Source organism: Xenopus laevis, chromosome 9_10S, assembly GCF_017654675.1.
Source record: "Xenopus laevis strain J_2021 chromosome 9_10S, Xenopus_laevis_v10.1, whole genome shotgun sequence".
In the NCBI taxonomy this organism is placed as follows: domain Eukaryota; kingdom Metazoa; phylum Chordata; class Amphibia; order Anura; family Pipidae; genus Xenopus; species Xenopus laevis.
The window spans coordinates 17,813,645-17,946,347 of NC_054388.1; the positions used below are offsets into that span (position 1 = coordinate 17,813,645).

Here is a 132,703-nt window from a genome sequence, read left to right on the forward strand (position 1 = left end):
AAATCCCAGCATCCCTTGTCAGACCTGTAGCCTGTAGTACAAATCCCAGCATCCCCTGTCAGACCTGTAGCCTATAATTTTCTAACTGTAACTGACCTACAAATCCCAGCTTCCCTTGTCAGTCCTGTAGCCTGTAGTACAAATCCCAGCATCCCTTGTCAGACCTGTAGCCTGTAGTTTTCTAACTGTTACTGACCTAAAAATCCCAGCATCCCGTGTCAGACCTGTAGCCTATAGTACAAATCCCAGAATCCCTTTTCAGACCTGTAGCTTGTAGTACAAATCCCAGCATCCCTTGTCAGACCTGTAGCCTATAATTCTCTAACTGTAACTGACCTACAAATCCCAGCATCCCCTGTCAGACCTGCTTCCTATAACGATCTAACTGTTTCTGACCTACAAATCCCAGCATTCCCTGTCAGACCTGTAGCCTATAGTACAAATCCCAGCATCCCTTGTCAGACCTGCAGCCTATAGTACAAATCCCAGCATCCCTTGTCAGACCTGCAGCTTGTTGTTTTCTAACTGTTACTGACCTACAAATTCCAGCATCCCTTGTCAGACCTGCAGCCTATAGTACAAATCCCAGCATCCCTTGTCAGACCTGCAGCTTGTTGTTTTCTAACTGTTACTGACCTACAAATCCCAGCATCCCTTGTCAGACCTGTAGCCTATAGTACAAATCCCAGCATCCCTTGTCAGATCTGCAACCTGTAGTACAAATCCCAGCATCCCTTGTCAGACCTGCAGCCTGTAGTCTTCTAGCTCTTAATGTACTACAAATCCCAGCATCCCTTGTCAGACCTGCTGCCTGTAGTACAAATCCCAGCATCCCTTGTCAGAACTGTAGCCTGTAGTACAAATCCCAGCATCCCTTGTAAGACCTGTAGCCTATATTTTCTAACTGTAACTGACCTACAAATCCCAGCATCCCTTGTCAGACCTTTAGCCTATAGTACAAATCCCAGCATCCCTTGTCAGACCTGTAGCCTGTAGTACAAATCCCAGCATCCCTTGTCAGACCTGCAGCCTATACTACAAATCGCAGCATCCCTTGTCAGACCTGTAGCCTATAGTACAAATCCCAGCATCCCTTGTCAGACCTGCAACTTATACTACAAATCCCAGCATCCCTTGTCAGACCTGCAGCCTGTAGTCTTATAGCTCTTAATGAACTACAAATCCCAGCATCCCTTGTTAGACCTGCTGCCTATAACGATCTAACTGTTACTGACCTACAAATCCCAGCATCCCTTGCAGACCTCTAGCCTATAGTACAAATCCCAGCATCCCTTGTCAGACCTGTAGCCTGTAGTACAAATCCCAGAATCCCTTGTCTGACCTGCAGCTTGTGGTTTTCTAACTGTTACTGAACTACAAATCCCAGCATCCCTTGTCAGACCTGTAGCCTGTAGTACAAATCCCAGCATCCCTTGTAAGACCTGTAGCCTATAATTTTCTAACTGTAACTGACCTACAAATCCCAGCATCCCTTGTCAGACCTTTAGCCTATAGTACAAATCCCAGCATCCCTTGTCAGACCTGTAGCCTGTAGTACAAATCCCAGCATCCCTTGTAAGACCCGTAGCCTATAATTTTCTAACTGTAACTGACCTACAAATCCCAGCATCCCTTGTCAGACCTGTAGCCTGTAGTACAAATCCCAGCCTCCCTTGTCAGACCTGCAGCCTATACTACAAATCCCAGCATCCCTTGTCAGACCTGTAGCCTGTAGTACAAATCCCAGAATCCCTTGTCAGACCTGTAGCCTGTAGTACAAATCCCAGCCTCCCTTGTCAGACCTGCAGCCTATAGTACAAATCCCAGCATCCCTTGTCAGACCTGCAGCCTATAGTACAAATCCCAGCATCCCTTGTCAGATCTGCAACCTGTAGTACAAATCCCAACATAATTTGTCAGACCTGCAGACTGTAGTCTTCTAGCTCTTGATGAACTACAAATCCCAGCATCCCCTGTCAGACCTGCGTCCTATAACGATCTAACTGTTTCTGACCTACAAATCCCAGCATTCCCTGTCAGACCTGTAGCCTATAGTACAAATCCCAGCATCCCTTGTCAGACCTGTAGCCTATAGTACAAATCCCAGCATCCCTTGTCAGACCTGCAGCCTGTAGTACAAATCCCAGCATCCCTTGTCAGACCTGTAGCCTATAATTTTCTAACTGTAACTGACCTACAAATCCCAGCATCCCTTGTCAGACCTTTAGCCTATAGTACAAATCCCAGCATCCCTTGTCAGACCTGTAGCCTGTAGTACAAATCCCAGCATCCCTTGTCAGACCTGCAGCCTGTAGTCTTCTAGCTCTTAATGTACTACAAATCCCAGCATCCCTTGTCAGACCTGCTGCCTGTAGTACAAATCCCAGCATCCCTTGTCAGAACTGTAGCCTGTAGTACAAATCCCAGCATCCCTTGTAAGACCTGTAGCCTATAATTTTCTAACTGTAACTGACCTACAAATCCCAGCATCCCTTGTCAGACCTTTAGCCTATAGTACAAATCCCAGCATCCCTTGTCAGACCTGTAGCCTGTAGTACAAATCCCAGCATCCCTTGTCAGACCTGCAGCCTATACTACAAATCCCAGCATCCCTTGTCAGACCTGTAGCCTATAGTACAAATCCCAGGATCCCTTGTCAGACCTGCAACCTATACTACAAATCCCAGCATCCCTTGTCAGACCTGCAGCCTGTAGTCTTATAGCTCTTAATGAACTACAAATCCCAGAATCCCTTGTTAGACCTGCTGCCTATAACGATCTAACTGTTACTGACCTACAAATCCCAGCATCCCTTGTCAGACCTCTAGCCTATAGTACAAATCCCAGCATCCCTTGTCAGACCTGTAGCCTGTAGTACAAATCCCAGAATCCCTTGTCTGACCTGCAGCTTGTGGTTTTCTAACTGTTACTGAACTACAAATCCCAGCATCCCTTGTCAGACCTGTAGCCAGTAGTACAAATCCCAGCATCCCTTGTAAGACCTGTAGCCTATAATTTTCTAACTGTAACTGACCTACAAATCCCAGCATCCCTTGTCAGACCTTTAGCCTATAGTACAAATCCCAGCATCCCTTGTCAGACCTGTAGCCTGTAGTACAAATCCCAGCCTCCCTTGTCAGACCTGCAGCCTATACTACAAATCCCAGCATCCCTTGTCAGACCTGTAGCCTATAGTACAAATCCCAGCATCCCTTGTCAGACCTGCAACCTATACTACAAATCCCAGCATCCCTTGTCAGACCTGCAACCTGTAGTACAAATCCCAGCATCCCTTGTGAGACCTGCATCCTGTAGTATAAATCCCAGCATCCCTTGTCAGACCAGCAGTCTGTATTTTTCTAGCTGTTACTGACCTAAAAATCCCAGCATCCCTTGTCAGACCTGCAGCTTGTTGTCTTCTAACTGTTACTGAACTACAAATCCCAGAATCCCTTGTCAGACCTGTAGCCTATAGTACAAATCCCAGAATCCCTTGTCAGACCTGTAGCCTATAGTACAAATCCCAGCATCCCTTGTCAGACCTGCAGCCTGTAGTCTTCTAGCTCTTAATATACTACAAATCCCAGCATCCCTTGTCAGACCTGCTGCCTGTAGTACAAATCCCAGCATCCCTTGTCTGACCTGCAGCTTGTGGTTTTCTAACTGTTACTGAACTACAAATCCCAGCATCCCTTGTCGGACCTGCTGCCTATAACGATCTAACAGTTTCTGACCTACAAATCCCAGCATCCCCTGTCAGAGCTGTAGCCTGAAGTACAAACCCCAGCATCCCTTGTCAGATCTGCAGCCTATAATCTTTTAGCTCTTAATGAACTACAAATCCCAGCATCCCTTGTCAGACCTGCTGCCTATTACCTTCTAACTGTTACTGACCTACAAAGCCCAGCATCGCTTGTCAGACCTGCAGCCTATAGAACAAATCCCAGAATCCCATGTCAGACCTGTAGCCTGTAGTACAAATCCCAGAATCCCTTGTCAGACCTGCAGCCTATAATCTTCTAACTGTTACCAACCTACAAATCCCAGCATCCCTTGTCAGACCAGCAGCCTGTAGTACAAATCCCAGAATCCCTTGTCAGACCTGTAGCCTGTAGTACAAATCCCAGAATCCCTTGTCAGACCTGCAGCCTATAATCTTCTAACTGTTATTGACCTACAAATCCCAGAATCCCTTGACAGACTTTTAGCCTATAGTACAAATCCCAGCATCCCTTGTCAGACCTGTAGCCTGTAGTAAAAATCCCAGCATCCCTTGTCAGACCTGCAGCCTATAATCTTCTAACTGTTATTGATCTACAAATCCCAGCATCCCTTGACATATTTGTAGCCTATACTACAAATCCCAGCATCCCTTGTCAGACCTGTAGCCTGTAGTTTTATAACTGTTACCAACATACAAATCCCAGCATCCCTTGTCAGACCTGCAGCCTATAATCTTCTAACTGTTACCAACCTACAAATCCCAGCATCCCTTGTCAGACCTGCAGCCTATAATCTTCTAACTCTTACCAACCTACAAATCCCAGAATCCCTTGTCAGACCTGTAGCCTGTAGTACAAATCCCAGCATCCCTTGTCAGACCTGTAGCCTATAGTACAAATCCCAGCATCCCTTGTCAGACCCGTAGCCTATAGTACAAATCCAAGCATCCCTTGTCAGACCTGCAGCCTGTAGTCTTCTAGCTCTTAATGAACTACAAATCCCAGCATCCCTTGTCAGACCTGCTGCCTATAACGATCTAACTTTTACTGACCTACAAATCCCAGCATCCCTTGTCAGACCTGCAGCCTATAGTACAAATCCCAGAATCCCTTGTCTGACCTGTAGCCTATAACGATCTAACTTTTACTGACCTACAAATCCCAGCATCCCTTGTCAGATCTGCAACTTGTAGTACAAATCCCAACATAATTTGTCAGACCTGCAGACTGTAGTCTTCTAGCTCTTGATGAACTACAAATCCCAGCATCCCTTGTCAGACCTGCTTCCTATAACGATCTAACTGTTTCTGACCTACAAATCCCAGCATTCCCTGCCAGACCTGTAGCCTATAGTACAAATCCCAGCATCCCTTGTCAGATCTGCAGCCTGTAGTACAAATCCCAACATAATTTGTCAGACCTGCAGACTGTAGTCTTCTAGCTCTTGATGAACTACAAATCCCAGCATCCCCTGTCAGACCTGCTTCCTATAACGATCTAACTGTTTCTGACCTACAAATCCCAGCATTCCCTGTCAGACCTGTAGCCCATAGTACAAATCCCAGCATCCCTTGTCAGACCTGCAGCCTGTAGTACAAATCCCAACATTCCTTGTCAGACCTGCAGCCTATAGTACAAATCCCAGCATCCCTTGTCAGACCTTTAGCCTATAGTACAAATCCCAGCATCCCTTGTCAGACATGCAGCCTGTAGTTTTCTCGCTGCTACTGACCTAAATGTCCCAGCAACCCTTGTCAGACCTGCAGCTTATGGTCTTCTGACTGTTACTGAACTACAAATCCCAGCATCCCTTGTCAGACCTGCAGCCTGTACTAGTCCTTTAACCGTAATATCATGTTGAGAGGCTGCATGTCAGCAGCGACTGGGCCTCATATTATAACAGAAGGAAAAATGGTTGGTGCCAATACAGGGAAATGCTGCAACCTGTTTAATTTCATTTAAAAGGGAACTTTGCTTTAATGCAGTTGATGCAAAAGGAAAAACTGATGATAAATTATTTTTTTTGCCAGTGGAAATCAGATTTTAGAATTTATGGTCAGAATAAAAATAACAGATAAAACACATAAACAATATATATAAGTTTAGGGTTTGTTTTTGGTACAATGGGAGAATTGGTTGAGGGTGTGAATACTTATATAAGGCAGTGAATCCTGATATGTATAGCAGAGAGGACTGGTGCATGTGAGCTTACAATCTCTTCTTTCTTTCTGTGTCCCCATACAGTGATATTTCCGAGCGACGAGGCGTTTTCATAGCGTTTTCGAAGCGATTTTCAGAGTGATTTTCCGAGTGATTTCACAGCGATTGTTTTATAGAGATATTCAGTGATATTCCATCTGATTTTTGGCGTTTGGAAAAAAATCTTCCTTTGACGTCAGCTGATATCTCTTTATAACCCAACAGCTCTTTTAAGAGCTAAAAAACTTAGGCGCAATGCTATTCTGCGCCCCCTGGAGGAAGGTAAGTCAACTGCTACTGTTTTATCTGAATTTAGGGTTTTGCTGAATAGAGAACAGGTACAGATAAAGTATAGAATGTAATAGACTCTTTCTCTTCTCCTTTGCCACAGGCGGAATCCAGACCCCTCTCCGAGACTTATGAGGTGAGTAGAAAGGAGGGTAAAACACTCGCCGCTACTGCCGGAAGTGAGACATGTTTTGTACCCTGGGGAATATTATGTTATCAATAAAATCCTTCTTTTTTCTATTTTATTTTCCAGCCTCCTGATGGTCGGCTGACCAAGGATGTGCTTGTTGGAGTGGGCGGCACTGGAGACGTCTACAAGGTAAGTTACCAACCAATTCCTAGAGAGTAGGGGAACTGAACAAGATTGTGATCACTAGACACAATCACACAATGACTTAGGCAGACATATCAAGCTTCTGGTTTGGGGGCTGCATTAGACCCTCTCTTTCCTACTTGTATATAAGTCAACCTTTCTGTCTGTATTACAGGGACGACACCATCGTAGAGGAGTGGTAGCGGTGAAGATCGCCAACATCAGCCGAGTACTGTATCTTTATAATCCCAATCACTATATATCAATACTATTTGTGTAGATGTCTATGTGAGCTAAAGGGATTTCTATTATTCCACACCAGGATGAAGAGTCAGTCTGCAGGGAGCTGAAGTTTCTCCAGCAGTTCGGAGGCCACAAGAACATCGCCTCTTACTATGGAGCCTACTACAGGGCTCCACTCACGGAGTGCTCATCGGAGCTCTTGGAAGTAAGAAATGATTTACTGTATCGTGTTCATTCCTCTTGTACCAAAGCAATCTCCACTGGAAGTGATAGAATACATGAACTTAAATAATTTCTGTATATTGCAGATTGTTCTTGAATACTGTGGTGGAGGCTCTCTGTACAACCTCATCAGCAAGACCAATGGCCAATCCCTGAAGGAGACCTGGATTGGCTATGTCTGCAAGGAGGTTTTAAAGGTAAGGTCAGATTTACCCCTTAAGGACTCTTTTTTAATTGCATAAATTACATATACAATCTCTTTGTTGGGGATGTTTAGTCTTATGTCTGTTATAGTCTTATAACCTACATCTCAATCTCCCCAGGGGCTGCACCACATCCACAAGAACGGGGCCGTTCATAAAGACATCAAGAGCCCGAACATCATGCTCACAGAGACGGCCAAAGTGAAGATCAGTGAGTAAAACTTACAGTTATAAGAGTAATGGATGGTGGGGAGCTTCTGCGAATATGGAGTCAGGGGGTTTCATAATTCAGGTTTCTATCTTGTGGTTATTTTCCATGAATGGATTCTATCTGTCATTTCAGTCGACTTCGGACACAGCTGGGACCTGGACCCGCAAACTGGATTGTGCCACGAAGCGGAAGGGACTCCACACTGGATGGCACCCGAGGCCATAAGGCAGAAGGGCCAGCGCCTGGCGTACGACACCAAAGTATGTTGTACTTATAATACTTGTAACAACACGGAGCATTTACTTATCAGTGTTAATGGGACATAGAAGCAGTCATTTTCTCATTGACAGAAAGGAGTTTTCCCGAAACATTGGGGTTCTTAACTTTTTGCACAATGTGTTTATTTTAATATATTTGCTCATTTGCATTGTGACGCTGGTGTTATGTACAGTAACTGCTATTGTTTGTAATGGAGATGTATTGCTGTATACACTTTTATATATAATAAAGCATTTATTTACTTTTACATATACCATGGTGTGTTCATTTACTAGGGGGTGCATTTGGCTATTTTAAGTTGTATTCTGTTCTGTTTTTGCCATAATTGAGCTAAGGAGAATGCCGTGTACTTTTGCACAGATGATAATATATGTATAAGTTTCTAAAAGAGAATTGTATAAGCACAGCCTTTTTACTTAGATTTTATTAAACACCTACAGTATAACCCAATTCTCTCCTTCTAATGCTCTTTGGTGTGTCTTTTGCAGTGTGACATCTGGTCGCTGGGGATAACCGCCATCGAAATGGCTGAGGGAGAACCACGTAAGTGAATCATAACAATTGTGGCTACTTTATTTTATACATTGAGCAGCAGAGGTTCTATATCAGAATGGGAGGAATTTGGGATGATTTGCCATTTCCAGCAAAAAATTACTTTTTCTATAGATTAAATAAATAACTTCTAGACATGTTTGATGGGCTTGATATATATGTTTTTCACTTTCAGCATACACAGGGCAATACCCAGTGGAGGACCTGATAATTGAAGCCCAACCACCGAAGCTTCAATCAAACACCTGGTGAGTCTGTCCCAGCTCGTGTCACTGTACATTGTACCTGTGCTTGCAGACATGGAACTCCCCACATTTTCTTATTAACACTTGGGACATTTGGCAACTCCTATAACCACTCAGCCGCTTCCACAGTCTGCCCTCACCATGCCACTTGTATGTACAAATTTGGGATAATGGGGAGATTTCACTCCTAGTTCAGGGGGTGTGTATTTTGTTTAAATACCTCCTAAATATAAATAGAGGTTTTGAAAGCTATAGGAAATAGACAATAGATAGATAGAGGGACAGATAGAAAGATAGATAGAGGGATAGAGAGAGAGGGGGGGATAGATAGATAGATAGATAGATAGATAGATAGATAGATAGATAGATAGATAGACGATAGATAGAGGGATAGATAGATAAATAGATAGAGGGATAGATATACTGTAGATAGATAGATAGAAAGATCATAGTTAGATGATAAAGAGATAGATAGAGGAATAGATAGATAGATAGATAGATAGATAGATAGATAGATAGATAGATAGATAGATGGTAAATATATGTATATTCTGGGGTATAGCTAATGGTTACTGGGTAAAAGCTTCTGGAATCTGGAAATAATGATCTGGGGAGTTTTTTTTGCTAGCTAAAGCTAAAATCTCAGTTTTTTCCAGGTCACAGCATTTTGTGTCCTTCTTGGAGTCCTGTCTGAAAAAGGACCCTTTGGAGAGAGCGAGTGCTGAAGAACTCCTGCAGCACCCATTTGTCATCCAACTGCCACCTAAGAAGATCGTCAGGGCTGAGATTGAAGAACATCTCCGGACTCTGCAGAACCTGCCGGCCAAGAAAGGTGAGGGAATCCATTATATTTGATACGACTGCACCATCTCACAGTGTAACTCAACAGCTGCAAGAGTTGGTTTCATTATAAAGGCATTGGGAATAATAAACATGTTTTAAGGGGTACTTAATAATATATTTTAGTATAATGGTGACATTGGCGCTGTAAGACAATTTGCATTTGGTCTTCAGTCTTTATTTTTTTGTTTATGAATCATATACAAGCTCTAATTAGTATTCATGAATCACAAATATGATTTTTCCCTATACAGGACTGAAGGGAGTTGCTCTCTCAAAGCTGCGGCGTGCTTATGACTTCTGCACACAGACATCGGCAGAACAAGAAGCAGCTCTGCAAATGGCCCTGGAGGGCTTCTCCTGTTATTGATATTGTGGCCAATAACATCAACAGCCCAGAATGAGTTTCCTGAATCACAGCCGAGGAAAAAGAAACATCCACAGGGTAAGGTCCCATCTCCATTCAGTACAATGGTTCTCGGCTGGTAGACAAATAACAATTTGATCCCCTGCTGCCTGGTGGGTGTCTACATTGGTAGGACCCGAATCCTCACTGTGCACAAGAGGTGGGTTTCAGCTAGAAGATGCTCAAGTTTACATTTCTTGGTCAAAATCCTCCCCAAAATCAAGGTTTTCTGTGCTGATGGACATTAGCCTCACTGCAGCAGCCACACAATAACACAACAGGGTAGAATGCGATTGAGAAGGCTCAGGCATTATTTCCTATTCCCATAGCCAGTGCATTTATTTCTAAAAGGAGCATCAGCCTGGGAGAAAAACTCCCTAACATGTTGGAACCCCTAATGAATAAGACTTGTGCATAAATGCCATGCCTCTGAATGAGAATTAATGATGATCTATTACTGACTGATATTTTTGTCTCATACAGATCCAGTGGTGTCTGCAGCTCCACCAGCAACATCTCCTTTCAAGCTGATGCAGTTCAGCAAGTGGTAACTTCAAGATTCCTGCAACTACACCAGCAGGGACTTTATCTCCTTCTGTAGCTCCATGATTGTATTCTTTTCAGACTACCACATCTCCACCAGTGGTGTCTTTGCTTCATTTTACCTCACTCCACCCACACACATCTCCACCTCACTTTGAGGTGCCATAGTTCCATCCATCTTCCTTTTTTTGCAGACTACTACAACTCCAACATCTTGCCTTAAGCATCTACATTTCACAGAACCATAGCTCCAACATTCATATCCACCTCTATAGCTCCACTAGCAGCATTCACATTTTCAAACACCATAGCTCCACTATTAGGACCTTAGTTTTCATTAGTATCCAATTACCAATCTACCCAAGGACTTTTCATTTAACTTTAGCTCCACCACCAGCCCTTATCCCATATTTTACCTCTACCCGCAAGCTCTGTCCTTGTGCTAACACACCTCCACCAATATCTTCTTTTATTTACATATCATCAAGAGTTTCCCCTTTTTAAAATATCTTTTAATCCTTGCCCTTCTTCCTGCACCTCCATTGGTTCTTCCATTCCACCAATACCAAGACATTTAGTCACCACAGCACACACTAAACTGATGCCCCCTACACAAAGGCTTCTCTTCTCCACTTTTTTCTTTTGCCTCCCCCGTGCAATCTCCTAACACCAATTCCTTGGTGGTTTCTTCTGTTCAAATTCTTTCCTTTCTAAATTCTATCCTTTGAGCCTTCCACTCAACAACCAGTCACATCTCCTACTCTAAACCCTGACATAAACTCTTAGTACTGATACTCACATAAACTCATAGTACAAGTTGATCCAGGGACTCGTCCGATTGCCCGTTGGGAGTCAGGAAGGAATTTTTCCCCCTCTGAGGCAAATTGGCTCTGGCTTCAGATGGGGTTTTTGCCTTCCTCTGGATCAACTACTAAATAGGAAGATCCCTTTTACACTAAAACTTGAACATAATGGATGTGAGTCCTTCCCAACTTAAATTAGTATGAATTAATCTAAAATGCATAAATATAACATCCAATTTATAAATAAATATGTTAATACACATTTTATTGGTGTTCTTGCATTTTTTATAGTTCTATAGTATTGCCAGGGAACATTACAGAGGAGGGAGACCTCTAGTGCAAGGGAAAAGGCTCACTGAAAAGTGAAGGTGGAATCAAGAGGCAAGGGTGGGAGAAATTGGTGAAAGGAGATGCTAAGGATGAATAAATATAAGAAGGGGATAAGCCAGGTCTGGACCCAGTCCTACTGATCTGCACTGATGTCAGAGGTTTGTTTAATCAATCACATACAAATGTTATATAGTCAGCAGGCCTGGACTGAGAGTCAAAATAGTCCCTGGCATTTCAGGTACACAGAGGCCCAAACAGCCCCCACCAGCCCACTAAATACTGATTTTCTATGGCATCTTATAGCAGCCCCTCTGGGATTTGCCAGAACCCACAGATTGCCAGTTTGGGCCTGATAGTCAGTACAGCAGCCCCCCCTGCCCTGATATTAATCCATGCAGTTTATGTTTAGTCCTGGATTTACTTGCCCTTTAAGAGACATGGTGGTAGACAGGAATATATTCATATTCCAGTTTCTTATTCAATTCAATGCATGGTTGCCAGGGGGATTTGGACCAGATGGCTGGAACTGCAAACTGGAGAGCTGCTGAATAAAAAGCTAAATAACTGAAAATCCACAAATAATAAAAAATGAAAACCAATTGCAAATTGTCTCAGAATATCACTCTCTACATCATACCAAAAGTTCATTTAAAGGTGAACAACCCCATGAGACAGGGAGGAAAGCAGAGAACTCAACAGCCTGATTGTGCCGGTTACTTTCATTCTTGCCCAGAGCCTGCCGGAGATGGTCAATAGCTGAATAAGGGAACCAGACCAACTGAGAAGTTGTAGAGAGAGGAGCCTGGGGGAAAGAAACATCATTATTATCCTTTATAACGCGCATGGCTTCTCCAGTAGAACTGATTTTCCTATCACAGTGGCACAAGCACAGTTGGTTCCGTTCAGGAGGCAATAAAGTCATCAGTAGTGATGCAGAGGGAGACAGACACTCCATATGGATAGTGCCTTAAAGGAGAAGGAAAGGCTACAACTAAGTAAGCTTTATCAGAAAGGTCTATATAAATACACCAAGTAATTCTGCTCTGATTCCTCTGTCAAAAGAGACACAGCATTTCTTTCTTTCTATTGTGTACACATGGGCTTTTGTATCACACTTCCTGTTTTCATCTTAAATCTCCAGGGCTTGGGCTTGAGCATGCTCAGTTTGCTCCTCTCCCTTTTCCCCTCTCCCTCCTCCCCTCCCTGCTGTAATCTGAGCTGAGGTCCACCCCTAGGAGCACTGGACGTAGGGAGGACGGTGACTGCAGGGGATCGGTGGCCAGAGAGTCAGGTGGGCCAGGCGGTGAGTCCAACAGCATGGCATCAGGGACACTGGATGCTCAAGGTTTCCTGCAAGTTCTGAAATACTTTTTAGGGAGATGGGAGGCAAGGGAGACCCGGGAGGGGGTGGCCAAGGTGTGGGTCAGAAGTGAGGACAGGGTGGCTGGAGAGCCTAGCAGGAATGAGTCTGCGGCACCCGAGGGAAATAGGCCCTCCGCTGGGACAGCAAGAGTGGTGGCGACAGAGGGAGTTGGTGTGGCTGGTCAAGGTGAGCAGGGGGTTACAGGAGTCAATGAGCAGCCGGTACTGGGAATCATTCCGGAGGCTGCCCAGAGGGGGGCTTATGTGTCCTTTGCAGGCCGCCTAGGCTCACACGTTAGGAAAGAGGTGAAAGAGAAGATTTGGAAGGGGGAATTTGTAGAAATATTTTCCCTCCTTCCTTTAGAGGAATCTGTGGACTTAAAGGACGAGGAAAAGAAATATGGGAAAAAAGAGGAGGAGGAGAGGAGCAAGCATTATAGGAAGATCCCCAAGACATTCGGCAACTTGCTTAGGGCATTCTGCATCTTAGCCAGCATCACTGGCGAGAAACGGCCGGAGCATTGTTCCCCTCTTTTTTGCTATGTAGATGGTATTTGGGAGGCGTACAGGGTTTACAGTGGCTTGGTTTGGTGGCACTATGACCAGCAATTTTCATCAGAGGCTGATGGCCAACCCAGGGATGAGATGGGATCAATTGGATATGCCGCTATGGTTACGTCTGATGACAGCACAGAAGGCTCACCCCTTTCAGAGAGGTGCCGGTGGGGCTTTGCAAGGAGCCTCCCCGGCAGTTAACAAACCAGGCTATTGCTGGCAGTTTAATGAAGGGCAGTGTAAGTGGGCCAACGCTCAAGTATATGAGTGTTCAGGTTGCGGAGGAGCCCACCCCTATGCAGTGTCGGACTGGGACACCAGGGGCCCACCAAAAAACCTTAGACCAGGGGCCCACCCTCAGTACTATTTTCTTCCTCTCCTCATTCAACCTCTATTCTCCTAGTCTTTTCTTTACATACTTTAATCTATTAATCCATCTATTTAGCCTCTTTGTTCTCATAGAAATAGGGAATGGCCATGAAATAGACCAAAAGTTTACCAGCATGAGGGCCCACTGACACCTGGGCCCACCGGGACTTTTCCTGGTATCCCTATGGGCCAGTCCAACACTGCCCCTATGTCAGATATTTCAAGAAGGGAAAGGGAGGGGATACCGTTTCAGCCTAGGGCTGGGGGGCAGTTCATGGGAATCTTAAGTCAGTGGCACAAAACCCAGAGATAGTGCTGCTGGGCAAGCTAAATTTCGCTTGCTGGGTGATTGTGATGTGCAGGGTGTTCTGTCGCAGGCTGGGCAGATTGTTGTCTGGGGCATTGGCACCTCATCACCACGTCCGTATCACAAAAGAGGTCAGAGGCGATTTTGGAATCTGGCGGCATTTTTTGTACGTATTCAATGGCAAATTGATATTTCCCGATCGGGAAGTAACTATTACGGAGTTGCAATTGTTCACGGATGCAGCGGGGAGTCACGGCTTTGGGGCATATTTGGAGGGGAGATGGTGCGCAGAGGAATGGCCGGGGGAGTGGGCCGGGTTAGGTCTGACGAAGAATCTTTGTTTTTTGGAGCTGTTTCCCATTGTTATTGCTCTTTTCATTTGGTGTGATAGCTTGAGCAACAGGAGAGTGATATTTGTATCAGACAATTTGGGGGTGGTCCAGGTGATCAACAGGCAGTCGGCTTCCTCGGCTGAGGTGGTGTGACTTTTGCAAGTTCTGGTTTTATGCTGCTTACAACTTAATGTGGGTTTTAGGGCAGTGCACATTCCTGGGGTTCAAAATGAGATTGCTGACACTTTGTCTCGATTCCAGTGGGACCTTTTTCGACAATTGGCTCCGCTGGCGCAGGAGGAAGGACACCATTTCCCGACGTGTCTGTGGCAACTCGGGATGAAAGGATTGGAGGGTTGGTGAGATCATCAGTGGCCGAGTCCACATGGGCAGCATATGGTAAGGTCTGGAGTGAATGGGAGCGTTTGGTACAATGGGCTTCAGGTACACACTCACCGCGGGGTAGGCAGGAACTAATGCTCTGGTGGGTATGCTGGATGGCTGAGCAAGGTCGATCTGTAGCCCAGATTGAGAAGGGTATAGCGGCTTTCGCCTTTTGGTTTAAACTACACGGGTGGGAGGACTTTTCGAAAGGTTTTGTCATTGGGCAGGCAATTAAAGGATTGAAGAGGGGTCGCAGTGGGACCGTTTTCGACAATTGGCTCCGCTGGCGCAGGAGGAAGGACACCATTTCCCAACGTGCCTGTGGCAACTCGGGACGAAAGGATTGGAGGGTTGGTGAGATCATCAGTGGCCGAGTCCACATGGGCAGCATATGGTAAGGTCTGGAGTGAATGGGAGCGGTTGGTACAATGGGCTTCAGGTACACACTCACCGCGGGGTAGGCAGGAACTAATGCTGTGGTGGGTATGCTGGATGGCTGAGCAAGGTCGATCTGTAGCCCAGATTGGCATTCTTTGGCGCTTTTCGGATTGGGGAGTTGGTAAGCTGCAGCAAACGGGCACCCGGGGTCTTCAGAGGTGGGATGTGGAATTTTGTCAAGAGTATGTGGGACTTTGGCTCCGCAGGTCTAAGACAGATCAATTAGGCAAGGGGCAGCAAGTGGTGCTATATGCCTTAGAAGGGGGGACAATTTGCCCTTACGGTAATGTTCAACAATTTTTGGTCACTCGGCCAGGACCGGATGGCCCCTTCTTAATTCATGAAGATGGCACGCCGCTGACCAGATTTGGAGGAGTTGGGTGTGGCCCCACTGGAGTATAGGATGACATTCTTTTCGAATTGGGGCTGGTACAGAGGTGGCACGTCTTGGCCTAGATGAGAAGGTGGTAAAGAGGATTGGGAATCACGGAGATTTCTGAGTTATGTTCGCCCAACATTGTTAAAATAATGTTTACTTACGGGGTTGGTTGTTGTCAAAGAATGGAGATAGAGTTAATCCACAGTTAGTTGTGGTGATTATTATTTATGGTGATTGTCAGCGTGTGTGGTTCGTGGGACATTCCTTTGTGAGCCAGGCAGAAAGGATAGCTGCAGTTCGGAAAAGTGGTCAGCAGCTGGGCTTCTCGGAACGCCAGGTTGAGGTAAAATGATTTGGTTTTTTGGGTCTTCAATGGCCTGGCTTATTCGATAGACTGATGGAAACCAGCAACGACAGAGGAGCACCCCCATGTTCTGGTATTGCATGCAGGGGGTAATGATATGGGAATTATGAGTCAAAAAGATCTGGTAAGGTTGGTTAAGTTTGATATTGATAAGATTCGTTCATTGTTCATGGGAGTGGTGGTGGTATGGTCGGAGATGGTACCTCGCCTAATATGGCGGTGGGCACGGGATCATTCCACAATGGAAAGGAGCAGGCTGAAGCTGAACAAGTTGCTTAGCACCTAAATCAGAAGGTCTGGTGGGGTTGTGGTAAGACATAAGGAGTTGGAGAGTGCTATGCCGAGTTATTACAGGAGGGATGGAGTACATCTGTCAGATGTGGGCATGGATATATTTACTCTTTATTTGAAGGTTGGGGTGGAAAAAGCCTTTCAGTTACTTGGTGGGGTGGGGTGGCCGGCATAAGGGGGTTAAGCCGGCAGCGCAGTGGCGGTGTGGGGCTGCCCTAATGGGTAGCCAAATAAGGGGGGCTGGAGTCTTAAGGTGAGATTGGCGTGATACATCTGTAAACGCTGGGAATTTCTTGATACGAAGACCCCTGGGTATCCAACCCACCAAACCGGGGTTCACTTTCAGGAAGGGGAAGAGTCTGGGTACACAATTGTCTCCCAGTCTCTTCTCAGATGCCAATAATACTAGAAAATCCACCTGGCTGGATGTAAAAGGGTGTTATAGATGTGGGAGGCCACGGTGCCTGTCATGTCGTTTTATGAATCCTTCTAAGGAGTTTACTTCTAGAACTGGCCCACGCACTTATAAGATGAACTTTTATGCAAACTGTGGCACTAAGCATGTAGTTTATCTGGTGCACAGTACGTTGGCAAAACCATCAGACCAGTAAGGAAAAGGATTTCTGAGCACCTACAAGGTGTATCCAAAGGGGAAACGTGCTCAGCAGTGGCGAAACATTTATTAGAAGTGCATGGGGGTAAATCTTGCATTACATTTCAGATAATTGATCTAATAACCCCGGGAGTTAGAAGAGGAGATATGGAGAAGCACCTTTTAAAGAGTGAGGCTTATTGGATCTACACCTTGGGCACTATCACACCGGTGGGTCTCAATAGGGAATGGGAGATTAGTCTTTCTGTAGATTGATGTAGTCTACACCTACACCCTCACCACATTCCATGGTATTTCCATTTCCCAATGTCAGTTGTTCTTTATGGAACACATTCGAATATAGATGTGTGCTATTTATATTACATACATATATATATTTATATTCTATATCAGCGTGGGTTAGCTTGTTCTTTAAACTATATAATTTTTATATTATAGGCTAGCACCATTTTGTTAATGTGTTCTCGAAACTGTACACTGCTATATTAACACAGCTGTATATATGTATAAATAGTCCATGGCATTTTGATATTTTGCATATTTTGTATAATTTATTATACACATTTGTCAGCAGTAATTATTATAATGATAGCGTTCGATTTTGGACTTATATCTGTTTATTCAAGCATATAACCATCATATGCGTAAGTAGTGACTTGTGTTTTTATGTGGGCTTTAATCCAATTTGATTTTAATTAATTAATTGATTGATTGAACTAAACATGCAGTAGGATACATATATGAGTATATGGCAGAGGGCATATTGGCTTCTTGAGGAAGTGACCAGTTTGAGTCACGACACGCGTCAAGCCATGCTCTCTCCACCTGCCCACATGGCCATATGTTCAGATTTTGCTTTTTAACTACAAGTTCCTAATAAAATTTGTTTTACTCATTTTTGCTTCATGGATCCAGTGACTACAGCAGCACGTTAGTGTGTCTTTAAGGAGTTGATGCTTGCACCACATGACCAGAGTGGATTTGTCTGCGGGTTGTTCACAGGAGGATCCTTGCTCCCTACTTCTTCAATTTCTCCCTCGGCGCATTGTTTCTGCCTTCAGCTTAAACCTCCTTCCCCGGGCAAGAGCATGCTCAGTTTGCTCCTCTTCCGCCCCCCTGCCCTCCCTTCTCTGCTGTAATCTGAGCCCAAAGCTATAAGTGAGCAGGGAGAGTGAGGTCACACCAAGCTAATACTGCAGCTGCTATCCTAAACAAACAGAGAGCTTCTACTTAAATATAAATATAGTATTCTAGCTTGCACTATTGCAGCTAATCTATTGGCAATAAAATGCCTCCGTAGCTATCCATCTCCTTTAAAGGACAACGAAAACCAAAACATCAATAAAGTTCTAAGTTAAAAGTCTAGTAGACTCATAACTTACAGAATGTAGTTAATGCTGTGTCCCTTTGTGTTTAGTAGTAGGAATAAAGCTCTGCTCAGAATGTAGCGTTGGACTACGGTGACGTCACTGATTTTCCAGGAGCTTCCTCACTACTGCCCGAGGCAGCCTTGAGGTGCGTTGGGCCCAATTATATCATATTGCGCATGCTTTAGAGGCGCAGCCTTTCACGCTCCTGGGGAAGTTTTTTTCCACGCATGCGCAATACGTATGTAGAGGGAAAAGGATCGTCTACTCCTTTAGCAAGATGGCAGCCGCGTTTAAATAATGAACATGAAACCTGATTTTTTGATTTTGAATTTGCATTGGTAAGCTAAAAATATAGCGATTAAGTACAACTTTAAGAGTACTTCAGAGGGAAATAGGTAATACATTTTGCCTTTCTTTCCCCTGTAAGGTTACCTAAGAAATATTGTTTGTTAAATAAAGCAATATACATTTTCAAATAAATCAGTATTTATGTATTTTCCATGGAACAGAATGCTAACAATGCTTTTATGGATGTAGATCATAATGGGACAAGTTCACTAAAAGTTGACCTCGCAAGTATGGGCACTCCTGCATTAGGGTATCATTTAAGAAATTCCAGTACACAAGGATACACAAGACCTTGTGAGCTTCTTTAGATGTGGGGGAAAAAAGAGATGCATTTACTCACCATAAAAATACTTCTTTCTCCTCCAAAACAACAGGGGAAGTGTTGGAGATGAAAGTAAGGATCACATGTACATGGGGGGGGGTCTGAGCTACTTACTGGCATACGACCATGGGTCGCAGTATATGAGTCAGACTAAGAGAAGCCTAAAAGTGAGATATAGGGAACATAGGTCTAAAAGAGTGATAAATTGTATGGTTTCTCAAAACATACAGTATATGTGAGGGTAAAAATGCAGATTTATAGGGAACTATAGTGACGAGAATTAGAAACATTATTAGCTACAAATCCTGCTCATAATGAAATGTCTGATTTTTTAATGATTTAAACATAAGGTGTGTATTTATATATTCTAATGTTATCAATATATTGGAATATTACCTTTTCAGGTGGTTTATTTGTACTTAATGTTTCACGTGTGCTTATTATATCGACTATATATGGTTTTACTTTGCCACTTTTTTTCCTCATCATCCTTACCCGATCTTTACTGCTGAGAACTTTCACCACAAGGTTCAGGCCAGTGGACTTTTCTGTGCAGAGATGGACTTCTCCAAAGCGCCCCCTTGCACACAAACAAAGACTGATTATTTCCAGGGATTTTGGGCAGAATGGGAGAGAAACCATATGTGACTTTCACAGTCTGTTTAGAATATGTGTGGAATAGTAAGGCTTCACAGTAAGGCTGTGATAGGGGCTTTCGATTATAAGCTTCACTGGGACAGGGACAAGTGGGAATGTGATAGGGACCTTAGATTGTAAACTCTCAGGGGCAGGGATTGATGGTAATGTAATAGGGGCATAGATTGTAAGCTCACTGGGGCAGGGTAGATGGGTTATGTGATAGGGGCCTTAGACTGAAAGCTCCACTAGGCATGGACTGATGGGATAGGTACCTTAGATTGTAAGCTCAATGGTGCAGGGAGAGATGCAGGTACTGGGGCAGAGGCTTATGGAAAATGTGATAGGGTCCTTCAATTGTAAGTGCCAATGGGCAGAGACAAGTAGGAATGTGATAGGGAGCTTATAGATTGTAAACTCCACTGGGCAGGGACTAGTGGGAATGTGATAGGGACCTTGGATTGTAAACTCCACTAGGCATAGACTAATGGGAATGGGATGGGGCACTTCAATTGTAAGCTTTTTGGGATAAGGACCGATGAGAATGTTATACAGACTATAGATTGCAAGCTCCACTGGACAAGGACTAGTGGGAATGTGACAGGGAGTTAGACTGTAAACTCCATGGGGGCAGGGACTGATGGAAATGTGACCGGGACCTCAGATTGTAAACTTCACTGGGGCAGGGACAGGAAGAAATGTATACTTGCCAAAATGTATATTTCCCTCCTGTATTTCTACTGCTTCTGCTACTAGTAGGACAGTGGAGAAAAAAATAAGCTTTAATAGTTTATCACCCTATTTGCGTACTGTCATAAAGTTACCTCTCTGTGCATTTTATATCCATCCCTGGTGTGTCCTGTGTTTTCCTGCCCCCACTAGGACTGGGAGAGGCTGTTAGTTGTGTTCTCTGGATCTGCTCTTCCACCTTGTCCATACAAGGCAGTAGAGGGGTCAAAGTAGAGGGATGGTTCAGCCCTCAGTGTTAGTACCCCCAATTTCTTGGCTTCATGGTCTTGAGTCCTGTTGGTCCTGTAAAGCCTTCCTCCTCTGTTTAACTGGACTGGCTGGAAGGAAACCCACTGTCTTTGAACCCAACTGTTGCCCTGTAAAACACAGTTACTTTTAGATACCCATTATTTGTATTAAATTTGGAGTAGATAGCCTCCTATACATAACTAGTGCCATCCTGGACCTAGTACAGTAGGGGGGCATAACTGCCTGTATCTAGTAGAACTGTGTCTAGTAATCAAGGGAATAGTATTAAATGGTTGCCCTGAGGAGAGACAATGCATTGGATACTCACCACTTGCACCTGCCCTGGCTATGTAATTTATATAATCCCTACCCTCTCTCTCATGTTTACCAGACATAGTCCATGGTCAGAGGATTCCACCTTGGCACAAAGTTTAGAGCTTGTGAATTCAATTTGTGATTGGCACAGTCACTATGTCACTTGCCCCATAGAGCTCAGAGAAATTTGATCCCCGGGAGGGGGGGGGGGGAAGAGGAGCAGAAGGAACCAGCATTCATGTATAAAAGCCAACATATCAGCTTTGCCTTATACACCAGATATGCAACATGGGGGGTTTCTAGGCCAAACCAAAAAGCACAGGCAGCATTTCTAGAAGATCTATTCATTTAAAGCAGGGCATTTTAATCTGTAGGTGTTGAACCAAAACTGGGTTTAGGGTGGGTCACTATGACCCCCCTCCCCAAAATGCAGTGAGATTTCTTTTTGCAGTAGATCATGGCACCTATAGGGACATTGATAATTATTTCTAGGAATCTAGTAATTACAAATGTGACAAACACATTTATAGGCATAACGCCGCCTCTTCCCTCTTGATCCCAAAATCAAGTAGGGGCAATTTTATGGCACAGTCATAGAGTCAAGAGTGAGTGACACCTACCTTACCCTAGTAAGGCCTATACCCAGGCTGCTTAGAGTATCATGTGGGTAGGCCACTTCTGGTAGAAAAGAGGCTGCTCAGAGTTCCTCCTCAGGAATAGAATGCCATGGTATCAACAGGAGCAAACACACACTGGGATTAATCCTGCTCACTATATTGATGCTGCTACAGTCCACTGTACAATGGAAGACAGGCTCTTCTTGTATTAAGTCCACTAGTAAATATAGGAGGATTGCATGTACAGCACAGTAAGGACAGTTCTAGTGGGTAGGCAAGGAGCTTGCTCGGTGCAGTGATGGCAGTTCCAGTGGGTAGGCAAGGAGCTTGCTTGCTTGGTGCAGTGACGGCAGTTCCAGTGGGTAGGCAAGGAGCTTGTTCAGTGAATTGACGGCGGGTAGGCAAGGAGCTTGCTCAGTGCAGTGACTGCAGTTCCAGTGGGTAGGCAAGGAGCTTGTTCAGTGAATTGACGGCAGTTCCAGTGGGTAGGCAAGGAGCTGCAGTTCCAGTGGGTAGGTGGAGCTTGCTCGGTGCAGTGACGACAGTTCCAGTGGGTAGGCAAGGAGCTTGCTCGGTGCAGTGACTGGAGTTCCAGTGGGTAGGTGGAGCTTGCTAAATGCAGTGATCAACTTGCTGTTGTGGCTCTTCTGAAACAAGAGCTAGATACAATGTGGGTGGGCACTGTATACACAGGAAACTACTGAGCTGCACCTAGGGTTGCCACCTGGCCGGTATTTTAATAGGAAAAAGATATATATAGTATAAAAATATATAGTAAGGCCAGTATTTTTTTCCAGGAAAGGTGGCTTTCCTGGAAAAAAATACTGGCCTAACTATATATTTGTGGACCCTAGCTGCACCTGTTACAAGGAGATCCTGGGTGTTAGAACTTGCCATTCTTCCTGCTGAATTTACTGCCCATGTGACCAATCTACTGTAACAGGTGGATGGGTCAGAGTCTTCCTAAACCTTCCCTTGGGTTACTATCTTTTTTTTAAAAATCTTCATTTTTTGTCAAGCAAAAAAGACATTACAGCAATTGCACATAATCATCGAAAACATAGCATATAAGCCTAACATTGCTAAAACACATTACGTATGTTGCTACTGCAATTATCATCTCTTGCATATTAATAGAAAATCACAGATGTAGGCTAAGCAATGTATCCATATCAGACAGATCTGTCTTCGGTACGCTGCCAATAATAAACAATCTTAGTATGGTGCAACCTGATCAAAAATTATGTAAAGGGGGATAAGAAAAGGGGATAAAAGGGGAGGGAAACAGTCCAGGCTTATCAATATACTCTGAAAAAGCAATGAATCACAGTAGAAAGTGAACAGTTTGACATTACAGATACAGTTAGGCAAGACAAATTACCAAATTAGCCAAACAAATGCAAATAGTAGCAAACATGGTTTGAAATAAAAGGTGGCCCTGTCATGGTCTGGCAGAGAGTAGCCAACTTAGCAACCGGGTCTAACCCCTTCCATTTAGTGAGTCCACGGTAGCCATGTGGCCCAATGTTTCCGAATAGCTGTTTGGGTTACTGCATGGATTTCTTCAAACTTTCGAACCTCCTCCATTTCTGTCCACCATTCAGAGATAGTAGGCACTGATGAAGATTTCCATTTGCGTGGAATCAGGATTTTTGCAGCATTCAACGCATATTGAGCCAAGGATTTATTGTAGAGGGATGTTGAAATGTCATTGTGGTGAAACAATACTGCTGCCGCCGTCATCTCGATATCCAGTTTAAGCTGGTCCTTGCATATGGACAGAATCAGCATCCAGTATTCCTGAATTACTGTACAGTCCCAGAAAATATGGAGCAATGTGCCCCGACCAAGTCCACAACGCCAGCAGATATCCGAGACCCCTGGGAAGATTTTGCTCAATTTAGTAGGGGTATTGTACCATCTTGTCAGGATCTTATAGTTGCATTCCAAGATGCGGCAACAGGATTTGAGGATCATCTCTTCTTGTTCCTGTTCAGAAAACGGATGGTTAAGGTCGTGGCCCCATTTTGCAAGATGTGGTTGTGGAGGCAGTCGCTCATCTGTACCTGTTAAGAGTATCCGGTAGATGGATGAGATGTTACGTCTGACCGGAGCTGCTTGACAACACAGGGTTTCAAATGTTGTAAAAATAGAAGTGCCCAAGGTCAGTGGGAGCTTAGGGCAAATGAAACTCGCCAACTGTTGGTATCAAAAGAGTTCTGTCGCAGGTAGATGTAATAACTCTTTGATTTGCACCCATTGGGGTATAGTTCCTTTGGGGCATAAATGAAAAATTTGTGTTATTGTGCCTTGTTGCCAAAGAGACAGATAGCCCTTAGATATACCAGGAGGAAAGTCAGCATTATGTGTAAGAGGGGTCAGCAGGGATTTTGCCGACATAAGACCATTTTTTGTCCTGAGCATATCCCAAACATTGAGGGCATAAGTAGAAAGGTGATGTGTTAAATCAGTGTTCCGATTTTTCGGAGAAAGCCAAGGAAGAAGTTGCAAAGGCTGTGCTGAAAAGGTTTGCTCTATAGAGACCCAAGATTTAGAGTGGCCATGGTAAGTCCAATCCAAAATCCTTAGCAATACACTTGCCTGATGATACTTGCTGAAATCTGGTAAACCAGTACCCCCTTTAGTTTTAGGGCGTGTGAGAATTTCGAATTTTATCCGAGGGCTTTTGTTATTCCACACAAAGTTCTGGATCAAGGAGTTCAAAAGTTTGAAGAAATCGGGCGGAGGTTTCATCGGATGGGCCTGAAACACATATAGCAATCGTGGAAGAATATTCATTTTTATTGTATTAACTCTGCCAAACCATGTCCCTTGGGTTACTATCCACTGGTTTCGGAACCCGGGCAAGGGGTCCAACTCCCAGCAACTCCCGATAGGCACAAAATAATTAGACTCTTTATCCTCAGGTGGGGCCCTCGCTTATGGTATGGAGGAAGGGATTACCACACTGGTATAAGCACACACGGTAGTCACTCTTGGTTAATTAAACTTTGGGCGCCAGTGGTTCTTTAAAACAGCAGAAGATTCATTGAACTGGTGGTGCACTTCACAAAGCAAGTAGTGGCAGCAGGTCATTTACACAATTGTATTACTCACAGAAACTGTCTGATCCTTTGTTAGTCAGCTTTGTGAATTGAGCCGCCTTTCCTGCCTTCGGTGCACATTCCCCATTGAAGGCGACCTCACAGCTGGTCTCAAGCTCCAAGGATCTCTCTATCCCTGAGTCTAACCACTTGTGTCCCTAACCTGGTGGCAATGTCACCGCAGGGTGCTAACCCTTCACTGCAGGCCCGGACTGGCAATCTGTGGGTTCTGGCAAATGCCAGAGGGGCTGCTATAAGGTCCCATAGAAAGTCAGTATTTAGTGGGCTGGTGGGGGCTGTTTGGGCCTCTATGTAGGCTGATTGGGCCTCTGTGTACCTGAAATGCCAGGGTCTATTTTAGTTCTCAGTCCGGACCTACTTCACTGCACTCCTCGTTGGAGCCTTAGCTGCTCACTAACTTTCCTGAAGTGATCTGTCACTCCTATAGTGACTTATAGTTTCTGACCTGACACTCACTTACTTCTATACTGAGGCCTACCAACACCTCAGGCCCGAATAGCACACCCACTTCCAATGTGTGCACTGGACAGAGCCAGAACACATGGTAACATCCCTTTTTATAACCTCTGGGGAACTACTCCGCCTCCCCTATGGGAAAAGGACCCAGCCTAGCTGGCCAACACTTTCACTGGGGCATGAAAAACCCTTTACCCTTTTCTATAGTGACATCTACTGGCCAGTCACTGAACTGCCAAAAGAATACGTTCACATTGGAATAATGAAACCAAAGAACATAAAGGTTAGCAAAACCTTTACCCTCCTACACCATCTTCCTTGAAGCACCAGTCTCCCACCCAGAGTGCTGCCCATGCAGATCCATTTCACTGTTGCTCTGCCCTACAGTCTCCACGAGAATATAAATCTCAATAATCACCCTGATCAGTGTGCACAGTGTGACTGACAGTTTTGTTTACCCTGGAAGGGACCTGGGCACAGGGATATACAGAACTAGCTGTTGCACATCATTAGTGTCTTGTCAGGTTTAACACAGCAACATATATAACAGCACACTGCAAAATGGTGGCTTAGTCTTTTTCACACACTCTCAGCACAGGAACAGGAAGAAGAGAACATGTGACCAGCTGCTATCCCTATCTTAAGGTGATATATATTACAATTAGTATCCCCCAGTCAGTTACTTGCCCAACCTGGGAGGGGCAGTGGCATGTTGAGGAGCTGAGGGAATGGACAACAGTCCAGGCCTCTGTTCTTACATCAAGCTAGTTCAGCTCTCTGTATTACCAACCTGTGGAAAGTGCTGCAGCTCCCCTATCATTTAGTTCCCCTATAGTGACACATATATAAGGGGGGAGAATAAAAGTGCAGGAAAATTGACGTCTTGTACTTTCAAGCAGAAACTACAGAACTACTCTCGTTCTTGAATCTGCATTCTACATTGCCCCAAGATGGTAGCAACCTCACTTCTTGGGCTAATTGTGCCCCAGAGCTTGACGTTCTATTTCACAGGTAGTGACCTTTCCAAGCAGAAAGTTGGCACCAAACCATCAAGTTCCCAGGGCTGACACCTCCTCTGCTTTATATGCCCCAGATGAATTGTTTAAAGGAAACACTGCTTGAAGGAAAACTATACCCCCAAAATTAATAATTGAGCAACAGACAGTTTATATCAAATTAAGTGGCATATTAAAGAATCTTACCAAACTGGTATATATATTTAAGTAAATATTGTCCCTTTACATCTCTTGCCTTGAACCACCATTTCGTGATGGTCTTTGTGCTGCCTTAGAGATCACCTGACCAGAAATACTACAACTCTAACAAGAAGAAGTGTGGAAGCAAAAGACAGAACTCTGTTATTTGTGACCTAACAAGTATAGTTTGTTTGGTATGTTTATATGCACCGTGAATCATATGATCCCAGGAGGCGGCCCTTAATTTTTGAAATGGCAGTTTTCTATTTATGATTACCCAATGGCACATACTACTAAAAAAGTATATTATTATGAAAATGGTTTATTTACATGAAGAACGGCTTTACATGAGCGGTTTTATGCAAAAAAAAAAAACATTGTTTGAGGGGTATAGTTTTCCTTTAACTGGGCCTTGGTACCTTCTTTCAGATATAAGAGCAGGACTATGCAATTCTCTCAAAGTGGGGTACATCATAGAAAGGCATGTGGGCTGAATTCAAGGTCATTCATTAGGTTATCTGCATCTTAGGGAGGTATGGAAGATATGTCATATATAAGGCATCCCCCTACTTCACTATGGGGTTCTGCAACTATAGAAACACACAAGCAGCAAATCAATGAATACACCAAGCTAACCAAGTATTGAATACCAATATTCGTGTACATAGCATCAAGTATTGGGGTTAGGATGAAAACCTTTCTGCGCTAAACCAGCTTCCATCCTCTGCAAGATGACATTTTGAAGTCAGAATGCCCTGCCTCTTCTCATTTACATAAATACAATGGAAACAAGAGGCAGACCATGTGCAGCAGTACTGAAAGCCACACTGCCCTGGCTCTTACTGGATACAACTGCCCATCACACTACCTGAGCTGCATCGGGAAAAACAAGCTCCCTTAGATACGTGACTAACATGGCTACATGTGCAATTGACTGATGGAAGGAACCAGACAAACCCAAGACAAAAGTTGAGCAGGGAATTGACAAACTTTAAATTTCCAAAGTTTATTACAGGGCATAATAAAAGCATAAGTATTCGCATACAGGGAGACCTAAAAACAGGCCCCTCCAGGCCATATAAAATAGTATTTATATAACCCCCCCCAATGAGCAGAGCTGAGCCCGGATTCATTCCACTATTTAAAGGACACTTGTTTGTTCAATAGACTGTATGGTCCAGGGCATGAATAGGTAACCACTACACGAAATCTGGATTTGCTTAGTACAGGGAGCACATCAGCACTTAAACCTGTCAGAGAAGTTAGGGGATGTGGGGACAGCAAGTGGGACGTCACTGGCTTTAACTTCCACAGCTTTGAACTTCCTGATAGGCTGTGCCTTGTGCACCTAAAACACAGGAGAGAGAAAAAAATAATTAAATATTTGAGTGCAGTTCATAACATGCGACCCCCGCAGCAGTCTGTGTAGTTCATTCTTTATGGGTGTGTTGGGTACCAATGAGCACAAGGTTAGTGGTTCATGGACAAATCAGAATTCCCATGAGGTGGTCTAAACAAGGCCATTGGATGGCAAACCATTCCCACACCTAACACAGTCTTGGCTTACTCTGCCTCTGCAGCATACACAGTAGTAGCCATACACAGATCTTCTTCCTCTTTGCGTTGCTTTCGTGGTCTCTTCTTCCAAAAGGCTCTTTTGAGCTTCCATCTCTGCCAAGCACTTCTCAAACTCCTGGCGCTCCTTGGCCCTTTTTGCTGTAGCCAGCTCAAAGCCTTCTTGAATCATGGAACCAGAAAAGCTATCTACGTTTAGAAAAGAGAAAGATGCAGCTGGAATATGGGCAATCAGTCAATAGCCATGATAGGAAACGCTCATAACAAGACAGATCAATGCCATGCTGCTGTCAACTCCAAAGTTACAGGTGTGATGGAATTTTTAGCCACATGGTTAAACACAGCTCCTCCAACATATGAACTATACAGACCAGCTCCATCATACCAACCACTGAGCCTGCCCACCTTAAATGGGTACTGGCCCAGAATATATAGTATTGCAAGATGCAACTAGGATATTCAGATTCTCCATTTAGCTTCGGAAAGCCACAGTTTTTCCTGATAGTCTGTTAAAGGAGACATTTTATACAGTTCTTTTAAAATAATATCCCCCTTCAGTGCAAAGTGCAGTGATGCAAACGCAACTTTAAAAAAGAAAATCCCCTCTGAAAAACCATTATGTAAGAGCAGATAAGATACTCTAGGTTGAAATGAAGAATGGGAGTGTCTATTCTCCCATAGAAAAGAGTTCATTGACAGCCAGTACTTTTTTAGGCCTCTATTTTTACTCAGTTCTCTTATCTTTATCAGAGCTTTCTTTTATTTTTCTTAGTATCCTCTCACCTTTTCTTTATTTTGTTTCATTGTTCTCTCTTTGATATCTACCTCTCACTATGATCCAGTTCACTTTTCCCTTTCTGTGCCGTTGGATTTTTTTCTCATGTACCCCTGCCCTCCCTTATTGAAAACAAAGATGGAAGCGGCCTATAATGATCCTTGGTGGTCAGAGGGGCTACGAGCCAAATGACACATGACATAAATAAACCTGCCATAAGAATTTTCAGTGCAGTTCCATTCAGGTGTTTCTGCTGCTGGATTCTCTTCTCTATTTCCAAGTCAAAACCAATGGCTTTAGTGGTTTCCTTGACAGACGGCTTCTTATGGAAGACTGGACCCCCTTCCTGTATTCTAGTGTCCAGCTCCTTAGCCTTACACTTGTACCTGACACAAAGACACAAGGTCACACAATTGCCCCAGGATCATTACTGCAACATATGGTACTCTTATGTTGGGCTCATAAACCGGAGAATAGAGCACTACATCCATAGCCAGAACAGTAGGTAATCTTGCCCCAACTTACTGATGAATCATGTCTAGTTCCTCAGCTTCCAGCTTTGCAGCACCTTAACAAGTGGTTGGCCGATGACGCTGTTTGGTTTGGAGCAGTGGGGTCTTTGGGTTGGTCAGTTTTGGTTTTAGCATCTTCACTGGAGAGGGTCCTATAAGAGGAAGAGACCAGTCAACATGTACATTATAACCAGACACATTTCTTGGAGCTCCGGGGCATCCTCTGTAAAATATTGCTATCATAGCACTTTATTTTACCAGAATGAAGAAAAATTTGAAAGCCCAGCCTGCCAGGTCAACCCCAAAGCCAGTTGGAGGAAAGCACAATAAGGACATTGAAATTTTTTTTGGGAAACTGCCTGAGGATTCAGAGCATACGGAGGATTCAAATATGGCGGACGAAGCAGCCCTGGGCCCTGATACTGCGTCACTAAACGATAAGTCCGACCAGTCCTCCCTACGGTCATTTATTTCTGACCTACCTAATAAGTCGGATTTTGCACAGCTTTTGGTGGATATCAAATCCTCTATAAAGCAGGAAGTATCTGCTTTACAGTCAGAAATGGAAAAACTGTCCGGTCGACTTACCACACTAGAAACCTCGCAGACGGCCCTACAAGGGAAAACAACACGCTTGTCGTTGAAAATAACTGAACAAGAACGACAGATATATATGTTGAGGAGATCTACGGTGGACATGGAGAACAGGAATCGTCATTGTAAAATAAGGATTAGAGGGATATCGGAGAATGTGAGCTTGCCGGAAACCCGCCAACGCATGGAGGATCTATTCTGACAGCTTCTAAACCTGGATAAAGAAGCTTCCATCCGAATAGACAGGTTTCACAGAGCAATGTCGGGCAGACAAGGGAAGCCCAGGGATGTTCTGTGTCGCCTACACTATTTTACACAGAAGGAAGAAATTCTGCGCAAGGCCAGAGACACGGGAGAACTAAAGATTGGAGAGGACAAGATTGAACTTTTCCAGGACTTAGCATTCTCGACCATTCTACAGCGCAGGCTCCTGAAGGATGTCACAGGAGCGCTAACAGCACGTAAAATCCTTTATAGATGGGCATACCCGTTTGCCCTGGTGGTCCATTACAAAGGTGCTTGGCTTCACCTACGGGAACCCAATGATGCGGATCGCTTCTGCACTGCCTTAGACATCGTCAAACTGGACCGCACATAATGGTTTAATTATGCATACGGGCCCCACTCCGCAACCACCGCCGAGGGCTAAGAGGCGTTTGTGGCATTTTTTGTAACAGCCTTGGTAGCCAGGAACTCGGCTGTGTCTCTAAATGGATGATTCTCTACATTGATCTGACCACTGTATGGTATGAGCCAACTGTCTTTGTTTGGTAATATTGACTCTAACTTTATTCTTAGTTACGAATTTTAATATCCTGCTGTTTCTTATTTGTTACTCATGAAGAGTTGCTAAGGTTTAATCACCCACTTAAAATATTTAAACTGAGTTTTCTTTAGAGGATACCAACTGGTATTATTTGTGTTGATTATTATTATTGCCCTAGATCCAGCTTACCTCCTAAAGGCCTCAATGGAAGGCCCTTACTGTTTCTATTTATTGAAATAAGAGATCAGAGAAATTCATGGACAAGATCATTTGCTTCCTGGCTTGTATTTGAATTCAGTTATTGATATGGTAATATAGATTAATGAATATGCTGGGAATTGTTATGCTTATTATTGTGAACCAGCTACTGCTCATAGCACAAGAGTTATCAAAAAAGGGGAAAAAAGGAAAAAAAAACATAAAATACAAAATTTTATTACAAAAATAAACAAAAAATTAAAAAGAAATTCTATGTGTGTGTATATATATATATATATATATATATATATATATATATATATATATATATATATATATATATATATATATATATATATATATATATATATATATATATGCTCCTGTATAGTTATACAGGAGCAGTGACCAGCTCCATGTTGTAGCTCCCACCCTTCCCAGCTATAGTCAGGTGATCCCACTGGTGTCTAATAAAAGGGCAGCCAAGTTTGGGAGTTTTACTTTGAAAGCAGCTAGTAAGTTGCAGGTAAAACTTAGTCCCTTTGTATAATTAAGCAATTGAATTCTTAATGAATCAGATGAAAATTAAGCGTAGGACTGGCCAGATATGGGATGACTTTGACGTAGTTGGCCAGCTTAAATATATTGCAATATATGGACAAACAATCCCTGTGTTGTTTAAAGGGTAAGGCATTTTTTAGTAGCAGTATGCACAAAATGTCTCTGTCTTAAATATATTGATAATGGGTTGAGTGCAGAGGACCTCTTGTAGTTGACTATATGTATTTTGTGGTCACACCCTCATTGCACCCCCGCCTAATGGTTTTTAAAAAATAGTGGTGAGCACAACTTTCCCTTGTTTTATATATATATATATATATATATATATATATATATATATATATATATATAAATAAATAAATAAATAGAAACACAAGAAACACTAAAATGTTTCGATGGCAATTTGCCACGTTTCAAGCTAGAATGTACTGGAGCACCATCCTATTTCGGTTGTTATCAGATACACCACCCCAATACGCTCATTACCAGCTTATAACTATATGGAAGTAACGGCTAGTCCTCCTTCCGTTGTTAAGAGCTTACATACACCTTACCCCGGTTAACAGGAGGTGTTTTTCCATCCTGATCCCACTTCTCTCTTCTCTCTGAATTCTCATATCCTATTCCTACTATTCTTCCATCTATACTTCCTACAATAGTACTATGAGTATGTCGAATCAATCCGTTCCTGATAAGAAACAAACACAGGTGAATATAGTGAGTATTAACACAAATGGACAAATGGACAAATGGACTGTACAGGTGGCCTTTGTACAGGAGACCCACTTTAAGACATCTTGTGTTCCTACATGGTCTAATAGATATTTGCCGGAAATTTTATTGCAGTTTACCACAACAGAGCAAGACTAAGGGAGTGGCTATTTTATTTGGGAAAAATTTTCACTTTCAGGTTCTCTCTACAAAAAAGGATCCGGATGGGAGATTTGTTTTTGTGAAGGGGACTTTGGGGACTCAGATGTTCACTTTTGCAGCCATATACCTGCCCAATGAACAACAAGATAAAGCTTTTCATATAATAACGGAGGCCTTGTTAAGTTTTATGGAAGGAATCTTGGTTCTTGGCGGGGATCTAAATGTCCCTCTTAACCCCCACATTGACTTCTCCACAAGCAAATCCAATGTTTCTTTTGGGATTGTCAGGAATATAACTAAAGATTGACATAGGCTACAGTTAGTAGATGCTTGGCGACTCCTTAAACCTCAAGAAAAAGATTACACCTTCTTCTCTGCCCAGGCATAACCGTTACACCAGAATAGATTATGTGTTCCTTACACAACACTATTTGGGGGACCTTAGTGACACAGATATATATACCCGCTCATGGTCAGATCATGCACCAATCAGCATCGCTCTGACCCTAAATACAGAGTCCCACCACAGGGGGACTTGGCGGTTAAATGAGTCCATGTTGAAAGACACTTCCACACTAAATGAAATTAAATCTGCCATTAAGACATACTTCAAGGAAAATATAACTGAGGAGGTTAGTCCGGTGACAATCTGGGAGGCGCATAAATGTTATATTTGGGGGATTTTAATCCAAGTAGGTGAAGGGGACAACGAACCGACTGCTACTGGAACCTTTGGATTTCGTCTGACCAACAATGCCTAGTATTCCGGATCCGGGGAACTTGCACAAAGAAACACCAACGAGTGGATCAGAATAACAAGTTCCGTTTATTGTAGTCCAAACATAGGCTTATATAGGGTATAAGCAAAGACATCCTAATATAGTGACGTATTAGCAAAGTATATGTCTTGTAATAGGTTCAGCATTCAGGATTGGAAAGAGAGAAATAACAGACAAATATGTGCGTGTGTATTAGCTGAGATATTTTGGCTAAGGCAAGCTGATAACATTGTTTATGGTACATGATGATACTTATGCAAGGTTGTCCAAGAAGAGACAGCACAGGGTCGTACAGGAAAACAAGTACAGAGGCCTACAAGGGTCGGCACGTAGGCATGTAACCCTTCAGTAGGTTCCAGGAGAAAACAAGCACACAATGTGAAGCATGAAAATGTATTGAAAGAATTCAGAAGGGTAGAAGCAGCTCATAAACATACACCCACTGCAGAGCTTTTTGCAAAATTACTCTGTCGACGCACAGATTTAGATAATCATCAGAATTTATTTACTGAAAAAGTTGTCACAAGAATGAGACATTGATTTTATGAACACAGGGATAAATGTAGCAAGTTATTGGCACGCCTTTTAAAAGCTAGGGTAACCAGAAATCATATACATAGTTTACAGTCATTTGAAAAGGGAAAAGTGCATAGTAGCCCTCAGATAGCCCAAGAATTCCATAGATATTACACTAAGTTATATCAAATACAGACTCCCACAGTAATGGATGACCTTCCCCAAGCCGTGGCTTTAGAGAAATTCCTTAATACACTCCCAATTCCACAATTGTTCCTGGTGCAACAGCAAGCCCTAGAAACAGATATTTCTGCAGAAGAACTTTCCCAAGCAATAAGTTCATCCCCTGCCGGAAAAAGCCCTGGCCCGGACGGCTATACGTCCACGTATTATAAAGAATGTTCGGAACTACTCATTCCGCACATGATGCAGGCATTTAATGCTTTACAAAAGAAAGCCCAGTTCTCACACCACTCTCTAGAAGCCCATATCTCCCTGCTCTTCAAAGCCAATAAAAACCCAGAAGATCCCGGAGGCTATAGGCCTATCTCCTTAATTAACGTAGACGCAAAATTATTAGCCAAGATAGTCGCTTCTAGAATACCATCTGCTCTTGCCCACTTGATAGGATTGGACCAAGCAGGCTTTGTACCTGGAAGGGAAACTAGAGATAATATCAACAAATTGATTAATATTCTACATCATGCTGAGCTCAAGAAAACACCCCTTATGTTATAAAGGCCTTTGATAGAGTCAGCTGGGCCTATATGTTTGCTTGTCTCAATAAATTTGGATTTGGGGATAGCCTTTGTCAATGGATTAAATCCCTATATAAAGGCCCAGTGGCTCGAGTCAGGGTGAATGGAGTGCTTTCGGACTATCTTACAATTAAAAATGGTACACGTCAAGGCTGCCCTCTTTCACCTACACTGTTTGTCTTGGCTCTGGAACCTTTTCTAAAACAGATTTGTCAACACCCGGATATCCACGGGGTTAAGATAAGACATAAACATTATAAAGTAGCGGCATATGCTGATGATTTGCTATTTTTTTTAACGAATCCTAAACTTGAATAAATTATTTGAAGCTTTTGGTAAGATTAGTAACTTTAAAGTCAACTTTAATAAATCCATAGCCATGAATGTCTCTCTCTCTCAGAGCGTATAATTCAAGAACTTTCCCCAAACTTCCCGTACAGCTGGGCGAAAGGGCAATTTTCCTATTTAGGAATACTTATTAAAAAGGAATATAATGAGTGAGTGGAAGTTAATTGTAAAGCTCTATTTACTAGACTATACAAAGATATACAGAACTGGACCAAACAACCTCTGTCCTGGTTAGGGAGAATCAATGTTGTAAAAATTTATTTGGAAGGGTCAACATCCAAGAATCAAAACCACCACGTTGTTCAGAAGCAAGGTAGAGGGGGGCCTAGCACTCCCTGATTGTGCCCGTTATCTAAAGGCTGTGCAATTAGCTAGGATAATTGATTGGTCCCATAATTTAGACAACAAAGATTGGGTAGAAATTGAACAGCAATCAACTGCTACACATTTGATACATTTACCATGGATTGACAAGGTACACCGGAGAATACTACATGATTCCGACCCCTTATTAAAAGGTACACTGGCTACATGGGACGCTGTGAAGGGGAAATCTAAATTCCCCACTTTTCCCTCACCTCTCACTCCTATTACCAATAACCCAGCATTCCCCCCAGGACTTAATTGCAAGGACTTTAAAGAATGGCTCGTAGAGGGTCATTTGCAATTCATACATATTATGGAAAGAGGTCAGCATCCTGTCTTAGATCTTCTTAGACAAGCTAGACCTAACAGCAACCTAAAGAATTTCCAATACTACTAACTTAGACATTTTACTCATATATGGGAGGCAATGGAAAGATGGGGAGACCCCTCTCTCAGGTTACCTACAGTTTATTAGCTATAAAAAAAAACAAAATTGGCACACAGATGCAATTACCTCCACGTTATATCTATTCCACTAGCCAATCAGGGGCACATACTGTTGTGTCAAGAGTACCAACCTATTATAAAAGGTCCCTACTGCTGTGTCACACTATTGCTATCAGGTTATCTACTGCTGAGATTAGCACTCAGTGGTTCGCACAGCGCAGACATACTTCAGTACAGTTGGAGTTGAGGGCATGGTCAGTTGGGCTTTCTGTTTTGGAGAGGTGGTGCCATGATGGCTGTTGTGGGTTGGCCCCTGATTACTGGAGCGTGTCTGTCTTTAGTACTGGATCTGCAAAATAAAGTAGTAGCAAATCAGTGCACCCCTTACGACAACAGTCACATCTTTTTTAGTGCCTTCTCTCAAGAAGAATCAGAAGTCAAACTTGCACTGGCAGAAACACACAACACAGTAGATTCTAAGCCAGTGCTGGATGGATGTAAGCAGGGGGACCAGAGACCACGATGAGAGTATAATTTGTCTGCGGATGTGCTATGAGCGAAGTACATTGATGACTATGTGAGGCTCAGCCTTGTCTGTCTAAAAGGCAATTAATTACAAGTTACCAGCAAAGTACCATGATGGACATGGATTTAATTTAAAACTCCGCTGCACAAGGAATTTCCCAGTTTCATGCAAGTAAGCAGCCAGGGTTACTGGGCCCCAGCAAAGAATGGCAACAAATCATTCCTAAAGAATTGAAAATGTGGTCACTGGGGCTGATGCAGTTTCATTAGCCTATAGGCATACATACCCTTTTAGTTTTTTGCATGGTGAGTATTCAGTGAGTATTCATGTGCGGTTTCTGTTTCCAGATGGGTCTCCTTCATTTTTATGAGGATCTTCTGCCGATGTTTCTTACACATCTGCCTGGCTGACCTGTTGTAGGGAGAGACAGTGATAGAAGAGATAAATGAGAAAAGCCAGATAAGTTATGATATTCCAGTCAGTAGTCACTGTCTTAAAGGGGAACTAGACCCCTAAACATTATAGGTCTTGAATGATAAGATAGACCTTATGTGAAAATGCTTCATCTAAATATACAATAGCATTCTATCCATTGATTGGACGATGGAGCCCTTTGTACTCCCACATTTTTTCCTGTTAGTCAGAGCCACCTGAAAAGAAATAACGCAGTTCTCGGAAAGGCCATCATAAAATGGGGGCTTCAACAATTGAAGCATCACAATTCCATATAAAGTATGGCACTAGGAGAATTGAGCGTGCATGCAAATGTATCAAACTATTTCTCCATAAGGGCAGCACAACTACCTGAATAAATTAGACAAGCTGAAAATAGCTGTGGTATTGCTTCTTTTAGCACAACCAACAGAAATGCATTCAACTCAATCCACTAAAGGCTCAGAATTATCTAAACCTCCCAAATGGTCAAACATGCCAAGATGGGAGAGTATTTCTTATTGGCCATCAATTTGTAATTCTTTGCTTCACTACATATCTAACAATACTGTCAGCATCACTGGGCTCCTGTACCAATATAGTGGTCCCCTTCCAGCAAACATGGGAAACTTAAATGAGATAAAGCATAACTAAAAATACCCCTCAAACTTGCTGGCAATAGATGTGACAGTTCCTGCCTGTGTTTCAAATGAGCAGTGAGGTGCCTGCCAGAAGCACAGTACATCCCTGCTTTCACACAAGCAAATACAAGCTTCAGTTTCTGATCAGGTCACACTCAGATGTTTTTAATGCATTCAGGGAAATACAACCTGGAATTACAAAGGAGACAAAGGAGACACAAGTAGAGTGTGGTCAAAGTAGAAGAATGAGGGGAGAACTCAGATGAGGTTCAATGCCTGTTAATATTAGCAATACAGGTTACAAGGACTACACCCACGAACAGCCACAAACAGGTCCCTTATACTTATTAGTTTGTAATGCATCGCCCAATTAACTTCCAGCCTACGTGAAAAACATAGCAGCTATGTTAGTGCAAAAACATTTCTGAAGGCATGTTAGGTGGCAACTTAAAGGATATGGCCCCGGCCTAATTCTTTGCAGAGTCAAGCTCAGCGCACCATCCCATCTCTTTGTACAGTTAACACCCCAAAAGCAAGTCTAACCAAAGCAATTCAAACGCCCCATACTTCTTTAGAACATGCAAATATATTAGCACTGCACTCGGCACGGAGGTCCCTTACACTCCCAGCAGAAAAGCCTGAGTATTTGTCACTTACCAGCATTTACAGAAGTCTCGGAAAGCGGTTTCTGGTCTGGGGGAATATTTTCTGCATTGGTCACTTGGTCTAAAGAACAGGAAATGGAGACAGATGACATGACAGGAAACTCAATAATATGTAGCACACCCTTGAGTGTACTTTTGCTATGTATTAAGGCGGTGTGTGACCAGGCTAAAACTGCTTGTAGTGTGCCCCAGACCCCGAGTGTACCCGTGCAACTCCCTGCAACTCCCGGTACCTGGTGTAGATCAATGCAGCAGGATAATTAGCCAGACAAGTTTCTTTGCAGTAACATAAACTTGTTTATTAACAGAGAACCGTTGCAATGGAGTAGTTCACCGGTACTTAGATGTTCACAGGCATAATAGGATAGCTTCAAAGAGCAATATTCTCTCCAGGGGGTACAAGGTACAGCAGATGAGCTAATATTCAATATATATCAAAGTTACAGCAACAAGAGACTTGGGAGATAGTTACCACTCTCACTGGGCACTATCCCTCCGGATGAACACTAAAGCTTGGGTTTCTCAGCCTGCGGTCTTGTATCTTGGCACCCGACTTGGTCCTCACCTCACCCACTGTATTCAGCCTGGGTTCTTGCGTCTTGGTACCTATCTGGTCCTCAACTCACCCACTGTAATCCCTGCTCTAGTGGTTCACATACCACGGGGTCCTAACCCCACTATTTCTCCTCATTGGAGCCACATCTGCTCACTAGCTACCCTGTGCTGACTCTCACTCCTAGAGTGACTATTACTGTATTCACTATTACTAACTCACACTGAACTAACCTCACCGGCAGACCTGGACCTGTAGTACCTCCCAGTGAGGCAAAGTCCCAGGACACACCCAGACCACATGGTGCTAAACCCCTTTATCACATAGTGCCACCTAGTGGACAAACTCCGTAAACTAATGTGGACCCAGCAAAGGACATAGCTGCCTGAGTTAACTAAAGGACCCTTAGGTGTCCAAATACTAAAGGGGAACTGCCTGAGTAATTTAACCCAAATCTCAGGGTCCCTACATATATAAACCTGTCCCATGACAAAGACTGCCATTATGTTGAGCTTCTGTTTTTTCCGGTGTGGTTTTATTGAGGTGTGCAAGAGAGCAGGACTGCTTCTCCCAGCCTAACATTGTCCATTAGAATTAATATTCCTTATCAAAGATTCATGAGCTGAACCCCCACATCTCCTTACTGGGGTCCCACTTATCTAAACAGCATGTAAACATGTGCTGAACTTGTAGCCAATCACTATGAAGATATAAACATAAAACGTGATTGGCTGTAAACTCACTTTTTTATTTCTGGGATCAGAGGTGAGTGGAGCATTGATACATGGGGGCATTAAGGGAAATAATGGCAGAAATGAAGGAAATCGCTATTGGAGTGTGACACTGGCTAGTGCCTGGGATATTAGCCTTGGTTTTGTGTATATTCTAATAGAAAATATCATTATGGGAGGAATGGGGAAACAGGCAGACTACAGACAACTCAGGATAAATACACAGAAGTACATCCTGGCATTTGGCCGCACAGACAACTGACAGTTAAATAACGGATTTCTCACTTTCATTTCTGGGATCAGAGGTAAGTGATGCACAGCACACACTGGGGGACAATTTATGGAAAATAATGATATAAATGAAGAAAATCACTACTAAATTGAGTCACTAGGTGGCGCCTGGGATATTAGCCTTGGTTTTGTCATTTTAATAGATTATAGGAGAGTTGGGGTTGGGGGAAGGAACAGGGATGCAGGGAGACTACACACCTGTCAGGCTAAATACAGAAAGTATCAAATAATATTTGGGATTCCAATTGCTTTATATTTAAAATAAGTATAAAATAATATTTGGGATTCCAATTGCTTTATATTTAAAATAAGTGCAAGTTAAGAAATAATAAAAGTCTAAAATCTCCTATATAACGGGGTCACTATAGCAACATCTGGAGTGACATTTGCTGTTCTGGTTTCTCCTCTAATGCTATTAATATTTATATTTCTCTCTGTATCTCACTTTGTATATAACATTTTCTTCTTAATAATGCTGTTAAGGGAAAGTTAAGAAATTATTAAGGGGAAAGTCAGAAATCTCCCATGTTCCCATATAACAGGGGTCACTGATAGTGTTTGGAGCGACAGTTGACAGTTGGCCACTTGCTGTTCAGGTTTATCCTCTAATGCTATTAATATTCATATTTCTCTCTGTATCTCACTTTGTATATAACATTTACTTGTTAAAAAGCTTTTCAGTAAAAGTTAAGCAATTATTAAGGGCAAAAGTCTGAAATCCCCCATGTTCCCATATAACAGGGGTCACCCAGTGTTTGGAGCGACAGTTGGCCACTTGGTGTTTCCCCTCCAATACTATTAATATCCATATTTCTCTTTGCATCTCACTTTGTATATAAAACTGACTTCTTAAAAACCTTTAAAGGAAAAAGTTTTGGAGCTGCAACTTCCCAGTCACTGTTACTCATGTCCTGAATGTCCCAGCATCCCTTGTCACACCTGCAGCCTGTAGTCTTCTAGCTCTTAATGAACTACAAATCCCAGCATCCCTTGTCAGACCTTGTCAGACCTGTAGCCTATAGTACAAATCCCAGCATCCCTTGTCAGACCTGTAGCCTGTAGCACAAATCCCAGAATCCCTTGTCAGACCTGTAGCCTGTAGTACAAATCCCAGCATCCCTTGTCAGACCTGCAGCCTGTAATTTTTTAGCTGTTACTGAACTAAACATCCCAACATCCCTTGTCCGATCTGCAGCTTGTGGTCTTTTAACTGTTACTGAACTACAAATCCCAGCATCCCTTGTCAGGCCTGCAGCCTGTACTACAAATCCCAGCATCCCTTGTCAGACCTGTAGCCTATAGTACACATCCCAGAATCCCTTGTCAGACCTTTAGCCTATAGTACAAATCCCAGCATCCCTTGTCAGACCTTGTCAGACCTGTAGCCTATAGTACAAATCCCAGCATCCCTTGTCAGATCTGTAGCCTATAATCTTCTAACTGTTACTGACCTACAAATCCCAGCATCCCTTGTCAGACCTGTAGCCTATAGTACAAATCCCAGCATCCTTTGTCAGACCTGTAGCCTGTAGTACAAATCCCAGCATCCCTTGTCAGACCTGCAGCTTGTGGTCTTCTAACTGTTACTGAACTTCAAAACCCAGCATCCCTTGTCAGACCTGTAGCCTATAGTACAAATCCCAGAATCCCTTGTCAGACCTGCAGCCTGTAGTACAAATCCCAGAATCCCTTGAAAGACCTGCAGCTTGTGGTCTTCTAACTATTACTTAACTTAAAAACCCAGCATTCCTTGTCAGACCTGCAGCTTGTGGTCTTCTAACAGTTACTGAACTTCAAATCCCAGCATCCCTTATCAGACTTGCAGCCTGTACTACAAATCCCAGCATCCCTTGTCAGACCTGCAGCTTGTGGTCTTCTATTACTGAACTACAAATCCCAGCATCCCTTGTCAGACTTGCAGCCTGTACTACAAATCCCAGCATCCCTTGTCAGATCTGCAGCCTATAATCTTCTAACTGTTACTGACCTACAAATCCCAGCATCCCTTGTCAGACCTGTAGCCTATAGTACAAATCCCAGCATCCCTTGTCAGACCTGTAGCCTATAGTACAAATCCCAGCATCCCTTGTCAGACCTGTAGCCTATAGTACAAATCCCAGAATCCCTTGTCAGACCTGCAGCCTGTAGTACAAATCCCAGAATCCCTTGTCAGACCTGCAGCTTGTGGTCTTCTAACTGCTACTGAACTTCAAAACCCAGCATCCCTTGTCAGACCTGTAGCCTATAGTACAAAACCCAGCATCCCTTGTCAGACCTGTAGCCTATAGTACAAATCCCAGCATCCCTTGTCAGACCTGTAGCCTATAGTACAAATCCCAGAATCCCTTGTCAGACCTGCAGCCTGTAGTACAAATCCCAGAATCCCTTAAAAGACCTGCAACTTGTGGTCTTCTAACTATTACATAACTTAAAAACCCAGCATTCCTTGTCAGACCTGCAGCTTGTGGTCTTCAATTACTGAACTACAAATCCCAGCATCCCTTGTCAGACTTGCAGCCTGTACTACAAATCCCAGAATCCCTTGTCAGACCTGCAGCCTGTAGTACAAATCCCAGAATCCCTTGAAAGACCTGCAGCTTGTGGTCTTCTAACTATTACTGAACTTAAAAACCCAGCATTCCTTGTCAGACCTGCAGCCTGTACTACAAATCCCAGCATCCCTTGTCAGACCTGCAGCTTGTGGTCTTCTATTACTGAACTACAAATCCCAGCATCCCTTGTCAGACCTGCAGCCTGTAGTACAAATCCCAGCATCCCTTGTCAGATCTGTAGCCTATAGTACAAATCCCAGCATCCCTTGCCAGACCTGCAGCCTGTTGTAAAAATCCCCGCATCCCTTGTCAGACCTGTAGCCTATAGTACAGATCCCAGCATGCCTTGTCAGACCTGTAGCCTATAGTACAAATCCCAGCATCCCTTGTCAGACCTGTAGCCTATAGTACAAATCCCAGCATCCCTTGTTAGACCTGTAGCCTGTAGTACACATCCCAGCATCCCTTGTCAGATCTGCAGCCTATAATCTTCTAACTGTTGCTGACCTACAAATCCCAGCATCCCTTGTCAGACCTGCAACCTGTACTACAAATCCCAGCATCCCTTGTCTGACCTGCAGCCTATAATCTTCTAACTATTACTTACCTACAAATCCCAGCATCCCTTGTCAGACCTGCAGCTTATTGTTCAAATCCCTTGTCAGACCTTTAGTCTATAGTACAAATCCCAGAATCCCTTGTCAGACCTGTAGTCTATAGTACAAGTCCCAGAATCCCTTGTCAGACCTGTAGCCTATAGTACAAATCCCAGAATCCATTGTCAGACCTGTAGCCTATAGTACAAATCCCAGCATCCCTTGTCAGACCTGTAGCCTATAGTACAAATCCCAGCATCCCTTGTCAAACCTGTAGCCTGTAGAACAAATCCCAGCATCCCTTGTCAGACCTGCAGCCTGTAGTACAAATCCCAGCATCCCTTGTCAGATCTGTAGCCTATAGTACAAATCCCAGCATCCCTTGCCAGATCTGTAGCCTATAGTACAAATCCCAGCATCCCTTGTCAGACCTGTAGCCTATAGTACAAATCCCAGCATCCCTTGTCAGACCTGTAGCCTATAGTACAAATCCCAGCATCCCTTGTCAGACCTGTAGCCTATAGTACAAATCCCAGCATCCCTTGTTAGACCTGTAGCCTGTAGTACAAATCCCAGCATCCCTTGTCAGATCTGCAGCCTATAATCTTCTAACTGTTGCTGACCTACAAATCCCAGCATCCCTTGTCAGACCTGCAACCTGTACTACAAATCCCAGCATCCCTTGTCTGACCTGCAGCCTATAATCTTCTAACTGTTACTGACCTACAAATCCCAGCATCCCTTGTCAGACCTGCAGCTTATTGTACAAATCCCTTGTCAGACCTTTAGTCTATAGTACAAATCCCAGAATCCCTTATCAGACCTGTAGCCTATAGTACAAATGCCAGAATCCCTTGTCAGACCTGTAGCCTATAGTACAAGTCCCAGAATCCCTTGTCAGACCTGTAGCCTATAGTACAAGTCCCAGAATCCCTTGTCAGACCTGTAGCCTATAGTACAAATGCCAGAATCCCTTGTCAGACCTGTAGCCTGGAGTACAAATCCCAGCATCCCTTGTCAGACCTGCAGCTTGTGGTCTTCTAACTGTTACTGAACTTCAAATCTCAGCATCCCTTGTCAGACCTGTAGCCTATAGTACAAATCCCAGCATCCCTTGTCAGACCTGTAGCCTATAGTACAAATCCCAGCATCCCTTGCCAGACCTGCAGCCTGTTGTACAAATCCCCGCATCCCTTGTCAGACCTGTAGCCTATAGTACAAATCCCAGCATCCCTTGTCAGACCTGTAGCCTATAGTACAAATCCCAGCATCCCTTGTCAGACCTGTAGCCTGTGGTACAAATCCCAGCATCCCTTGTCAAACCTGTAGCCTGTAGAACAAATCCCAGCATCCCTTGTCAGACTTGCAGCCTGTAATACAAATCCCAGCATCCCTTGTCAGATCTGTAGCCTATAGTACAAATCCCAGCATCCCTTGTCAGACCTGTAGCCTATAGTACAAATCCCAGAATCCCTTGTCAGACCTATAGCCTATTGTACAAATCCCAGAATCCCTTGTCAGACCTGTGACCTATTGTGCAAATCACAGAATACCTTGTCAGACCTGCAGCTTGTGGTCTTCTAACTGTTACTGAACTTCAAATCCCAGTATCCCTTGTCAGACCTGCAGCCTGTAGTACAAATCCCAGCATCCCTTGTCAGACCTGCTGCTTGTAGTCTTCTAACTGTTACTGAACTTCAAATCCCAGCATCCCTTGTCAGACATGTAGCCTATAGTATAAATCCCAGTATCCCTTGTCTGACCTGCAGCCTGTAGTTTTCTAGCTGTTACAGATCTACAAATCCCAAAATCCCTTTTCAGACCTGCAGCTTGTGGTCTTCTAACTATTACTGAACTACAAATCCCAGCATCCCTTGTCAGACCTGTAGCCTATAGTACAAATCCCAGAATCCCTTGTTAGACCTGTAGCCTATAGTACAAATCCCACAATCCCTTGTCAGACCTCTAGCCAGTAGTACAAATCCCAGAATCCCTTGTTAGACCTGTAGCCTATCGTACAAATCCCAGAATCCCTTGTCAGACCTGTAGCCTATAGTACAAATCCCAAAATCCCTTGTTAGACCTGTAGCCTATCGTACAAATCCCAGAATCCCTTGTCAGACCTGTAGCCTGTAGTACAAATCCCAGCATCCCTTGTCAGACCTGCAGCTTGTAGTCTTCTAACTGTTACTGAACTTCAAATCTCAGCATCCCTTGTCAGACCTGCAGCCTTTACTACAAATCCCAGCATCCCTTGTCAGACCTGCAGCTTGTGGTCTTCTAACTGTTACTGAACTACAAATCCCAGAATCCCTTGTCAGACCTGTAGCCTATTGTACAAATCCCAGTATCCCTTTTCAGACCTATAGCCTATAAAACAAATCCCAGAATCCCTTGTCAGACCTGTAGCCTACAGTGCAAATCCCAGCATCCCTTGTCAGACCTGTAGCCTATAGTACAAATCCCAGAATCCCTTGTCAGACCTGTAGCCTATTGTACAAATCCCAGCATCCCTTGTCAGACCTGTAGCCTGTAGTACGAATCCCAGCATCCCTTGTCAGACCTGTAGTCTATAGTACAAATCCCAGCATCCCTTGTCAGACCTGTAGCCTATAGTACAAATCCCAGCATCCCTTGTCAGACCTGTAGCCTATTGTACAAATCCCAGCATCCCTTGTCAGACCTGTAGCCTATAGTACAAATCCCAGAATCCCTTGTCAGACCTGTAGCCTATAGTACAAATTTGAGAATCCCTTGTCAGACCTGTAGCCTATAGTACAAATCCTAGAATCCCTTGTCAGACCTGCAGCCTGTAGTACAAATTCCAGCATCCCTTGTAAGACCTGCAGCTTGTGGTCTTCTAATTGTTACTGAACTTCAAATCCCAGCATTCCTTGTCAGACCTGCAGCTTGTGGTCTTCTAACTGTTACTGAACTACAAATCCCAGCATCCCTTGTCAGACCTGCAGCCTGTAGTACAAATCCCAGAATCCCTTGTCAGACCTTGTACCCTGTAGTACAAATCCCAGCATTCCTTGTCAGACCTGTAGCCTATAGTACAAATCCCAGAAACGCTTGTCAGACCTGTAGCCTATAGTACAAATCCCAGCATCCCTTTTCAGACCTGCAGCCTATAGTACAAATCCCAGAATCCCTTGTCAGACCTAAAGCCTATAGTACAAATCCCAGAATCCCTTGTCAGACCTAAAGCCTATAGTACAAATCCCAGAATCCCTTGTCAGACCTGCAGCCTGTAGTACAAATCCCAGCATCCCTTGTCTGACCTGCAGCCTGTAGTTTTCTAGCTGTTACAGATCTACAAATCCCAAAATCCCTTTTCAGACCTGCAGCTTGTGGTCTTCTAACTGTTACTGAACTACAAATCCCAGCATCATTTGTCAGACCTGCAGCCTATATTACAAATCACAACATGCCTTGTCAGACCTGCAGCCTGTGGTCTTCTAACTGTTACTGAACTACAAATCCCAGCATCCCTTGTCAGACCTGCAGCCGGTAGTACAAATCCCAGCATCCCTTGTCAGACCTGCAGCTTGTGGTCTTCTAACTGTTACTGAACTACAAATCCCAGCATTCCTTGTCAGACCTGCAGCTTGTGGTCTTCTATTACTGAACTACAAATCCCAGCATCCCTTGTCAGACCTGCAGTCTGTAGTACAAATCCCAGCATCCCTTGTCAGACCTGCAGTCTATAGTACAAATCCCAGCATCCCTTGTCAGACCTGCTGCCTATAACCTTCTAACTGTTACTGAACTACAAATCCCAGCATCGCTTATCAGACCTGCAGCTTGTGGTCTTCTAACTGTTACTGAACTACAAATCCCAGCATCCCTTGTCAGACCTGTAGCCTATAGTACAAATCCCAGCATCCCTTGTCAGACCTGTAGCCTATAGTACAAATCCCAGCATCCCTTGTCAGACATGCAGCCTGTAATTTTCTAGCTGTTACAGATCTACAAATCTCAAAATCCCTTTTCAGACCTGCAGCTTGTGGTATTCTAACTGTTACTGAACTACAAATCCCAGCATCGCTTATCAGACCTGCAGCTTGTGGTCATCTAACTTTTACTGAACTACAAATCCCAGCATGCCTTGTCAGACCTGTAGCACAAATCCCAGAATCCCTTGTCTGACCTGCTGGCTATAACCTTCTAACTGTTACTGACCTACAAATCCCAGCATCCTCTGTCAGACATGCGGCCTGTAATTTTTTAGCTGTTACTGAACTAAACATCCCAACATCCCTTGTCAGACCTGCAGTTTGTGGTATTCTAACTGTTACTGAACTACAAATCCCAGCATCCCTTGTCAGACCTGTAGCCTATAGTACAAATCCCAGAATCCCTTTTCAGAACTGCAACCTATAATCTTCTAACTGTTACTCACCTACAAATCCCAGCATCCCTTGTCAGACCTGCAGCCTGTAGTACAAATCCCAGCATCCCTTGTCAGACCTGTAGCCTATAGTACAAATCACAGCATCACTTGTCGGACCTGCAGCCTATTGTACATATCCCAGAATCCCTTGTCAGACTTGTAGCCTATAGATGGAAGAATGAATGGTGCCAACCTGCAACCTGTTTAATTTCAATTCATTTAAAGGGAATAATGCTGTTGATGCCAAAGGAAAAACTGATGATACATTTAGTTTTTTGCCAGTGGAAATCAGATTTTAGAATTGATGGTCAGAATAAAAATAACATATAAAACACATAAACAATATATACAAGTTTAGGGTTTGTTTTTGGTACAATGGGAGAATTGGTTGAGGGTGTGAATACTTATATAAGGCAGTGAATCCTGATATGTATAGCAGAGAGGGCTGGTGCATGTGAGCTTACAATCTCTTCTTTCTTTCTGTGTCCCCATACAGTGAGATTTCCGAGCGACGAGGCGTTTTCATAGCGTTTTCGAAGCGATTTTCAGAGTTATTTCACAGCGATTGTTTTATAGAGATATTCAGTGATATTCCATCTGATTTTTGGCGTTTGGAAAAAACACCTTTGACGTCAGCTGATATCGCTTTATAACCCAACAGCTCTTTTAAGAGCTAAAAAACTTAGGCGCAATGCTATTCTGCGCCCCCTGGAGGAAGGTAAGTCAACTGCTACTGTTTTATCTGAATTTAGGGTTTTGCTGAATAGAGAACAGGTACAGATAAAGTATAGAATGTAATAGACTCTTTCTCTTCTCCTTTGCCACAGGCGGAATCCAGACCCCTCTCCGAGACTTATGAGGTGAGTAGAAAGGAGGGTAAAACACTCGCCGCTACTGCCAGAAGTGAGACATGTTTTGTACCCTGGGGAATATTATGTTATCAATAAAATCCTTCTTTTTTCTATTTTATTTTCCAGCCTCCTGATGGTCGGCTGACCAAGGATGTGCTTGTTGGAGAGGGCGGCACTGGAGACGTCTACAAGGTAAGTTACCAACCAATTCCTAGAGAGTAGGGGAACTGAACAAGATTGTGATCACTAGACACAATCACACAATGATTTAGGCAGACATACCAAGCTTCTGGTTTGGGGGCTGCATTAGACCCTCTCTTTCCTACTTGTATATAAGTCAACCTTTCTGTCTGTATTACAGGGACGACACCATCGTAGAGGAGTGGTAGCGGTGAAGATCGCCAACATCAGCCGAGTACTGTATCTTTATAATCCCAATCACTATATATCAATACTATTTGTGTAGATGTCTATGTGAGCTAAAGGGATTTCTATTATTCCACACCAGGATGAAGAGTCAGTCTGCAGGGAGCTGAAGTTTCTCCAGCAGTTCGGCGGCCACAAGAACATCGCCTCTTACTATGGAGCCTACTACAGGGCTCCACTCACGGAGTGCTCATCGGAGCTCTTGGAAGTAAGAAATGATTTACTGCATTGTGTTCATTCCTCTTGTACCAAAGCAATCTCCACTGGAAGTGATAGAATACATGAACTTAAATAATTTCTGTATATTGCAGATTGTTCTTGAATACTGTGGTGGAGGCTCTCTGTACAACCTCATCAGCAAGACCAATGGCCAATCCCTGAAGGAGACCTGGATTGGCTATGTCTGCAAGGAGGTTTTAAAGGTAAGGCCAGATTTACCCCTTAAGGACTCTTTTTTAATTGCATAAATTATATATACAATCTCTTTGTTGGGGATGTTTAATATTATGTCTGTTATAGTCTTATAACCTACATCTCAATCTCCCCAGGGGCTGCACCACATCCACAAGAACGGGGCCGTTCATAAAGACATCAAGAGCCCGAACATCATGCTCACAGAGACGGCCAAAGTGAAGATCAGTGAGTAAAACTTACAGTTATAAGAGTAATAGATGGTGGGGAGCTTCTGCGAATATGGAGTCAGGGGGTTTCATAATTCAGGTTTCTATCTTGTGGTTATTTTCCATGAATGGATTCTATCTGTCATTTCAGTCGACTTCGGACACAGCTGGGACCTGGACCCGCAAACTGGATTGTGCCACGAAGCGGAAGGGACTCCACACTGGATGGCACCCGAGGCCATAAGGCAGAAGGGCCAGCGCCTGGCGTACGACACCAAAGTATGTTGTACTTATAATACTTGTAACAACACGGAGCATTTACTTATCAGTGTTAATGGGACATAGAAGCAGTCATTTTCTCATTGACAGAAAGGAGTTTTTCCGAAACGTTGGGGTTCTTAACTTTTTGCACAATGTGTTTGTTTTAATATATTTGCTCATTTGCATTGTGACGCTGGTGTTATGTACAGTAACTGCTATTGTTTGTAATGGAGATGTATTGCTGTATACACTTTTATATTTAATAAAGCATTTATTTACTTTTACATATACCATGGTGTGTTCATTTACTAGGGGGTGCATTGGGCTATTTTAAGTTGTATTCTGTTCTGTTTTGGCCATAATTGAGCTAAGGAGAATGCCGTGTACTTTTGCACCCATGATAATATATGTATAAGTTTCTAAAAGAGAATTGTATAAGTGCAGCTTTTTTACTTAGATTTTATTAAACACCCACTAACCCAATTCTCTCCTTCTAATGCTCTTTGGTGTGTCTTTTGCAGTGTGACATCTGGTCGCTGGGGATAACCGCCATCGAAATGGCTGAGGGAGAACCACGTAAGTGAACCATAACAATTGTGGCTACTTTATTTTATACATTGAGCAGCAGAGGTTCTATATCAGAATGGGAGGAATTTGGGGTGATTTGCTATTTCCAGCAAAAAATAGCTTTTTCTATAGATTAAATAAATAACTTCTAGACATGTTTGATGGGCCTGATATATATGTTTTTCACTTTCAGCATACACAGGGCAATACCCAGTGGAGGACCTGATAATTGAAGCCCAACCACCAAAGCTTCAATCAAACACCTGGTGAGTCTGTCCCAGCTCGTGTCACTGTACATTGTACCTGTGCTTGCAGACATGGAACTCCCCACATTTTCTTATTAACACTTGGGACATTTGGCAACTCCTATAACCACTCAGCCGCTTCCACAGTCTGCCCTCACCATGCCCCTTGTATGTACAAATTTCAGTCTCAGCTCAGGGGGTGTGTATTTTGTTTAAATACCTCCTAAATATAAATAGAGGTTTTGAAAGCTATAGGAGATAGACAATAGATAGATAGAGGGACAGATAGAAAGATAGATAGAGGGTTAGAGAGAGGGGGGGATAGATAGATGATAAATAGACGATAGATAGAGGGATAGATAGATAAATAGATAGAGGGATAGATATACTGTAGATAGAAAGATCATAGATAGATGATAAATAGATAGATAGATAGATGATAGATAGATAGATAGATAGATAGATAGACAGACAGATAGACAGATATACTGCAAAATATATGTATATTCTGGGGTATAGCTAATGGTTACTGGGTTAAAGCTTCTGGAATCTGGAAATAATGATGTGGGGATTTTTTTTGCTAGCTAAAGCTAAAATCTCAGTTTTTTCCAGGTCACAGCATTTTGTGTCCTTCTTGGAGTCCTGTCTGAAAAAGGACCCTTTGGAGAGAGCGAGTGCTGAAGAACTCCTGCAGCACCCATTTGTCATCCAACTGCCACCTAAGAAGATCGTCAGGGCTGAGATTGAAGAACATCTCCGGACTCTGCAGAACCTGCCGGCCAAGAAAGGTGAGGGAATCCATTATATTTGATACGACTGCACCATCACACAGTGTAACTCAACAGCTGCAAGAGTTGCTTTTATTATAATGGCACTGGGAAGGGGTACTTAATAATATCTTTTAGTATAATGGTGACATTGGCGTTGTAAGACAATGTGCATTTGGTCTTCAGTCTTTATTGTTTTGTTTATGAATCATATACAAGCTCTAATTAGTATTCATGAATCACAAATATGATTTTTCCCTATACAGGACTGAAGGGAGTTGCTCTCTCAAAGCTGCGGCGTGCTTATGACTTCTGCACACAGACATCGGCAGAACAAGAAGCAGCTCTGCAAATGGCCCTGGAGGGCTTCTCCTGTTATTGATCTTGTGGCCAATAACATCAACAGCCCAGAATGAGTTTCCTGAATCACAGCCGAGGAAAAAGAAACATCCACAGGGTAAGGTCCCATCTCCATTCATTACAATGGTTCTCGACTGGTAGACAAATAGCAGTTTGATCCCCTGCTGCCTGGTGGGTGTCTACATTGGTAGGACCCGAATCCTCACTGTGCACAAGAGGTGGGTTTCAGCTAGAAGATGCTCAAGTTTACATTTCTTGATCACTATCCTCCCCAAAATCAAGGTTTTCTGTGCTGATGGACATTAGCCTCACTGCAGCAGCCACACAATAACACAACAGGGTAGAATGCGATTGAGAAGGCTCAGGCATTATTTCTTATTCCCATAGCCAGTGCATTTATTTCTAAAAGGAGCATCAGCCTGGGAGAAAAACTCAATAACATGTTGGAACCCCTAATGAATAAGGCTTGTGCATAAATGCCATGCCTCTGAATGAGGATTAATGATGATCTATTACTGACTGATATTTTTGTCTCATACAGATCCAGTGGTGTCTGCAGCTCCACCAGCAACATCAGCAAAATGGTAACTTCAAGATTCCTGCAACTACACCAGCAGGAACTTTATCTCCTTCTGTAGCTCCATGATCATATTCTTTTCAGACTACCACTTCTCCACCAGTGGTGTCTTTGCTTCATTTTAACTCACTCCACCCACACACATCTCCACCTCACTTTGAGGTGCCATAGTTCCATCCATCTTCCTTTTTTTTGCAGACTACTAGAACTCCAATTATAATCCTTAAATATCTACATTTCACAGAACCATAGCTCCAACATTCATATCCACCTCTACAGCTCCACTAGCAGCATTCACATTTTCGAACACCATAACTCCACTATTAGGACCTTAGTTTTCATTAGTATCCAATTATCAATCTACCCAAGGACTTTTCATTTAACTTTAGCTCCACCACCAGCCCTTATCCCATATTTTTCCTCTACCCGCAAGCTCTCTCCTTGTGCTAACACACCTCCACCAATATCTTCTTTTATTTACATATCATCAATAGTTTCCCCTCTTTAAAATATCTTTTAATCCTTGCCCTTCTTCCTGCACCTCCATTGGTTCTTCCATTCCACCAATACCAAGACATTTAGTCACCACCACACAGCACACACTAAAATGATGCCCCCTACACAGATGCTTCTCTTCACCACTTTTTTCTTTTGCCTCCACCCCCCGCAATCTCCTAACACCAATTTCTCAGTGGTTTCTTCTGTTCAAATTCTTTCCTTTCTAAATTCTATCCTTTCAAGCCTTCCACTCAACAACCAGTCACATCTCCTACTCTAAATCCTGACATAAGCTCTTAGTACCGATACTCACATAAACTCAAAGTACAAGTTGATCCAGGGACTTGTTCGATTGCCCGTTGGGAGTCAGGAAGGAATTTTTCCCCCTCTGAGGCAAATTGGCTCTGGCTTCAGATGGGGTTTTTGCCTTCCTCTGGATCAACTACTAAATAGGAAGATCCCTTTTACACTAAAACTTGAACCTAGTGGATGTGAGTCCTTCCCAACTTAAATTAGTATAAATCAATCTAAAATGCATAAATATAACATCCAATTTATAAATAAATATGTTAATACACATTTCATTGGTGTTCTTGCATTTTTTATAGTTCTATAGTATTGCCAGGGAACATTACAGAGGAGGGAGACCTCTAGTGCAAGGGAAAAGGGTCACTGAAAAGTGAAGGTGGAATCAAGAGGCAAGGGTGGGAGAAATTGGTGAAAGGAGATGCTAAGGATTAATAAATATAAGAAGGGGATAAGCCATGTCTGGACCCAGTCGAACTGATCTGCACTGATGTCAGAGGTTTGGTCAATCAATCACATACAAATGATATATAGCCAGTACAGCAGCCCCCCCCTGCCCTGATATTAATCCATGCAGTTTATGTTTAGTCCAGGATTTACTTGCCCTTTAAGAGACAGGGTGGTAGACAGGAATTTATTCATATTCCAGTCTCTTATTCAATTCAATGCATGGTTGCTAGGGTAATTTGGACCAGATGGCTGAAACTGCAAACTGGAGAGCTGCTGAATAAAAAGCTAAATAACTGAAAATCCACAAATAATAAAAAATGAAAACCAATTGCAAATTGTCTCAGAATATTACTCTCTACATCATACCAAAAGTTCATTTAAAGGTGACCAACCCCTTTAACATGAGACAGGGAGGAAAGCAGAGAACTCAACAGCCTGATTGTGCCGGTTACTTTCTTTCTTGCCCAGAGCCTGCCGGAGATGGTCAATAGCTGAATAAGGGAACCAGACCAACTGAGAGGTTGCAGAGAGAGGAGCCTTACCTTAAAGGGGAACTATCACAAACATAAAAATGTAATATACGCTTCATCATACTGAAATAAGAAACTTTCTAAATACAATCAATTAAAATTTTTGAAACATTTCTGAAATAATCAAGTTTATATTCACTATCTCTCTCAGCATCTGTTCCTCTTCATTTTGTCTTCATGAGTTGGGTGTCAGATGAATGATCCAATATATCTTATAGCACTTGATATAAAAACACCATGTCTTCACAGAGCCTGGTATTAAATAAGCGCTCCCCCATACGTATGTACTGAATCTAATGAAAGAGTTCTATTACCTGCAATAGCTGCCGTACTGGGATTATGCTTTGCGAGAGTCAGTCGCCTCTGTGGAAGAACGTATTCATTTTCTAAATCCCGCAGCTCCAAAATTTCAATTAGACTACTGCCTGGTATAAAGAGAGAACACAAGAATAAGAGTAACTATACTGTAAATAAACAAAGTGCATTAAATGAAGAACTTTTTGAGGGAAAAAAAACCTTCACATTAATACTTTTTTCAATAACAAAATGTTCTATAAAGTTCTCTACTACAACTTTCAGCATCCACTGGCTCTATCAGGGATGGGGGAATTAGTGGCTCAGCTAGAGATTATATGTTGCTTGTGTTATGGAATCGAGAAGCAGAAGGACTCTGAATATATCCTTCAACCTCAGCTTGCCCTTGTAGCCTGAGCAACATTATTTATAAACCACAAGGTGGCAGCACAATACACACAAACTAGAGTTCTGAGCGGGTCCATTTTTTTAAACCCATACCCAACCCATACCCTCAACCTGCATGTTCCCGCTACCTGACCTGCAATAGGCCAACTAACCTTCCGACTCCCCGGTGGTGGAGGGGAACACAAGAAAACAGAAGTGATGTTACTACGGTGCCAAATCATCCCAAAAACCTGTAAAAACTGGAAGAAACACAAGGGTGGCAGGGCTCAAGCCTGCACCTTTGTTGGGTACCTAGCCGTGTTATCTGCAGACTGTCCGCATGGTCAAGAAATAGGGGATATTTTGCCCAAAATCCGACCCTTTTGCGGGTATTCCACGGGTACCTGACCCGATGCAGGACACTAACACAAACTCTGTGACTAAACCGAGGCAATATCTCATCTGACTCGTAGCTGCAATCACACTGCTCAGCCACTAGCTGTAAAGGTAACAATGTGTAAACAGGACAGACCAGGAATGAATGGTGCAGGTGCCCAGCTTAAAAATATCCCCATAGACTAACAGTGCCTCTGGTTTCAGCATAGTCTACCTTGCACAGTCACAGCTGCAAAGATAAGGCCACAGGATGATGGGGATGCACTTAATAGAATAGTACCCTGGGCCAGTACATTATTTAGCAAAGAGGGGTCAGGCCACATAGGCCCGGACCTAGGGCGGTGAAATTTTTGGGGCGGCACGCCGCCCAGCCGCATCTTTGAAGCACCGGGGACTTAACGCTCCCCAGCGCTTCTGCCTCAGCGAGAGCCACAGCCGGCGCTAGGACCCTGCGGACACAGGGCGGCACGACTGGAAGCAGCAAGGGTATGGATCGTGCGGCCTTGGGGCGCAGCTTCGTTATATCTGGCCCTGAGAGGGGTGCTGGCTGAGGGTCTGAGGTTAGTGATTATTAATGATCACCAGGGGGGGGGCTTAAAAATTGACAGCCACAATGATGAACCATTTATATCACCTTTATTTTAAAAGCAACAAACAAGCAGAGGTATTTGTGCAAGAGAAAAGCAATAAAAATGTTTGCAAGCTCTTTGGGCAAAGGCTTACTTGGAACAGCAGAAGATTCCCCATCATAGTCCCTCTTGGGGGATGCTTCCGGGCGCTCATACTAAACGTTAAAAAAAAAATAAAGAAAAACAATTATCTCACATTCTCGTCTTAATCTATTTTCTGTTTGAGACAGAATTCCTCGTGAAAGATTCGGCTGAATACAGAACCAAATCCTAATTAGCATATGCAAATTAGGGGTGGGAAGGGAAAACTTCTTTTACTTCCTTATTTTATGACAAAAAGTCACCCAATTTCCCTCCCCGCCTCTAATTTGCATATGCAAATTAGGAGTGGGATTTGGTTCGGCCGGGCAAAAGGATTCGGCCGAATCAGAGTCCTGCTGAAAAAGGCCGAATCCTGGCCAAATCCGGACCGAATCCTGGTTTCGGTGCATCCCTAGTATTTATATCAGTATGTTGGCACTCTAAAAATACTTGATATTAGTAATGTAGACAAGAGGTTTGGTACCACAGCTCCCGATACCGGCTGCACTATCCAAGCATATTCGGGACGGATAACATCACTGTGCCAGCCGAAGGGTAAAAACATGATTTCAGTTATAGTCTCAATAGTATACACAATGAGGGGCAGATTTATTAAGGGTCGAAAAGAAAAAAAAATTTGGTCAAAACTCTCAAATTCAAATTGTGAATTATTCAAACTCGATTTGAATTTGGATTAGAATTTTGAGATTTATCAAACCTATACCATGGGAATAATTAGATTTCGACTAATCGCCACCTAAAAACCTGCTGAGTTCATGTAGAAGTTGATGGGAGAGATCCAGTGACCCATTTGAAGATGTTAATAGTCTTCCTGACATTAAAGTTTTTTTCTGAGAAAAAACTCGGTTCGAGTTTAGTCGAATTCGATTAGAGGTTTCAGGTCAGTAATATTAGTTTGAGTTTTAGATATTCAATTTTTTTCTTAAATAACCTCCCAATCAAATTTTGAGTATATTCAAATTTATTAGAGTTTAAAAAAAAAACCACATGAATTCGAAATTCGACCTTTGATAAATGGGCCTCCCCAAATTTAAGGGAAACAAACAGTTATACACAAATGGCAGCATTATATATAGATCTATAATATTATATAGTCTTACTCCTCTCATATTCGAGCTGTCACATATGCATCATGGGCATATCATGGGCGTATCAGGGCATGTCAGGAATATAATGCTATCATTCAGAAGAGTGTTAGGAGAATTGAGAAGGGACTTGAACCTTTTCTGTAGTTGTGTCGGTATATATGGAACACATACAGGAGTTCATAGTAGTTGTGGGTCATTAGGTCAATGGCACGAGCACGAGATTCAATGATACCTACGACCTAAGGCATATTTAAGTGAGACTTCATGAAGAAAGTGAAGCATCTGCTCACTGTGCAAGTGCCCCCCCCCAAGGACAGAGAAGAAATGGACAGTTACTTCATTATGGAGATTTACATATGGAAACTCTACAAGGTCCTGCAGCTGGGAGCACTCACACAGAACCACTATGAGCTGCCGTAAGATGAAAATATAATTATTTAGCAGCAAGATTGACTCTAGCATTTAAAGCAGGGTCCCCTGGCCAACCCTCTTCTCCTACCCAAATGGAACATGCTCTTCCACTAATGCAAAGCTTTAGGGGGCTTTATATGGAGCTACAATGTTTACATTTTCCTGATTATCCGGGTATTGTTCTGGCTGTGCTGAAACTCCACTTGGCCAAAAACTTCCTTGGCCTGTGTATGCAGTCTAAGGATGAGCACAATAAAAAAAGCCCATGTCTGATCTGATAGGTGGGCAATAGTGAGCAAACTGGACAAAGATCTGCTTCTTTGGTAAACTGGCAAAAGGAGAGAATAATGTATAACTATATGGATTCACAATGCATGTTATGCAACTAGACTTAAGTGAACTTGTCACGGGGGTCGTACCTGCTAGGATCTGGGTTTTGAGTTAATGCGTCGTTTGCTTGGCTGTTGTGTCCCATGTCTAAGTAATGCTTGAAAATCCGAGTCCTTAATGCTGCCTTAACATGAAATAAACACAGACAGATGGAAATAGCTAAATATATAGATGCAGTATGAGAATGAGAACGTCCAATAACTCTTTCCGTAATTTGGATCTTCATACCTTAAAATCATGTAAACATTAAATAAACCCAATAGGCTGGTTTTGCTTCCAATAAGGGTTAATTATATCTTAGTTGGAATCAAGTACAAGCCACTGTTTTATTATTACAGAGAAATAGGAAATCACTTTTAAAATTATAAAATTATTTGGATTATTTGGAAAGATGGATTTGGATTATCCCTGAAAGATGGTTGCTAAACGGAAGGTGGACTTTGAAAATAGGGGTTTTCATAGAAGGTGGGAGTATATGTTCACGGATATGAAGGGCAAAGCTATTTGTCTTCTGTGTGGAGACAGCGTGGCTGTAATGAAAGAATATAACATAAGAAGACACTATGAAACAAAACACTGTGACCGTTACAAGGATTTGAACATGAAACAAAGGCTCTAGAAGGTAGAAGAGTTGACAATTGAGATTTATGTAGTTTTATAGGAAATGACTTCTGTGCTGTGTTAGTTCCAGGTTCAATATATACAAAAAGGTAATTTCAATTTGTTTTTAATAAACACTGAACCTGTCCGGCCCTCGACTTGAAGCATCTTTTACATTTTGGGTTTTAAATATTTGAGTTTGACACACATGAGCTAAGTGGTGTGAGCTGTATCCTTCGCTGTCTGGTACAAGTATAAATCAAGGTACAAGTCATCACTGCTTAAAGGAGAACTAACCCCCCCCCGCAATGTTAAGTCCCCACTGGCCCCCCTCCGTTGGCACCCCTCCCTGCCTCCCCCTGCACAGTCTTATTCCAGAATTCTGTCCCATCTTGAAATAGTGACAGCACATGCAGAGTGAGCACACTCTTGATTTTTGCTCCTATTCTGCTTGGCTATTGAACTACTGGCTGGATACTGACTGATTACTCCTGATCCCTATTGGTTACCGCAACCTTGGTCCTCCTTGGTTCAGACTTCACCGCTTGGAGCCGATAGGGCCCTGACATGACCAACCCATTTGGGCAGGAGATGATTCTCATTGGAAAATCCTTTGAGGTGTTGTGCCACAATATGTCAAATATTTTTCTGAATCCTCTTTTTGGAATTTATCTTTTTCAACATCTGGACAGCTGTGGAAAATTCAAGTCTACATGGGTTCTCTCTTTTGAAATGAATAGATACAGTAGCTTCTCTGTCTTTAGTTTTCTTTAGCATAACAAAAACAGATTTATCTTGTTGAAGTTGAAATGGGTTAGAAGAAAGCAAAAAGTAGGTCTGAGAAAATGATAAAAATAAACCATGGGGGTGGGAAGTGTGGGAAGAAGAAAATACAGGCAAAAACAAGTTCAGGTATGGGACCTATTATACAGAAAGCTTGGGACCTGGACCTTTCCGGAGAACCGATCTTTCTGTAATTTGGATCTTCATACTTTAAAAGTCTACTAGAAAATCATGTAAACATTAAATGAACCCAACAGGCTGGTTTTGCTTCCAGTAAGGATTAATTATATTTTAGTTGGGATCAAGTACAAGCTACTGTTCTATTATAACAGAAACCATAAAAATTTGATTATTTGGATAAAATGGAGTCTATGGGAGACGACCTTTCCATAGTTCAGAGCTTTCTGCAGAACGGGGTTCCGGATCTTATACCGTTCTTCAAGAATAAATGTGTACATCTTGTTCTATGGGCTGTACTGTTTTTTTTTTTGCCCCTGAACCCAATAAAACAAACTTTTAGGTTTCAGACAGAAATGTCTAAACTACAAAAAGAAAAATCATTCATTAATAACAAAAAATTTTTTTTAGGTACAATCTTTATGTTATTCTCACAATATGAATCGTTGTGAGCTCAAATATATTTGAGAAAGATATTTACCATGAGATTTTATTTGAAAAACCTTGGCAACAAAAAGCGGTCACATTTCTAATATCTTCTAATATATAGATCCCCTTTTGGAAAGCTTGACAGCTTTTTGTTGCCGAGGTTTTTCAAACGAAATTTTGTGTGTGTATTTTTTTTGGTGTTAATTAAAACAGAGATTTTTCAGCCTCACCACCATGAATTAAATTGTTTTAATTTGAGCTAGACTTTTTGGTTTTAACTGCATTTTAATGTGATTGTGATTAACCCATTCAAGGTTTTTCTTAACTATGCTAGCAACTGATGAAAAAAAAAAAATGCACGAATTTTGAGCTGTAAATCCGCCACTTAATACATTGGGGTAGATTTGCTAAATGGTGAAGTGACTTAACGCTGGTTTACCAACGGGCGCAGGCGTAACTTCGCTAGCAAAAGAGACAGACGCTAGCGTTCATTCGCACTCTCATTCATTCGCAGGCTAATTTTCGCTCTGGCGAATGGATGTTACTCCGCAAATTGAAATGCGGATTTTACTGAACATTACCCCTTGCGCCAGACTTGCCTTCGCCAGCTCAGACCAGGCGAAGCGCAATGGAGTGTATAGGACTTCCTCAATTTTTAGTGTAAAAGTTTTCTAAATCCCAAAAAACACTGGCATCTTTTCTTTTTTTCAGAGTGATAGCCTGCAAAAGTCCTTAATGTTTTTGGGTAACCCGGGTTCCCCAATACATTTTCTAACATATGGAACATAAACTATACAGTGGGCTCATGTGTAGGGCATTATAACTAGGGATGCACCGAATCCATTATTTTAGATTCGGCCGAACCCCTGAATCCTTTGTGAAAGATTCAGCCGAATACGAACCCTAATTTGCATATGCAAATTAGGATTTGGTTCGGCCGGGCAGAAGGATCCTGGATTCGGTGCATCCCTAATTATAACAACTCTATTTTCTTTATGAAGGTTCCCTGGACTTCTGTAAAGTAATGTATTTGCTGCAACATATACGTCCATGTAACTTTATAATTTCCCACCGTATGCAAATTAGGCAACGCTAGCGCATCTTCGCTTTGATTGCTGAAGTAATGCTAGCGAAAATTCACCAGTGTTCGGCTCCCTGGACGCAACTTCGCATTTTAGTAAATTAGCGTTGTCCTGGCGAATTTATGCCTGTCAGATGTGCAATGGCTTTAAAGTCGTCGCTGGTGAATTTTCACCGGTTAGGGAATTTGCCCCATGGTGTGTATTTGGTGTAATGCTTGCTTCACTTTTACATAAAATCAATATCTAATTCTATCGATTGTGATATTTTGAGAAAACGTCACACACACAGAAAAAAACACAAGTCACAAAAAAAGAAACGATAATCAAAGTATATTCAGAATTAAAAGTGCTTGAGAGACTGGCAGAGCCAGACCCAACCTCCATTAAGAAAGGTTTCACAAAGACCTAAAACAAAGCCTTATTACCAAAACAAATCTAAAGCCACAGTGTGCACAACACTATTACACCTTCTAGAAGCTAGATTTTTGAATCCATTTGGAAGATCAACATTTCAGTCCATCTAGTTCCATGGAAATGTAATGTTAAAATGCCAGATATAGGCTGGGACATTCGGAGACATACACTAGAGCTTTAAGTGTGCAAAAAAACAAAAACATCTGGAAATTGAAATGTCACAAATGTATTTAAACAGAAGGCTCATGCAAAGCGTACTTTTTAGAATGTGGGTTTTCTAGAAAGTATGAGGTTTACGTTAATTTTGTTTGTTGGAACGTAGAATAAAAACAAAAGTGGACGCGCTTTATTGGGCTAATCCAATCATAAGGAACCCAGACTAAAGCTGGCCATAGACGCAAAGATCCGATCGTACAAATCATCGTTTGATCGGACTTCCCCATCTCCAGACCTGCCACGAACCATTCCGATCAAATAAAGTACAAAAGAACAGATCAGCTGATGTTCTCCCCCCGACAGCAATCGTACAAAAGTTATGTCCGATCAAAGCTATTGACAGTCTCCCTCTGAAAATCGTACGATTGGCAATACACGCAGAGATATTACCCGCAGCCGACAGAAATTTTCTAACCGTCCGATCGACCAAACGACCGATCTCCGCCGGACAAAAAATGTTGGGACTCTCCACACACGGTCCAAAAATCGTATGAATCCTCGATTCGTACGATCTGATCTTTGCGTCTATGGGTAAGACCTTCAGAAGAAGATCACTCCTACAGTCTGATGGACATTTTCTGCCTATCCGCACTTGAGTATTTCAGCCAGTAGAGAAGGGCCCAAAACAACCAAAACAGTAATTGCAGTTTTCTATACTCAAACAATTACCAGTGTATAATACCAAAAGCTTCGGGCAATGGAACACACTGAACAACAATAGATTATGTGTGTAATTGCCCTTTAAGGATTCAACCTTTTTCAGCAGGATTGTGAATCCTTCTGCGCGGCCAAAAGGAATCCTAATTTGCATATGCAAATTAGGGGCAGGGAATTAAATCGTGTGACTTTTTGTCACAAAATAAGGAAGTAAAAAACGTTTTCCCCTTCCCACCTCTAATTTGCATATGCAAATTAGGATTCAGGTTTGTTATTCGCCCAAATCTTTCGAGAAGGATTCGGGGGTTTGGCCAAAACCAAAATAGTGGATAGGGTACATCGCTACTTTAAAGGGACTGTTTACACTGCAAATAATTCACTATACAATAGAAAATTTCATTCCAGAACCAGCACGTGTTTCTTTTTTAGTTGTAATATTTAGTGATGGGTGAATTTGTTCAGCAGGCGCGAATTTGCAGCAAATTTGCGTGTTTCGCCGCTGGCTAATAAATTTGCAAATTTGCAGCGAATTGTCGCAGTCGTCTGAAAAAATGGACATCGGCGACGGTTCCGATGCCGGTGCTAATTATGACGGCGGCGGCGATTAACAGACGTCCATTGATTTCAACGGACGTCCAATGCCACTGGCATCAAAGTTGTTGGCGGTCTCAATTTTGCGGTTCGAATTTTTTTTGCCTGTTTCATGGCGAATCGAAACGGGACAAATTCGCCTATCACTAGTAATATTGAATGTGTAGGCAGCCATCTCAGGTCATTTTGCCTGGTCATGTGCTTTCAGAAAGAGAAAGTGCTGCACTATGGAACTGCTTTCTGGTAGGCTGTTGTTTCTCCTACTCAATGTAACTGAATATGTCGCAGTGGGACCTGGATTTTACTATTGAGTGCTGTTCTTAGATCTACCAGGCAGCTGTTATCTTGTGTTAGGGAGCTGCTATCTGGTTACCTTCCCATTGTTTTTTTGTTAGGCTGCTGGGGGGTGTTATCACTCCAACTTGCAGTACAGCAGTAGAAAGTGACTGATATTTATCAGAGCACAAGTCACATGACTGGGGGCAGATGGGAAAGGACAATATGTTTAGCCCCATGTCAGATTTCAAAATTAAAAAATCTGTTTGCTCTTTTGAGAAACGGATTTCATGTTTTCAGTTAAATGTAAATGCATGACAGCACCAGTACTAGCGTTTTTACTCAAAGACCTAACTAACTAACCTAAGTGCAGTCAGTTGTTTCCTATTTAAGTGCATAAAAAAAGGCTGCGGGGGGGGGGGGGGAGTTTTCCTCTGGCTGAAATATACTGGTAGAAAATACACCCCTTTCAATATACAAGACCATGTAAAGACTTTGTTTAGCCAACAGAAAATTAATACATCGCTTCAAAGAAAATGTTTCCAGAATAGAAGCAAATGGCATGTGGATTTAAGTGAATAAAGCTCATTTGTTCATATTGCTGGTTTTTTTAAGTGCTAAAGTAAATCCATAGGAACCAGATATCCCATTCCTCTCCATTATACCAATAGGATAACAAACACTGAACATTTTGTCTGTAAAAGCAGCTGAATACCAAACACAATTAATACAATAAAAAAAAAAAAAAAACACTGTTTATGAATCCAAAGAATAATTACGCATCTACTTAATGTACGGGCAGATTCGGGGAGTTTTAGTCGCCTGGAGACTAATCGCCTCTTCTGCGGGGCGACAATCTCCCCGAACTGCCTTCCCCCTGCTATAGTGAGAAAACACCAACGCACTCGCACCGATTCGATTTCCAAAGTCGCCCGAAGTTTCCTCGTGAGGCAACTTCGGGTGCCTTTAGGAATTGAAGCGCAGCAAGTGCATTGGCGCTGGCGTTTTCTCATTATAGCAGGCGGAAGGCAGTTCGGGGAAATTGTCGCCCAGAAGAGGCGATTAGTCGCCAGACGACTAAATCTCCTCGAATCTGCCCATGTGCTAGCTCCCTAAAACAGTGTGTATTTATTTATTCTAGATTCACGAATGGTACTGACTTCACAGTGATAAAACAGCAGACGGTAGATCAGTCTGCAATTGGAAATGAAATCCACATGCCAGGGCCCAATGTGGAGGCATAAATATGATTTCTGAAGGGCAAAAAACCTAAACCTCCAAAACCACCAATATTAATAATAAAAAGCTGATTTCTGTTTGGTTAGGAAGAACTTCCAGTCCATATTCCATCATAACGGTTTGTGTTACTGATGTGCTTGTGAACTTGATGGGTCCATCTGGCTCAACTCAGACTGGTCAAGTAATTCAAAGTCATCGGCTTCTGCATCAGTATCCAGCTCAGAACTGGAGTTTCTCTGATACTGTTTGGCTCTTGGATTGTGGGTTTGCTGGCTAGCCCCTGCCAGTGCCAGCTGTATCATGCCCCTGGTTACAAAGCCAGCAATGTTTTCGGTTATGTTCTGTGTGCTGGGGAAGCCACCCAATGACAGCTCTGCATCCAGCGACTCTTGCTCATCATACAGTTGGCGAGAGGAGAGGTGTGGGTGAAGAGCTGTGCTTGGTAAACCAATGCTAGTTTCATCATCATCTTCTATTCCAGTTGCGTCTGGGTTTATCGATGGAAAGTCAGGGAGATCGCGAGCAAATGACTCTTCTGGATCACTGTGGCGGTCCAAATCTGGAAAAGATTAAATATTAAATTTCACTTTAGTAAACAGCACAGTTTAAAGGAATTGTTTAGAATACACAATATAATACACAAAAGCCATGAATATCTTGTAAATTATATCCTTATAGACGGGGAGTTCTGAGGTCATCAGTTATAAATGGTGAGTTCTGATGTCATTTCTGTCACATGACTCACTGAAATTTGTGTATTATAAGTTGCAAAATATGAGGATATTAGAAGTTACCTCTTAAAGGAATTGTTTAGAATACACAATATAATACACAAAAGCCATGAATATTTTGTAAATTATATCCTTATAGACGGGGAGTTCTGAGGTCATCAGTTATAAATGGTGAGTTCTGATGTCATTTCTGTCACATGACTCACTGAAATTTGTGTATTATAAGTTGCAAAATATAAGGATATTAGAAGTTACCTCTGAGTCCCATGACCTGCTTAAAAACACTCGGCCTTCGGCCTCGTGTTTTTATATGGTCATGAAACTCCTCGGTAACTTATAATATCCGTATATTTTACAAGAGGGGGTAATTTATTTACTATATAATACACAAAAGCCATGAATATCTTGTAAATTATATCCTTATAAACGGTGAGTTCTGATGTCATCAGTTATAAACGGTGAGTTCTGATGTCATTTCAGTCACATGACTCACTGAAATTTGTGTATTATAAGTTGCAAAATATGAGGATATTAGAAGTTACCTCGGAGTCCCATGACCTGCTTAAAAACACTCGGCCTTCGGCCTCGTGTTTTTATATGGTCATGAAACTCCTCGGTAACTTATAATATCCGTATATTTTACAAGAAGGGGTACTTTATTCACTATATAATATCCAGTTTTTCGGTTTACACTGAACTGTTCCTTTAAAGGGGTTGTTCACCTTTGAGATAACTTTTAGTATGATGTAGATTGTAGAGAATAATATACCGAGATAATTTACAATTTGTTTTAATTTGAAGGTTTGAGAGTTATTTAGCTTTTTATTCAGCAGCTCTTCAATTGCATTTTAAGCAATCTGGTAACTAGGGCTCAAATAACCCTAGCAACATGCATTTATTTGAATAAGAGACTGGAATATGAATAAAAGAGAGTCTGAATAGAAGGATCAGTAATGAAAAGTAACAATAACAATACGGTTGTAGCCTTAACAGAGCATTTGTTTTTTTTTAGAAGGGGACACCAACACCCATTAGAAAGCTGCAAAGAATCAGAAGAAAAAGACAAATAACTATAAAAAATAAATAATGAAACCCAATTGAAAAGTTGCATAGAATTGGTCGTTTTGTAACATAATACACGTTACTTTAAAGGTGAACCACCCCTTTAAAGCTATGCGTAAATATGTGTAGTGATCTATTTATTAGTTGAATAAAAATTATAAAACCAACAATGTCTTGGTTGTTATGGGTTCCTGAACCAATCTTGACCACCGTTGTTACAGAATACAGAAAGTGACCACAATCTGCTTCAATGAGCCTCTGTAAGCCTTACCTGCATTATTTGTTTCTAGGCAGCATATTTGTAGTTTAAGCCTAAGTATTTTGCATCCAAATGTTAAGGTTCTGCTATTTTGCAAGTCCTGCTTGCATGTCTACATTATTAGTCTTCATGCTTGTTGTTTTACCTTCAGAACCTTCTGTAAGAGGTGTCTGGCCCCTTGATAAGTTAAATGTTCCATTTTCAGTGAAGGAAACTTCTGCATCTGAATGCTCAGAGTCGGAAATGGTCAGTTCTTTAGCTACTGCTGAATCATCAAGCTGCAAATCAATACAAAAAAATGTAATGGGAAAACACTAATAAATATACACTTAAAAAAATCTCTCTTAAGGGTTTAGGAAAAGAAGGACCATATTTACTAATGGTTATCCCCACATCAGGTTGTTTCTCTTATATAGAGATGTATTTTCTCCCAAGGTACTACATTTTTTGTGCATTTTGAGTAATCCTAAAAGTCGCTTTGGGTATAGTAACAAACGCATGGTCAGGAGAGTGGGGTTGGACGTGAGTCAGGCAATGTTGCCTCTAAGCTTTGGAATCACATATGATTATAGAAGGCGATACCAACATATGTTAGGTTATTAAGGCTAGACATATAAAAACTTTGTGCTAACCTGTCCCCACTATTTAAGAAAAGGATAATAATGTCAAACATAAGAATGTGTACAGGTATGGTATACGTTATACGGAAACCAGCGACTTAGGAAAACGAAACGCTCAGAGTGCCAGTTTCAGTTTAGCTGGCGGAAGGCAGATCGGGTCGCGGCGAAGAAGAGGAGGAGATTTGTCGACTGGCAACCAATCTCCCCGAATCTGCCCATGTGGCCAAACCCCAATGGATCCAAACTAATCCTTATTGGAAGCTAAACCAGCCTACTGGGTTTATTTAATATTTACATATTTTCTAGTTAAGGAATGAAGATCCAAATTACAGAAAGATCAGTTATTTGGAAAACCCCAGGTCCCGAGCAATCTGGATAACAGGTCCTGTTCCTGTATTCGGAAATTGCCTACTTACCGAAGGGCAAAATGCAGCAAGTTCTTCTTCACTATCACTGCCATCAGTTGGAGGAAGGGAACGATTGTGATCTGGAAATACAGAGAGCATTTTTTCCCCATTAATAAAAGGAGTATAAAATTGGTGCAAGAGATATTAATGTAGAATGCAAAATATAAAGATATCCAAAACTATATAAAGTAAGCTCATTCATTCACTGGCACACACTAATGGGTACGTCACCTCCTTGATTAAAAGGCAGCATTGTGCAGTGACATTCATATAACCATGTATGCAGACTGCAGTCTCTAGTACATGTGGCGTTTTCAAGCCTCAACAATGATTTATCTGTTTGATTTAATGAGGCTGCACTTCTGTAGTAATCTGCCATCAACTGAGTCGGTGAGATTTTGCCATTTACAATGAAACACCACACTAAAGGGGCAATATACATCTATTTACCCTGTTTTATTTTTATACTGAACTGTTCCTTCAAAATACCCGCAGTCAACTGGACTTATGTTAATTGGCAAAATTAAATAAACAAGCCTGCTTCACACTAGGGTTTTTATCGTAGCCACTTACTTTGCCTTTCCTTATACTTGGACATCATATAACCACGCACACTGAAGTCCAACCTCTGCAGGGCTGGTTCCAGCTTCTGATATATACGCCGCCCTAGCTGGTGATACATGGCAAGAGGCCAAAGCAGAACAAAAAGTACTGTGGGTTTGCAAAAAAAAAAAGAAGAAAATTACAAAAAACAATATAATAAGTTGCAGGAAACATTGTTTCTGTGGTTCTTAGGCCAAACCTATCTAATATTTCATGCCTTAGGTTTGTAAAACAGAGAAAAGGATATCACTTGTCAGATAATGTAAATAGATGTGAAATCTATTAGGTATAGGATCCGTTATCCAGAAACCCGTTATCCAGAAAGCAAAGAGTTTCAGAAAGGCTGTCTCCCATAGACTCCATTTTATCCAAATTTTTAAAAATGATTTCCTTTTTCTTTGTAATAATAAGACAGGACATTGTACACAATCCAACTAATATATAATGAATCCTTATTGGAAGCAAAACCAGTCTATTAGCTTTATTTAATGTTTACATGATTTTATATTAGACACGGTCTGAAGATCCAAATTATGGAAAGATACATTATCTGGAAAGCTCCAGGTCTCGAGCAGTCTGGATAAAAGGTCCCATACCTGTATTATCCTACTCAACATTCCACCTCTAGAGTGAACTCTAGGTCCAGACCAGAAGTAGAAGAAAGAGCAGAAGGAAAAATTAAATATTAGCTCTTTTTAATGCATAAATTAAAAAGACTTATTAGAATTATGTTAGGATAAACTCCTTATTTACCAAGTCTTTCTCTAAATGTGTTTTTTTGGTACAAATGTGCATAATGTCAAGATGTTCAACTTACAAAGCAAATATGACAGAACAACACCAGGAATGTATCCACCAAGAACAGCTAGGAAAGTCAGGAAACTGCAGACCAAAAGGCAGAACTGTATACGGGAAGAGAAAACATGCAATATGTTTACATCCACCAACAAATACATGCAACAAAGGCATTCAGTCAAATATGTTTTGGTCCAAACCTATTCTTGGTTGTTCCACCTTGTTTATGTCCCTTCAAAGGAACAGTAACACCAAAAAATGAGTGTTTTAAAGTAAAAGAAAAATATAATGTATTGTTGCCCTGCACTGGTACCAGCGTGTTTGCTTCAGAAACATTACTATAGTTAATAAAACAAGCTACTGTGTAGCCATGGGGGCAGCCATTCAAAGATGAAAAGGGAGAAAAGGCACAGGATACACAGCATATAATAACTAAACTGTGTAGTATGCAATTAGATTCTTCAGAACTTATCTTATCTATGGAGTATCCTATGCTTGAATTGCTTCCCCTGACATCTGACAACCAACTCAGTGGCAATATTGGGAATGAATCCTCTTGATGGGCAGCCCGGCCAAACTAATAGATTTCTCTATGTTTGGTTAAGTTTAAAGCCGACAAAACAAATTCTTTTGGATTCAAGAAACCATAAGACCATGTAGAACTGTTTGAGTAGTTTGGAATAGTATGGAAAATTTGAATTACTGTACCTTGCCTGGGTTTTCAGTTTTAAAGAGCAGAAGGTTCCTCAAAAAGTTGTTCACACTGACCCATGTATCAGCTGCATGATAGCATAGCTCTGGAACACTTAGCAGCCTTGGATGCACAAAGCCCCAACTACAAAAAACAAAAATGCATCATAAAAACAAATCTTTTATCATACAAATAGTCTAGACATGCTAGATCTTGCATTTTCAGGTTCTGTACATACCCAAGGCCCACATGTCCTACACAAGTTTAGGGGCTTATGCTCCACGGATTCAGAGGACCAGACCCTGAGGTAAATTCTTCCATTGGAACTGGTATCTGTGGAATCCCTGCATGTTAACATGCGGGAGGTCCGTAGGTCTCCTGCCTGGGTACCAGGGCTGATTAGAAGCTCCTATTGCCCTCACTTTAGAAGTACAGTTTTCCCTCTGACCTGTTTGATCCACCTCCAGAGTGACGTCATTTCTGGTTTACGCAAGTCCCAGATCCGGTTAAAGTTTTGCCCAGGGGTGAGTAGAAGGGACATGGCCCTTGATAGTGACCCAGCAGGTTTGCGTGTGTTGAAATTGCAGGTCACGGTGATTTGATGGGGTGCAGTCACAATTTTTTTTTTTTTTTTTTTTTTTTTTTTTTTTTTTGAGTGGTGTCCAAACATGACACCACTGCTATACACAATGTACCATATATACACATTATACAATTCATAGTACAAGGCGGATTCACATGACAGTATAGAAATATACTTCTGAAGAACTCTGCATCCTAATTAATATCAAGTCCTGTAGAATCAACTACATTGTAAAATGTGACCTCAGTGGTTGTCTGAAATTGTCAAATTTTTATCAGAAACGAAGTTAAAAACAGCCCAGATCAACTGGCCATGTGCAGTACCACTGGCAGACAAAAGGCAGCCTGACCATATCAAAAATGGAAAAATCTGAAGGCTTTAATCCAGGGGTGTCCAACCTTTTGGCTTCCCTGGGCCACATTGGAAGAAAAACTTTCTGGGGCCACACTCGAAATACACACAAACACTAATGCTAGCTTTTGATGTATTTTATTGTAAAAGTAAAAGAAAAGAGGGTATCGTAACAAGTAGTTGCAATTCTTAGTGAATTCTCAAGGTGCTCATCAGATAATTTGCTTCTAATTTTACTCTTCGGGGGTTATTTATAAAAGCCGAATTTATCTCAATATTTTCTACAACAAACTTCAATCAAATTTGCTCAGGTTTTTTGCACTTTTTATTATATTTTCCTGAAATTTTTCACGTTTTGTCCGGATTTTTCATCCGATTTTCACGATTTTTTCGGATTTTTCATCCGAAAACTCCACATTTTGCCCGAAAACTCCAAAAACGTTGGGGTATTGCACGAATCCCAGAGCACATCAAAAAATCATTGAGACTTCTCCCATTGGCTTATATGCAACCTCAACAAGTCTGAGATTTTCTCATTCAGACTTGGTAACTGCTTTTCCTGCTCTACGAAGCCACACACCGCACACCCCATGTAAAATTGAAACCACACATGCACACAATTAGTGACCGTGTACATATGCTCTCTGTGTGTGACATTGCAACATGATGTTTCCTGGATTGGCGGAAGTTCAAGCTGGGCCGCATTCATATGCATCGTGGGCCGCATGTTGGACACCCCTGCTTTAATCTTTATTGCTATAGGGCTGCTGAACCTCTGGACTGGGTTCCGTATCTAATTATATCACCTTTTTGGCCATATTCATTAGGTTTTATTTCAGGATAAATAATTAAAAGAACACATTTCTACCCTTTGCCAAAAATCATGCCTTCTCAATGTATTTATCTAAACTGATTTCCTGTTTCCTTGCAAAGGTCTCTTCAAATCACCAAGGGTATATATTGTACTCCAGAACTTCTAGCAGCACTTCTGAGTGCACAGCTACAATCGTGCTTTTATTTGATCCGCAGTGCAAGTATTCCCGTTTATAATAGGGGCATATTATATATAGCTTTTTTTCTGTATAAAACAGATAAAGAAAATAGAGACATACATAAATAGCATGTTTTGCCTGTCTGACATTAAACCTGTCAGGCCCCAGAAGAATTGGCTAGTGAAGAAATGGCACTGGACTGAAACTCTCACTAGCTGGCAACTAAGGTAGGTAAGGTTCTTGTAGTTTTAAGAACACTAGCCTGGCCAACAGAGCAATAAGGCAGTATGGTATTACTATCTCACCTGTCATTATCCAGTTCATTGGTTCTTGCAGCTGAAAAGGCACAAACAGAAATGGAAGACAGTGAATAAGCAATGTAAATAATATAGCAGACTACTGCAGAAATACATCATCCAATAAGGCCAATATCACACTGACTATTTGATTCCATGGGTTTCAAACAAGCTCTGTGTACCGACTTGTGCCTCAATAAGGTTCTCTTGACTTCTACTGAATGAAAGTGCTGTACCTGGACAGGCAATGAGAAATCACATTATTAATGCAATCAATTGCTCCTTGCACCCTATTTAGTGATTATTTGAAGGTTTATTTGTGGATTGTATGTTTTAAAACAGTTTGGGGGAGTGTAATAAAATTCTCAAAGTCAATACAAATTCTGAAAATAGGATTGAAAATTTGCATTTTGTATATTTTAATATGCACAGAGGCATACATTAACACACAAACATAGGCAACATTATCTTATACAGGTATGGGACCTGTTATCCAGAATGCTTGGGACCTGGGGTTTTCCAAGATAATTAATCTTTCCATACCTTAAATGTACTAGAAAATCATGTAAACAATACATAAACCCAGAGGGCTGGTTTCGCTTCCAATAAGGATTAATTATATAATAGTTTTGATCAAATACAATGTACGGTTTTATTATTACAGTCAAAAAGGAAATAATTTCTAAAAATTTGGATTATTTCATTATAATGGAGTCTATCGGAGACTGCCATTCCATAAATCGGAGCTTTCTGGATAATGGGTTTCCAGCCTAACAACAGAACAATGGGAAGGTAACCAGATAGCTGCTCTTTAACACAAGATAACGGCTCCCTTGTAGATATAAGAACAGCACTCAATACTAAAATCCAGTTCCCACTGTAACACATTCAGTTACATTGAGTAGGAGAAATAACAGCCTGCCAGAAAGCAGTTTCATCCAGTACTGGCTCTTTCTGAAAGCACATGCCCAGGAAAAATTATCTAAGATGGCTGCCTACATAACAATATTACAACTTAAAAAAAAAAAAAAAGTACACTTGCTGGATCAGGAACTACATTTTTTGCAGTGTTAGTGTAATTTAGAAATTAAAACTACCGTATACAAACTATACCATAAAAATCATGACAGAATCCCTTTAAAGGGGACTATAGCATACATTTTTACAATGCATCAAACCATGTAAAATAATGTAAAATAAAATAAATAGTTTTATTTGGGAGGAGTGGGCGTGTTTGTGATGTCACACTCAGTCCTTCTCTGCAGACATCAGATCTCCCTTACTGTTTGTTTTCCCTTCCCTGAACTGCTCCTGTCTGTCCATCTCTGTCCTGTTCGCTTTCCCCCTCCCCTCCTTGCACTATTCATTTCTCTCCCTCTCTGCCCTGTTCCTTTAACCCCCCTCTCTGCCCTGTTCCTTTAAACCCTCTCTGCCCTGTTCCTTTAAACCCTGTCTGCCCTGTTCGTTGTCCATCCTCCTCCCCCCTCCCTTCACTGTCTGTTCCTCTCCCTTGCCCTGCTATGATAGAGAAAAAAAAGCAAACTGCTGTATATATAAAACAATCTGCTAATAAAAGTATTTTATTCTTTTCTGGGGGCAATCTGTATCAGGAGTTAGTGTAAATTCCACAATCATGTTCTACACAGTATTATGTTGTATGCAAAAAGCAAACATATTTTGGCTTTTCAGTTGTAGCTCCCCACATCTGTTATATGTTATACAATTCCAGAACATCAGCTGCATTTATTCCCTTGCAACTCCCTGCACCTGATCATAAATTGTTCCAGAACAGCTGCATGTATTCCGTTGCAACTCCCTGTGCCTGATCATACACTATTCCACAACAACAGCTGCATTTTTACCTTGCAACTCCAAGCAACTCTTCATAGATTGTCCCAGAACAGTTGCATTTATTCCCTTGGAACTCCCTGCACCTGGTCATATATCAATTTGCAGGAAAACAAACCTACAGCTGCTGTTCTGGAATATCATATCAGTAAATACGAATGTACACGGTTTGTATACCTTTAATAATGTAATAGAGGCAGAGTTGCACAGTGTATAACAATGTATTATGGCTATAGATAATGTCCAGTTGTGCATGTACATTTGTGACTGATGCCTATTTGCTGTGGAACACAAAGCATGCTGTTAAATAAAAGAAAAATATTACTATTACATTACTATTACAGTTTGCATTTACTTTCACATCTTTATGTTGAACATTTAAGGAATATTGTTATAATTGAATGATCAGACAGCAGCATAAGACAGTTATGTGCAGGCTGGGAACTAGTGATGTGCGGGCCGCCCGATACCTGCGGGTTTTACCCCGATGTGTTGGGCAGGATCGGGCTGACCTTGCACCTCCCTTTCCGGGTCACGGGGGGGGGGGTCGGGGTTGAGCTCTTCTGCCTGCTCCCCCCTCCCACAAACTTACAATGCCGGCTTCCGACTTTTATAGACGCGTCTGCTCAATCCCCCCCTTTTGTGATGTCATCAGCGGGCGGCTCTATAAAAGGAACCCAGAAGTCGGGCTCAGGTGGAGGGAGGAGCAATACTTTACCTGCTATCAGGGCTGGCCAACATATCACCGGGAGGCAACAGTAATAATATCAAGGCGGCTTTATTGTGGCATACTTAGTGGTAAATTCTGTAGTGGGTGTGCAAAAACTAACGCGTTTCGTGTCCCTATAACCAGAAACGTCCTCAGAGTTAAGTGGACGTGACGTGTGTACATACTTAAATAGGTTAACATACACCTGTCAATCATTATACTCCTTATAAAGTGCACATGCGTGAAATAAAAATGCAGTGAAAGACAGCAATTCATTCAATTATTGAGTTATTAAAATTCTGTCGGGTGGAGAGAGGGTGGATATATATCTGTATATGAAGGTTATATGAAATGTCCCCTTTAAGTTAACTGTGACTAGGCAGAATCATATGTCTTTCAATTTTGTCCAGGCAAATAAAGTAGGTGTGTGTGCTCTGATAGGAAAGTAGTTTCAAGTTCACAACAGATACTTCTGATAAAATATATCATGATGCTAAAAGCTTAAGAAAGAAAGCAGCTAAACAGCATCAACACAAAGCTTTATCGGTATGATTAGAATACATGGGAACTGTCCCTATCCTAGCCTTTGTGGTCCAGGGATGACTTTTCTGTGAGCTGATAAGCTCTCTTGGAAAACTGCAGTTAGTACTATTGTTTTCAGTTTTGCCCTAGCAAGTAAAGATGGTGTCAGTGCTCAGATAGGAAGGAAGTGTTGCATATTCATTCCCGATAATTCTGAGCAGATACATGATCATACTGAAAACATCAGAGCCCTGACCCTGTTAGTAAAACCAGCATTACATTAACTACATAAATGAATGTAAATGGACAAACACACATGAAGTGATCATATTTTAAATCCTCCTTACCTCCCAGTTCAGGCCATAATTTGTTCTTCCACTGATCTGCACAAATGATTATCATTAGCCCAAATGCAACCAAAAATATGATTCTGAGTGAAGTCAGGGCAAAAAACCTGCAAATAAATATAATATTTTAATAAGCACATATTACACTTTTTACTACTGCAGTCATCTAGGCAGTAACTAAATGCACACAAAAACACTCATATACATTTGTTTTAATTCTTGTCATTGCCATATTAGTATGGATTCTTTTAGGCACCTTGTTAAATAACTGTGTTTTACCATTTCTGGGAACGGTTAGCTAGTGGAAGGGAACAGCAGTAGCAAAACGCCCCCTCTTTGCTCAGGATGACCTACACTCGGAAGTGCTCAGATAAGCAAAGGGACAGAGGTCAGAAAAACAAGAAGAAAAAAAAGGGAATGCAAAAATAATTTGAATCAGTGCGCTTCTACCCCTAATTAACTTCAGTTCTGTAAATGAAATCATTAGGTCTTCATGTATTGTCACCTTCCCTTTTACATTACAGCATTAGCTCTTTTCTCACCGACTCCCTCACATAATATAAATTGTTCCCTAAATATCACCCATTCTCTGTGTCAGCTCTTTTTCACACTGGCACCTTAATTCTTTGAAATACAAGGTCAATTAATCTTTATGTAAATTAACCCTTTTCCTAAGATCACATCCGCTTTGCAAGTCTTCTCCCTTCTCTACTTCTACAAAAAACGTCATCTCCTGCAGGGTCTGCTCTTCAACGGCTACTTCATCCCCACTATGAAGTTACATTTTTTCCTTTTTATTGAAGGGTGGTTCACCTTTAAATTAACCTTCAATATGTTATAGAATGGCTAATTCTAGGCACTTTTCAATTGGCCTTCATTTGTTTTTAATAATTTCCAGATTACAAATGGGGGGTTACTGACCCCACATTAAAACAAATGCTCTAAGGCTACAAATATATTGTTACTTTGTAATTACTCACCCTTCTATTCAGGCCTCTCCTAGTCATATTCCAGTCTCTGATTCAAATCAATGCATGGTTGCTAGGGTAATTTTGACCCTAGCAACCCAGTTGCTGAACTTGCAAACTGGAGCGCTGCTCAATAAAAAGCTAAATAACTAAAAAAAACACAAATAATAAAAAATGAAAACCAACTGCAAATGGTCTCAGAATATCATTCTCTACGTCATACTAAAAGTTGAACAATCCATGTAGCAATTGTCTCACTGGGAATGAGGGGTTCACATTTTCATAATATCAGACATGTTTTCACTGTGGAAACATCTAACTTTACTGCTTTTAATCAAGTATATTTTATACACATTCCGCTCACAACAGTTGCACTGCACAGTAGAGTCCTGCTCTGAACCAATTTTGAGACCCGGACCAAAATCCGCTACTTGACCAGCAATCCGCTACCCAAACCTGGACCACAATCCACTACTCAAACCCGGCTCGCAACTTCCTTGTCTGCAACCTGATCCGCAACTCGCCTACCACCATTAATGGAGAACTAAAGCTTAACTAAAGAAGTAGCTAGAAATGTTGTAAATTAAGTTTTGGCCTTTTATACCAGCCCAAGGCAACCACAGCCCTTTAGCATTAAAGATCTGTGTCTCCAAAGATGCCCCAGTAGCTCCCCATCTTCTTTTATGCTGATTCACTGCACATGCTCTGTGCTGCTGTCACTTACTGAGATTAGAGACCCACTCACAATATACAGTACACTTAGAATATAAATGTCACAATATACGGCTGATTAGTAATTAATACAGAGAATTACTACATGGCAGCACAGACACCAGTGGGACTAACATTAGAATTTAATAATCAGCCCTGTAGCATCAGCTTATATTACAGACCAACCTCATTTTCTGCTGGATAATTAGTGACGAGCCCTAAGCTTAGCTTCTCAACAGCTGCTCAGAGCCCACTGAGCATGCGAGTGTCACAGACACTTTCCAAGATGGTGACCCCCTGTGACAAGTTTGAAGTCCTGGATCATTGCTGCTATTGACAAGCTGAAAACATCCATTTTAGGGTTTAGTTCTTTCAACAGGAAGTGCTGTTGCTGCAAACCGAAAGTTCCATCATCGGAAGTGGTGGTTTTGTAAAATATAGAGACAGTATATACACAGATCTGTATCACTGCCACATGGACAGTAGTATCCCTTGTAACAAGTAAAATATGGTACAGGGGAAATAATCATTACACATTAACTGTCAAGGTCAGACAAAGGGGGGGGGGCTACCATGACCCCTGAAACTACAACTCCCAGGAGTCCCAGCAAGCAATGGTCGAATGACAAGTGAAGGAACAATCGGTTGCTCGTGGGCTGAACAAGCGGTGGGTTCCCCATACACTGTAGGTTTAGAGAATGACCAACCGGCTACAAACAGATACTAGTTATGGTGGATCTATTGAACACTTTATTGTCACGTGATAACGTCTGATCAGCCCCTGCTGTGTTTTTATAAATGCCCCAGTGTTCTTGATACAGACGCTTTATTATTCACGGACAACATCTCACCAGAAAGCTGCATTGAGGCCCAAGTGGAGCAGCGCACTGTGCCGGGGTTTCTCCCACACGAGTACGGCCTGTACGTAACTAAGCACCGGCTCGTAGCTGCTCAGGCTCTGCTGTAATATCTCCCGCACGTGTCGGACCTGCTCGTCTCTTTCTCGGGCCTCTACAGACGGTGCGCCGCTTCTCCTTCTCCTCAGCCCAGAGGCTCCCTGCTCCTCCTCCCCCTCTCTTTGCGCCATCTTCTGCCTTCCCGGGCTCTCACCAAGATGCAGCCATTGACATCAACCAGTTGCTGCCGAATAAAATAAAAGAGTTGGATGAGGGGAACCAGGTGCCACCTAGCGCCCAACGCCGCGCCGAGGACAGGGGCAGACCACGGCCAAATGCCAAGTACTTATTAAAGCTTGCCACTGGCTGTGCTCAATTCGCCGCCAACTGCGCCTGCGCAATGCCTGTCATTTAGCATATCCGCCTTTCTCTGAGCTTTTTGTTGTTTATGTTCTGTGCCATTACGTCACTCGTTCTGGTCCAATCACCCGCCAGACACAAACCGCAAAGACCCCGCCCACCCTGCAATTGCTAGCAACGACTAGGTGACGTCAGCAGACTTTTTATCCTCTGTCTCCGCCTCAGACATGGCTGCTCGCTGCACCTAATTGCTTCTGCGCCGTTGTGTACTGTCAGCGCGGGAGGTGAGGCGGGAAGTTCTGTTCCTCACAGGCTGCATCATGCCACGGGAGATCATCACCCTGCAACTTGGCCAGTGCGGGAACCAGAGTTCGTATATTAAATTTATCTTTATATTTTGCTATACATTTTATTTTTTTGCCTTTGCTTGCCTTTTGTTTCCTTTTTTCTGACATATTCATACATCTCTGGGCATGTATGGGCATAGGAAGCGGGTTTACTAAGCTGGCTGTGTTTTTAGAGAGGATTTTATATGTTGTTTAAAATCGATAATATCCTTTAATAAACATGTGGTGTTATGTCTGTCAGAGGCTGTGCGTCATTTACGTGCGGCCATATGTCAGAGGCTTTGCATCTCTCTTTCCAGCTTTCAAATGGGGGTCACCGACCCCATCTAAAAACAACTGCTTTTTAAGGCTCCAACTGTATTGTTAGGGCTCTTTTTGTTTGCGCTCCCCTGCGCTGAGCTTTCTTCCGTTCAGCCGCAGGGCAGCGCAGGCATACGTAGACGCAGTCAATTATTTTTAAGGGCTGTACTCACACGGACACATGTATGCGCTGAACGCAGGTGATATGCAACATGCTGTGTCCCAACCTGCGTTTGGTGCTTACATGCTTCTCTGTGTGAGTTCAGCCCCCTCAAAATAATTAGGGATTCGGCCTTTTTCAGCAGGATTTGGATTTGGCAGAATCCTTCTGCCCAGCCGATCTGAATCCGAATCCTAATTTGCAAATGCGGGAAGGGAAATCGCATGACTTTTTGTCATAAAACAAGGATGTAAAAAAATGTTTCCCCTTCCCACTCCTAATTAGGATTCGGTTCGGTATTCGGCCGAATCTTTCGAGGAGGATGCATCGGTTCGGCCGAATCCAAAATAGTGGATTCGGTGCATCCCTAAAAATAATTGACTGTGTCTACTCCTAAACGCCAAAAACGGCCCTGTGGAAAAGCCCTTTTTATTATCGTTCTATTCAGGCCCTCTCATATTCATATTCCAGTCTCTTATTCAAACCAATGTATGTGGAATGCTAGGGGAATTTGGACCCTAGCAACCAGATTGCTGAAATTGCAAACTGCAGAGCTGCTCAATAAAAAGCTAAATAACTCAAAAACCAAAGATAAAAAAATGATACCCAGTTGCAGTTTGTCTTGGAAAATCTCTCTCTACATCATACGGGTATGGGACCTATTATCCAGAATGCTCTGAGTCTGGGGTTTTACAGATAACGGTAGTTCCGTAATATGGATCTTCATACCTTTAAGGTGGCCATAGACGTAACAATAACAATCTTAAACAATCACCTTTTAAAGGGGTGATTCGCCTTTAAGGTAACTTTTATTATGTTATACAACAGCTAATTCTAAGAAACTTTTCAATTGGTTTTTATTATTTATTTTTTTGTAGTTATTTGCCTTTGTCTATTGACTCTTTGCAGCTTTCAAATTGGCGTCGCTGACTCCTTCTAAAAAACAAATTCTCTGTAAGGCTACAAATATATTGTTATTGTTACTTTTTATTACTGATCCTTCTATTCAGGCTTCTCCTATTCATATTCCAGTCTCTTATTCAAATCAGTGCACGGTTGCTAAGGTAATTTGGACCCTAGTAACCACATTGCTAAAGATTTAAATTGAAGAGCTGCTTAATAAAAAGCTAAATAACTCAAAAACCACAGATAATAAAAAATGAAAACCAATTGCAAATTGTCTCAGAACATCACTCTCTACACCATACTAAAAGTTAATTTGAAGGTGAACCAACCCTTTAAATTAACTGTTAGTATGATGTAGAAAGTGATAGTCTGAGACAATTTGCAATTGGTTTTTGCTTTTTATTCGGCAGCTCTCCAATTTGGCAATTCAGCCATCTGGTTGCTAGGGTACAACTTACCCTAGCAACCATGCAATGATTTGATTAGGAGACAGCATATGAATAGGAGATGCTCTCAATAGAAAGGTGAGTAATAAAAAGTAGCAATACATTTGTAGCTTTGCAGAGCATTTGTTTTTAGATGGGGTCAATGATCCCTGTTTGAAAGCTGGAAAGAGTCAGAAGAAGAAGAAGGCAAATAATTCAAAAACTATGAAGACCTAATGAAAAGTTGCTTAGAATTAGCTATTCTATAACATACAAAAAGTTAATTAAAAGGTGAACCACCCCTTTAAATCTACTAGAAAATCATCCATTATTAAACTATTATATTTTAGTTTGGATCGGGTACAAGGTACTGTTTTATTCTTACCGAGACAAAGGAAATCATTTTTAAGATTATTTGAATAAAATATATAAATAAAATGGAGTCTGTGGGAGACGCCCTTTGCTAATTGGGAGCTTTCTGGATAATGGGTTTCTGGATAACTGATCCACACCTGTTTATGCATTTTGAAGATCACACATAGCTATTCAGACCAATATGATCCATTCAGTATGTGTCATTCATAAGACATTTATATAAAGAGATGATGTAAACAAGCAGGTTAAAGTAATGCTACCATTTTTTTTTTATAAAATGTTCATAGCCTTATTGTCGTCTAATTACCAATTTTCATATTTTAGGTTCTTGACAAATTTTTTTTCTTTCAGTTGGTTTTGAGTTCTGGAAGCAGCTATGTGCAGAACATGGCATCAGTCCAGAAGGTATTGTGGAAGAGTTCGCAACTGAAGGTACCGACAGAAAAGATGTCTTTTTTTATCAGGTGAGTATTCTGAAATACTGACTGCATGCCAGGCCTGATCATCAAACAACAATGACCTTTTTCCACTAATGCTCTGGTGGGTGGAAGCAAACAAGTGGAAGTGTTCCCAAAAGAGAAGATTCTATAACAGCAAAGGGAGAACCAGGCATGTGCCGGGTTGTTCCTTCTCATAAAGGCATGTTCACCTTAAAGTTAACATTTATTTAGTAGAATACAGTGATTACACTGTGACTGGTCCTCTGTTTTTATTCCAATTATTTAATGTCCGCTGACATTTGGAGGCCCATTTATCAAAGTTTAAATTTCAAATTCATGTGAATTGTTTTTAATTCAAATATACTGACAATTTTACTGGTTACTTAACAAAAAATTTGACTGTTCAAAATTCGATTGAATGGCTCCGACCCAAAAACTCTAATCATATTCGATTCATACAAATCAGGTTTTTCCTGAAAAAAACAAAAAAAAACCTTGAATGTCAGGAAGGCTATTAACATCTCCAAATGGCTCAATGGACCTCTGCCATTGACTTGTTCTTGAATTTAGCAGGTTTTAGGTGGCGAATATTTGAATTAGTACTGTTTCCATGGTCCAGGTGTGATAAATCTTACATTCGTAATGGGGGATTAAAATTCGAATGCGTGAATTTTGAAACTTGAAAATTCAAATTTACTATTCGACCCTTGATCAATCTTCCCCTTGATGTTCTCTTTAAAATAGAAAGAGTTTTGTATTTCTTAAAAAAGCACTCTTTCTTTCAAAACATTTATGCTGTTGAGAAGTTCAGCAGTGTACGGAACCAATGCCACAGGTCAGATAAGTAGTTGGGTCTTTACACACAATTGGCTTGTTAAACAGACACATTTGCAGGCTTCTAGACTGCACAACCAACCTCCTTTAGAACAAAAACCTACATATAGGCTTGCCACCTGTTCAGTCTTTAATGAAAAGGTGGTCAACCAACTGCTGCTTCATAGCCCTGCCCCCTGGTGTAGCCACCACCCATAAACATAATTTTCCTCCGCCTTACATCATGCAACGCACCCCTAACTTCACCTGCCCCATGCCCACATTTTCATTTAACAAAAGTTGTCAGCCTTACATACATATATGATTTTTCCTTTGCAACAGTGCGCTGCTGTGTAGTTTTACCAGTACGATGGAATGGTGCAATATGACTGGTCAGATGGAAGTTATGTCATTTTGAAGTAAATAGATTGCAGACTGAAGATGGCAGCACCTTTGAAAACCCCTAGGAGTATGTTTTGTAATTTCCCACAATGCCTTGAGGAGTAGTTCTCCAATACTTGGGAATGACAGCAATCAGTTATAACAAATATATATATGTATATGTATATGTAGGCCTTCTGATACATGTGTGAACACTGTCCTAGACCTGGAATAAATAAAGTAATACAAATGGTAGGCAGTATCATACGTACCAAAAGGACCGGTATCTCCGGTGCTCCATGGTTCCTGAGCTCCTCCCTCCTAACCTTTCACCTTATTGTGATACTAACTATCATTTGTATTACAATACTAAAGAATGACCAATCTGTTTTGTTGGATGGTGGCATGTGATTTTCGGGTAAACAGATGTCAAGTTGAAGCTCAGCAGCTTTGACGTCACCTAGGTAAATGTTATGTTGCATTTAGTCACACCCCGTAAAATTCCTGTATATGCTTGATCAGACTGAATGGGTGGAATAGAGGGCAAACTGTATTGATTGACTTCTTCCAGATGACCGTTTGCATGTGGGGCCCCATGTTTTTGTAAGCAAAAAGTCCCTGTGGACAACATTATGGTCCCTAAGATCAGTACCTGAGAGCAGATAATGGGGAGGAGGTAAAAGGGGGTACGGCTGAGAGTGCAGGACATAGATGAGAGACCTGACCCAATAAATTCAATTATGTTTTTTTCCCCTATGCTTTTGGGGGAAAATGCACAATCATGAAGGGGAAAAAAACAGCCATATCACCATTTATTTTTGTCAAGTTGTAGACCTAACTGATGCATTGTCTGTGAAGTTAAGTCTTAAAATATCTAAAACATGAGTGTGATATAAATCTCTTGTGTGTTTTCTTACAATTACCACAAATCTAAACTAAGTTAAAAAATCTGCACCCAAGACTGCCTTAGTGTCACTTATGGTAGGTACGAAACTTGATGATGGAGCAGCAATTTTCTCAGGGAGGCTGAGTTTTTTTTCCTAATAGGAGAACCAGCCTTGGGGACAAAAATTAACAAGTGAAGTCTTTAGGGGTGCTTAACATATTGACACCTCCCAGGTGCTTCTTGTCCTTTAAAAGTTAACAAGAGCAGTTATATAAGGCTCAACAAACCAAGCTTCATTGCACTTTTTAGCAATGTACTATACTCTGCAGTGGTTTAGATTTGGGCAGGAAAATTGCTGCTGGATGTCGGACTAATTATGCCATTGTCGATACACAAGAAGGTTCCTGTGATAGCTAGAGTTTGCCTCTGGCAGCTGATGCAAATTGGTTTAGAGACAGACAATTCTCCTAACAACTATGAATAAAAGATTATTGTGTGTTACAGTCACACATATTTGGAACATACACGGAGTGCAGTGTCCCTATCAAAGATCTGTGTTGGAAAACTGGAAATTGTAGTTTTGCAACATCCCAAAAGACTCTTTCCAGTGCAAAGTCTCCTGTTTGCTCTGTTCTGCCATCCTCATGAACCCAAATGGGTGGTTTTCATAATTTACAGGAACTACTGGAAAAAAAGTAAACTAGACTGTTTTAAATACTGAAACAAACAATTTTATGATCAATTTGGTCCTGGCAGATGAAATTAATGTTGGAGAGCTATCATGTTTATTTTATTAATTTATTAGCCCTTATATAGTGCTGACAATGTTTCCATCCTACTTTGGCAGTAGAGTTCCCTTCTTTTTTTTACTGATCTGTCAACTAAAACTGGCAAAAGCATTGGTTGGTCATTTGACTTGTATTTTATTTTGTATTGTAGGCTGATGATGAGCATTACATTCCTAGAGCTGTTCTTCTGGACTTAGAACCGAGGGTCATCCACTCTATACTTAATTCTCCATATGCCAACCTTTACAACCCTGAGAATATTTACCTGTCTGAACATGGAGGTGGTGCTGGAAACAACTGGGCTAGTGGTTTCTCACAGGTAAAAAATTGTGTAGGGAAGTTTGGGAAAGCTTTAGAAGCAATGGTATTTTCCTTGCAACGTGGTGCTTCTGAAATAGTAGCTGTAAGCTGTAAGGCCAAGCAGTATTTGAACCCAAAGCAATTTTACTCACTTTCCACAACCAAAATCTCATTGTTCTGTCCCTAAATCAAGGAAGTGTCAAATGGTAACTGGGATAATTTACTTTATCAAAACTTGTTTATACCTCTTTGTTTTCATGGACTTTGTAGGGTGAAAAAATTCATGAAGAAATCTTTGACATTATTGATCGAGAAGCTGATGGCAGTGACAGTCTGGAGGTAAAAAAACACTCATATTTTTTGTGTAGCAGCTGGTGGTTCAGACAAAAACTCGATGGTATCTATTGTATAGCTCGATGGTGTCTATTGTATATATATATCTACACTATATATTGTGCTATTACATTTTTTATGGTTTCCAAAATGTGTGTTGTTATTTTAAAGGAAAATTAAAGCTCAACAAATTTGACTACAAATGTTAAACCTTATGTTCTTACTAGCCCAGGGACACTATAGCCCGTAAGCAGTAAAGATCAATGCCTCTAAAGATGTGAACAGTAGCTCCCCATTTTCTTTTCTTTTCAGCATGTGCAGCATCACTGACACTTTAAAAGAGATCTAAAGACTAGAAATACAAAACGATATCAACCCAAAAGTTCAGCAGCCCTATAACAGTAATGGCCTAGTCCTTTAACATTGTCCAGTGCAGCTCCCCATCCTGGATCTTGTTAAGCCATTTTTAAAGTGACATTTATGCATGAGGGGTAGTTGGCAACTTACACTTTTAATTACAAACCTTTGTAGCTAGGGGGCGTGGTCTGGATGGAGACTGAGTAGGTCGCACACGAGCTGAGCTCCACATCTGAGGGCCATAAAACTGCGAGTATCCTGCCACACTGAGACTCAGGACCCTTTACTGAAACCGGGTAGCAGTCGCACTCCACTGCTGTCTCTGCTGGGCCGGATGGGCCGGACCAGAACCGCCACAAAGAAAGCAAAGAAAAATCAGGCCGCGATGTCCCAAGATGGCGCTGAGGCAAGTAAAGTGCGCACTGACATGGCGTCACCCGCGAGTGTCGGGGATTCGGCAGCCCGCAAGCTAGAGCAATATGCCAGGTCCCCACTACCCCAACGCTCACCTAGGGGGGGTCACCTGCGCCCACTATCTCCCCAGCTCACATGAATGGCCACGGGACCCCAGCCACGCTACTGGACCCGCCGCAACAGGCCTCACCTCCTGAACCTACCTTATCAGAGGTGCTCAACGCCATTACCTCCAACCACGCAGCTCTCATTCACAGAATTGATGAGCTCAAGACGGACTTTGCAATCCTTAAGCAGGATGTTCACAAGCTAAGGGAGAGAACTGGAGAGGCAGAGCGCAGAATAGGTGAGCTGGAGGACACTGTCAATCCTTTGCCAGGCCGCTTGGGCTCTGCTGAAAGGCAGATACAGGCCCTGGAAGCCAAAGCGGATGATATGGAAAACCGCCTACGTCGCAATAATATTCGTATACTTGGCATCCCAGAGAGAGCTGAGGGTACTGCCACAGAACACTTTGTGGAGCAATGGCTGATGACTACTTTTGCCAAACCAGCGTTCTCTCCTGCATTTACTGTGGAAAGGGCACACAGGATTCCTGGCAAACCCCCTCCACCTGGGGCACCACCAAGGCCCCTGATTGCCCGTCTCCTTAATTACAAGGATAGGGATGCGGCCCTTGCTGAAGCGCGGAAAATGGGTGACATCAGATTTGAAAACTAGAGGATATCTGTCTACCCAGATTTTTCAACCGAAGTGCGTAAACTGAGGGCGAGATTTACGGAGGCCAAGCAACAACTACGACAACGGAATCTTCCGTATGCCATGATGTACCCAGCCCGCCTGAGAGTCACCGACGACGGGAAAGCACACTTTTTTACGTCCCCAGAGGACATAATCTCCTGGCTTGAAAGGAGACCTCGCAGATCACCTGAACGGAGATAATGTTGCCAAATAGACGGCCTTCACTCCACTCCGAGGGGCTAACACCTCATGTCAATGCCGAACCATTGTTGCACCCCTACAGTTTCATTCCCAGCACGGACGGGATGGCGACTTTGTTTTCTTCATACTGTGAGATTGGCAAGTATGACCCGGTTGTGACTATTGCTTATGCCATACTAGTGTGTATCTACTACTGCTGCCTTAGCCCTCAGAGCGGAAGCTCGCGGTCCAAGACCGCCTAGGCTTGCACGTCAGACTTTGAAAGACACTAACCCCCGAGTTATAAGTAATGGTTACAGATAAGGGAGTAAACCCACTCAAGGTTGATTGTTTAATGGAGTGGGTGGGGTGGGATGGAAGGGATAAATGTTTAGTGTTTGTTTTTACTGCAGTGTCTCTTATGTACCTACATGCTATGTGTCTACGACTAAGAGTAATAATAGCTTCCAGCAGCCGCACTATCGTTCTGACTAGTCATGGCTACGGTTAAAGTGCTCTCCTGGAATGTGAGGGGCCTTGGGAATGCTATTAAGAGGAGACTAGTATTTGACTTTATAAAAACTGTTAAACCGCAGATAATTATGCTACAGGAGACCCATTTGATAGGTAGTAAGGTGCTTGCCCTTAAAAAACCCTGGATTGGCTCGATGTATCATTCCTTGCACACCAGCTACTCCAGAGGTGTATCAACTCTAATTTGCAAATCATGCCCCTTCACGGTCCATAAAACTATGTCAGATGGCGAAGGTCGATTTGTTATTGTACATGGCATGCTGGGCGGGAAGCTGCTCACTCTGGTCAATGTCTATATCCCACCTCCATTCCATGATGACACATTATATACGGTTATGGTTAAAGTCCTTTCTCTTCCATTGGCGCCCATCCTACTTATGGGAGATTTTAATGCACTAATGGATGCAGGACTGGACAAACACCGGGCACCGAAAGTCACCACTCAAGCTTTTGTCAAATGGGTCTCCTCATATGGTTTGGTCGATTTGTGGAGAGTACGCAATCCAGGGCTGCAGAAGTATACTTGTTATTCCGCAGGTCACAATGCCTTATCCAGAATTGACCTAGCGCTGGGCTGCGAAGGTATCAATAAGATAACTCAGAATGTTGAGATACTAACTAGGGGTATATCGGATCACTCCCCCGTGCTAACCACCCTTGTAACCTCACCCATACCAGCTGATAGAGTTTGGAGGCTGAGCCCATACTGGGCCAAACACCAGCATTTGGTGGAACATATCAAGAACAGTGTAGAAGCGTTTCTGTCCTCCAACCAAGGGGAAACACCATTAGATGTCACCTGGGATGCGCTTAAAGCGTTTATTAGAGGTGAATTTATTAGTCATATCAAGGCACACAATAGGTCCACAGCAACTGATATCGCACACAAAACCCAAAAGGTGGTGGAGGCTGAAGCCAAATATGTTTCGGAACCCACTGTCCTTATGCCATAGGGAATGGCAACGGTGCCAAGATTTGCTTAATTTAGCTCAACTAGAACTTACCAAAAAACATTGGCTCTTTCAAAGAGTAAACATATTTGAACATGGAGATAAAATGGGAAAGCTTTTAGCGCTCCTCTCCAGGGACGATGCAGCGAGTATCTCTATACCGGTTATCAAACTGCCTAATGGGGACCTTACATCATCCCCTGTGGAAATTAACCAAGCATTTACTAGCTTTTATATTGATCTATATACCTCTAAACTTAGGGTTACCCCAGTAGCCATACAAACCTACTTAGAATCTATACCGATCCCGGCGCTCTCAGAACAAGCCTCTCATAGCTTAGCACAGGACATTACGCCAGCTGAGGTAGAATTGGCTATAGGGGCCCTTCCTGCGGGGAAAACTCCGGGTTTGGACGGTCTGCTTGGGGAGTGGTACAAGCAGCATGCGGGGAGATTGGCACCCTTGCTGGCCCAATTGTATAACGGCATAATACAGGGTGACCCGCTTCCGCAGTCCATGAGGGAAACTCTGATAATTCTTTTGCCGAAGGATGGGAAGGACCCGTTAATGTGTGCCTCGTACAGGCCGATTTCCCTTATTAATGTAGATGCAAAAATCTTAGCGAAGGTCCTCGCCACTAGGTTAGCGGAGTCAATTGAGGAAATTATTTCCCCAGATCAAACGGGGTTTATGCCTGGGAGATCTACAGACACGAATTTACGGAGACTGTTTACGAACCTCTCCATTACGCACGATAACCCTGGCAGCCGGGTAGTTATCTCTCTTGATAATGAAAAAGCTTTCGATTCTGTTGAGTGGGACTATTTGTGGGCCACGATGAGGAGAATGGGGATACACCAAAAATTCATTACCTGGGTTCAAGCTCTTTACTCCCTCCCACATGCCAAGGTTCGGACTAACTCTACGCTCTCTCAGTTGTTCCCAATTGGCAGAGGCACACGACAAGGGTGCCCGCTGTCGCCACTGCTATTTGCCCTGGCAATGGAACCACTAGCCTGTCGCATAAAAGTAGCACCAGAAGTGCAGGGGCTAAAGCTGGGTAACATGACGGAGCTTATCTCCTTGTATGCTGACGATACCCTCCTTTACTTGGCAGACCCTAATCGATCGTTGGCAGCTGCGCTCAGTATTATCAATGACCATACTACCTTTTCTGGCCTCAATCAATTGGTCGAAGTCAGTTATCTTCCCGATGGACCCATTGCCCACTAACTCTCCGGCCCAGGTTCATGAACTGCGATGGGTTACCACGTTTAAATATTTGGGAATATGGATCCACTCGGATATCAAAAAATTTACTGACCTCAATGTTAACCCTATCTTACACTATCTAGAAAGCAAATCAGAGAAATGGAGACGTCTGCCTTTGTCGTTAATTGGCAGGGTGAACCTCTTTAAAATGATAGTCCTTCCCAAGCTCACATATGCCTTCCGCCAATCCCCAATACCGATCCCCCTTTCAACTTTTCGTAGACTTACTGGCCTCATGTTGTCACTGTTCTGGAATGGTGAGCAGCCTAGGATCTCTCTCCAGACGCTACAGTTGCCAACTACGAGAGGGGGTCTGGCTGCTCCACATCCCTATATGTATTACCTGGCCTCCCAATTAGCAATAGCATGGCGATGGACCTCCCCCACGTTGACCAATGCAGCTACTCTACTTGAGGCTCAATTGCTGGGCTCCCTAGAGGACCTTAAAAATCTCCTGTACAGGGGCACATCTTCCACCCAGCTAGCCACCCCATTGATGAAAACAGTTGTTAAAGCATGGCGGGTGGTAATGAAATACTTCCCCAAGTCCTCGCCGCACTGCTCACAGTACACGCCTCTCTGGGGTAACCCTACTTTGAAACAGTTCACCACTATTCCGGATCCTCACTTGTGGGCACGGCATGAGGTCAGATATATTTTTGATATAATGCCAGAGGGCACACTTCTCTCCTTTCAGGAACTGACACATACCTTCTCTTTGCCACCTGCGATGTCTTTCAGGTATATACAACTGCGCCATGCTGCGGAGGCTCAATTTGGTGGCCTTACCGTGGATGTTACTCCTGGAGCTATAGAAAGTTTAGTGCATACAGTAGGCCTGGGGAAGGTACTGTCTCTATTTTATGCCCGACTGATGCTTGCTAGTAGCACGTACCTGCCTAAATTGTTTGAAAAATGGCAGCGCGATATCCCACAGCTTACTAGTGAGCAGTGGGAAGATATTCTTGAAACAACCATGGAGGGGGTCATTAGCAGCCGGGATAGATTAACCCAACTTAAATACCTGCACCGTATATATTTTACCCCACAACGACTGCACAAGATTAACCCTAACATAAGTCAAGAATGTCCTAGGTGTCAGTTCTCCCCAGCAGATTTTCTGCACTTAGTGTGGACTTGCCCAAGGTCTCAACGATTTTGGGGAAAAGTGGCAGAATGTATACATGATAGAACAGGAATGTCTCTCCCACTTGACCCCATGGTAATGCTACTTAATCAGGTGGAAGATGTGTCACCCAAGCGTGGTCAGAGAACATTGGTCACTTTACTGTGCATGTATGCAAAAAAGACGATAGCTATACATTGGAAATCGGACAGGGGCCCAAAATTCTCAACATGGGAGAGCCTGATCGAAAAAGCAATTCCTTATTACAGATTAACATACCTTCGGAGGGGCTGCCCCCAGAAATTTGACAAAATATGGGCGATATGGTTGGACCTGGAAGGTGCTCAAGACTCCTGTTAAGGGTAATTTATCTTATATTGCATGGTGTACCAATATTATTGGACTAGGGTATGCATGTAGTACTTGTGAATAACTGACACTGCAAAAGTTGATTTGTTTCTGTTTATTGCTGGCATTTCATACTTTATTGTTCATTGTACAACGTATACTGTTCAGTGATATGTTGTTAAGTGTGTACATTTGAATCTAAATAAACACGTATTGTTAAAAAAAAAACCTTTGTAGCTACAGTGAAGTATGGGAAGGGAATTGATTCTGTTTCAGGTTGCTAAAAATATAGTTGAAAATTAGGTGAAAGTTCTTCTTTCAGGACAGTAACACAAGGACAAGTTACATTGGAGTGGATTAAGAACAGAAAGTTAGATGGTCCAGTCAAAGCCATGATTGCAGTCTCATTAAAGTTCCATATGCAGATATTCAATTAATCGGTGATCTGCCAACACAGCAGTGATCCTAATAAAATGTTAGCCATGGTGCATTCTAATGGTTTTCCCAATTTTTGTCTTTTAATAGGGATTTGTGCTTTGCCATTCAATAGCAGGTGGAACAGGCTCTGGATTAGGGTCTTACCTTTTAGAGAGATTAAATGACAGGTGAGGAGTGATTTGAGATTCCTATATTTATTATTATCATACCATAACATTGAGGACCTATTTCTTTTGGGTGAGCATTACATCCCTCTGATTGTGGCAAGATCTACATTAATTTAATGGAACTTATGTCCCAGTTATTAACCCGTCAAACTATTGGGCCCTAATTCCAAACTAATTAAATGTCTGGTGGCTTAGCCATGTTTCATTATGCCCAAAAGCGATTCTATCATATCTCACACAGTCTTTAGAAATATATTTAAGGCATTAATTTGCCTAGTCAGTAACACATGATTGTTCCACTAACCTTGATGTTTTATATAGAAGTGCACCCAATGCTAGTAAATAAATATGGACAAACATAACATATACAGTATGATAGGCAGTTACTGCAGGTGGGGAGGCTATATTTATTTTTCTCCCCCACCCAGTTGAATTTCCCACCTGGAATGACACCTGGGGATGACACTGAGTTATATCTGTTCATGCCTTTTGTGAGATATGATTCTGGCATTACTTCTAGTCACAAATAGAAATAGTGATGCAACATATATTGTTGCTTACAGATTTTTTTTTCTGAACAATTTGTTCGTTATTTTGGCTTAACATCATTTACATTGTCACATTAGATTCCATTCAGTGCAATCTTGTATACCGTACATAAAATTTTGAGAGGCTTTTCTTGTGTCAACTCACATTTTTATATTTTTATACTTGGATAAGCAACACATTTTTCTGCATAATAAATGATAAATTGAAATGAGCCTGCCCATCTTGGAAAAGTTCTAAATGTCATTAAAAGTGTATCTTACATGATTTATCCAGGTATCCCAAGAAGTTGGTTCAGACATACTCTGTTTTCCCAAACCAAGATGAAATGAGCGATGTTGTGGTACAGCCATACAACTCCCTTCTAACTCTGAAGAGACTTACACAAAATGCAGACTGTGTGGTAAGTCCCATCCTGTGCTATGAATGCTTTACTTGATGTTAATGGTTATAGCAGGAGTATGACTACAAAATTCATGTATTTCTATAGTTTATCTTTAGCATGGGCAACCTATAAGATACTCCTATTTTATTGCCATTTAATAATTATGTCAGGTGCATTGTATATTGTAATGTTCTGATTACCTACAGAACCTCAAACGTGTAATTTTACTATGCTTACAGCTTAGGTTTCAACCCATTCTTTTAAGGGCACTGGTACAAGATTATTTTGATTTTGATTTTGTTTTATTGCTAAGACCAGTCATTTGTGTTCAGTGACAGGCCAATTGCAACCCATCCCAAATTATGCAAAATCCGCTTCAAGACCCAGAAATTGGCTTAGAAACACTTATTTGCCTTGTTTTAACCACTTTTAACGAAGTATAGGGGAAAAAATGTCACATTATATAGTGGTGACCCAACCTATACAACCTGGGGATCTGTTACTTAATAAAAATAAGCTGCCAACTTGCTGCACCAAACCTAATAAGATCTGCTGCATATTTCACAGGGAAGAAAATATGAGGACCAATCCTGTCTTAAAAGGGTTGTTCACCTTCCAAACACTTTTTTTTCAGTTCAGTTGTTTTCAGATTGTTCCCCAGAAATAAAGACTTTTTTCAATTACTTTACATTTTATTTTTTTACTGTTTTACCAAAATCTAAGTTTAAAGTTGAACGTTCCTGTCTCTGGCGTTTCAGTCTGGTAGCTCAGTAATTCAGACTTTGTAGCATTTAGTTGATACATTTCTCAGCAGCATCACTGGAGTATTGGCAACTATTGTATCAATTCTAACAGCTGCCTGTAATTAAACCAAGAGATTCTACTCAGCAGGGACAAAGATAAGAAATGTATCAACTAAAGGGATCAATTTAGAACAGTTTACAGCAGTGGTCCCCAACCTTTTTTGGACCAGGAACCGGTGCAAGAATTTTTTTTTTTTCTGCAAGGTCTCGTTTTTGTGCGCTGGGCTCGGCGGCAAGAGCAGGAGTGTCCGCAGCCTGGCGGTGGAGACCCCTGCTTTACAGGGTTGGCAACCCCCCTCCCAGAGCTGCTTTAGAAGGTGAAATCCACTAGGACAGCGATACTGAATCCATGGGTCCCAACCCTCCATACATTCTTTGCTTATCAAGAATTATACTAGTTAGTTTTTCCATAATTAACACTCTGTCTATTCTTGCCTTAACCGTCGGAAAAGACAAATGGGGAGTTAGCCAGGCCTTTGCAATAACTTGCTTAGTAGCGGTAAAAAAGTGTGTAATTAAGACAAGTTATGCTCTGGGGATTGCTTTGATTTTTATTTAAAAGGGCCTCCTCTGGACATATGGGAATATTAACCTGTAATACCATTTAAGTGCCGTGCTTTGTCACAGTGCCAAAATACAGTATATGTGTCATTGAACATAAGATGGCACAGCCCCTGAAACAGTTAAGATTAGTTCCAGGAATCCATTTAACTTTATGACTTGGGACCAGATACATTCTACTCAAGACTTGGTATGATGTTTCCTTAGCTAGTACATTGATAGAATTATGCATAGTATTTAATTCATTTAGAGTGAGGGACAATTTTATACATTTCAAAGTGTCAACAGGTTGGATAAGTACACTGGTAATAAAGAAAGCTAAAGGATCCTTTCATTAGAGGAGGTTGAAGGCACATTGCTTCAAAAAAAAAAGTATGCAGAGAGAAAGGAGATCTCTTCTGTAAGACATAGTTACATAGTTAAATCGAGTTGAAAAAAGACAAAGTCCATCAAGTTCAAACCCCTCCAAATGAAACCCAGCATCCATACACACACCCCCTCCATACCCTCACATAAATTATATATACCCATATCTATACTAACTATAGAGTTTATACTAACTATAGAGTTTAGTATCACAATAGCCTTTAATATTATGTCTGTCCAAGAAATCATCCAAGCCACTCGTAAAGGCATTAACAGAATCGGCCATCACAAGATCACCCGGCAGTGCATTCCACAACCTCACTGTCCTGACTGTGAAGAACCACCTACGTTGCTTCAAATGAAAGTTCTTTTCCTCTAGTCTGAATGGGTGGCCTCTGGTGATCCTCTTTATGGGTAAAAAGGTCCCCTGCTATTTGTCTATAATGTCCTCTAGTGTAAAGTGTAAGCATGTCCCCTCGCAAGCACCTTTTTGCCGTAGCAAACATCCTGAACCTTGACAGTCTACCCTCATAATTTAATTCTTCCATCCCTCTAACCAGTTTAGTTGCACTTAGTCTCTGCACTCTCTCCAGCTCATTTATATCCCTCTTAAGTGCTGGAGACCAAAACTGCACTGCATACTCCAGATGAGGCCTCACCAGGGACCTATAAAGAGGCAAAAGAGTTTACCTTTTTTTATGCAAGACAGAAATTTATTTGCTTTAGTAGCCACAGAATGACACTGCCGGAATTTAGGCAACGTGTTATCTACAAAGAGATCCTTCTCATTTAAGGAAACTCCCGACACACTACCATTTAGTGTATAACTTGCATTTATATTATTTTTGCCAAAGTGCATAACCTTGCATTTATCAACATTAAACCTCATTTTCCAATTTGCTGCCCAGTTTTCCAACTTAGTCAAATCACTCTGCAAAGTGGCAGCATCCTGCATGGAACTTATAGTTCTGCACAATTTTGTATCATCAGACAGGTATAAAGTGCCAGATTTGATTATACCCATAAAGTTTATTATTCTCAAATTGGATTGTTGTATCTGTCCTGCAGGACTGCCCAGCTAATAACTTTATCATGCTATTAATGATGTATGTTATCCACCAGCAAAATTGTTTAGGTTCCTGACCTGGTGTAAAATCAGGGTGGTGTTCAGAAAGCCAATTGGGTTCATTGTTAATAGAGTGCCGTATTGTTTGGAAAATAATAGATTTATGGGATGTTTCATGAGTCCAGAGAAGATCCCACAAGGTCACATTGGCAAATGGCGATTGAAACCCATTTTGGTGGTTATGTCAATACAAATCAGTTCAGTAATTGTGAAGTTTGGGCAGCAAATTAATATTCCTGATGGTTTGGGATGTTCAATCCCCCCATCGATCTGTGTCTTTATATGATCTCTCGTGCTATAAGTGGTATAAGTTTATTAATCCGGATAAAACAGAGACATGCTTTTTGTAATTTGATTATCAAATCTGTCGGGTGTGCTAAGAGTTTGAAACAAATATAATGTACAGGGTAGAACACTTTTTATTATATTAATCATACCGAAACATGAGACAGTAAAAGTTTTCCAGGAATCCAGATTATCCATTAGCTTTTTAATGTGGTCCTTCTACCTAACTTTAGGCATATGTGAGACATAGAAGAAGGATATCTGCACACGAGGCAAATAGCGTTGCAGGGAACACCCTGCTCGATTATTGTGCGGTGATGCAAAGTTTCGGGGACACTCCCCTTTGTCAAGCAAAGGGGAGTGACCCCGAAACGTTGCATCACCGCACAATAAACGAGCAGGGTGTTCCCTGCAACGCTAATTGCCTCGTGTGCCGATACCCTTCTTCTATGACCAATTGTGAGGTTGCTGATCCTCTAATATTGTGCACCGGGCTGATTTCTTTGAGAGTGTGCGATTTTTCTAAATTGCTTATATGTGAGACATACCCGTAAATATTTTATGGACCTGTAAATCCAATTAAAATTAAAATTAGCTATATTTTTCTTGAGGCCAGAAAGCAAGCTGAATTTATCCAATACATTTAAGAGGTTCGAAGCGTTCATGGCCCTTTTTAACAATGATGCAAGTATGATGATCTCCATAAATGCCATTATTCTTTTCACAGGTGGTTTTAGATAATACAGCTCTAAATCGAATTGCTACAGACAGGCTGCACATACAAAACCCCTCATTTTCTCAAGTCAACCAGTTGGTAAGTTATCATTTGCTGCGCATAATATGTTTTATAGATTTAAATACGCTCTGTTACGTATACCACCAAAATCTGTTTGTTCTTTCTAGTTTTATTAATTATTTAGCTTTTTGCGGCCAGTCTCTCTCCAGTTTGGAATATCAGCAGCAGCTATCTGATTGCTAAGGTCTATATCAGTAGTATGAAAAGTAAACTGGAAGAGAGTTTTAAAAAGGTAACCATAAAATTTAAGCCTTCCAGAGAACAGTTTTGTGGAAAAATGCAAAATAGGACGAAAACTCTTCAGAGTCTTCTGAAGACTGTTTTGCCCCTACTGCGTGTATTACTATGTTCAACAGTATTTTAAAAAAAAATATTATCCAAAAATTTGGATAGACATTGTTAGCATTAGACATTATTGACATAGACATTGTTGACATTAAGGGGCAGATTTATCAAGCGTTGTATAGTAAATTCAAATTTTCGAGTGTCAAAATTCACTCATTCAAATTTTAATCCCCCTGTTCGAATGTAAATTTGAATGTGAGATTTATTCCACCTTGACCGTGGCAACAGTCCTATTTCGAAAAATCGGCACCTAAAACCTGCCCAGTTCATGTACAAGTCAATGGCGAAGGAGATGTTATTAGAGATGTTAATAGCCTTCCTGACATTCAAGTTTTTTTTAGGAGAAAAATGAGATTCGTACAAATTGAATGCCATTCGAATTTTCGAGTCGGAACCATTAGAATATTAGACATTCAAACTTTTTTCTCCCAATAGAATTGTGAGTATATTTGAATTGAAAAAAATCACATGAATGAATGAAATTCGACCTTTGATAAATGGGCTCCTAAATGGTGATTTTCCAACCTTTTGAATTTTCTGAGAATATAACACCTTGAATATAACCCCTTGTCAAGAAAATCCTAAAGATAGTACTGTACAGGGAGTTCTCTTAGACAGGTTAGTACATAGCACATATGAGCAAATAACAAAGCATAAATCATTGATCAAGCCACAGTGTTGCAACTCCTTTGTATAAGCACTAGGTGCACACAGAAGCTGAACTCTGTCAAGTGGCTTTATTTTCATATTTAACTCTGAAAAACTGAAAAGGAAATATTGAAAGTTTGGAGCTGTAACATTTCATATGTAACTGATGGCAGCACTGTGTTCACCTTTATGTAAACTTTTTGTATGTAATAGAATGGCCAATTCTAAGCAACTTTTCCATTGGTTTTTATTATTTATTTTTTATAGTTTTATAATTATTTGCCTTTTCCTTCTGACTCTTTCCAGCTTTCAGATGGGCATCACTGACCCCATTTAAAAGCAAATGCTTCCTTTAGGCTACACACTTATTACTGCCACTGCCACTTTTTATTGCTCATCTTTCTAGTAAGGTCATCTCAAATCAATGCATGGTTGCTAGAGTAATTTGGACCCTAGCTACCAGATTATTTTATAATGCAAATTGAAGAGCTGCTGAATACAAAGCTAAATAACTAAAAAAATGAAAATCAATTGCAAATTGTCTCAGAATATCACTCTCTACATCATACTAAGTGGGACATTCACTAAGATTCGTAGTTGCGCTGGCTTACACTTCGCCGCACTTGAGCTCAGGGGTAGCGTAAGGTTGCGAAGTTGCGCTAGCGTTGATTCCCTAAGCGAATGGAAGTATTCGTAGCAACACTACACCAGCCTGGGAAACCTTCATAACATCAAATACAATTTTTATTTTGCCCTACACATGTGCCCACTGTATAGTTAAGTTGCCATGAGTTAGGGAATGTTGAGGGGAAGGTGGGGAGCCCCAAAAAGCCTATCAGTCATAATAAAGAAAAAACGCCAGCGTTTTTTTGGACTTAGAAAATTTTTTTACTTTTTTTGAAGGAATCCCTATCTACTCTATTGCGCTTCGCCTGGTCTAAGGTGGCGAAGGAAGTCTGGCGTAAAAGGTAGTGTTCAGTACAATGCGCACGTTATTGAATTTGCGTAGTTACGTCCGTTGTGCAACTTCGCCAGGCGTAAGGGTGCGAAGTAACACTAGCGAAGTTACGCCAGTGTTCGTTAGTGAATCGGCGAAGTAACGAAAATGCCCAACGCTTCGGCGCTTAGTGAATTTGCCCCTAAATGTTAAATCAAATGTGAACAACCCCTTTAACATAAAAGCTTTAAACTTTGTGCTTAGAGAGCATACATGCCTTTATTTATTGTCCCTACTAAGATTAAAATGAATAAATCACTCATGGTTCTGTTTGGCGAGGAAGGTATGGCATAAATCCATTAACAAAAGCATGTTTTTTTCCCTTAGGTTTCTACCATCATGTCTGCAAGTACCACCACGCTCAGGTACCCAGGATACATGAACAATGACTTGATTGGTCTCATTGCCTCTCTTATCCCAACCCCTCGGCTTCACTTCCTGATGACAGGATACACACCACTGACTACTGACCAGTCGGTAAGAAAATAAGTTCAGCTGATGCTTCTGTCACTAAAATAAAGGCGCATAAAAAAATACTGAATTTTTAGGGCCTCATATAAGGTCCCTTGACTGCATAGACCAGGGATGTCCAAACTTTTTGCAACAAGGGCCAGATTTGGTGAGGTGAAAATGTTTGGGGGCCAAACATTCAGCCGGACATTCTTTGATCCATAACATAAATGAACTTTTTATGTCATTTTTATTGCAAATGGCATACATACTACTTGTCATTTCTTCACACAGAACAGAAATAAACCTAAATAAGTTTTTACCAAAATCACTCTGCCTTTCATATTTGACGTTTTTTTTTCCAAACAGACCTTTTTTTTTTTTCTTCTTTTTATTTTATGACTTTTTTTTTCCCAGACAGACTTTTTTGTATGACTGTGTCTCATAAAATTAAGAAAAAGTCTGTCTGGAAAAAAAAAAACTTTCAGGAAGATTAAACATATCTAGGTTCACTGTGGAAATAATGTTCTAAAGAAGGCAAAAGCAATTCATCATCTCCCAAATAAACCTTACGGTAGTTAGAGCCATTATTATACAGTGTATAATAATGGCTCTAACTAAGATTTATTTAATATTAATTTATTTACCTTATTAACCATAACGGTCCTGACCACTTTTCTCCTGAAATACTGTACGGGACTACTGTAGCTGTGTCCTGCATAGCCTGCGCTTTAAAATGCAGGTGATTGCAGCCAGACTCATGCAGCTAGAAGCCTAATTCGCATGCGATAAGTATGGCTCTGTTGCTCATAGCTCAGTGGCAGCCTCCAGTGCCTAATCCAGTGACGTCATACCATAACGTGTGTTTCCGTCACTACACGCAACTGATGGGTCAATTTTTATTGGTGCCTGCCTTTGAATATGAGATTTTTTGTTTAAGGCGGCGGGCCACTCTAAAATTGGCCCGCAGGCCTGAGTTTGGACATGCCTTTTATAAAGCACTTATGAGTCATTATTTGTTAAACCCTTATTATTTCTTGTGCTCCCCCTGTAATGATAATGAGCTCTGTATGAAAACGTGTGTCCATTTCCCGTTGTATTCTGTCTGGCTTTTAGAGATGGAGAAATACAAATCAATGGAGGGTACACCAATAGAAGACAAATTTCAATGAATATAAACTACTATAAGGTGCATAATGTGCAAACATATGATGGGCTTGCCCATTAAGGGAGTCATTTATTAAAGTTTGAATTTAAATCAAATTTATGGGGGGATGGGTTTCTATCTCATTTTTCCCAATTTATTAAACCCTAAGGGTAATAAAAGTTAGAATAAAAAAGTTCTCCAACTTAGACCTGCCGAGTTCATGTAAAAGTCAATGGGAGAGGTCCAAAGATTTCATGGTTTTAGGGCAAAAATATGAAAAAATTTGTACAATACCAATTTTTTCACGAGTTTATTGAGTTTTTTTTCCACGCACAGGAAAATTTGGGGAAAATGTATTGATAAATAGGGGGGAAAACCCATGCTGATTTGGTCGGAGTAGTTTTGAGAAAATAAAATTCGGATTTTCATAAATAACCCCCTTAACTTCCCCTTGACAAAGGCTATTATTAGAAAACATTGTGGTTATTCTAATTTTTGGCAAGTGTATCCGCTTTTTTCTTAATATTGTTGTTATGCCATTAAATAGGATTGATTTGTCTAAGTGTATATTAAGATTGCAAGTGCTTTCAAACAAGGACTTGTAAATGCTACCTGCTTTTTGGAGGCTACATGTTATTAGACATAGTGCATGCTTTGCTACTTGCATTAAACCCATAGGGGCAGATTCATTCGAAATTAGAATTTTCGAGTTTTTTATGGTCAAAACTGTCAAATTCAGCTAGGGAGTCATTCGATTTGAGTTTTTAAAAAAAATTGATTTATCATACTCTGGTTTTTTAAGAACTCTAATTAATCAGCCACCTAAAACGTGACGTATTGCTGTTTAAGTCAGTGGGAGAGGTCCATGGATCAATTTTTAGTTGTTTGCAGCCTTCCTGACATTCAAGGGTTTTTGTTTTGTTTTTTGGGAGAAAAAATTTGAATCTAATTTGATTCAAATTCGATTTAAGTTTCCGGGTCGATACTATTGACATCAGTTTAAAAAATTCTATTTTTTTTTTTTATGAGAGTTTTAAAAAAACAAAACAAAAAAAAAACAACTCATTTGAATCCGAGATTCGATCCTTGATAAATGTGCCCTACAGTGTATCATGTGTGCAACCACGAGGAAGGGAATAAAGACTGAATGTAGCATCAAACCTCTCATACTGTTCTTTGTTTATGCAAATGTGCCAGTGTAATTGTGTGTGGTTTACAAAACTTTCTGTGCACCTATAACTTGGTAGACATATGCTTCCTGGTGTGTCTACTAGCCTTTGGGCCACAGCTGAGCACAGAAGGACTGAATGAATAACCATAGACACTTGTGTTTTTTTGTTTTTTTACTATGCATTTGCTGCAAAAAGGATCTTCCTAGGAGAAGCCGATCAAAAAACCTTGCGGATTATAAGCGGGTACCTCTGTGTGACTATTGCTATCTGATATGCTAGACCTTTCAGATCTTTCTGCTGTGTTTTTTTTTTCTGTAATATTACATTGAAAGTATACATAGTAGCATAATTAAGTTAGGTTAAAAAAAGACACACGCCCATCAAGTTCAATCTTAAGTGTGTGTGTGTGTGTATATCCAGAGGAAGGCAAAACCCCATTCTAATTTGCCTCGTAGGGGACAAAATTCCTTCCGGACTCCAAAATGACAATGGGACTAGTCCCTGGATCAACTTGTACTATGAGCGATCTCCCATAACCCTGTATTCCCTCACTTGCTAAACACCATCCAATCTCAGGGCTGGAACTCAGCGTAGGCAGAAGAGGCAGCTAAGGATATGTAGAAATGACAGGGCCGACCGGCACTCAAACAGATCCACAAGACCAGAGGAGTTCAATTAAAGAATAATTTTATTTATAGAAAGTTAAAAATATCTGCATCTCCACCCACCCTATGCGTTTCGCACCCCTACAGGACACTTAGTCATTGGCTCTTCAGAAGAAGAGGCAGCTGCCTAGGCTCAATAATAAGGGGAGCACTGGGCAGCTACCTCTAAAATTGTCTTCTGCCTACCCCTAGTCAGCAGCTCTCAGTCGTACTCCCCTCCGTCACTGTCCCCTCCGTGGCTCACCCCATGCACGGGGGACGGGGCTTGCCTGCCGGGTTGTGTAGGGCACCCAGCCCTGTCCAACCCCTTCTTAAAGCTATCTAATGTATCAGCCTGTTTCAGGGAGAGAATTTAACATCTTCACAGCTGTTATTGAAAAAAAAACAAACAATTCCAAATATTTATTCTTATGGGTGCCCTCTTGCATCTGTGTGGTTATTTTCTATGCCAGTATCTGGAGCTCCTTGTATCATTGTTAAAGTGTATTTTACAGCAGCTGATGTAATTAATGTGGCTTTGACATACCTGATCTGTGTTTACTATGATCTGTATTCATGGTAGTTTAGTGACTTCTCAATATGTTTGAGAGTGAACTAGATTAAAAGTCAAATCTAGAGTTTGACGTGCGGTTATGTGAAGAAGCAATTCATAATCATGTTTATCAAATCATCATTGATTTTTTCCTAGTAAATATTTCTGTTTATATTTTGAAAAAAATACGGATAACACAAATACTACTCCCCTTTAAAGGAGAAGGAAAGGTTAAAACTAAGTTAGTTTTATCAGAAAGGTCTATATAAATACACCAGTAAACCCTCAAAGTAATGCTGCTCTGAGTCCTCTGTCTGAAGAAACACTGCATTTCTGTCCTTCTATTGTGTACACATGGGCTTCTGTATCAGACTTCCTGTTATCAGCTTAAACCTTCAGGGCTTCGGCTTGAGCATGTTCAGTTTGCGCCTCTCTCCTTCTTCCCCTCCCTGCTGTAATCTGAGCTCAGAGCTATGAGTGAGCAGGGAGAAACTCGGGCAGGATGTGATGTTACAGCAAGCTAATATGGCAGCTACTGTCCTAAACAAACAGAGACCGTGTATAGAGCTGTTTATTCAGGTATAGAAAATCATTCTAAAGAATAAAAATGATCTAAACTAGCTTGCACTGTTGTGGCTAATCTATTGCCAATAAACTGCCTTGGTAGCCTTCCTTCTCCTTTAAAAGCAAATGCTAGTATTCAAGTAATTCTTCTTCTTGTTCATAGGTCGCCAGCGTGCGTAAGACTACAGTGTTGGATGTCATGAGAAGGCTACTGCAGCCAAAAAATGTTATGGTATCCACTGGCCGTGATAGGCAAACTAACCACTGCTATATTGCAATACTGAACATCATTCAAGGGGAGGTGGATCCCACACAGGTATGAAGGGTTTTTGGCTGTGATGTTTTCTTCTACAGTGATCAGTATGACATGGAGACAAAATACATGGTTAAAGGGGTTGTTCACCTTAAAATTAGCTTTTTTAGTGTGGTGTACAAAGTGTTACTATGAGACATTTTGCAATTGGTTTTAATTTTTTTTATTATTTGTGGTTTTTGAGTTATTTAGCTTTTTATTCAGCCTCTCTCCAGTTTGAAATTTCAGCAATCTTGATTGTTAGGGTCCAAATGACCCTAGCAACCATGTATTGATTTGAATAAGAAACTGGACTATGAATAGAAGAGGCCCTGAATAGAGAGATGAGTAATAAAAAGTAGCAATAACAATACATTTGTAGCCTTACAGAGTGTTTGTTTTTTTAGATGGGGTCACTGATCCCTATTTAAATGATGGAAAGAGTCAGAAGAAAAAGGAAATAATTTTAAAAAAAAAGAAAAAAAAAAAAATTATATATATATATATATATATATATATATATATATATATATATATATATATATATAACCATTCTATAAAATGCTAACCTTTTTAACGTAAAGGTGAACCACCAAGGGGTATTTATTATTTTACAATTTTTTAAGACCGTTTATTTAAGAAATTGTGACCATGTAATAGGAAGACCATATCCAGAATTTCCGAATTACGGTAGACTCCATTATAATCAAATATTGCACATTTTTTAAAATGATTTCCTTTTTCTCTGTAATAATAAAACAGTAGCTTGTACTTGATCCAAACTAAAATATAATTAATCCTTATTGGAAGCAAAACCAACCTATTGGTTTTATTTAATGTTTACATAATTTTTTAGTAGACTTTAGGTATGAGGATCCAAATTATGATAAGATCCATTATCCGGAAAGCCTCAGGTCCCGGACATTCTGGATAACAGGTCCCATACCTGTATTTTATTAAGATATTCTTTATTTGGGTTAGACTCGCATTTCTTGGCGTGTGCAACTTAAAAAGACTGAGGAGAAGCCTGTTTCTACCTGAAAATATATATTTCATGATATTTTTTTAATTTGATTTTTTTTTTAATGTAATTTATCAGTGAGATTTAAGTTTCACCACAATATGAATTACTTATACCGTGCTTGCAACTCATAAGAAATTATAAGAACGCAATGGAGGGGAGACAATCAGAAATTACATGTTTTTATTAGTTAGTCCTTTAAGATCTAATGTATTTCTATTGGTTTTATGTTGAGTAAATCTCTTCCATTTGTCAGATATGTTACAGAAATTAATATAGCACAATATATTAAGATTAAGTTTTAATTTGGACGTTTTTTTCTGGTTAGGTTCACAAAAGCCTTCAGAGGATTCGAGAGAGGAAGCTAGCCAACTTTATCCCATGGGGACCTGCCAGCATCCAAGTTGCTCTGTCCAGAAAGTCACCTTATTTGCCATCTGCACACCGGGTCAGCGGGCTAATGATGGCCAATCACACCAATATCTCTTCGGTGAGTAGGGTTATTATATGAAAAATTACTGTATTGTGGAAACAAATCCTATTATGCAATTACTATTTTGGTTAACTTCCCTTACATTGACCGCAAAATATGTGGCAGTAGAATCGCCACTTTACGTTTTTTTTGGGGACCAAGAAAAAATTGTGTTTAATCCAGGAAAATGTAAAATCAGGGAAATCCGTTAAAGCAAATTATTCTTCAATGTATAGTAGAAGTCTGTTTTACTTTGAAAACATGCAGCATTAAAGGAGTTGTTCACCTTTGAGATAACTTTTGGCATGATGTAGAGTGCTATTCTGACAATTTGCAATTGGCTTTCATTTTTTATTACTTGTGGTCGTCATTTATTTTCTTTTAGGTTTTTTTTAGTTTTTTTTAATAATTTGCCTTCCAACTCTTTACAGTTTTCAATCAGGGGTCACTGACCCTATCTAAGAAATGCATGATCTTTTATTGTGACTTTATTATTCATCTTTCTATTCAGGCCTCTCCTATTCATATCCCAGTCTCTTTTTCAAATCAGTGGTTGCTAGGGTAATTTGGATCCTAGCAACCAGATTGCTGAAATTGGAGAGCTGCTAAATAACTCAAAAACTGCAAATGAAAAAATGAAAACCAATTGCAAATTGTCTCAGAATGTCACTCTCTTCATCATATTAAAATGAACTCACTTTTAGTGTGATATAGAGAGTGATATTCTGAGACAATTTGCAACTGGTTTCCATTTTTTGTTATTTGTGGTTTTTGAGCTATTTAGCTTTTTATCCAGCAGCTCTCCAGTTTGCAATTTCAGCAATCTGGTTGCTACGGTCCTAATAACCCTAGCAACTATGCAATTATTTGAATAAGAGACTGGAAAATGAATAAGAGAGGGCCTGAATAGAAAGATGAATAATAAATGTGTAGCAGAACATTTGTTTTTTAGATGGGGTCGGGGACCACCATTTGAAAGCTGGACAGAGTCAGAAGATGAAGGCAAATAATATAAAAACTAAATAAAAATAAATAATATAGACCAACTGAAAAGTTACTTAGAATTGGCCATTCTATAACATACTAAAACTTAACTTGAAGGTGAACCAACCCTGTAATGTTACTCTATGGGTCAACACATAAAAGCCTCTCTGCCAATCAGTTGCACAACCTAAAGCAATAATTCATATGTGCTTGACTGTATGAGGTGCAGACTAATTGGACTTGACTATTTACAGACAGAACCATGGCAAAATATGCATCTGGTTAGTATTTTAAACTTCTTTTTACTTCACTTGTTTCTAGGGATTCACCGAATACAGGATTCGGCCTTTTTCAGCAGGATTCGGATTCGGCCAAATCCTTCTGCCCGGCCGAACCTAATCCTAATTTGCATATGCAAATTAGAGGCGGAAGGGAAATTGCGTGACTTTGTCAAAAAACAAGGAAGTAAAAAAAATTCCTCTTCCAATACCTAATTTGCATATGCAAATTAGGATTCGGTTCGGTATTCGGCCGAATCTTTCACGAAGATTCTTGATTTTTTTTTTTTATAAAATCGGACTTCAAGAATTTTTTTTCTGAATTTATTAAACCCAGAGGATGGAAAAGTCTCGAATCAGAAAATCTGGCATCTCAGTCCCAATGATTTTTTGATGTGTGCTGGGTTTTGTGCAATACCCCAAAGTTTTCGGGTGAAAACTCCGGGGGGGGAAAACGTGAAAATCAGATGAAAAAATCTCGAAAATCTGTTTTTGTTTTTTCCCGCAAAGCAAATTTTTGGGAAAATGTAATAATGAATAAGTGTAAAAAAAACCCGAGCAGATTTGATTGGAGTTTGTAGCAAAAAATATTAAGATAAATTCAGACTTTGATAAATAACCCCCTTAGTCTCGGCCCTTTAAATAATTATTCAGTCAGTTGCCAGGAAGTATACAGTAAATACATGGTTTGTACATGGATTTTAAGGCTATCCACATCTATATTTTATCCGGAAACCCATAATCCAGAAAGCTCTGAATTATGGGAAGACCATCTCCCATAGTTTCCATTTTATCCATATAATCCATTTTTTTTTTTTTTTTAATGATTTCCTTTATATCTGTAATAATAAGCCAGTACCATCTACTTGATTGAAACTAAGGTATAATTAATCCTTATTGGAGGCAAAATAATCCTATTGCGTTTGTTTAATGTTTAAATGATTTTTTAGTATACTGATCCAAAGTATTTCTTCAAAGCATTCTGGATAACTAGTCCCGTACCTGTACTACACTCTGCTCTAACTTTTTTAAAATGTATTTCTATATTCTTTTCATCAGCTGTTTGAAAGGACCTGTCGACAGTATGATAAACTGCGAAAACGTGAGGCTTTCCTGGAGCAGTTCCGAAAGGAGGACATCTTTAAGGACAACTTTGACGAGCTGGATAATTCAAGGGAAATCGTACAGCAGTTAATAGACGAATACCATGCAGCTACTCGTCCAGACTATATCTCTTGGGGAAGCCAAGAAAAATAATGGGTCCTATAAGGGTTAAGAGCTTGGGTGCAAAGCGTGTCACTTCTGTAGAAGAACTTGAACCTTAACTGTAAATACCAGTGTCCTCCAAGCCAAGCGATATTAAAACCTGGAAATTGGTGAGCATTAACTTAAAAAGCAAGAGCACTATATTAATACAAGTAACAGTTCTGTTGTCAAGACAATTGTTGCCTCCCATTTTATCTGTGCAGTTTCTAGATCATTTCAGTTTGTGCCTTTATGTAGTACATTTCAGCATGGATAGTTGGAATATATAGATAATCTGTATTCATCTTTCATACCAAAGTAAATTTCTTTCCATTAGAAGGAAATGAAAGCACTTACTGGTTACTAACATTTGTTAAAAGACAACCTTTCATACCAACATTTATTTGTGCAACTGGAGGTGTGGGCTAATAAAGCCAGCACTCCGGTTGGGTGAAGGACTCTCCCTATTTGCTCATAATGTTCATGTATGTGACATAAAGGTTGTTTGTGCAATTGACTGATCCTACATCATGTGCAAAATGAGCAAGCTTGGAAACTCCTCATTATGTGAGTAAGAGCAGCATGGCGCTTACTAGAAGCATTTTCTGGACAAAAGAATATTGTTTGCCCCAACCAGACTCTGTTAGCCCACACCTCTGGCAGGGAATACTGTTTCTCTATGATTGGTACACTTCAAAAGCATTTCAGAGAGTTTCCTTGCTATAAATTTCTAACAAAGTTTTCTGCCTCTCTTCTTTTGTTATCACATATTAAAAAAAAAAATGTAAAAAGCAAATCACTTGTCTCAATCAATTATCAAACATAAGGCAGCTAGTCAGCTACAGCTCTCACTGAACAGTGTTCTGGAATGCTGCCATTCCCTGCTTAATGTGTGAAGAGGTGTTTTGCTGTATAAGGAAAACGTGGCATGATAAAGACCTGGAGAGAGAACTTTTAATTAAAGTATACACTATATACTTGTCATCATGTCATAAACATACAATATGTGCATTCATACAATCGGTTGAATTAGCACATGGTTAACGTAGTAAGTTAGGTTGAAAAAAGACACATCAAGACCATCAAATGTAAACGATTTTAACCTGCCTAAATGCTAGTTGATCTAGAGGAAGGCAAAAAAAAATTTTTGAAGCCTCTCCAATTTGCCTCAGAGGGGGAAAAAATCCTTCCTGACTCCAAAATGGCAATGGGACCAGTCCCTGGATCAGCTTGTACTATGAGCTATCTCCCATAACCCTGTATTCCCTCACTTGCTAAAAAGCCATCCAACCCCTTCTTAAAGCTATCTAATGTATCAGTCTGTACCACTGATTCAGGGAGAGAATTCCACATCTTCACAGATCTCACTGTAAAAAACCCTTCCCAATATTTAGGTGGAACCTCCTTTCTTCTAATCAGAATGGGTGACCGCGCGTCAACTGGAAAGACCTATTGGTAAATATAGCATTAGAGAGATAATTATATAATCCCCTTATATATTTATACATAGTTATCACATCACCCCTTAAGAGCCTCTTCACCAGCGTGAACATTTCCAATTGGCCAGTCTTTCCTCATAGCTAAGATTTTCCCTACCTTTTACCAGCTTAGTTGCCCTTCTCTGTACCCTCTCTAATACAATAATGTCCTGTTTGAGTGATGGAGACCAAAACTGTACGGCATATTCTAGATGGGGCCTTACCAGTGCTCTATACAGTGGAAGAATGACCCCCTCCTCCCTTGATTCTATGCCCCTTTTAATACAGCTCAAGACCTTATTTGCCCTTGATGCTGCTGACTGGCATTGCTTGCTACAGCCAAGTTTATCATCTACAAGGACTCCAAGGTCCTTTTCCATAATGGATTTGCCTAGTGCAGTCCCATTAAGGGTATAAGTGGCTTGGATATTTCTACATCCCAGGTGCATGACTTTACATTTATCAACATTGAATCTCATTTTCCACTTAGCTGCCCAGATTGCCAGTTTGTCAAGATCCTGTTACAAGGATGCCACATCCTGGTTGGAATTATTTAGGCTGGATAGTTTTGTGTCATTACTTACAACACCCTCCCCTAAGTCATTAATGAACAAGTTAAATAAAATTGGACCCAATACTGAGCCCTGCTGGACCCCACTAAGGAATCCTTACTCCAAGTAGAGAATGTACCATTAACAACCACCCTCTGTACCCGATCCTGTAGCCAGTTTCCTATCCATGTGCAAACGACTTCATTAAGCCCAACAGACCTGAAGCTGGCCATAGACACAAGGATCCGATAATATGAATCCTCGATTCGACGATTTTCGGACTGTGTTGAGTGTCCCGTCATTTTTCGTTCCATGGAGATAGGCCGTTCAGTCGATCGGACATGTTAAAAGATTTCTGTCGGCTGCCGATAATATCTCCATGTATTGCTGATAGGACGATTTTCAGTGGGAGACTGTCACCAGCTTTGGCGGACATAAACTTTTTTACGACTGCAGTTAGGGACAGAGCATCGGCTGATCTGTTCTTTTACTACTTTATTTAAACTGAAGGTTAGTGGCAGGTCGGGAGATGGGGAAGTCCGATCGTTCGAGGATTCGAACGATCGGATCTTTGTGTCTATGGCCAGCTTTAGTAAAGAAAGCAGTCGTTTGTAAAGCACGGTATAAAACACTTTGGCAAAATCCAAATAGATCACATCTACTGCCCCCCCACTGTCCAGCATCTTACTTACCTCATCATAAAAAGCAATCAAATTAGTCTGACATGACCTATCCTTCATAAAGCCATTGCTGCTTATAATGCCATTGACTAGGACAACATTTTGAATGTGATCCCTTATCAAGCCTTCAAATAATTTGCCCACCACAGATGCCAAACTTACAGGCCAGGCTGAGATCGTAATCCATTTTTAAATATTGGAATGACATCGGCTTTTCTCCAATTCATAGGTACCAAACCAGATGAAAGCTAATCGGAGAAATCCAAAATAGGGGCTGGTCTAAAACCGAACTAAGCTCTCTTAGAACTCGGGTCATATTTAGAACCTTTTTTTTTTTTTTTTTTTATAAACCTCATTTTCATTATTATCCTTTTTAATTCTTTAATTAACCTTTTTAATTCTTTTTAAGTGACTAACCCTGGCGAAAATTCGCCAGCATGACTTCGTTCGGCACGTCGCCGATTTACTAACGGGCATTATAACAACTCTATTTTCTTTTATTAAGATTCCCTGGACTTGTGTAATGTAATGTATTTGCTGCAACATATACGTCCATTCAACTTTATCATTTCCCGCCGTATGCAAATTAGGCAACGCTAGTGCATCTTCGATTTGATTGCTGAAGTAACGCTAGCAAAAATTTGCCAGCGTTCGGCGCCCTGGATGCAACTTCGCATTTTAGTAAATTAGCATTGTCCTAGCGAATTTACACCTGGCGAATTTTCGCCGGTTAGGGAATTTGCCCCCATATGTTTAACATACGTTCATATCTAATTTTCCTAAAGAAATTCACTCTGCAGTCAGTGAATTTTATTTCTATTTATTTAGAGGTGCAGGTGAGGGAAGGGATGGCATATCAACTGATGGATAGCAAATGGGATATTAATTAAGTAGTGGAATAAGTGGCATAGTCACATGAGAAATGTCATTTTGGCTTTGGGCAGGGAGATAACATATTAGCATGAGATTGCCAGGTGATATGTAGTCCCCAAGTGATCAGAATGCTTGGGACCAGGGGTTTTCCATATAAGGAATCTTTCCTTAATTTGGATCATCATACCGTAAATCATAAAAAAAAAAAATTTGCAATGAAATAAACCCAATGTCGTTTTTTTTTTTTTGCTTCCAATATGCATTTGTGTGGCTTACTTAGAATAAAGTATAAGGTACCGTTTTATTACTTCAGAGAAAAAAGGAAGTGATTTTTAAAAATTAGAATTATTTGCTAAAAATAGATTTTATGAAGGATAACCTTTGCATAATCTGGTGCTTTTTGTATAACGGGTTTCTGGATACGGAATCTCATACATTGAAGCACGATCAATGATTTAAAGGTAAATGTATTAAGACAATGTTAATTTGGAGTATATTCTCTGTTGTAGAATACGGACATTATACTCTGTGTGCTTTTTCATCACTCTTTCTATAAGTGTATTAGATAGTTGATATAGGTGACCACTAACATGGTGACTGATCGTGTTTGTTTTAGTGTTCTGAGAAACGTCTGATATTTGTAAATAATTGTAAATCCTTTGGAGAGCTCCTTTAATCGTGCTGTGTATGGAAAAACTCAGATAACTTTTCTCACCTTTTCCTAACCAGAAGAACATCAGACCAGCCCTCTTTCTTTATCCTGACATTTTCCTCATCTACTTCAGGGTCAAAACTGACCAGCAAGTGGCGCTGTTGTAACAAAAATAATTCATATTAAAGGAACACTAACACTAATGAAAATATAAAGTACTGTTGCCCTGCACTGGTACAACTGGTGTTTGCTTTAGAAACTCTACTATAGTTTGTATAAACAAACTGCTGTGCAGCTATTAAAAGCCGAGAAAGGAGAAAAGGCACAGGATATACAGCAGATAACAGATAAGCTCTGTAGTATACAATGGGATTCCTCCTTATTTGTTATTTACCATGTATCCTGTGCTTGAATGGCTGCCAGCATGGCTACACAGCAGCTTGATTATATAAAACAGGGGTCCCCAGCTTTTTTAACCACATGTAAAAAAATTTGGGTAGCAACATGAGCATGCACAAAGTTCATGGGGTGTCAAATATTGGGTTTGGTTGGCTACTGGTAGGCCCTATGTGGACTGGCAGCCTACAGAAGGCTTTGTTTGGCCGTATATGCACCCAATTCAAAAATAAGCATCTTTTTTGAGGGCACTGAGAGCAACATCCAGGGGGTTGGGGAACAACATGTCATGTTGTGCACGAGCTACTGGTGGGGGATTACTGATATAAACTATAGTAGTGTTTCTGAAGCAAACAAAGCAGTTTAACCAGTACAGGGCAACACTACATTATATTGCCATTCCTTTAAAACACTTTAATTTTTTGTTGTTTCTGTTCTGTGACCTATGACTAAGGGATTTACTCCCGAAACGCGTAAGGTTCTACAGCAGTAACCCCAATAAAACCCTTTCCAGAAGTGCCGTCTGCCTGTTTCAAGTTCATTGAAAACTCCACTTCTGCTCCTCTTCAGAAGGGGCGACCATCCCTTGAGTGGCGCTCTATTTATCCTCCCTGGCTATCTTCTGCTGGATCCTTTAGCTCCTACTTTCCGTGCTGCAAAGTTCCGCTACATACAAGGGCTGCGGGCTAGGCTACACTGAAGAATGTGGATGCAAACTCAAATCAAGTCCCCCAGTGCTGGTATTCTGATTAGAAAATGGTGATCACCTTCGCGAGGGTAGTGGAACTTTGCAGCAAGGAAAGTAGGAGCTAAAGGATCCAGCAGCAGAACAGGGATAAATCAAGCGCCGCTCAATGGATGGTCGCTAGGGTTGCCACCTTTTCTGGTAAAAAATACCGGCCTTTCTATATTTTTAGCTTTTTTTCCCTATCAATAACATTGGAATCAGCCATAATTTTTTTCGGCCAGGCCGGTAAAATACCCTAATGGTCGCCCTGTCACCTTTTCTGAAGAGGAGCAGAAGTGGAGTTTTGGTAAGTTATTTCTTAATAAAAACTTCGCGATTTTAAATTATAATTTAAAGTATAATTTGTCTTGGTGGGGTTTTTTTTCGTTGTAAACTAACGTATTTTTTTTTTATGTTACTGGTCCTTTAACAGAACATGTATCCCTTAAAATCTTGAAAAAAAAAAAAAGATATATAATGAATGTAAATTGCAAAAGCATTCTCATCAATTTTACCTTCACATATTTTATTTCACTTATTTTATTTATTTTAAATATACCAGTATCTATATATCCCTTGTAAGCAAGAAAAAAAGAGAGCAAAGCAAAATTATTTACTTTTATAGAAAGGCTAGCATTGCTAACATGAATGCTCAACAGCTGATGTGATAAGTTTTTATATTTGGTGAAAATAGGTATAAATGGCCACATCATGCTACTGATTGATGTTATTATTAATAGAGTATCTGGGTCTAGTACAGTCAAATAAACCACAATAAACTCAATATCCAGTTAGTGGTCAGATCCAAAAACTGTGGCTTCAGTTCAGTAAATCACATCAGTCTTTCAGGATGTGAGTTTACATTTTCCTTAAGTAATGTCTCTTTAGAACACATTACAGTATATCCTGTTATTGTACAATAAGTGTTTTTTAAAGAGAGAATGAAACATATAAACACTATCCAGTGATTTTTGAACCATTACCATGGTTACTACACCTGCTCCAAACATTGAAACCTTAACTAAATTAACTTGATTGCAATTTTAAGATTAATTTAGAGAAGGTAAAAGAAGCACACCACCATACTTCCTCATGTCCTATGGGGTTCTTCCACAAAAGCTTGTGCCACATTACTGCTGTAATACATGTTTTAAAAGGCAGGAGCCGAAGTATAATGGTGTCCTTCTTTCCCTTTTCTAAAGTTATTGCCTTGCTTGGCTTGGAAGCAGCCTGGGACTGAATGCACCCTATGAATACAAGTTAATAATGCTGCTCCAGCAGAATTCTGCAATGAAATCCATTTTTCAAAAGAGCAAACAGATTTTGTTATATTCAATTTTGAAATCTGACATGAGGCTAGACGTATTGTCAATTTCCCAGCTGCCCCCAGTATGTGACTTGCTGTACTGCAAGTTGGAGTGATATCACCCCCCCCCAGCAGCCTAACAACAGAACAATGGGAAGGTAACGAGATAGCAGCTCCATAACACAAGATAACAGCTCCCTGGTAGATCTAAGACCAGCACTTAATAGTAAGGGTAGGGACACACTGGGCGATTTGGGGAGTTTTAGTCGCCTGGCGACTAATCGCCGCGACTTTTCTCCCCGAATGCCTCCCCTCGCTCTGCGCCTGGCTAAAATGAAAAATCGCCTGCGCTAATCACACGCGGCGATTCGTTTTCCGAAATCGCCCGAAGTTGCCTCACGAGGAAACTTCGGGCGACTTCGGAAAACGAATCGCCACGTGTGATTAGCGCAGGCGATTTTTCATTTTAGCCAGGCGCAGAGCGAGGGGAGGCATTCGGGGAGAAAAGTCGCGGCGATTAGTCGCCAGGCGACTAAAACTCCCCAAATCGCCCAGTGTGTCCCTACCCTTAAAGTGCAGGCACAAGTCACATAACTGGGGCAGCTGGGAAACTGACAATATGTCTAGCCCCATGTCAGATTTCAAAATTGAATATAAGAAAATCTGTTTGCTCTTTTGAGAAATGGATTTCAGTGCAGAATTCTGCTGGAGCAGCACTAACTGATTTCCATGACAGTATCTCTTTAAGCAGGGTCGGACTGGGGGGCCCGGGGCCCACCGGGACTAATGTCCAGGGCCCCCTCCGACCCCTTGCCTCCCTACTATGACGCGCCGAGCACGCTTGCACGAAGGCGATGCTCCGCGCTCCTGCGAGTAGGCGCTGCTCCTCAGTAAAAGGTGCCGCGCGGCACGTAAAAAAAAAATTATACGTTTAAGTACGATCGGGACGGGGGACTGGCCCGGCGGGGGCCCATTAGGGCCAGTCTGACACTGCCTTTAAGGTAGCCATACCAGAGATTGGCCAAGCGGCTGGGCACCCTAGGCAACCCAGCCGGCTACCTCACCTCCCCCTGTGTTCACACAGGCGATTGTGCTAGAGCCTTTTCTATGACATCGAGTACACTGGGTGGGCGAAGCAGCAGGAAAGCCTGGACTCGGGGTAGGCAGATGACTGTTTAAAAGATACCTGCCATCACCAATGAGCCCTTGGCCATTACCTACTCTGCCTACCCATAGTTCCGGCCCTGGGCCATAAACTGCAAGATTTGCTTGTTTGGCTAAGTTGCCAAATAAGCCAATCTTTCCCCCAACAGGATGACCTGGGGGTTGATATTGTGGTAATTTAATCGCATTACAATGAAGGGGATAAGAAAAGTCCGATTGTGGGCCCAATAAGGTCCTCATTCCAACGGAAAAATCAAAACCTGCCCGATCAGGATTTTGCTGATTTTTGGCCAGATATCGATCTAGGAGTCCTGTCAGAGGGACCCATACATGGGCAGATAAGCTGCCAAATGAGTCTAAAGGATGTGTAAAGCCAACTTAAGTGGTGTGCCTAAGATAAAAAAAATGTTAAGATTAATCCATATTTTGGCCTCTAATGTTCTGAAGCACAAAGGGGTGCTCAGTGTTATTCTAATATTTGGGTGAATCTTATTTTAGCTAAGTAATAGACCAGTGCGGGTCTAACTGACATTCATTCCAACCCAAATCCTGTATTATTACCCACTCAGACTCACCACCCATCTTGCAGTAGTTGTGCCTGCTACCCAACCCAATAACTGACTCATTGACCAACAGTCAAAATCTAGACAAGCCTTCTGCGCCCCCAACGCACGTGTGTGAGCTCTGCACCCGGTGTCCTGTAGGAACCCGGAAATATAGATGCGGCTTGATTAGTCAGGTGTTTCAGTCAATGGCATGAAAAGGAAGTGTAAGTCCTTATTTTAAAAACAAAAATGTGCCTCTTTACTATCCAAGCCTGATCTTAACACGGGTTAGAGGGAGTGAGTCATAGCTCGAATATATGAGATTTTTGAAGACCTCTGAAAAACAGTTACTGTATTAACAGGCTGAAAAGGGATCCAAAGCTATTTCCAGGTGATATCAGAGATCAGATGACAATTTTATGCAAGTCAATGAAGCAGGTATGTTAGGTTTCACAGGAAACTACTGACAGCTGGAGACAGGCCTTACAAGTGGAGGGGCCTAAATCCGGAAGACTCCAGACACATACAGGGGAGTTGACATAACCGGAAATTCTGCGTTGTACATTTCTTCATTAGAATGTCGGGGTATAAACCCATGAACTGTAGAGGGTCATGCAGACCTGACCCCTAGACAAATGTTGATCTACCAAAAATGGTTAAAGCAGAAGTTAATGTTTTGGAATGGCCGATTCATCTTTTAGAAATAGAGTATTGTGGAAAGATCTTAAAGGGGAACTATCATGAAAATAAAAATGTAAAATAAGCTTTAGCGAACTGAAATAAGAAACTTTGTAAATACAATCAATTGAATAATCTGCATGGTTTCTGAAATGACCAAGTTTATCTTCACTATCACTTTCTCAGCATCTGTTTCTCTTCATTCTGTAAGAGTCTGGTGTCAGATATTCAATGATGGTTAGATCCAATATATTGTGTAAAAAAAAGTACCAATAACAATTTGTGGCCTTGTAGAGCTTTCATTGAGGTCAGTGACCCCTATTTAAAAGCTGTAAAGAATCAGAAGGCAAATTTTTCAAAAACTATAAAAGAAAAAATGAAGACCAATTGAAAAGGTGCCTAGCATGAGCCATACTGTAACATACTAAAAGTTAAGGTAAAGGTGAACCACCCCTTTAATGTAAATACTCTGAAATCATTGTTAGAGGAGTAGTGTTAAAAGCAAATGCAACGATGTGATGCTGGGACTAGGACTGCCTCCTTTTCAGGGTTGCCAGGTTGGCTGGTTTCCAGCCAAATTAGGCTACTAATTTAAAGTCCAGGTGGGTTTTGAAAGTATAAACTAGCCAAGGTAGGGATTTGGGCTGCTTTTTGGGTCTTTGGTTGGTTTTTACTTTGGAAACCAGCCAACGATTTTTCTTGCCCTAATGTGCCAAGCCTGTGTCTCCCGATGCATTTTGGGTAATGTCGTTTTTGTTTAACTATTTGCCAACTGCCAAGTGTAATGTAAGACTACAATATCCAGCATGCAATGGGACCGACTTGTGTAGAAGTTGGGAGTTACCAGATTTTGCGCTCTGTATTCTTGCGTTTTCCGGTGACTCCTCAATTTCAGACAGTTTTGGGGCAAAAATCTGCTGGCTGCCAGCTAGTGGTTGAATTGTTTTACCAATATTTATTAAAATTGTAGATGTATTAAGCCTCATGGGGTTGCGATACCTCCTGAGCCCCCCTCTGTAGTTATGCCCCTGGTGAAGGGGGCGGATCTTTCCCATTTTGCTTCACAGAAAAAACTGCACATGTTGTGTCATTTTGGGCTACTCTTGAAGTGCCTCTTGGCTAGTTTTGGGCTGGTTTCGTAGCCAACTTTGGCTGGTTTTGAAACCTGCTACTTTTTCTATTATTATGACACAACTCTTCACTATAGGGAGCAGTGGTCAAACAGTTGAGAGTTATAGTTTTGCAGCTGCTTTAGAGCACTAAGAAACTCTGTCCTGTGCAACAGATTAAGTTACACAAGGTGGGAGGAAATGCAATGATAAGACTACAGCTCATATCTGCAACTCATGTCACACTTTCGAGCCTGCCTGTCTGTCCCACAGTCCATACACACAGGTAAATGTACATGACTGCTCGGGCCGCCGTATTTTAGTTCTGTAATCAACCAATAGGTCGTGCTAGAGGGAGCGTGTCTTTTTGAATCCGGAAGTTCCGAGCGCCATTCCCGTGATGCAGTGCGTGGCGACGTCATAGGGCGCATATTTTTTGAATCCGGCACCATCATGAGTAGCTGTTCGATTGATTCTCTCCTTCCCGGTGATAAGGAGCCGTCTATGCCCGACGAATGGCGACTGTATAAGCTGGCTACGCGGCTCAGGACATTCTCTAACTGGCCATTTACCGAAGATTGCGCTTGCACCCCAGAGCGGGTAAACGGGGGCAGGTGGGATTAGGCAGAAGGCAATGTGTTTTTGCTTGGGATTGTATGACTCGGAGAGAGAGAGTTAGAGAGAGAGTATATATTACTGTAGGGAGGATAGAAAGAAATGAGTGTTAATTTACTGCATGTCTGGCAATCATATGAATGGTGCAAACTTTGCGTTATAGGGCGCTAAATGCTATAAACAAAGTCACACGGCAGGAACTGCACATTCAAGGTGGTAGTGGACCCTGGCTACAGACTCCATCTTCAAGGTGGTGGGATCCCTGGCTACTGTCTCCACCTTCAAGGTGGTGGGATCCCTGGCTACAGACTCCACCTTCAAGGTGGTGGGATCCCTGGCTACAGACTCCACCTTCAAGGTGGTGGGATCCCTGGTTACAGACTCCACCTTCGAGGTGGTGGGGTCCCTGGCTACAGACTCCACCTTCGAGGTGGTGGGGTCCCTGGCTACAGACTCCACCTTCGAGGTGGTGGGGTCCCTGGCTACAGACTGCACCCTCGAGGTGGTGGGGTCCCTGGCTACAGACTGCACCCTCGAGGTGGTGGGGTCCCTGGCTACAGACTGCACCTTCGAGGTGGTGGGGTCCCTGGCTACAGACTGCACCTTCGAGGTGGTGGGGTCCCTGTCAACATACTGCACCTTCGAGGTGGTGGGGTCCCTGTCAACATACTGCAACTTCGAGGTGGTGGGGACCCTGTCAACATACTGCACCTTCGAGGTGGTGGGGACCCTGTCAACATACTGCACCTTCGAGGTGGTGGGGTCCCTGTCAACATACTGCACCTTCGAGGTGGTGGGGTCCCTGTCAACATACTGCACCTTCGAGGTGGTGGGGTCCCTGTCAACATACTGCACCTTCGAGGTGGTGGGGTCCCTGTCAACATACTGCACCTTCGAGGTGGTGGGGTCCCTGTCAACATACTGCACCTTCGAGGTGGTGGGGTCCCTGTCAACATACTGCACCTTCGAGGTGGTGGGGTCCCTGTCAACATACTGCACCTTCAAGGTGGTGGGGTCCCTGTCAACATACTGCACCTTCAAGATGCCCAAGAACATGTTTCAAGCTAGTGTTGCTCTCCAACTCATTTTATTTCTGAATGTTGCTCACAGGTTCCAAAGGTTGGGGGGATCCCTGGTCTAGATCATATTGCTGCTAATAGTGTGTGTAGCTGAAACTATAAAGGCAACATGAACTGAACTCCTTAGGTGAATGGCACATGGCGCAGCAGTCACAATTTGTAATATTTAATGAAAGCATTCATGCGCACTGCCAGAATTTTCCGCCAGGATGGAAGCGACCGTCCATATTCCCTGTGTGCGATCAGCCTTTGGGTTTGGACCCTTAGTTGTATATGATGAGGTTGTGCTGCAGGGCTACACGTGCAACCCATGTTAAGTGCATTTTAACTTGCCAAACTAATGATTTCCATCTATATTTAACACTGTAGACCAGTGATCCCCAACCAGTAGCTCGTGAGCAACATGTTGCTCTCCAACCCCTTGGATGTTGCTCCCAGTGGCCTCAAAGCAGGTGCTTATTTTTGAATTCCTGGCTTGGAGGCAAGTTTTGGTTGTCTAAAAACCAGGTGTACCGCCAAACAGAGCCACAATGTAGGTTGACAATCCACATAGGGGCTACAAAATGACCAATCACAGCACTTATTTGGCACCCCAAGAAAATTTGTCATGCTTATGTTGCTCCCCAACTCCTTTTTCTGCTGAATGTTGCTCACGGGTTCAAAAGGTTGGGGATCCCTGCTGTAGACGATCTAGTGAATGTGGCTTCATCTTTCAATTCCTTCACTTATTTCTTCTTTATCATAGATGGCAGAGGCTGGATTTGTTCACTGCCCCAGTGACAACAGTCCAGATGTGGTTAAGTGTTTCTTCTGTCTTAAGGAACTAGAAGGTTGGCAGCCTGAAGATGACCCTATGTAAGTTATTGTCTGCTCTGTGTCTTACTATAACTATCTGGTTTATTGCTGCCCTGTTTACGCCTTGTTTGTCATTGTTCATGTTTTGATCTTCTGCTGTGTTTGTGTGTATTCACATAACAATGTAACATTTGTTTGAAATTGCAATTTTCAAACACCATAAAAAAACTACAACAGACCATTTTAAGGAAGAAGCAAAAGTACCACTCCTGTGTCTTACAGTGGTCAATAAACTTTAACTAATGTAACAATTTTCCTTCCCTGCAGTTGCTTATTCTCGTTTAGGATCACACTACTATAATCGTGGTCTAATGGTATAGATAAGTGAAAATCAAATGTATGTCTGTTACAATGGAGTGTTGGTTATAAGTGTTATTGAAACAAACCTAGTAAACTTCCCCCAATTATGATCTTGAGGGCACTGCTTCAGGCATTAAGGTCTCACATATTTTCTTTTTACAAAAACTGTATCTTTACTGGTAGGTGCCAATGGCAGATGGTCACTTAAAGAGCATGCAAAGGCAACAAAATAAAATACCATTTTTACTTTCTTTAATGAAAGAAATGTATCTCCAATATACTTTAATTAAAAAATGTGTACCATTTTTATAAGAAACCTGACTGTATGCAGTGAAATTCCCCCTTCATTTACTGCAGTGGATAGGAATTGTCAGATGGTCCCTAACTGCTGAGCAGAGAAACAATCATTCTTATGAAACAGCAGAGGGATCCCCAGCCTTCCCAGCCGTGCAGAACTCAAGCAGCTTTGTTTCCCCGTAGAGCAGTCGGGACTGTGTAGAGATTTGTATTGGATTTTATTTTTGTCTTTACATCCCCTTTACTGTTTACAACTCCAGCTGCAGGGACAAAATCACGGAGCCAGATAAACTGGGATTCTATTTGGAGGATTATTTTGTTGCAGCCACTGGTTCTGCAGAGTTGGAGAAAGTTTGTATTAAACAATACAAAAACTATAAAATCCACATTAGATGACAACACAGGACCCAGTGCAGTCTGCCTGTTCTGATTATTAATCAGTCTTGCTGTATCGGCTTCTGGCAGATATTATTGGACTTGTGCTGTTTTTATTGTTCATTTATGACGATCCCTAAGCAGCCCAGACAATTCTGAGCATGTGCACAGTCTTAGTCTTGCAAAGATGTTTAACAAAGTTACAAGATGGTGACCCCCTGTGGCCAACGTTGAAAGCATAAATCATTTGTTTGATTAGGCTTGTGGTGCAGTAAGTTTTAGTATATAAAATACAGCATTTCTAGCCTTATTCTATTTTAGACTTTACTTCCCCTTTAAACAATAGGAACATGTTTTGCCTTCAGGATTATTTTTGATAGTTTCTGGCTGTTTGTCACTGGTTTTCATTAAATCTAATAAATTCAAGTTTTTGCAGCCACAATTTGAAAACGTTTTATGATTCGATTTGACTCTATTTAGTCTCGCACCAATTTCATCGAGAATAATTATTGGTAAATTACGGTAAGGACATTTGGGTTTGGTCAAAAAAAAAATGTTGTTTTTTTGTTTTTTAAATAGTGAGAAAACTATCTAGTTTTTAGTAGATATGCCCATATCATTTTTTATCGAATATGACCAGCACATGCATCAGATGGAAATATCCAATAAGTTTAGATGCTGCTAAAATAAGTTGTGCATGGTATATTCTGTTTCCCAGGGATGAACACAAGAAACATTCTCCAAGCTGCTTATTCATTGCACTGAAAAAGAAAGCAGAAGAACTGACACTGAGCGAGTTCCTGAAACTGGATTTGGAGCGTACAAAAATCAAAATGGTAAGGTTGCTGTGACTTTGCAACTGATGCATACAAATGGTACTTTAGTGCCCACTGTGTATAATATAGTGAATAAAGTACCCCCTCTTGTAAAATATAAGGATATTATAAGTTACTGAGGAGTTTCATGACCATTTTATACGGGTCATGGAACTCCGAGGTAACTTCTAATATCCTCATATTTTACAACTGGGGGTACTTTATTTATTATAGTACACAAATTTCAGTGAGTGACAGAAATGACATCAGAACTCACCGTTTATAAGGATATAATTTACAGGATATTCATGGCTTTTGTGTATTATATAGTGAATAAAGTACCCCCTTTTGTAAAATATAGGGATATTATAAGTTACCGAGGAGTTTCATGACCATATAAAAACACGAGGCCGAAGGCCGAGTGTTTTTATACAGGTCATGGAACTCCGAGGTAACTTCTAATATCCTCATATTTTACAACTGGGGGTACTTTATTTATTATAATACACAAATTTCAATGAGTCATCTGACAGAAATGACATCAGAACTCACCGTTTATAACTGATGACATCAGAACTCACCGTTTATAAGGATATAATTTACAGGATATTCATGGCTTTTGTGTATTATAAATATATAATACACAAGCCATAAATATCATATAAACTATATCCTTATAAACGGTGAGTACTGATGTCATCAGTTATAAACGGTGAGTAGTCATTTCTCACTGAAACGTGTGTATTATAATAAATTGAAGTACCCCCTGTTTCAAAATATGAGGATATTAGAAGTTACCATGACCTGTATAAAAACCAGTCAGGCCTTCGGCCTCATGTTTTTATATGGTCATGAAACTCCTCGGTAACTTATAATATCCTTACTTTATTTACTATATAATAGCGGGATCTCTAATGCTCCATTTGGACAGCCCTGTTCTCATGTATGTATCCAAAAAAAAATGTTTTTATTTTTTATATTTTTTTTGTAGCAAAAGCAGATGAACCTGCGCATTGAATGTTTCCAGGCAAAAGCAAATGAGGTGCGGGGTCACTTGGAGCAACTTGATGCTGATGAAACACAGTGATGTTTTCTTTTGTTGTATTTTATTACTGAATTTATATATTCCCTGGCTATAAAAACTGTATATTGCTTTTTATAAAACAATCCACGCTTACCTTGTATATACTCCATTAACAGATTTTTTTTTTTAAACTGCGAACTACACACCTGTAATGTATATATGTTTATTACAGAATAATTCATAACCTACCCCTTGCCATTCAAGAAGCATGTATCTTTGTCAAATACATATGATTTTAAATGTCTCTATGCTTGGAATGTTTTTATTGTTAAGGATGGGCTATTATAATGCACTCCTGTCTTACATGGAACCGCCAGGTTAATAAACTGCACGAGACAAGCTTCAGTGTTTGCTTCTGTGGAACTCATGACACTTGGCTGGTAGGGGAAACTGACAGTTTGGACTCGTTTGCAGGAATTTAAGCCTGTGGCATGCCACTGACACTGTATTGCATTTGGTATAGACCGTGGGATCACAGTTCTGCATATAAAGGTAGTAAACCTATAGGGAGCAACTCCACGATGCGTTTGTTGCCAACACATCGCCATGCGAGGTGTCGGATGTTGTGGAGAAGAATCGCATGTAAGAACTACATTTATCCAACTGTCGGGTGAATGTAGTTCTTGCATGCGATTCTCCTTCACTTCCGGTTTCTTCACAACATCTGACACGTCGCATGGCAACATCTCGGAACATCATGGAGTTTCTCCCATGTTCTACTTTAATACTATGTATTGAAAACCTTTTTTGTTAGGAATGCAGCTGATCTATATTATCCACATAAATGACTACAGCAGAGTCAGCAGACACAGCTCATTGTATATATGTTCCCCTAAACTCAAACTCTACTCAAAAACTTTCCAGTCTAATTGCTTGAGTGCAAAAAGTGTCCTGAGACATATGGCATTAAAAAGAAATCCCTTTCCCGTTTGCTGGACAGTTTGAACATTGAGGCCACCATAGCTAAAGATGAGATGTGAAGAAAAAATGGTATGGAAGCTTTAGGAAAGTCCATGCCAATAATTATCATCGTAAAAAAAATCAAGCCCTACTTTTAAACAACTGTTTCCCCACTGATTTACAGCCCTATTGCTGAATGTCCTTTATTTCATGACACATGGGGCCTCTTTATCATACTGTGTAACACACAGGACAAAAACATCACTGGTAATGTCAAGTTAGAAAACAAAAGCAGATATCACCTGTGATTATTTTTTTTTTTTTTTTCTCTACTACCATCTTTAACTTCATTCACTTACCTAGTGATTATATAACTTCTAGCTCACACCCCTGGTGCTTATATTCCCACTGGCTCCTGCCCCATAACAATTACTTTTATCTACTGGGTCCTGCCCCCAAATTCTTATACATTTTTACTAGGTCCCGTTCCATAATGTTATATTTCTACTGTCTCCCACTCCCGGACATTTTATATACATTTTCTGGGTCCCTTCCCCTTGTGCTTATATTCCCGGGGGGGGGGTTGCCCCCCAATTTCTGTTCTATTTCATCATTAGGCAGAGGGCACCACTCAGGAAAAGGAACAGAAGAACTGTACAGGTCATTGTCAGGTTCTGGGCAGGATATTCTGTTCCTGATCTGATGCTTCTGAGGAGTATGAGGTTCTTCTAGGCCTCTTGTGATCCAGTCTGGGAACTGCTATGACAGCTGTCAGCTTGGTTCTGATTCCTTTCTCCTTTTCTCCTGGTGCTTCTTGCCCCAGTACTAAGCTATCAATACAAAGAACATCCACGAGCAGCAGAGATCATTAAAGACACCAAGGAGAGACTGTTTTTAATACAATGCTATTGCAAGAAATACATGAGTATTTTATTAAAGAAAAACTATTTGATAAAAAGGTTTTTACAATATTTTAGTGCTTCTGTTCCATTGCTTTTAATTGTGCTGCAGGCTGGAGCTATAAGAAAAGATTCTAAAGACATACTTGGGGAACGTTTTTGTAAGTACCCACCTATTTTTCCACACATTGATTTTTTTTTTTTGCTCAGAAAAGGTTTTTATTGATAAGTAAAGCATACAAACATGGTGAAAGTCAACAGTTTTACAGACACTTATGCATAGAGGGAATGACAAGAATACAGTATATATAACCTTATTGCTTAGTGATAGACACACATCCTATAGAGTTTAATAACCCTCTACATCCAAGTTACCCTCCCACAGACGCCAGATTTGCATAAATTTAAGTAGCTGACCTTTCCTTTCTAGTGCAGCTCTTTCCATTGCAGCCACCTGATCCATAGCTTTTTGCCATTCACTAACAGTTGGTGGAGCGGGGTCTTTCCAGTGCAGGGTTATCACCTTTCGGGCCTGGAATAAGGCTTTTATTATAAAAGTTTTGGTAAATTTGTCCAAATTGTCATCCAAGTCTAAATTCAAAAGACAGGTTCTCATACCTAAGCCCCCCCAACCGGGGATGGCTTTCGTTAACCAACCCGCCACCTCCTGCCAATAGTGTTGAAGTGCTGCACACTCCCAAATAGTGTGAATCAGGGTAGCCTCCTCTGTCCCACAACGAACACACAAAGGAGACGGGACCAGCTTCATCTTAAACAACCTGCTTGTGGTATAGTAGGCCCTATGAATGAAGTACAATTGAACCATCCTGTGTCTTTGGGATAAGGAGACCATCAGTGGAGTCCTCAAAGTTTCAGCCCATTGCTCATCTGATATAGCCCCGGCCTCATCCTCCCATCTCACCCTGGCCGGTACCTCTGAGTCTTGGTATATTGGTTTGTGGAGTTTCTTATATAGAGTAGATATCATGCCCTTTTGCTTAATAGTAAGTAGTGCATCTATTAGAGGTGAGTTGCCCATCGTAATGAGCTTCGTTGCACATTGTTTTTTTAGGGCCATCCTAAGTGTATGGTGGGTAAACCATTGCGATGAGGGCAGTTGCCTAGTATCTTGGAGGGTTCGTACTGGGATAATTCGGCCACCCTCCCACACATCCTCCAGAGAGGCAATGGACAGGGACTCCCATATTTTCGGGGGAGTATGGGGATACAGGTACGGAAATACCGCATTGCCCCATATAGGAGTCTGGGGGAGGAGGTCGGCAAAGCTTACAATCTTATGTGCTTGCGAAAGCAGCCCAGAATGATGTAGGACCAACTCAGAGGCAGAGACCCCAGGCTTTTTAACCAGTAGTGCACGCCATGGCGAGCCCTTGGTTCCTGCCACCGCCTCCCATAAGTGAAACAAAGGGGGGGACAACTCCTCATGAATCATTGGGGCTATGTGGGATAATTGTGCAGCTAGGTAATAGAGGAACAGGTCGGGAAGAGCCATCCCTCCATCTTCCCTGCCCCTCATCAAAGTAGACAACTTGAGCCTGGCCCTAGAAGAACCCCACACAAACCTTCCCAGCAATGAGTTGACTTCAGCAAACCATTTTTTAGGAACACGCACTGGAGAGTGCCACAGAATGTATAGTAGTTTAGGGAGAATAAACATTTTGATCAGGTGGATCCTCCCGGCCGGGCCGATTGGCAGGGCCCCCCAATTTTTACATTTGTTTTGCATCCAAGGAACCAGTGGGTCTAAGTTCAAGGCGATATAATGGGAAAGGGGCAAGGAGATCTGGACACCCAGGTAGGTGAAGCACTTAGTCAACTGAAGGGAGGGGCGCTGCGTGGGTTGATTCTGCCCCGTATCATCTAATAGAAACAGGTTAGATTTAGAGGTGTTGGTTTGTAGGCCTGATATGGCCCCAAAGGAAGTAGTCAGGATTGTCAGTGCTTCAAGGGATGCACCACTGTCCCCCAAGTATACCAAGGTGTCATCGGCATAGAGCTGAATTTTCTCACAGTGGCCCGCCAGTTGCAGCCCCTTGATGTCTGGGTTAATTCTGACAGCTTGTGCAAAGGGTTCAATCGCTAGGGCAAATAACAAGGGAGACAGTGGGCACCCCTGCCTCGTGCCCCTTCCCAGGGCAAAGACTTTTGTACTAAGAGAGTTGATTCGCAACATTGCCTTGGGGTACCTGTAAAGCAGCTTGGCCATATTTATGAACCTGGTACCAAATCCCATCTTGGCCATGACATGCCACAGGTAAGGCCACTCCACCGTGTCGAAAGCTTTAGCTATATCGAGGGCCGCAATTGCCCTATTGCCTGTGTTTACATGTGGGGCTTGTAAATTTAGGAATAAACGACGTGTGTTTAAAGCAGTGGTCTTGTTGGGAATGAAACCCTACCTGGTCAGGGTTGATTAGAGAAGTGATGACCCTCCCCAATCTCCTGGCTAGAACTTTGGCATAAATTTTGACATCCGCGGTTAACAGTGAAATAGGCCTAAAGGATTCACAGAGCTGGGGGTCTTTTCCCTGTTTAGGTAGGAGAATAATTGCTGCTTCATAAAGCGAGGGGGGGAAAAAGCCAGTAGTCAGCGCCTCTTCATATAGACGTAAAAGCAGGGGAGCTAGTGTGTCAGAGTGCCTCTTATACATCTCAATCGGAATGCCGTCTGACCCCGCTGCCTTACCCAGGGGAAAAGAAGCGATGGCTTCTTGAAGTTCCTGGATAGTGATCTCAGAGTCCAAAAAGTCTCTAAAGTCGTCCTGCAGCGTAGGAAGTCCCAAAGGATTGAGAAAATTATCGATATCTTGGGTTGAGCCCTGAGTTTTAGAGGCGTATAGGTCACTATAAAAGTTCACTAGTAGCTCTTTAATTTTGTCAGGCTCTGTTTGGAGCACTCCTGCTGGGTCTTTTAGCGCAGGAATGGAGGGGGGAGAATTATGAGCTTTTGCAATTAGGGCTAACAGGCGGCCCGGTGCCTCCCCATGTTCAAAGATGTTCACTTTTGAGAAACTCTGTTTCCTTAGTGCATTTTGTCGCAGGCACTGCAGATATTTCTCTTGTATTTCGCGCAACAGCTGCAAATTTTCAGGGGATGGGTCAGAGGCCGCCTGCGAGTCCAACCGCAATGCTTGGTCTTCCAATTCTTGTTGTGCAGCCAATGCCTGCTTTTTATAAGCAACAATTTCTGCCGAGATTGTGTTACGTATATATATTTTTAGGGCATCCCAAAAGGGGAGGATCACGTTGGGGGTTAGGTTAGTCTGAACAAAATCTGTAATGGCTCCATCTAACGATGCCCTATTGTCCAGGATATTAAGCCAAATAGGGTTGATAGAGGGTCTTGGGCGTTCCAATTTGTAAGGGAGAATCAATTGGACCCTGAGGGGTGCATGATCAGAGATCCCCCTAGGCAAATATTGAACTCGACCCGTGTATGGTGTTAAAGAGTCGTTAATAAAGGCCAGGTCAATCCTAGAGAGAGCAGAGTGCGAAGACGTGAAGCATGAGAATTGAGGGGTGTTTGGGTTAGCTGATCTCCAGGGGTCATGTAGGGAGAGGGAGGACATTGTTCTAGCAAGAATGGTCAATCGAGCCTGCTGCGGGGGGGGTCTTACACTTCTGCTTACCCTGTCTATAGCTGGGGTTAGTACTTCATTAAAGTCTCCCGCAACCAGGACCATTGCATGCGGGAATTTAGTTAAGTGGACAGCCAGGATCTGTAACACCTCAACGTCGAAGGGGGAGGGATGTAAATATTGATTAGGAGCATTTCACAGGCATAGATGAAGCAGTGCAAGAAAATAAATCTACCTTTCCCATCCGTTTTGATGGACCCAAATCTGAATGGAACCGACTTGTTAACCAGAATCGTCACCCCGGATGAGTGAGTAGTGTAGGGAGCATGGTACAGCCAGCCAACCCAGGGTCTCTTAAGAGCCCTACCCTTGGTCCCCGTGAGATGGGTTTCTTGCAGAAAGGCAATGGATGTATTGTGGGCCTTTAGGAAGTCCATTACGAGCCTGCGCTTAATGGGACAATTGAGTCCCCGCACATTCCAGCTTGTTACATAAATCGCCATTTTACTTTGGGGAAGGTGCTGTTGTCTGTGTATTCCCTCCCACTGCTGGCAGGGTTTACTCCACCAATCTGAGCAAAACATAACAAGACTGAGCATACAGTATCGACATATCTGCAGTTAACAGTAACATACATAGATTCCCTATGTTTCCCAACCAGCCCACCTCCCCTTCCACCCCGACCCCAACTGGGGGTAGAATTACACCCAAACATCATGTTTATGGAAATGGCACTAACACTTAGTCCAAACGCGGACCGTGATCAGAACTGACAAAAAAAATGAAAAAATAAGGGAATCAAAGAATGTCAAACAATTGCGCCACATTGCTCTCCCGAGCTAGGATAGAATATCATACGTGGCATAGCATAGCTGGGCACCACTACTGGAGCTGGGGAGTAAAAAGATGTGGTATGCGTAGGTAAACTGGCTTTCAGCGGAAAAAACAAAATTTCACGTCAGATAATAGTACTTGTCATGGATAGAGGTTTCCCGGGCTTAGCGCCCAACTGCACCCCAGGCGAAAAAAGAATAATATAACTTTGCGGCCTACAACATAGCTGCCTCGAAGTAAATAACAGATATAAGTACTTGCCAGCCATGGGACTGCCAGCCCGGTTAAAGAGGCGGTATGTTGATGGAATCCAGCCACTGGTCAGCTTCCTTCGGGGTGGTAAAAAATTGCGAGGAGCCGTTGACCGTAACCCTCAAGCGTGCGGGAAAAAGCATTGCATAAATCATCTTGGCCGCTCTCATCCGTCTCTTGACGTCCAGAAACTTCGCCCTTTGCCGTTGGACCTCCGCTGAATAGTCTGCGTAGATGGAGATATTCGCCGACTGGAACCGAATGGACTCTCTGCCCCGGGCCAGTGAGAGGATGGTGTCACGGTCCTTGGCGTTCAGAAGCCTCGCTATAAGGGGTCTTGGTGGAGCTCCTGGGGGGGCCTGTCGCGTCGGGACTCTGTGGGCCCTCTCCACTGCGAAAGCGGTGGACAGTTGCTCGCGCCCAAACACTTCCGCCAGCCAGGTTTCAACAAAGGCCTCAGGCTTGGCCCCTTCTACCTTCTCAGCGAAGCCCACGAATCGGAGGTTGTTGCGGCGGAGGCGATTTTCGAGGTCATCTGCCTTAGCGGTGTTACTATGGGCATGCCTCTGGACCTCTCGCAGCTGCTCCGGCAACGGGCCGCATGTGTCTTCCAGCGCGCCGATCCGCCTTTCGGCCTCCGTCGTCCTCTCTCGCAGTTTCTGTAAATCCTGTCGAATTATAGACAGATCCAGCTTGATCTCATCCGTCTTAGTATTGATCAGCGTGGCACTCGCCTCTGTTGATGCCCTGATCTCCCGCAGGATGTCAAGCAGGGTTGTTTCGTCCTCTGCCGGTGGGGTGGGTGAGGAGGGAGCGCTCGGTGGAGTGTCGGCGCCATCTTGCCTCTCCTCGCGGGCAAATTTCCCCAGCTTCCCTGCTGCCACAGAGGCCCGTTTCTGGGCTTTATTTTGCCCCATTAGTAGTCTCTGGGGTAAAGGGTGCCCGTGTCCGTCTTCCAGAGCCGTTGTAAGAATCAAATAGGGTGCCCAACTCAGAATAATAAGGGCTCAGGGAGAAGAGCTGCGCAATGTACGTCTGATCACATCTAGCCTCAGGCCACGCCCACACATTGATTTAAAAGGAAAACTTAACCACTTCCTGAGTAAAAAGCTGTTGGAGTGATAGAGAGGGAGGAACACACACAAAATAACCTCCTTAGATGCACAAGTATCACAAATGGTGTAATATAAATTTAAAGAAAGATACTGCACTGTAATATACATTTTTTTGTGTTGAGTTTGTCTTTTCCTGAGCTGTAAAGTTCTGGCTTCTGGAGGGGATCGGATCCAACATTAGTTGTTTAGTCCTCAGAACCAGTGCGACAGTAAAACACGCATGGAGTTCTGCCTGTTTCCTTTAGGTGCTTGTGTCACACACCTGCCTGATTAGCCCCTTCATTTTGTAGAGACCCTGAGGTCTAGGTATGTTTTACTCGGGCAGTTTCCCTTGTATTTGGACACCTAAGTGGTTATTAGCCAGAGACATTATTGGCCAGAGACAAGTGGTGGGTCACAGCAAAGGGCCAAGGGGCTGCTAGTTCTACTTATGACACTGCTGTGGCGTCACTGTCATGCACTATATTTATATATATATATTGTATATTTCAAGCAGGACTTCATTCAGCAGCTGACATCCCTATATTCCATTCTGCAGTACTTGTAAAGCACAACCTTTTATATACTGAAAGTAAACTGTTCTGTGGCACTGAACACTAAATACAGGTTTTGACTAGATATGCTGCCATGGATACATGCCTTTTTAGAGGGGTGGTTCACATTTCCAATGTAGAGGCCCTGAGGTTTAGGTATGTTTTACTCAGGCCGCTATGTCCCTTTTCCTGGGCCCATTGTAGTTAATGGTTTGCCCAGTGTTTAAAGGTTTAAAATGGAGAGCACACATGCTCGGGGCTCTCTTCCTGAAACCCACCTTGCGGGGACGTGGGTGCAGGAGTGGGTCTGACCCAAGTTAGGGAAAGTTTTATTTAGCATCAGAAGTTTGTGTAATAGTCACTTTAGGAGCAAACGTTAGAGTCAGGTACTTAGTGAGCAGCTTTCTGACTCTAACAAGAAGAGTAGTTGGAGTTAGCACCCTTGCGGTGATTAAGCCGCCAGACAGGGATACGAGTGGGTGAGCTCAGGAGCAGAGCCAAGGAGCAAGATACCCCATGGGATCCCTAGTGCTGGGGAAAATCACTAAAGGTGGCCATACACTATAAGATCCGCTCGTTTGGCAAGGTCGCCAAATGAGCAGATCTTAACCCGATATGCCCACTAATGGCTGGGCAATATTGGGTGAATCCTGAACGATTGGATTACAATGCTGCGAATGGGTGCCGGCGGGTCGCAGGACCTCATCGAATAGCTGATGCGTTCCTGGATCGTAGAAAAAAAACAAACTTGACCGATCAATATCTGGCTGATTTATGGCCTGATATCAATCAGGAGGACCCGTCGGAGCCCCCACACATGGGCAGTTAAGCTGCCAAATCTGTCTAAAGGACCGATATTGGTAGCTTTAATCTGCCTGTGTATGGCCACCTTAAGACAGGCTGCACTACCCCCCTGAGAGTGATCTAATAGCAACATCTAAAGGTGGCCATAAACGGGCAGATGAAAGCTGCCGATATCAGTCCTTTAGACCGATTCTGTAGCTTATCTGCCCATGTGTGGGGGCTCCCGACGGGTCCTCCAGATCGATATCAGGCCAAAAAATCGGGTAGATATCGATCGTCAAGTTTCAAGATTTTTTCCTACGATCCAGGACCACATTGGCTAGTTGATGCGGTCCTGCGAGCCGCCGGCGCCCATCCAGGGCCAAACGTTCAGATTCACCCGATATCGCACAGCCGTTAGTGAGCATATAGGATTAAGATCCGCTCGTTTGGCAAGGTCGAACGATCTTATAGTGTATGGCCACCTTTAGTGTGAAGGTTCCCCACTGATTGCTGTGAATGTACAGGAAGATCTATATTTCCTGACAGCAGGAGGCTCAGAGGATTCATTGGAGGTAAGGTGTTTCAATGGACACATACATACACTGCTGGGGGTTGAAGCGGGGGAGCAGCAGCTCCAGGGTCACCCCCGAGCCTGGGTACTAAATTGGCCTGTCTGTAGTCCAGACCTGTCACCTATTGAAAACATATGGCACATTGTGAAAGGAAAAATATAACAGAGGAGGCTTATCTATATATCAGGAAAGAACAGGACAACTTTTGCCCCTAATGGATCTCCTGATTTCCCAAATGGTTACAGAGTGTTGTTAAAAAAAACACAGTAAGAAACAAGTCCCTCACCCCAACTTTTTTAGAAACATATAAAATGCATATAAATTTAAAAGAGGAACTATCTTATATACGTAATTTTATAATGCTGGTTAAGAGATACTGAAAGGTTTGAGTGAGGACAGTTTGAAAAACTTTGGTGTCAGTGTAATGTTGCCACATTGCAGTGATCATCTTATGTTAGATAACAGCAAGACAGTTTTGTTATCCAGAAACCTGTTATCCAGACATATCTGAATTACAGAATGGTCATCTCCCATATAGACTCCCTTTTTATGCAAATAATGCAGATTTTAAAAAAATATTTCCTTTGTCTCTGCAATAATAAAAAAGTAGCTTGTACTTGATCCCAACTATGATATAATTAATCCTTATTGGAAGCAAAACCAGCCTATTGGGTTTATTTAAAGTTTCCATGATTTTCTAGTAGACATAAGGTATGAAGGTCCAAATTACAGAAAGATCCGGAGACTTAAGTGCACAAAGATACCTATTTTCCTATGGAGCAAAACATGTCTTTTATTATAAAGTATTGAATAACCTTGAACCCTATAGTGACACCTCAGCTACAGGTATGGGATCCGTTATCCAGAAAGCTCTGAATTACGGAAAGTCCATCTTCCCTACAACTCCATTTTATCCAAACCATCCAAATATTTAAAAACAATTTCCTTTTTCTCTGTAATAATAAAACAGTAGCTTGTACTTTATCCCAACTAAAATGTAATTAATCCAGCCTAGTGGGTTTATTTTATGTTTGGATTATTTTCTAGTAGATTAACAGTATGAAGAACCAAATTACAGGAAGATCATTTATTCGGAAAACCCCAGGTTCCGAGCATTCTTGATAACAGGTTCCATACCTGTACAAGGAATAAAAGGCAAAGCTAATAAAAAAAAAAAATCAATGGCGAGGGGATAAAAATATTAAAGGTGGCCTCCTCCGCTGTCCAGTATATGTATCCAAATCATAAGTAACAATACTAATACCTGTAATCTGAAGTGGGGTGTTCCCTTAAGACTCAAGCACTTTAAAAAAATTGGGGACACCTTAAGGTATTAATGATGCTTCTTGTGATTTGCATGGGAAAAGTTTACCATAAGTAAAGTAATCTTATTTACAATCACATGAAATGTAGCAACAAAGGGAATACTAGCTCTTCCAGTATTTCCAGGGGTAGATTTCATTAATGTATCTCTTGGGAGTTCTTTCACTTCCTTATAAATGTGTTGCAATTCCTCAAGAGAATTTCCCTTCTCCCCTTCCTTTTTCAAGAATTTTCCTGATCATCCGTACTGCCGCCTTATCATCCAGCTCATCATTGGCAGTAATATGTCTAACGCTCAGCTGGCTCTTCCCACTGGTTTTGAATATGTCAGTGGGATGGGTCAGTCACTTTTTAGAAAACGAGATTTCATCAGTTGGTTTCATATATAGTAATTACGTAATCGTTACTTTCATAAATCAAGATACACAATCTAATAGAATAAGCATCTGATGTAAATTGAATAGCAGAATTAGAGCCCCTTGGTCTCAGTTGAACAAATGCAGTAGAAATACATCCACCCAGTGTCCTTGTGATACAGATGCAGCAAAACCCACCATATGTGAGCAATACAAATGCAGAAACCATTGTCCTTTACAGTGTAGCTGCAGCTACTACATCGCAGCAGTGCGTTCTGAATACTCACCCTCACTCTATAGTTGTCTTCTCTTCTTT

General features: G+C 41.7%; 4 protein-coding genes and 3 long non-coding RNA genes across 7 annotated transcripts; 4 read left to right on the forward strand and 3 right to left on the reverse strand.

Moving 5' to 3' along the window:
• The first annotated feature begins 8,137 nt into the window (after positions 1 to 8,137).
• On the forward strand, positions 8,138 to 11,331 carry LOC121399069. The gene is made up of 4 exons (XR_005964727.1): positions 8,138 to 8,480; positions 9,134 to 9,309; positions 9,572 to 9,762; positions 10,207 to 11,331. It is a non-coding gene; the product is annotated as an uncharacterized LOC121399069 (long non-coding RNA).
• Positions 11,332 to 27,151: 15,820 nt separating this feature from the next.
• On the reverse strand, positions 27,152 to 29,707 carry LOC121399177. Its single transcript, XR_005964792.1, has 2 exons — positions 29,032 to 29,707; positions 27,152 to 28,892 (listed from the first exon to the last, which is right to left on the reverse strand). It is a non-coding gene; the product is annotated as an uncharacterized LOC121399177 (long non-coding RNA).
• Positions 29,708 to 32,817: 3,110 nt separating this feature from the next.
• On the reverse strand, positions 32,818 to 57,023 carry LOC108702687. Its single transcript, XR_001933340.2, has 4 exons — positions 56,298 to 57,023; positions 37,481 to 37,549; positions 36,037 to 36,161; positions 32,818 to 35,573 (listed from the first exon to the last, which is right to left on the reverse strand). It is a non-coding gene; the product is annotated as an uncharacterized LOC108702687 (long non-coding RNA).
• On the forward strand, positions 49,226 to 51,393 carry LOC108702684 (serine/threonine-protein kinase 3/4-like). Its single transcript, XM_041578806.1, has 5 exons — positions 49,226 to 49,341; positions 49,526 to 49,598; positions 50,190 to 50,365; positions 50,611 to 50,801; positions 51,246 to 51,393. Exons 1-4 carry the CDS (start codon positions 49,323 to 49,325, stop codon positions 50,724 to 50,726), a joined length of 384 nt encoding a protein of 127 aa, XP_041434740.1. The 5' UTR covers positions 49,226 to 49,322; the 3' UTR covers positions 50,727 to 50,801; positions 51,246 to 51,393.
• A 5,165-nt stretch (positions 57,024 to 62,188) lies between the features above and the next one.
• LOC108702682 (reticulophagy regulator 3) lies at positions 62,189 to 76,985 on the reverse strand. The gene is made up of 9 exons (XM_018238292.2): positions 76,573 to 76,985; positions 74,043 to 74,149; positions 70,626 to 70,656; positions 68,412 to 68,538; positions 67,726 to 67,810; positions 66,879 to 67,016; positions 66,315 to 66,385; positions 65,424 to 65,556; positions 62,189 to 63,785 (listed from the first exon to the last, which is right to left on the reverse strand). Exons 1-9 carry the CDS (start codon positions 76,806 to 76,808, stop codon positions 63,352 to 63,354), a joined length of 1,362 nt encoding a protein of 453 aa, XP_018093781.1. The 5' UTR covers positions 76,809 to 76,985; the 3' UTR covers positions 62,189 to 63,351.
• Positions 76,986 to 77,193: 208 nt separating this feature from the next.
• tubg1.S (tubulin gamma 1 S homeolog) lies at positions 77,194 to 105,836 on the forward strand. Its single transcript, NM_001095207.1, is given in 11 exon segments — positions 77,194 to 77,346; positions 79,842 to 79,954; positions 82,950 to 83,117; positions 83,369 to 83,437; positions 89,880 to 89,959; positions 90,782 to 90,908; positions 94,759 to 94,845; positions 97,145 to 97,294; positions 101,511 to 101,663; positions 102,989 to 103,150; positions 105,454 to 105,836. Coding segments are annotated over 11 exon segments (1,356 nt in total). The 5' UTR covers positions 77,194 to 77,297; the 3' UTR covers positions 105,652 to 105,836.
• A 10,353-nt stretch (positions 105,837 to 116,189) lies between these two features.
• Positions 116,190 to 121,557, forward strand: birc5l.S (baculoviral IAP repeat containing 5 like S homeolog; the record flags this gene model as incomplete). The annotated part of the gene is given in 4 exon segments (NM_001096515.1): positions 116,190 to 116,398; positions 118,238 to 118,347; positions 120,038 to 120,155; positions 121,126 to 121,557. Coding segments are annotated over 4 exon segments (471 nt in total). The 5' UTR covers positions 116,190 to 116,251.
• Between the last annotated feature and the right edge of the window lie 11,146 nt (positions 121,558 to 132,703).

Coding starts and splice junctions, on each gene's coding strand:
- LOC108702682 (XM_018238292.2), bottom strand. CDS start 76,808: ATGGCGCAAAGAGAGGGGGAGGAGGAGCAGGGAGCCTCTGGGCTGAGG. Junction 67,811..68,411: donor AAACTGAAAACCCAGGCAAG/GTACAGTAATTC, acceptor TCCCGTATACAG/TTCTGCCTTTTGGTCTGCAG. Junction 67,017..67,725: donor TGTTCTGTCATATTTGCTTT/GTAAGTTGAACA, acceptor GCAAACCCACAG/TACTTTTTGTTCTGCTTTGG.
- LOC108702684 (XM_041578806.1), top strand. Junction 49,599..50,189: donor AAGCTTCAATCAAACACCTG/GTGAGTCTGTCC, acceptor AGTTTTTTCCAG/GTCACAGCATTTTGTGTCCT. Junction 50,366..50,610: donor GAACCTGCCGGCCAAGAAAG/GTGAGGGAATCC, acceptor TTCCCTATACAG/GACTGAAGGGAGTTGCTCTC.